General features: G+C 45.1%; 10 protein-coding genes, 1 long non-coding RNA gene and 1 pseudogene across 12 annotated transcripts; 8 read left to right on the top strand and 4 right to left on the bottom strand.

Moving 5' to 3' along the window:
- Positions 1-1506: 1506 nt before the first annotated feature.
- Positions 1507-2704, top strand: LOC146694765 (olfactory receptor 4S1-like). Its single transcript, XM_085478892.1, has one exon. It carries the CDS (start codon positions 1610-1612, stop codon positions 2543-2545), a length of 936 nt encoding a protein of 311 aa, XP_085335018.1. The 5' UTR covers positions 1507-1609; the 3' UTR covers positions 2546-2704.
- Positions 2705-8475: 5771 nt separating this feature from the next.
- LOC146694764 (olfactory receptor 4S1-like) lies at positions 8476-9673 on the top strand. The gene has a single exon (XM_085478891.1). The coding sequence runs from the start codon at positions 8579-8581 to the stop codon at positions 9512-9514; it is 936 nt and encodes a 311-aa protein (XP_085335017.1). The 5' UTR covers positions 8476-8578; the 3' UTR covers positions 9515-9673.
- Positions 9674-18071: 8398 nt separating this feature from the next.
- Positions 18072-28018, bottom strand: pgm2l1 (phosphoglucomutase 2-like 1). The gene is made up of 14 exons (XM_085431039.1): positions 27603-28018; positions 24685-24852; positions 24501-24607; positions 23678-23762; positions 23354-23437; positions 23079-23275; positions 22151-22340; positions 21976-22073; positions 21716-21896; positions 21548-21641; positions 21103-21232; positions 20028-20217; positions 19819-19952; positions 18072-19042 (listed from the first exon to the last, which is right to left on the bottom strand). Exons 1-14 carry the CDS (start codon positions 27711-27713, stop codon positions 18940-18942), a joined length of 1872 nt encoding a protein of 623 aa, XP_085287165.1. The 5' UTR covers positions 27714-28018; the 3' UTR covers positions 18072-18939.
- Positions 28019-32374: 4356 nt separating this feature from the next.
- Positions 32375-38265, bottom strand: lipt2 (lipoyl(octanoyl) transferase 2). 2 transcript variants are annotated; one of them, XM_085431040.1, is made up of 4 exons: positions 38170-38265; positions 37233-37751; positions 37029-37155; positions 32375-34509 (listed from the first exon to the last, which is right to left on the bottom strand). In XM_085431040.1, the coding sequence occupies exons 2-4, from the start codon at positions 37539-37541 to the stop codon at positions 34217-34219; spliced, it is 729 nt and encodes a 242-aa protein (XP_085287166.1). In that variant the 5' UTR covers positions 37542-37751; positions 38170-38265; the 3' UTR covers positions 32375-34216. The 2 variants fall into 2 exon arrangements, with proteins under 2 accessions (XP_085287166.1, XP_085287167.1); XM_085431041.1 differs by having other exon boundaries at positions 37233-37547.
- Positions 38266-38803: 538 nt separating this feature from the next.
- On the top strand, positions 38804-50645 carry rnf169 (ring finger protein 169). Its single transcript, XM_085431036.1, has 6 exons — positions 38804-39231; positions 41915-41985; positions 42308-42394; positions 42464-42558; positions 42654-42747; positions 46265-50645. The coding sequence occupies exons 1-6, from the start codon at positions 38937-38939 to the stop codon at positions 47378-47380; spliced, it is 1758 nt and encodes a 585-aa protein (XP_085287162.1). The 5' UTR covers positions 38804-38936; the 3' UTR covers positions 47381-50645.
- A 4169-nt stretch (positions 50646-54814) lies between these two features.
- spcs2 (signal peptidase complex subunit 2) lies at positions 54815-59004 on the top strand. Its single transcript, XM_085431038.1, has 5 exons — positions 54815-54915; positions 55869-55952; positions 57301-57461; positions 57749-57883; positions 57985-59004. Exons 1-5 carry the CDS (start codon positions 54868-54870, stop codon positions 58169-58171), a joined length of 615 nt encoding a protein of 204 aa, XP_085287164.1. The 5' UTR covers positions 54815-54867; the 3' UTR covers positions 58172-59004.
- LOC146694759 (uncharacterized) lies at positions 58539-62851 on the bottom strand. Its single transcript, XR_014914943.1, has 3 exons — positions 62786-62851; positions 59770-59850; positions 58539-59486 (listed from the first exon to the last, which is right to left on the bottom strand). It is a non-coding gene; the product is annotated as an uncharacterized LOC146694759 (long non-coding RNA).
- abcg1 (ATP-binding cassette, sub-family G (WHITE), member 1) lies at positions 60420-79921 on the top strand. The gene is made up of 15 exons (XM_085431035.1): positions 60420-60508; positions 69698-69944; positions 72753-72870; positions 73120-73252; positions 73329-73379; positions 73454-73599; positions 74119-74242; positions 74740-74854; positions 74928-75073; positions 75204-75305; positions 76524-76692; positions 77368-77468; positions 78283-78441; positions 78530-78648; positions 78738-79921. The coding sequence occupies exons 1-15, from the start codon at positions 60446-60448 to the stop codon at positions 78964-78966; spliced, it is 2022 nt and encodes a 673-aa protein (XP_085287161.1). The 5' UTR covers positions 60420-60445; the 3' UTR covers positions 78967-79921.
- A 7268-nt stretch (positions 79922-87189) lies between these two features.
- LOC146694757 (olfactory receptor 2G6-like) lies at positions 87190-88140 on the top strand. The gene is made up of 2 exons (XM_085478759.1): positions 87190-87835; positions 87938-88140. The coding sequence occupies exons 1-2, from the start codon at positions 87190-87192 to the stop codon at positions 88138-88140; spliced, it is 849 nt and encodes a 282-aa protein (XP_085334885.1).
- A 14734-nt stretch (positions 88141-102874) lies between these two features.
- LOC146694756 (olfactory receptor 11A1-like) lies at positions 102875-103875 on the top strand. Its single transcript, XM_085478890.1, has one exon. The coding sequence runs from the start codon at positions 102889-102891 to the stop codon at positions 103828-103830; it is 942 nt and encodes a 313-aa protein (XP_085335016.1). The 5' UTR covers positions 102875-102888; the 3' UTR covers positions 103831-103875.
- Positions 103876-113330: 9455 nt separating this feature from the next.
- Positions 113331-118142, top strand: LOC146694755 (olfactory receptor 4B13-like). The gene is made up of 2 exons (XM_085431044.1): positions 113331-113347; positions 117212-118142. The coding sequence occupies exon 2, from the start codon at positions 117213-117215 to the stop codon at positions 118140-118142; it is 930 nt and encodes a 309-aa protein (XP_085287170.1). The 5' UTR covers positions 113331-113347; position 117212.
- Positions 118143-126988: 8846 nt separating this feature from the next.
- On the bottom strand, positions 126989-127859 carry LOC146694754 (olfactory receptor 11A1-like; annotated as a pseudogene).
- Between the last annotated feature and the right edge of the window lie 5942 nt (positions 127860-133801).

Raw genomic sequence — 133801 nt, 5'->3', positions numbered from 1 at the left:
CCATTTGCCTGTGGGAGCCCCAGCTACTTGTAGCTGTCCTCTATGTCTGCAATGTTGCCTTCTAAGTGTTTCTAGTAGTTTGATTCCCTCAGTTCTGACTACCTTCCCTCACTTTTTTATCATTTCCGATGTCATTGCTGTGTATCCTGGTGGTGTGGATCAGTGAATTGATGTCTTGTTCACTCGTGGCATACAACAGGGTTCAGGTGATGCAACTTGTGGGCTGTCCTCTTCCTTAGAGACAGGGTAAGGTGTTCCTTCATTTGAGAGGGAATCAGAGTACTTGTCCACATTTAATGAAGCCAGTTGTGGTGGTTGCTAGTAATCTTATACTGATTCCTTCCTGGAATCTGCAAGAATAAACTCTAAATACTTCATTTTTACTATAAAAGTTTTTGGGCCCCAGTTGAACAGTTGGCTGCCCAGAATTTAACAATACTGTTTTTCTATTATTGGGCATGTTCATGAGGGGAGGGCGTGGCGTCAGCAGATTTCTCTCTCCACCTGTCCGTCCTTTTGTCAGGTGTAGAAGAGCAGCTTCCCGTGTGGATCACAGACACCTTCACACTGCTCTGTGAAGCTGATGTTTGTTGTCCCTCTTACAGGATGACTGCTGCTGTCATTTGACTTGCTCTTGTTGATGAGGAATCTGTGCTGATGACCTGGAGTTGTTTTTCTCACTCACTCTCACTCTCTGTTTGACTGTTTCACAGTTAAGGGTGTAACAGAGTCTGCCTCAGTGAGAGCAGACTGACAGAGCCTCAGACGGTTTCTGCTGTTTATTAAATGAGTTGCTGAGTCCAGCTTCATTGCACAGATGTAAAGTGCTTCTTTTCCTCATGCTGCAAGCTTATGATGTTTAAAGAAACTCATCTGTATACTGTTGATTGTCTTAATTAATGACTTTTTATGTTGAGAGGTAAAGACAGAAATGCTGTGTGCAGTTTTAATTGCTGATTCCCTGTTTTGCAACCCGACAGTTGAAATAGAAAGAACTTTGTATATAAATTACTCATAGGATTAAAAGTAGTTTTTTTCCCTTTGAAATCACAGCAATTAAATAAGTTTTTTCTGCAGATGTTAAAATTATAATTGTGTATTCCACCTCAGCTGGATCTTTTTGTTTGTTTGTTTGATTAGAAAAAGAAAACATTAAAAACTGAGATTAGGTCCTCATGTGCTTTAAGTTTCTATGCCTGATGGTAAGGTGGCACCTGAGATCATGTCTTCTCTTTGTCGAGCCTTTTTTCTTTATGTAAGAGCTTCTTTAAGCGTCTAAAGCAGATCTGAATGAAAATGTCAGAAAACATGAAGAACGGAGGTTAAATGTTGATCTCTTTTATGTCACTGTGGTTCACTTTTGTACAGGATGAGCTCCTCAATGTGAACTCTGTTTAGTCTTTCTGAAGTGAAACAAGTACAAGTTCCCATCCTTCACTGTGCGATTCATTGAGTTTTGTTTTCCTTGCCTCCCTTAAGATTGAATTTATGTTTTTCTATGGTTACTCTGTTTAAAGAATAGTTTTGAACTGAATACAGACTCGGTGCAGCTTGTGTTTAAACTCTGACATGATGAAGAGTTGATGATCCTTTAGCAGCTCGTTACAGGATGGAGAATAACTTTGAAATTGTGTTTGTGCTTCAGGGTCTGAACGACTCGCTGACAAACCGTCAGATCTACTTTGCCTTCGCTCTGATGTCGTACCTCTTCACCGTGTCTGTAAACCTGACCCTCATCATCACCATCAGCCTGGATAAAACGCTCCACGAGCCGATCTACATCTTCTTGTGCAGCCTTTGTTTTAATGAGATCTGTGGAGCTTCGAGTTTCTACCCAAAGCTGCTTCATGACCTTCTGACCAACTCTTATGTCATCACGTACACGGCCTGTTTGGGGCAGATGTTTGTCACTTATAGTTATATTTTCTCTGAGTGTACCAGTCTCACTGTCATGGCGTATGACCGCTACATCGCCATCTGCAAACCACTGCAGTACCGGATGCTGATGACAGCTCAGAAGGTAGCCCAGCTTCTGATGCTCACCTGGTGCTTCTCAGTTTTTGAAACGGCCGTGGGCACCGTCCTGACCGCCAGGCTGCCGCTCTGCGGACGCCACATCCCCAAGATATTCTGCACTAACTGGGAGGTGGTCAAACTGTCATGCTCTGACTCGACCCTCAACAATATCTATGCGTTCATGTTGATATTTTCACACCTGTCACAGACTGCACTAATCATGGTGTCGTACGTCCACCTGATACGAGCTGCCATCAGATCTCAAGCCGACCGCAGGAAATTCATGCAGACGTGTCTGCCACACCTCATTACACTGCTGGTCTTCACCACCTCACTGATGTTTGATACCATGTACTCTCGTTACAGCGGCGGCAGTACAATGAAGGCCCTGCAGAATGCATTAGCTGCTCAGTTCCTGGTGGTCCCACCCCTCGTCAATCCCATCATCTATGGCTTGAACCTGCAGCAGATCAGGTCCAGGATGGTCCACAGGTTCACCCACCGGACTGGGACATTCAGGAAAAACTAAGCCATGTTAATGAAATCAAACATGAAGAAAACATAGGAAGATGAAGTTATTTTCTAATCTTCTGTTCAAGTCAACCAAAATATGTGGATAGAATTCAGTTAAAACTAATAAAGTCCAATCCTAAAATGTCACTTTTGGTTCTTAGTACTTTAAGTTAAAGTTTATGTTTCATTGTTTTAGTGTCCTGTGCTCGAAGGGTCAAAGAATGATCACTCTGTTCCTTTCATTTGTTTAAAGGAATCTGTGTAAAGATTGGTTAGATTCTAGTAAATGCTAAAACTCCTTGTTACTTCCCACCTTTAAACCGTTGTACTCACACCGGCTGCAATGAAACTGGATGAAAAAATGTTATGAAATCCACATGAAAAGCACCATCCCAGCCACGTTGGGCACCCTGCAGCACACACACTTTTAGTGTCACTGCTGCCCTTCATACTGCCGTCACTAGAGGGCAGCGACACTTATGTATGAACGCTGCTCATCAACTTCTCTTCAGTATCCAGTACTGTGATACCACACAGACTAACTCTGGATACTGTAGCTCCTATGAAAACCTCAAATCAGAAGTACCTGACTCCGTGGTATAATTCTCAGACACGTAGCCTAAAGCAGATGACTCGTAAGCTGGAGAGTCACAAATTTAGAGGATCATCATTTAGCCTGGAGAAATAGTTTGCTGCTTTATAAGAAAGCCCTCCGCAAAGCCAGAACATCTTACTATTCATCACTGATTGAAGAAAATAAGACCAACCCCAGGTTTCTCTTCAGCTCTGTAGCCAGGCTGACAAACAGTCAGAGCTCTGTTGAGCCAACCATCCCTTTAACATTAACTAGTAATGACTTCATGAACTTCTTCACAAATAACATTTTTATCATTAGAGGAAAAATTACCAGTAATCATCCCACAGATGTAATATTATCTACAGCTACTCTTAGTACCATTGATGTTAAGTTAGACTCTTTTTCTCCAATTGATCTTTCTGAGTTAACTTCAATAATTACTTCCTCCAAACCATCAACGTGTCTTTTAGACCCCATTCCTACAAAACTGCTCAAAGAAGTCCTGCCATTAATTAATGCTTCGATCTTAAATATGATCAACCTATCTCTAATGATTGGCTATATATATAAAGTGGAACCCTGACTTACGAACACCCCATTTAACAAAAAATTCATGTCCAAAAGTCTCCTTCTATTTCAGTCACATAGTTATAAGTGCACTCACTGGAAATATCTGCCGATAAGTTCCACTTTGTTCTTACTGTTTGCTGCGGTGATGACCTCACATGCTTTTATGACGGTCCTGCCGTATCACGAGTCCTGGGAGCACTAGGCATGTTTTTCTCCATGGTCGTGTCCAAATTCCTGGGCTGCTTCCTCCTGAGGCCGCATTTGTAGACCGATTACGTCACAGCGACGCGCCGAAGGCTGTCCAAATTCGTAGACTCCTCCGAATGCAGCCGACAAATGCGTCCTCATTTTCCCCGAATTTGAAGGATGGATCGGGTGTGTCCTTCGTGGCCCACCATATCCCAGAATTCATAGCGCGGCCCAGCCAAACTCCAGTTTCCAACGATGGCGGCCGCTACTAAGTTTTAAAATTACTCATATTAATCTTTCTGGGTCACAAAATAAACTTTTAACATATTTTCAGGCGAGAAAGTAGCTGTGTAAACATCAAATATCTGCTCGGTTTATCAAGATATCGCATATTTGCAAAAGTGCTTCGACGTTTTCGGAGACGTCTGTTACCCACCAGCTTGATAGCGAGCCGGGAGCTCGAGGGTCACTGGAGCCGCCGAGAACGGCACAACTCCCGGCACATCATGTTCAGATCATCGCGGACTTTCACTACTCAGGTTAAACGTGATATATAAGTCACTTAGACAACCTAAAAATGTTATTGTTGGGCTTTTTTCAGTGTTTTATTTGTTCGTGAGTAAATCGGTTTGGCTGAGATTAAAGTTATTAGATTCGATAAAATAAAACTTTATTAATCCCCCGGGTGGGTTAGGGTTAGGGTCAATTAAAATTAAAATTAAAATTTAAATATTTCTCTGCATATTTCTGTCCATCAAGATACATTTTAACAAACTCCTGCTTGAGTTGTAACAGATCAGTTTTCAGAAGACTATGAAGAGTCTGATGTGCCGACCTCTTCATGCTGTGATGGAGGTGTGTCATGGGAACTGTGGCAAATTTTGATATTTAGATATGAAATTTTAAGTTGCTGTGTATAATAAATTGTTCAGTTGACCCCATTGCATGCGAGTCCCAGCCTGAGCACAGCTACCCGCCAGTATTCAGTTACAGTCACAGTGCCACCTAGTGGCAACAGGGTCATTGCCATATCATCCAGTGTATGTAGCAGCCAATGAGCCCCAACCCTGCCTACAGGAAGTGCCTGAAACACATGCAGCATGCTGACGGTCACTGCAGCTGTAACGTTTCGCTGTTCTTTTCATCTCTATTCAAACAAAACAGTTTCAAGAGCTTCATTCTTGTGGTCCACATTAGAAAATAAATCATTAGCAGGTGGGGTGATTCTAGTTCACGCTGAAATAAAAATCAAATATTAGAGATGTTGTGGGTTTTGGTTTGTGATTGTCCTCTGTATGAATACTTGTGTGTTGTTAAATTTAAAAATCCTCTATTAAAATAAGAAAGAAAGGAATCTGTCATTTCATGTCTGAATGAAAACTAACTGCACATTCAACAAGAACAATGTCAGATGTCAGAGCTGGACTCCAGACGAGTCCACCCGAGCTGTCTGTTGTGTCTCTACAAAGTAAACCTCGACTAAAATTAATTCACATTCACGAAGAAACAGTGTCTGAAGGCTGAGCACATGTTAAGCATGTGTGATGCTTCAGCTGGCTGCCTGCCTCAGTAAGAAAGTTGCTTGTATTTTTCCACCAAGACGTTGGTTCAGGCTTCATTCATTTCTGTTCAACATCGACTGCCAGGGTTGGCATTGTTGGCTGCACAGCAGTGTTTAATTTTCAACAGATTATGTTCGTCTGTGATGATGCGACTCTGACACAGTGACAATCAGTGATGGGAATAACAGCGTTACTAACGGCGTTGCTTTTTTCAGTAACGAGTAATCTAACTAATTTCTATTTCTATCATTACAACCCCGTTACCGTTACTAACAAGAAAATGCGGTCGCGTTACTATTTTTCAACAAACAGGCGGTTGAAGCTGTCTTCAGCTTACCGCAGGTTATATTAGTTGCACGGAAGTAGCTGTAAGTAATCTGGGCGCTACAGCGGCAATCACTTTCTGGCTGACAATCACTTTTTGGCACAACACCTGGAGCTCAGGGGGCAAAACAATCGCACCAGTGCTGCTGTTTGACTGAGGAAGAATAAAGTAGCCGTGGTAAGGCAAGGCAAGGCAAGGCAAATTTATTTGTATAGCACAATTCAACAACAAGGTGATTCAAAGTGCTTTACAGAGACATTAGAAACAAAAACAATTAAAAAGCAGGATTTAAAATTGATTAAAACAAGAAAACAAACAAACAAACAAATTAACAAATAAACAAACAAACAAACAAACAAACAAAACAGTATATAAAATCAAAACAGATAAAATCAGAACAGTAGATAAAATCAGTAGTTAATGTAAGTTTTGAAATTTAAGCTTAAAAGTGTGGATTTGGGGGGGCGCTAGCGAGCCGGCAATGGAGTAGGACGTGTTTCTGAAGGCTCCCGCTGACCGAATTTCAGAAATAGTTTTTTTTTTTCAACCTACGAAGCCTCATTTTATAACACAGGGGAAGCTAACAGTTTTATACACTGTATTAAAGCTTCATTCGAGACAAAATGGCATCTAACCTAAGGAAATACAAGTACACCGGAGGAACAGCGGCTAGGCCCGGCACATCCTCGGGCGAGGATACCAATGGTAGCCCAAGGGCGGCGCCCGGCTCAGCGACCATTGAGGAACGGGCTCAGCGGAGCGATAGGCGCCTTGTGGACACTGATGCCCTGAAATTGGAGCTTCTTCAATCCATCAAAGACGATATCAGCGTGGCATTAAAAGAAGAACTCAGGAATGCACTGAAAGAAGATTTTGATAACATTAGGGCTGACGTGCAAGAAGTGAGAAATGAGATTGCTAACAATATGGCGGCAGCGCGCGCTGAAATGGATGGAGTTAAGGCCACGGTGAAAGAAGTGGAGGACGGGCTGTCAATGTGGAGCGATGAGGTGGTCACCTTGCAATCTACAGTGAAGACTTTGAGGAAGGAGCTATCTGACCTGAAGGATAAATGCGATGACATGGAAGGCAGGATGCGGAGATCTAATATCCGTATCATAGGGGTCCCGGAGGGCCCGGATTCGAGCTCCACCACGGCCGTATCCGCGCTACTCCGTGAAGCACTGGGTATGGAAAAAGATGTTATTGTCGACCGCTCACACAGGAGTCTGGCCCCGAGAAGGCCGGGTGGTAACCCGCGGGCCATCATAGCCAAGCTTCATTACTACCAGGATTGTGTGGAGATCCTACGCCGTGCCAGGAAGAATTTCTTTGTTTCCGATGTCATTGCTGTGTATCCTGGTGGTGTGGATCAGTGAATTGATGTCTTGTTCACTCGTGGCATACAACAGGGTTCAGGTGATGCAACTTGTGGGCTGTCCTCTTCCTTAGAGACAGGGTAAGGTGTTCCTTCATTTGAGAGGGAATCAGAGTACTTGTCCACATTTAATGAAGCCAGTTGTGGTGGTTGCTAGTAATCTTATACTGATTCCTTCCTGGAATCTGCAAGAATAAACTCTAAATACTTCATTTTTACTATAAAAGTTTTTGGGCCCCGGTTAAACAGTTGGCTGCCCAGAATTTAACAATACTGTTTTTCTATTATTGGGCATGTTCATGAGGGGAGGGCGTGGCGTCAGCAGATTTCTCTCTCCACCTGTCCGTCCTTTTGTCAGGTGTAGAAGAGCAGCTTCCCGTGTGGATCACAGACACCTTCACACTGCTCTGTGAAGCTGATGTTTGTTGTCCCTCTTACAGGATGACTGCTGCTGTCATTTGACTTGCTCTTGTTGATGAGGAATCTGTGCTGATGACCTGGAGTTGTTTTTCTCACTCACTCTCACTCTCTGTTTGACTGTTTCACAGTTAAGGGTGTAACAGAGTCTGCCTCAGTGAGAGCAGACTGACAGAGCCTCAGACGGTTTCTGCTGTTTATTAAATGAGTTGCTGAGTCCAGCTTCATTGCACAGATGTAAAGTGCTTCTTTTCCTCATGCTGCAAGCTTATGATGTTTAAAGAAACTCATCTGTATACTGTTGATTGTCTTAATTAATGACTTTTTATGTTGAGAGGTAAAGACAGAAATGCTGTGTGCAGTTTTAATTGCTGATTCCCTGTTTTGCAACCCGACAGTTGAAATAGAAAGAACTTTGTATATAAATTACTCATAGGATTAAAAGTAGTTTTTTCCCCTTTGAAATCACAGCAATTAAATAAGTTTTTTCTGCAGATGTTAAAATTATAATTGTGTATTCCACCTCAGCTGGATCTTTTTGTTTGTTTGTTTGTTTGATTAGAAAAAGAAAACATTAAAAACTGAGATTAGGTCCTCATGTGCTTTAAGTTTCTATGCCTGATGGTAAGGTGGCACCTGAGATCATGTCTTCTCTTTGTCGAGCCTTTTTTCTTTATGTAAGAGCTTCTTTAAGCGTCTAAAGCAGATCTGAATGAAAATGTCAGAAAACATGAAGAACGGAGGTTAAATGTTGATCTCTTTTATGTCACTGTGGTTCACTTTTGTACAGGATGAGCTCCTCAATGTGAACTCTGTTTAGTCTTTCTGAAGTGAAACAAGTACAAGTTCCCATCCTTCACTGTGCGATTCATTGAGTTTTGTTTTCCTTGCCTCCCTTAAGATTGAATTTATGTTTTTCTATGGTTACTCTGTTTAAAGAATAGTTTTGAACTGAATACAGACTCGGTGCAGCTTGTGTTTAAACTCTGACATGATGAAGAGTTGATGATCCTTTAGCAGCTCGTTACAGGATGGAGAATAACTTTGAAATTGTGTTTGTGCTTCAGGGTCTGAACGACTCGCTGACAAACCGTCAGATCTACTTTGCCTTCGCTCTGATGTCGTACCTCTTCACCGTGTCTGTAAACCTGACCCTCATCATCACCATCAGCCTGGATAAAACGCTCCACGAGCCGATCTACATCTTCTTGTGCAGCCTTTGTTTTAATGAGATCTGTGGAGCTTCGAGTTTCTACCCAAAGCTGCTTCATGACCTTCTGACCAACTCTTATGTCATCACGTACACGGCCTGTTTGGGGCAGATGTTTGTCACTTATAGTTATATTTTCTCTGAGTGTACCAGTCTCACTGTCATGGCGTATGACCGCTACATCGCCATCTGCAAACCACTGCAGTACCGGATGCTGATGACAGCTCAGAAGGTAGCCCAGCTTCTGATGCTCACCTGGTGCTTCTCAGTTTTTGAAACGGCCGTGGGCACCGTCCTGACCGCCAGGCTGCCGCTCTGCGGACGCCACATCCCCAAGATATTCTGCACTAACTGGGAGGTGGTCAAACTGTCATGCTCTGACTCGACCCTCAACAATATCTATGCGTTCATGTTGATATTTTCACACCTGTCACAGACTGCACTAATCATGGTGTCGTACGTCCACCTGATACGAGCTGCCATCAGATCTCAAGCCGACCGCAGGAAATTCATGCAGACGTGTCTGCCACACCTCATTACACTGCTGGTCTTCACCACCTCACTGATGTTTGATACCATGTACTCTCGTTACAGCGGCGGCAGTACAATGAAGGCCCTGCAGAATGCATTAGCTGCTCAGTTCCTGGTGGTCCCACCCCTCGTCAATCCCATCATCTATGGCTTGAACCTGCAGCAGATCAGGTCCAGGATGGTCCACAGGTTCACCCACCGGACTGGGACATTCAGGAAAAACTAAGCCATGTTAATGAAATCAAACATGAAGAAAACATAGGAAGATGAAGTTATTTTCTAATCTTCTGTTCAAGTCAACCAAAATATGTGGATAGAATTCAGTTAAAACTAATAAAGTCCAATCCTAAAATGTCACTTTTGGTTCTTAGTACTTTAAGTTAAAGTTTATGTTTCATTGTTTTAGTGTCCTGTGCTCGAAGGGTCAAAGAATGATCACTCTGTTCCTTTCATTTGTTTAAAGGAATCTGTGTAAAGATTGGTTAGATTCTAGTAAATGCTAAAACTCCTTGTTACTTCCCACCTTTAAACCGTTGTACTCACACCGGCTGCAATGAAACTGGATGAAAAAATGTTATGAAATCCACATGAAAAGCACCATCCCAGCCACGTTGGGCACCCTGCAGCACACACACTTTTAGTGTGACTGCTGCCCTTCATACTGCCGTCACTAGAGGGCAGCGACACTTATGTATGAACGCTGCTCATCAACTTCTCTTCAGTATCCAGTACTGTGATACCACACAGACTAACTCTGGATACTGTAGCTCCTATGAAAATCTCAAATCAGAAGTACCTGACTCCGTGGTATAATTCTCAGACACGTAGCCTAAAGCAGATGACTCGTAAGCTGGAGAGTCACAAATTTAGAGGATCATCATTTAGCCTGGAGAAATAGTTTGCTGCTTTATAAGATAGCCCTCCGCAAAGCCAGAACATCTTACTATTCATCACTGATTGAAGAAAATAAGAACAACCCCAGGTTTCTCTTCAGCTCTGTAGCCAGGCTGACAAACAGTCAGAGCTCTGTTGAGCCAACCATCCCTTTAACATTAACTAGTAATGACTTCATGAACTTCTTCACTAATAACATTTTTATCATTAGAGAAAAAATTACCAGTAATCATCCCACAGATGTAATATTATCTACAGCTACTCTTAGTACCATTGATGTTAAGTTAGACTCTTTTTCTCCAATTGATCTTTCTGAGTTAGCTTCAATAATTACTTCCTCCAAACCATCAACGTGTCTTTTAGACCCCATTCCTACAAAACTGCTCAAAGAAGTCCTGCCATTAATTAATGCTTCGATCTTAAATATGATCAACCTATCTCTAATGATTGGCTATATATATAAAGTGGAACCCTGACTTACGAACACCCCATTTAACAAAAAATTCATGTCCAAAAGTCTCCTTCTATTTCAGTCACATAGTTATAAGTGCACTCACTGGAAATATCTGCCGATAAGTTCCACTTTGTTCTTACTGTTTGCTGCGGTGATGACCTCACATGCTTTTATGACGGTCCTGCCGTATCACGAGTCCTGGGAGCACTAGGCATGTTTTTCTCCATGGTCGTGTCCAAATTCCTGGGCTGCTTCCTCCTGAGGCCGCATTTGTAGACCGATTACGTCACAGCGACGCGCCGAAGGCTGTCCAAATTCGTAGACTCCTCCGAATGCAGCCGACAAATGCGTCCTCATTTTCCCCGAATTTGAAGGATGGGTCGGGTGTGTCCTTCGTGGCCCACCATATCCCAGAATTCATAGCGCGGCCCAGCCAAACTCCAGTTTCCAACGATGGCGGCCGCTACTAAGTTTTAAAATTACTCTTACTAATCTTTCTGGGTCACAAAATAAACTTTTAACATATTTTCAGGCGAGAAAGTAGTTGTGTAAACATCAAATATCTGCTCGGTTTATCAAGATATCGCATATTTGCAAAAGTGCTTCGACGTTTTCGGAGACGTCTGTTACCCACCAGCTTGATAGCGAGCCGGGAGCTCGAGGGTCACTGGAGCCGCCGAGAACGGCACAACTCCCGGCACATCATGTTCAGATCATCGCGGACTTTCACTACTCAGGTTAAACGTGATATATAAGTCACTTAGACAACCTAAAAATGTTATTGTTGGGCTTTTTTCAGTGTTTTATTTGTTCGTGAGTAAATCGGTTTGGCTGAGATTAAAGTTATTAGATTCGATAAAATAAAACTTTATTAATCCCCCGGGTGGGTTCTTCCTTGGTGTTTACACAGCTGAATAAAAGTCAAACAGAAAACTGATTGAACAGAAGTATGAGACGGTCGAGAATTTACTCCAGTGTCCTGTTATATTTTAGATAGCAAGGAGCAGACGGCTGAGTTTATTAAACTCCACCCAGACAGCGGTGACGCAAATCAGAAGGTTGGACCGTCCAATTTCCCCAGCCGTTTACTTCCGGCCTACCCGACCTTCTGAGGACCCGGCCCACGTTGACCGCGAAGGCCGGGTCCTCAAGAGGATGCAGCCCATGAATTTGGACACGACCCATGAGTGCGGGGGAATAGCGATCTCCAGCCGTGTGCGTTCCTGCACAAATGTGAGACAAAATCCCTCCAGTTCTACGAATCCATTTCTACTTATAGCACGGGTTGTACTTTGACAATAATTACAGGGGGTTTATGCTAGGAGATTTGTCGAGATTGGTAGAGGCATGTGACTTACCACGGTAGCCTTTGTTGCGGGTTGGATCTGTGCACCGCAGTTGGGTTATTTAGCCACTAGAGGGCACTGAAGACCATGTAATTGTCAACTTTTCCTAACTTTGGGGCATTAGGTCCTTTCTGTTGCCTCACATATGCAGGTATTCTTGTTTCCTGCCTGTTCAAATGGGATTGTGGGACTTTCTTGTGTCAGAGCCTTCACCTCTGAGCATTATTTGTGTTACAGTTCATTATATTGGTGTGATGTTGGGAAGTGATGATTGTTATATTTACATGTGATAATTGTGTAGAGGTGTAGATACTGTAGGTTCAGTGAATGCTTAAATTGTACTGATTAGAATATACTGGACATTCAAGAGATTCAGTGCATTGTGTTTGTCAGGTCTGGACGCTGATCAGCGGTTTCTATCTTTCTCTCTCACTTCCATTCTCTTTCTGTTGGTGGGACAGATTCATGCCCTCGGCCCACGCCCTCAGAGAAAGGAGACACCTGAGCCTAATCAAGGTTATGAGCATTTAAGCCAGGAGGTGACTGCTGTTCTTCGCTGGATCGTTGTCTGCCACGCGTTAGTGAAAGTCAAGCCACAGCAAGTTCAGTTAAGTGTTTCTTTGTACTTTGTATTTAACCACATCTCGCTGTCTACAGACTTCCTGGATTCTTCCCCGTGTGATTCTCGAGTGGCGAGTGTTGGAGTGAGATCCTGCTGTGTGTGGATTGTTTGGAGAACGCGTGCCTTCCCCTTGGATTTCCCTGGAGCCCCGTCCCTCACTCTGTTGTACAAAGCACTCCCCTGCACCTTTTTGTATATACACTTGGTGGACTTGTAAATACAACTCTCTCGTGTGAATCTGATCCTGGAGTCCTGCAAGTGAGTCCTCTACATACAACCGTAACAATAACGATCCAGCCAGCATGGACTCAGCGGACTCAACCCCAGAAGCAATCTTGGAACGCCACGAATAAATGCTGCGGCACATTAACCAGCAACTGGCTACGCTCACCAAATACCTTTGGTGAGCCCATCCACTCCTCCTCTGTCTGCTTCTCCACATTTACCGGCTTCCGAACCTCCGGCGCCTGCACCAGCTATCTCCTCCGCGGACCGATCATTACCCGCGGCAGAGTCTTTCTCGGGTGAGTTTCACAGGTGTGCGGGATTTTTGACCCAGGTGACAATGGAATCCAGACAGTTACGGAGGACCTATGAAACTGATGGAGCCAAAATTGCCTGTTCAGCTGCTACGTGGGCAGGCATTAAACTGGGTGCAAGCCGTTTTAAGAACTTACCCTGAGATCACGTACCAAGACTTCCTTGTTAAATTTAAAAGTGTTTTTGAAAAAGGCACCAGGGCGGAGACAGCCGCTCACCGATTGTTGAACATAAAGCAGGGGAAGTCGAGTATGGCGGAGTACTCGGTCGAGTTTTGGACGTTGGCTGAAGAAACCGGGTGGGGGCAGTCGGCACTGATGATTACCCTGTTGAATAATGTTTGCGATGAACTGAAAAATGAACTAATGATGAGGGATGTACTTAAGACTCTCTCTGATGTGATTACACTGTGTGAAGGTAGACGAGCGCCTATGAGCACATCAGGGAACTGGAAACTACATTACCCAGAGGCCTCTGGGACGCACGGAGATGGCTCCTGTTCACGGTCTCCTCCACGGCTCATGATTGCAGCAAAATTAACTGTGCAACTCAAGACTCATTCTCTTAGGGCTCTGATTGACTCTGGGGCAGAACAGAACTTTATTGACGCCTTGCTGGTGCTTAAGTTAAATTTTAGCATGGAGCCTCTGCCACATTCACTTCAAGTTACAGAGCTTAGTGGTTAGCGTCTCCCAGACATCACTCATATCACAGAACCTGTTTCCCTGACTCTCTCTGGTAAGAACTCTGAAGCCATACAGTTGTATGTGTTCAAAGCTCCTCTCACGCCGCTAGTCTTTGGTTATCCCTGGCTACATCAACATAACCCTGTGATTGACTGGAAGAAGGAGAGTATCCTGAGGTGGGGAGAAGAATGTCACATGTCCTGCTTAAAGGCCGCCACACCTTCCGTGGACCCGCTAACCAATTTCCCGTTCTCCGAGCCGCCAGACCTCTCCTCCGTACCGCCTATTTACCATGACCTTAAGCAAGTGTGTAAGGATAGGGCACGTTCGCTTCCCCCTCACCGGCCATATGATTGCAGGATTGACCTTCTACCGGCCGCACCACTCACGACCAGTCACTTATCCAGCCTGTCTCAGCCTGAGCGTGAGAGCATGGACAAGTACATCAACGAGTCACATACAGCAGCTCCGCGTTAGAGCTTCTCCAGGGGGTCACCATCTTCATTAAGTTGGACCTGTGCAACGCCCACCATCTGGTAAGAATAAGAGAAGGGGACGAGTGGAAAACAGCCTTTAACACTCACCTCAGCCATTTTGAATATCTTGTTATGCCGTTTGGTCTCACCAATGCTCCAGCTGTTTTTCAGGCCCTTGTGAACGACGTGCTCCGAGACTTCATCAACCTCTTTGTCTACCTGGATGACATCCTCATCTTCTCCCGCTCTGTCACCGAACACCACCGCCATGTCAGGCAAGTTCTTCAACCCCTCTTGAGAACCATCTCTTCGTAAAAGGGGAGAAGTGTGAGTTCCATGTCACTACTGTTTCCTTCCTGGGCTACGTCATCGAACAAGGTAATCTCAAAGCTGACCCTGTTCAAGCAGTTGTTAACTGGCTGACCCCGTCTAACCGTAAGCAACTTCAAAGTTTTCTGGGATTTGCAAACTTCTACCAACGTTTCATCTGCGACTACAGTAAACTTGCCTTGCCACTGAATCGTCTCATTTTACCCAAGGTTCCTTTCTGCTGGGATGAACCGACTCAACAGGCCTTCACTCACCTGAAAGAACGCTTTGCCTCGGCACCCATCCTCGTCCAACACAACCTCAGCCAACAGTTCATCGTGTAGGTGGACGCCTCAGATGCGGGAGTGGGGCGGTGCTCTCCCAGCAACAAGGCGGTAAGCTTCATCCATGTACTTACTTGTCTCACTGCCTCTCCCCCGCAGAGAGAAACTATGACGTGGGAGATCGAGAACTACTGGCCATCAAGCTCGCCCTGGAAGAGTGGCATCACTGGCTGGAGGGCGCTGCCCAGCTATTTGTGACGTGGACTGACCACAAGAACTTGGAGTACATTCGGTCGGCTAAACAACTCAACGCCAGGCAAGCCAGGTGGGCCCTGTTCTTTACCAGATTTACCAGGTTCCAGTAATGTCAAGCCCAACGCTCTCTCATGCCAATTCACCGCCTCCGAAGACACAGCTCAGGACTCCCCCATTCTTCCTCCCACGTGTGTTATTGGGGCCCTGACCTGGGAGATCGAGTTGGCGATTAGAGAGGCTCAACAGACTGAACCAGATCTCGGAACGGGCCCTCCAGGGCTACTCTTCATCCCCTCGTCAGTAAGGTCACGAGTGCTACATTGGGCTCACACTGCCAAGTTCACCTGTCACCCTGGGGTCCACCCTCCCGGATGGCCGAACTTCTCACCCTATCTCTAAGGGAGAGGCCAGCCACCCTTCGGAGGAAGCTCATTTCTGCCGCTTGTATCCGCGATCTCGTTCTTTCGGTCACTACCCACAGCTCGTGGCCATAGGTGAGGGTAGGGACGTAGATCGACCGGTAAATTGAGAGCTTCGCTTTTACACTCAGCTCCCTCTTCACCACGACGGACCGGTGCAGCGTCCGCATTACTGCAGCTGCAGCCCCAATCCGTCTGTCGATCTCCGGCTCCCTCCTCCCATCACTCGGGAACAAGACCCCGAGATACTTGAACTCCTCCACTTGGGGCAGGAACTCATCCCCGACCCGGAGTGGGCACTCCACCCTTTTCCGGCTGAGAACCATGGCCTCAGATTTGGAGGTGCTGATCCTCATTCCCGCTGCTTCACACTCGGCTGCGAACCGTTCCAGTGCGAGCTGGAGGCCCTCACCCGATGAAGCCAACAGAACCACATCATCTGCAAAAATCAGAGATGAGATTCTGAGGCCACCAAAGCGAAAGCCCTCCGCCACTTGGCTACGCCTAGAAATCCTGTCCATAAAAATTATGAACAGAACCGGAGACAAAGGGCAGCCCTGGCGAAGCCCATCACCCACCGGGAACGAGTCCGACTTATTGCCGGCAATGCGAACCAAGCTCTTGCAACGGTTGTATAGGGATCGAATGGCCCGTAGCAATGGGCCAGACACCCCATATTCCCGCAACACCTCCCACAGGACACCCCGAGGGACACGGTCGAATGCCTTCTCCAAGTCCACAAAACACATGTAGACTGGTTGGGCAAACTCCCATGCACCCTCAAGTATCCTGGAGAGGATAAAGAGCTGGTCCAGTGTTCCGCGACCAGGACGAAAACCGCATTGTTCCTCCTGTATCCGAGGTTCGACTAACGGACGAACTCTCCTTTCCAGCACCCTGGCATAGACTTTCCCAGGGAGGCTGAGGAGTGTGATCCCCCTGTAGCTGGAACACACCCTCCGGTCCCCTTTCTTAAAGATGGGGACCACCACCCCGGTCTGCCAGTCCACAGGTACTGCCCCTGATCTCCACGCAACATTGCAGAGGCGTGTCAACCAGGACAGCCCTACAACGTCCAGAGCCTTCAGGAACTCGGGGCGGACCTCATCAACACCAGGGGCTCTGCCACCAAGGAGTTGTTTAACTGCCTCAGTGACCTCGCCCCCGGAAATTGGCGGGTCATTCCCCTCATCCCCAGACTCTGCTTCCTCCTCGGAAGACGTGTCAGTGGGATTAAGGAGGTCCTCGAAGTATTCCTTCCACCGCCTGACAATTTTCTCAGTCGACGTCAGCAGCGCTCCGCCAGCACTATACACAGTGCAGGTAGAGCACCGCTTTCCCCTTCTGAGACGTCTGACGGTTTGCCAGAATCTCTTCGAGGCAGTCCGAAAGTCTTTTTCCATGGCCTCTCCGAACTCCTCCCACACCCGAGTTTTTGCTTCAGCCACTGCCCGAGCCGCATTCCGCTTGGCCTGTCGATACCTGTCGGCTGCCTCCGGAGTCCCACAGGCTAACCAAGCCCGATAGGACTCCTTCTTCAGCCTGGTGGCTCCCTTCACCTCTGGTGTCCACCATTTGGTTCGGGGATTACCACCACGGCAGGCACCCACCACCTTGCGGCCGCAGCTCAATGCAGCAGCTTCGGCAATGGAGACGCTGAACATGGTCAATTCGGACTCAATGTCCCCAGTCTCCCTCGGAATGCTGTTGAAGCTCTGCCAGAGGTGTGCGTTGAAGATCTCGCGGACTGGGGCCTCTGCTAGACGTTCCCAGCACACCCTCACTACGCGTTTAGGTGCACCAGGTCTGTCCAGCGTCCTCCCCCGCCACCTGATCCAACTCACCACCAGGTGGTGATCAGTTGACAGCTCAGCCCCTCTCTTTACCCGAGTGTCCAGAACATATGGTCGCAGGTCTACTGATACGATTACAAAATCGATCATCGACCTACGGCCTAGAGCGTCCTGGTGCCACGTGCACTTATGGACACTCTTATGTTCGAACAGGGTGTTCGTTATGGCCAAACTGTGGTTAGCACAGAAGTCCAATAACAGAGCACCGCTCGGGTCCAGATCAGGGAGGCCGTTCCTCCCAATCACGCCCCTCCAGGTCTCGCTGTCGTTACCCACGTGAGCATTGAAGTCTCCCAGCAGGACAACAGAGTCTCCAGGTGGAGCACCCTCCAGCACCCCACCCAGGGACTCTAAGAAGGCTGGGTACTCTGAACTGCCACTCGGCGCATAAGCGCAGATGACAGTCAGGACCCGTTCCCCGACCCTAAGGCGCAGGGAACAAACCCTCTCGTCCACCGGGAAAAACCCCAACGTACCGCAAACTAGTTCATGCATTTATTACTTCTAAGCTGGACTACTGTAATTCAGTATTATCAGGATGTCCATGTGCTCTTCACTTCTCCTTACCAACCAAATCTCACAAACATGGATCCTGTTTAATCCTTCACGGCTCAAATTCAACAAAGAGCTGGAGAGAGAAGGTAATCAGAGAACTAGGAATATTTTTATTTCATTTTCAGTTCGAGTGAAGCTGCGACAGTAATACACAGATGAGGCATCACGCTGTCGTCAACCATTTCTTTAACAAAATAAAAGCATCTGCATGGAGCCGAATGCACAACAGCAGAAACAGCAGCTCCTCCTCGCACATAAACATCTTTAATCTCCTTGAGTAAAAAAATAAATTACCTCAGGCCAACGAACAGTCAATGTGACATCAGAACAAACTCAGCTGTTTTATTTCTCACCAATATTTACAATAAATATCAGCAACAGCTGCTTCTACAATCTGTTTAACATAAAACATCAAGAACTGGATAAAAATAAAAAACAGCAGATTTTACTGTAACAAATAATTAAAGATACAACAAATATTTGGCATTTTTACACAAAAATAAATAAAATAATTTAATTGTCCTGCCTGCCGATTTTATTCATTTAAATTTGGTTGAAAAGAACAGATGGCTGAACAACAACAACAACAACAACAACAACAACAAAATATGCACACAAAAAGAATATTCAGAGCCAACTCCCAGAATGCACTGCTGCTGAATTAAGCGAAATAAAGAGCTCTGCTCACGCGTGTCCTGTTTCGATGTTAAGTTTTGATCTTCTGTTTCATTTTGTCTTTTGGTCAGACGTTTTGTTTTAAAGAAAATTAAAACACCACGTCAGGTTTGTCATGAGGAGCTCCTATCACAGCCAATCACACGAAAGAATCTGAAGACTCGCTCTCTGAATCTCTTCAGGGTTCATAGTTCACCAACACCAGAGTGAGGCAGCTGCTGCTCTGATTCACACATGACAGGATGTGATGTCATCAACAGTAAGCAGGTACGAGCAGGCGGTGCTACACCAGGCGGCGAATCAGGTTGTTCTTCTCGGGCTCCAGGAACTCATCCACCAGGGCAGCGGTGACCTTCCTGAGCTCCTCCTCCAGGGTGGACACCTCGCTGCAACACAGAGAGGGTGATGATGTCACAGAGGCCCCGCCCACACATGAGGTCACACATGAAGTTTGTTAGAGTGACATTAGGACCTGACGTAATTATTCTTGGACTTTATCCTGTATGCTCTAAATAAATTTGGTGCTTTTTTTTAACAAACGTCGCAGTTCCATCAAACTTTCTTGTGGTACACGTTTCTCTGAAACGTCGGTCTTTTCCTGTTAGCAGCACAGTTATTGAGCTCACAGATCAGAGCCAGTTCAGCACTGCAGGGAAAGAAAGCTCCATCAGTCAGCTGGCAGACCACAATTCAGATCAGTGTTATTTATTCACACCTCTGATGAAGTCTCACATGTATCAGTGCTGATAAATGATCAGAATTATAATATTTCTGACTGTTTGAGGCAAAATTGAATCGAGTCGAATGGATTATAGAAATCAGTGATGATACTCAGCCCTCGTGAGCAGCCCAGGCCCGACAGAAGTGCCAAAGAGTGTCAAAGCACTTTAGGCACAAACACTTTTTCAGTCACGAGTGTTTCTTGTAGAACTGAGCTCCAAATAAAGAACTTTGTGTTGACAAGATTGTTAGTTGATCATTTACAAATCAACAGCAAAAAAAGTACACATGTAAAACTGTGGTGTTCAGCGATGCGGGTGAAAAATTTGGGTGCGCCAACCTTTTTTGCACTGCGCACCAGTGCAACCGCGGCAAAAAGTTAGTCTAGAGCCTGCGCTAACATTTCATCTCCATCACAGACAAACAGAAACGAGGAGCCGACCTCTGCCCGGGCACCGCGCATAACTCTGTGTAGTACTTGATCTTCGGTTCGGTGCCGCTTGTCCTCAGCGTGGCCACGATGCCGTTCTGCAGCGTGAAGGTGATCATGTGACTGCTCCTGGACACAGGAAGAACCTGTACGGGAGAACACACCTGAACACACCTGAACTGAACAGGAGGAACTCGAGGAAGAACAAAACGGCATCTCACAGATCTGAGGTCTGGCTGACTGCTGTCGTATCCCGTGGTAACGTCTCTGACATGAACGATCTGGACGCCGCCGCACGTCTTCGGGTACGAGCCGCTGCCGTCAAAGTTTCTGATGCGGCTGAAGATCCTCTGGATGGTGGGAGGGTCGTTACAGACGACGTAGGAGGTTTTAGACACGTGATACCCGTACCTACAGACAGGAAGTCACACTGAGGATGACTGTCAAAATAAGAGCAGAGCACATTTTTCTGTCCAATGTAGTTTTAGTAGAAGTTTTGTCGAGATGTTTTTCAAAGGATTACAGTGGTCCCTCGCTATAACGCGGTTCACCTATCATGGGCTCGCTGTTGCAGATTTTTTTTTTCTTTTTGCAATTTTGCTTTCTTTGTTTTGTTTTTTACAGCACATTGTGTTCTGCATCCTGATTGGCTGTACACTTCCTGTTAAATCCAGAATTCAAAATCCTGCTCCTCACATACAAGGTCTTAAATAATCAGGCCCTATCTTATCTGAATGACCCTGTAGTACCATATCACCCGATGCATTGAGTTTTTCCTTTCCAGTCACCTTTCTCACTCACTATGTGTTAACAGACCTCTCTGCATTGAATCATATCTGTTATTAATCTCTGTCTCTCTTCCACAGCATGTCTTTATCCTGTCTTCCTTCTCTCACCCCAACCAATCACAGCAGATGGCCCCGCCCCTCCCTGAGCCTGGTTCTGCTGGAGGTTTCTTCCTGTTAAAAGGGAGTTTTTCCTTCCCACTGTTGCCAAAGTGCTGCTCATAGGGGTCATATGATTGTTGGGTTTTTCTCTGTATGTGTTATTGTAGGGTCGACCGTACAGTATAAAGCGCCTTGAGGCGACTGTTGTTGTGATTTGGCGCTGTGTAAATAAAATAGAATTGAATTGATTTGGTGTGTGAGGACCAAACTGTGCATGGGCATTAAGGGACACACAATAAAGTCCAGCATAGAATCTTTTTCACTTGAAGCGGGTCAGTAAACGTCACACAGCTCGACATTAAATGACAAGTTGTGATCGTGATGTTAGAGCGGTGCCCTGAAGTCTTACGTCTGGTAGATGTTGTGCAGCTGTTGGCTCAGACTTAGGTGCTTGTTGTGAAGGTAAGCGGCCATTTCAGCCACGACCGCCGCCGAGCTCACGCCGTCCTTATCCAGGACTGTGTCCCCACAGAGGAACCCTGAAGAGATGAAGGGACACCTGACAGTTTCCCTTCCAATAATCCTTTAAACACAGAATGAATTCAGTTCTCCAATAACCATCAAAGGGCCTTTATACTGTAGAGGACGGTGCAACAACACAGGTAGCTGCTCTGTGCTGGTGCAGGGCACTGAAGATGATCACAGTGGGTGTATTATCCTTGAACTGTGATGAAGTCTACTCCCCACTGCTGTGTAATCAGATACTTTAAATTTAAATCAGACAGGAGAGGGTTTCCAGGAAACACCGCTAACTGTTCAGTTTCTACGCCAAACGTCACAGCGAACTTAGTTACCGATGGACTCCTCGAAGGAGAAGATGACTCTGCTTCCTGTTTGGGACAGCTCGTGGATTCTATTCCCGACCCATTTAAAGCCTGGCAGAGTTTCCTGTTGAACACAGAGTAACCATCATCGTCTGACTTCCACACACTGGTGTGCTCACTAATGCCTGAGCGTCTGACCTCAAAGTGGAACCCCTCGATGCGAGCGAAGGCCTGCAGGATCTTCGAGGACACCGTGGTCGCCAACATGTAAATGCTCCGAGCGTCTGCTGGTTCAGAGTGGTTCTCCTTCCACGTGAAGAACATCCACCAGCCCAGCAGGGCTGCCAGCTCGTTACCTGTGAACACCTTCCAGCCACACCTGAAACACAGGGCGATACAGGTGAACCTGCAGCGCTGCCAAATACTTTCAGCTCTGAAGTGCCTTTGAGCAAACATACCCGTCAGACTTCTCTGCTACAGCCAGCCGGTCAGCATCAGGATCTGTCGCCAGGACGACGCGGGCGTTTTCCCGCTCTGCCAGAAGGAGAGAAAGTTCCTGGAAAACAAGACATCGGATAAGCGAACGACAGGATTCGGTCATTTGTGAGCAAACGAGACGGGAACCCGACCCACCAGCACGGACTCTCCCTCCTCGGGGTTGGGACAGCGCACCGAGGAGAAGTTGGGGTCGGGGTCTTTCTGCTCCGGGACGGCGATCGGTGGAGGGAAGCCGAACACCCGGAAGGCCTGCTGCACGAAGGCGTGGCCGACGCCGTGGAAGGAGGAGTGGACGAACTTCAGCGGGGAGCTGCTGTTCAGGTCCCTGAGACGCATCAGGAAACATGCTCTAACGTTGGTGCTCGGGGTCATTTTAAAGGTCAAAGTTCAACATTTTCTGACGTCCTTATACATTCACATCCTGGCAGAACATCAGGGGAACGTGTCACTCTTACCGCAGGTTCACTAACGTTTCTTTTAACGACACAAACAATCACGCCGTGAAACAAAAAAAGATCAGGTCAGACCACCTCACTGTGACATCACCACATCCAAGCCAACAACGCCAACGATAGCGTCACTGATTTGTCACTTAAACCTGAGAAAGAAATGATTATTTCCGCTGTAAACGCTCAGCAGTTAGAAATAATGATCATCTGTGTTCAGCAGTGCAAACAGCAGGTGGTCTCATGAAACACGCTGCAGTCCTCCACGAAACACCTGAACTCATCACGCTGAGACCTCAGCCCGCGGTCACAAACATCGTCCTCAATCACTGCTGGCAAACAGCTTCTGACATCAGCAGAACAACACAGGCTGTGGAAATGAGGAAACTATAAATGACTGTTCACACCAGCAGGCATCTACTAATCAGAAGGTTGGAGGTACAATCCCTGCTGCCCAAACGCCCTTAGGCAACACACTAACCCCAGGTTTCTCTGTGATGCTATAAATCAGAGTATGAATGAGTTGGACAGAAATCACTGAGGCATCGAAAACGTGCTGTAGAAGAACCATCAGCGTCCCTGTGGAGGACACCGAGAGGAGGAACAGGTGGGCTTACCTGTGGAAGCAGAGGGAGGCGAGCTCATCCATGTAGCAGCTGTTGATCTGGGTCAGGGGGTCGGTCCTCAGGGAGCAGCGATCCACCAGCCCTACGTCCCAGCAGGAGGCGCTCCAGGGCTCCAGCTGCTCCTCTATACATCGCAGGATCTCTTTGTCGTGAGGCGAGGTGATCTGGGCGCCGTTACACCAGTACACCTGCAGGGGGACACACGCACCCAGCTCCTAACTTTTACTTCCCATTTGAGGCACGGCTGCGAACGTGCCCTTACTGACCTTGTATCCGTTGTCTTCTTTGGGATTGTGTGACGCTGTGATCATCACTCCAGCTGCAGCCCCCAGCTTCTTCACAGCGTAAGGCTGCCAAAGGAGAACAGAGCGCGCTCAGTGTGAAACTCCTTCATCCTTCGGCGAACGTTCGGTTTTAATAAGTGTTTAAATATCTGTGTCTGTGACACCGTCAGCTATCAGGCTGCCGCTGGCGCCGATGTGAGGTCGGCTCATTCATTACAGCCCGGAAAATGTGACGGCACGAACATTAGTGAGGTCACAGCGAGCAGCCGGCTGCATGCAGGAAGTGATGCGTTAGTGTTTCCTCACCACGTACGGCGTGGGGATGAAGGAGGAGAAGAGATGCACGGGGACGTCTCTGCTCAGCAGCACAGCAGCCGTCAGCTTCGCCAGCCTGAGACACACACACACACACACAGACACACACACACACACACACACACACACACACAGACACACACACACACACACAGACACACACACACACAGACACACACACAGACACACACACAGACACACACACACACACACACAGACACACACACACACAGACACACACACACACAGACACACACATAGACACACACACACACACACACAGACACACACACACACAGACACACACACACACACACAGGTTCAAAGTGAACTCTGCTTCATAAACTCAGATGTTTGTCCAAAAAAAAAACCACTAAATCCTGATTCTTTAACATTTTTACAGTTTTTAAAATCAGGAAATTATGTCAGAAAATTTCCAAAGAAAACAAAACATTAAAAACATTTATAAATATGTGATGTCCACATATGTGGACGCAGGTCCTAGGAGGTTAATCAGGTCCCAATCAGAGAAATTAAAAATGCTGCTGTGGCAGAGTTCGGGTCTTAGCAGGTTAAGTAAATAATGACGAATTTGAAAGAAAAATGCCTGAAAGATGGCACAGTGGTGATGGTCATCTGTGTGTCGAGGGACATCCTTGGACTGGTGGGACTGGGTCATCAGCGCATGTGTGTCTGTGTGTGAGACAGTGTGTGTGCGACAGTGTGTGTGCGACTGTGTGTGTGTGTGACAGTGTGTGTGCGACAGTGTGTGTGCGACAGTGTGTGTGCGACAGTGTGTGTGTGTGTGTGCCACCTGTGGCTGCTGCAGCCGCTCTCCTCCTGTCCTCTGGTGTCGAAGCCCACCACGACGCCTCTGCTGCTGAAGTCTGCAAAATACCTGCACAGGTAGGAGTAGAGGCCCTGCAAAGGAAACAGGAAGTGGCTCGGGTCAGACATCGGCCCACCTGAGCCGGCCATGTTTCCTCCCTCTCTCTCACCTGCGTGGACTGGATGACGGTGAGGTCATTGATCCGGCTGAATCCCGCTCCCATCGGCGCTCTAAGCCCGGCAGTGCCGAAACTCATCCTGCTGCAGAGTCTCCGCCTCAGGTCATCGACACGTCCCGCCCCCACCAGAGACTCCACCTGAGCCCGGGTCCACTGGTTCTGCAGCACAGCATGGAAAACCATCACACCTCTGACCACACCTGCATAGGTAAAACCACACCCTCAACTCACAGCAGCTCTCACACACACACACTTATCACTGAAGCTGATTCAGGGGCAGACGTCTCGTCCCCGTGGGGAGGACATGGATATCTGGGGATGACCTTCAAACTAAACTGCACGGCCGTCATAAACACCTGTGGAAGTCCGGGTGAATACGGTCACATCACCTGGCTCAGGTGAGCCGCCCAAGCGTCTTCAGCGTTCCAGCCCTTCTTCATAAACACACTTGTCCAAAGCCTCCGCCTGCTCGGCCTCACCTCACAGACTGAGCACGTGCGGTGCACTTACAGACACACAGGAGTGAGGACGTCTCGTGGGCTTCGTTAAGCCCACCGCTGACACCAGGACGGAAACGTTCTCGCGCTGCACTGTCTGCTGTTTTTCACCTTGCTCTTTAATCAGAGCTCTTAGAACAGTCTGACCTCGGCAGCCTGAAAACTCTGGACTCAACTTTTTAAACTACCCGCCCCCCCAACAGGGACGTGAGAAGTATTCACACACAGCCAAGGTCTCAGTGGAGGGACGGCTGCATGGAAGCCACTGATAAAGAAGGGAAACAGGGAGGTTCAGGCTGTGCTCACACCAAATATTCACTCTGAAGCGTGTTAGAAACGCATCTTTATTTGTAAAGAGCAGGAACTCCATGAGACGGTTAAACGCTCTAACAAGCTGATGAAGGCCGTACGCCAAATCATTCCTGACCCTCCACTGTGACACGTGGATCACAGATTATGATTATTGTATCTGTGGCCTGCTGGAAATGTGCCGAGAGGACGACGACTGTAGGCCTAATCTCCCGACAGGAGCAAACACAGGAAGCCGAACCTTCACAGAGGTTTCATTAAAAACATTAAATGAGATTATCACCTGAGGTCGCACTCTGTGGGTGATAAAATATCACACACATTTAGAAAAGGTGCCCGGTGCATGTTTGCTGTACTCCGTGGTGGGGTGCTCACTTCCTGTCTTCATTAGGACGCACTCTGAGTGAAGGAGTCCCTGCAGGCTCACGGGCCTCGGAGCATCGGCTGATGTGCAGCCGATGCTCCGAGAGGCCGAAGGATGGACCTCATTCATGTTTCTCTGCACACAGGATAAAGATAGAGTCCAAACAGCGAGTGGGAATCTTTTCCCAGCTGCTGACATTTAAAGCGCAGTTCAAGGCAGCCGTGACCTTTACAGACCACACAGCTCTGAACACTGGGAGGGCGACACTGGGGAGCGAGGGGGGGGGGGGTTCAAACCCAGTCCAGTCTGAAACACTGTCACAGTGGACTTCCTCTGGTCTCCTGCCAAGCAGCGTAGCTCCGGGTTTCTTCTTGAACATGGCCACAGCTTCAAACAGCAAGTATAAAACGGTGTGGCTGGGATTAACCTTTGACCTTTCTGACGCGAGACATTAGCAATAACGAGCGCAGGCAGGTCTCGCTCACAGTCAAACAGTTGTAGTTCTTGCACAAAGTTGCACCACGTCTTTGTTCTGCAACAGGATGAACCAGCGAGGTGCGGTGTTTTAGAGACGTCCTCGCTCTGCCTTCTTCTGCAGACGGGACTCTGCGACACCGGCCTGAACCAGTGACCCATGGTGACCTATTCCCAGATCCAAATCCTCTGCCAGCATCCAAAACCTAAACTTGTCTGACTGTTCACCACAGGAGATGGAGTTCCTCAGGGATCGATCCCAGGTCCTCTGATTGTATATTTTGCTGCTGACGCGTACACAAGATTGACCCACAACAACGAGTCTAAGATGAAAGAAAGCTGAAACAAACAGCTTCATGTAAAGAACCTACACGGATGGTCGTGGTGTCAGAGCTGAAGCTACAGCGCAGCCTTCACAGACGTCATCACACACCCGGGTTTTTCTCACTGTGCACATTACAACAATAATTTCCTGCTAGATGTCATAAATGGCTGGCTTTTCCAAAACTGTACAAAAAGGATGGACTTGGCCACCTGGGGTCACCTTCTGGTCCCACCATGCTGGTTTGGGGGCCACGTATGGATGAGGAGGTGGCACGAAGCTTATTTTTCATTTGCATTTAAAGTTAAAATGGTTGTAAAACATGTTGGCTTTAAAATGTGTTTGGATCTGAGCATCATCCAGCAGCTCACGGTGACCTGGTTCCTGAATAAAGACGAGTAAAGGATCAATATTCACCCATGGATGAATGTTTATTGACCGGAAAGGCCTTTCTGACTCAATCTGCTGAGTCACGCTGCCGGTTAATCTTCCGGTAACCCACAAAGGTAATCTCCATCACGCCCCGAGCAGCCGCGGTGCTCCTGCCACCACAACTCCCCTTTAAAAACTGATCATTTTACTTTATTGTTTCGGAAAACAATTCAAGTAGGAAATACGTCTTACTAGATTTTGGGGGCTAGCTCATTCGGCTCACAGTTTCAACCTGTTATAGTTCAGACCTGCTGCAACACCGGCTTCCCGGCTTCAGGCTGTATGAAGTTTATGTTTAATGGCAAACAGCGCTGCTTCATGGATCAGTTTGTATGCCGATTTCTCCACACAACTACAATGATCTATCAAACATAACTCATAAACATGTTTCTGTGACATGTCCCTGCCCAAAAGTGGTGATATTTTAATCGACGGATTTGTCAGCGAAGTCTGGTGCAGCGCTCCCTGCTTACACCCGGCTTGGCTTTCTGACTAACGGGCACAGACTCACCCTGTCCCAGGCTAACCAGAGCTGCACCGCCTTGTCAAGCTTCGGGTCGCCAGTCCTCTGACACCTGACGTTGGCGTTGAGGTCTCCGTCGAGTCCGTTGTCGTCCTCCATGCTGACAGCTAACGCTCAAAGAGCCACACGGCCATCTGTCTGCCCGCTGTTGGAGGCTATTGGCTCCCCGGCGGCTAGCGCCTCCGACTCGGACTTCTCACACACACCGCCTGCCTGTTATGGCTGGTGCGGCTGAGCTCTCTCCGGAGTCGTGTATAATTTCCCACACCGAGGCCAAACGTTAGCGACAATGACGCCAGATCACCGCTGGAGGCCGACAGAAGCATTTTCTTTCTTACTTAAGTTACACGGAAGTTCACAGAGACCGGCAGAGGCAGGGCTCCTCATTTCCGGCTAGTTAATAAAATGAAAGCTTCACATGAAGCGGCACAAAAGAACAAAACCTTTGTTTTCATTTGTTGTTCTTTAAATATTTCACAGCATTCTCTGATATGATTAATATGCTCTGGGGTGTAGAAAAACTGTTTAAAATTCAAGGTAAAAAATTAATTTCCAATTAATTTCCGGTACATTTTTGCCCACCTGACGCCAGCTTTATGAGCAATAATTGTAGAACAAGTTCAAGTTTCATTGTCATGTTCAGATAAACAGTGTAGCCACATTTATCCATAATGAAATTCTTTGGCTTGTGCTCCTCAGCTTTACATGAGCATACAGAGAGTGTGCAGTTATATTAAGAAGAAAATAACAGGAATTAACAGGATTAATAATGATAACAATGCAAAGGAGAAAAGGAGAGAAAAAAGTATTAAATATTAGAGAATTTAAGACAAGTTGGTATTTACAGGTTGTGCAAAAGTTGTGCAATGAGCATTTAAGTGGCATTTGTTGAAGTGACAGTGTGCAGAGTCCTGTGATGGTAGTGAGTGTGGAATGTCAGCAGTCTGATGGCTTTTGGGTGAAAACTGTCTCTGTCTGCTAGTGCGGGTCTGAATGCTCCTGAACTGCCTGCTGGACGGCAGCAGTGTGAAAAGTCTATGACTGGGGTGGCTGGGATCAGAGAGGACCCGCTGCGTCTTCCTCATGCAGCGCTGCCTATAAAGATCCTGCATGGCTGGCAGTTCAGTCCTGGTGATGTGCTGTGCAACAGAGTTCCTTTCCAATTTTACCAAATGAGGCACCATACTTTAGAAACCTGAACAGTACAAAAGTCAATTTGTTAAATGAAATGAAAACTGTATGTGAACGCAAAGTGTTTTGCAAAATGGACGTTTGCTTTTTTTTAATTTCCCATTACACATGTCATTTTCCTGAGGTGGATGTTCATATTAAACATGACAAAAGTTTCTAATAATTTCATTCAACTTAAGTCATATAGCACCAAACAGTCACCTCAGAGTCCTTTATAACATACAGTAAAGACCCTACAATAATACAGGCAAACAATCATATGACCCCCTATGAGCAGCACTTTGGTGACAGTGGGAAGGAAAAACTCCCTTTTAACAGGAAGAAACCTCCGGCAGAACCAGGCTCAGGGAGGGGCGGGGCCATCTGCTGTGACTGTTGGGGTGAGAGAAGGAAGACAGGATAAAGACATGCTGTGGAAGAGAGACAGAGGTTAATAACATATATGATTCAATGCAGAGAGGTCTGTTAACACATAGTGAGTGAGAAAGGTGACTGGAAAGGAAAAACTCAATGCATAGGGTGATATGGTACTACAGGGTCATTAAGATAAGATGGGGCCTGATTATTTAAGACCTTGTATGTGAGGAGCAGGATTTTGAATTCAATTCTGGATTTAATGATGAGCAGTGAAGCTCTGGCTGCTCTAAACTTTTGTCAGATTTTGTACTTTCACAGACGTAGAAGAGCAGCCAGAGGTTAAACCTCGGTGAGGAACAGCCAATCAGAAGAAACGTTTCTTAAAGGGGGATGAGCTAAAACAGCTTGTTTCAGACAGAAGCTGGACCGACGTCCACTGTCAGATTAAGGATTATTCTGAGCTGTGAAGCAACAACAACAACAACAATCTTTATTTATTTTATAGAGCACATTAAAAAAGCCAGGGGCGTGCAAAGCTGACCTGTCCCGTTATAAATACTCACCTCGGCCATCAGTGAGACTCCGTGAGCAGTAACGGCTGCCTGACACCTTACTGGAGACCAGAGGCGGAGCCAGACATTTGAAACACCCGGAGCTTAGCCCTAAAGGGTAGTATGCATGTGGGATTTTTTTTTTTTTTTGGGGGGGGTTTTAGAAATGACTGAAAGATTAATTGGCTCTGTTTTGAGTTTTGTTCAAAAAAAATGACTTCATATAGGGAAAAATATATATCACATGTGCAGGACACCTTAAACTAGTTTTTTAATTAAGCAGCGAGGCAGAACAAAGTCAGGGCTGTATCAAGACACAAGGCCTAAACCCCAATTCAACCAGACCCAGAACTGATCCGGAATTAAAACAGGACTACAACAGTCCAAAATCAGGACTACTGAGGACTTAACCAAGACAGAACCAGAATCAGAACTAGATGATAGCAGCACTAAAAATCATCATAGACCTGCACTACACTTATTTTTTTAATTCTACCAAAGTTTATATAATTATTTAGCCTTGTTGTGCAAACAAGCTGCAGAACTTAATAAATATAGAATTTGAAAAATAGCAAACCTAAAAAGAAACACGAGGTACGAGATACATGAGGACCTATGATACGCTGATACTTCTGGTAAACAACCATGTGACTAACATGTGAGTCTCACCTGCTCTTGTTCCCTCTCTTCCTCTTTGTGCTGACAATCATCAAATATACAGTTATACAGATATTTACAAACTCTTCAGATAAAAAGACTTTTTTAATTGTAACATCAAATCAGACTAAATGTTTATTTTTTAGATAAATATAAAAACACATTTGTTAACTTTAAGAGTAAAGAGAGAAACTGTCTGTATTTAATTGTAAATGGCACCAAATTGTATTCAAACTGAGCCACACTTATGCAGCTCCACAGTTCTGTTCCTGGTGTTTTGTTGACATCTCTTGATGTTCCCATGTCACAGAAACAGGCTCTGTGTTTTGCCTTATATGCATCCACAGCTGTGCCACCAGTTTACTCACATGGACTCTACGAACCAATCAGAAGCTTCTTCAGCTCAGAATGGAATCGTCTGGAGTTTCTTATTAATTTAAAATAAACTTAGTGTACATGTGCTCCTAAATTTAATGAAAGTGATAAAATAGAAGCTCTGTCTCTCTTTATTCTGACATTTAACTAATTCAAAAGATGTTTCAATATTTATCTAAAACAAAAGTTTACTCTAAATTGATGTTGTACAGTAAAAATGTTTTGTTTTCTCCATAAAGTGTAAATATCTGGTTTAAACTGTGAATATCCTGCTGTGTATTGAAACCCCTCTTGTTTTGCATAGAAATATACTGAACAACATACAAAGCATAATATATAAAATAACATTTACCTGAGTTTTTTCTTTGAAAGAAGCTTCTAATGTCCATTCTTATATTTCAGTGCATAACTGAATCATTTGAATCATTTCATTTCTTCACTACCAGACACACTGGACCCACTACAGTTCGCTTACCGTCCAAATCGTTCCACAGACGATGCCATCTCTCATCTCCTCCACACATCACTCACTCACTTGGACACTAGAAGGGGGAATTATGTTAAAATGCTCTTCATAGACTACAGCTCTGCATTTAACACCATAATTCCCTCCACACTCACCACCAAGCTGGAGCATCTGGGACTCAGCTCATCTATGTGTCAGTGGATCTCCAACTTCCTAACTGGCAGACCACAGGCAGTAAGGATGGGCGGACATGTCTCAGCCTCCACCACTCTCAGCACTGGAGCCCCCCAGGGGTGTGTTCTGAGCCCCCTGCTGTACTCTTTGTACACATATGACTGTGTGGCCACTACCAGCTCCACCACCATCATCAAGTTTGCTGACGACACCGTCGTGGTGGGCCTGATCTCTGATAACAACGAGACGGCCTACCTGAAGGAGATTAGGAATCTGGAGAACTGGTGCCAGAGGAACAACCTCCTTCTAAACGTCAGTAAGACAAAGGAGCTGATAGTGGACTTCAGCACTAAGCAGGAGAGGAACTACCAGACCCCCGTCATCAACGAGTGCCCAGTGGAGAGAGTGGACAGCTTCAAATACCTCGGAGTTCACATCACGCAGGACCTGTCATGGTCCTGTCACATCAACACCGTGGTGAAAAAGGCCCGACAGCGTCTCTACCACCTCAGACGCTTGAGAGACTTCCAACTGCCCTCCAAGGTGCTCAGGAACTTTTACTCGTGCACCATAGAGAGCATCCTGGCGGGAAACATCTTAACCTGGTTCGGGAACAGCACCATGCAGGACAGACGAGCTCTACAGAGGGTTGTGCGGTCAGCTGAGCGCACCATCCGCTCCGAGCTCACTGACCTGCACTCAATCTACAGCAGGCGGTGCTGGACCAAGGCCAGGAAGATCGTGAAGGACCTCAGCCATCCCAACAACAGACTGTTCTCTCTGTTGAGGTCAGGAAAGCGATTCCGCTCCCTGAAGACCAACACAGAGAGACTGAGGAGGAGCTTCTTCCCGCAGGCGATACGGTCTCTCAATCACACCACCACACAGTACTGACCCACACATATGGTTCTTACACACACACTGGACTTTCTGGACATTGTTTTTGCACAACACTGGTCACTATATTCTTCATTTCCAGTTAATACTTGTACAGCTGCTGTTATTGTGTATATATTTATTTATATTTATATTTCTTCATACATTCTTATATAGTTCTATATTGTGTATTTTGTTGTACAGTTATTTTATTTTCAACTTTAATTTATATATTTTATCTTATTCTTCCCAGTTAAATTTACCCTTCATTCTAATTTGTGTTGTACAGGTATTTCATTTTTAACCTTAATTTATATTTTATTCCTTCCTAGTTAAATTTACCCTTTTTAATTTTTCATATTTATTTCCTATCTTATTCATAGCCTTTCCTTTTTTGTTTTCTTTAGGTCACGAGCAGTTGTCCAAGCATTTCACTACATATCGTACTGTGTATGACTGTGTACGTGACAAATAAAATTTGAATTTGAATTTGAAACCGATTTAGTCGGTGAGGGTAAGACCTGAAAATATGAAATAAACACATGTAAGCTAAGACTCTCTAAAGAAACAGCATTGTTGTTGTTCGGCTTTTCATTTCACCATTTGTTGATTCACTTGAAGAGCGAGTAACGTAATATTAGTCTAGTGATCAGTTTCATATCAATCTTTCGTGATTCACCGTCATATTTACATTATTTGTACAGTACCAATGATTTGCTTTGGTACCTGCTCAAACTTAAGCTGGCTCCGTCTCTCCAACAGCGCACTCACAGGCAGCAGCTGCCCCGCCCCCTCGCTCAGTCGCTTAGTGCCTGAGCTCGGATCATACCAATATCAGGGGGGATTCACGCACAGTCGTAAATTCCCACAGTGTGCACTATGTGCTTCGAATATTGTGTGTACTTTTTGTTTTATACAGTTGTCAGACAGGCATCTAACTATGAAAAAATTACACTCCAAAAGACCCCGGGCTTCTGACAAAAAGACCCGGGCTTAAGCCCAGTAAGCCACCCCCACGCTCCGCCCCTGCTGGAGACACTCTGACACCTTTTTGTGTATTCATGTGTGAATATGCAAATGAGCTGTGAAGTCATTAAATAAACACAGATGAATGTGAACAGACCTCCTTCATCCAGCATTATAAAAACAGCTGTTAGATCAAAGAAGTCAAAGCGAGCTTTGATCCAGACCAGAGCAGCACACCTGGTCCAGCTCAAACCTTTGTTTCAGTGGGGAGGGGCTCTGCCAGTCACTGGAAGGAAAATTTAATAAATGAAAACTCAGTTTTTTATTGCAGTGTAAACTGAGGGCACTGCAGTGAGTGTTCAGGGTGTTCGCCTGTCACCCTGTGAGCCTAATATTGAAAATATTGAAAATAATTCTCTTATTTGCTTTTAAATCTCTTAATGGCCTGGCCCCCCCCCTACCTCTCGGAGCTACTACAACCATATACACCTGCCCGTTCCCTTAGGTCCGCCAATCAGCAGCTCCTTAAGGTACCGAAAACTAAGTATAAATTTAAAGGTGATCGTGCTTTTGCTGTAGCTGCTCCAAAGTTGTGGAATGATCTGCCCTTGCATGTTAGGCAGGCCTCTTCTCTTTCTGAATTTAAAAGTCTTCTTAAAACATATTTATTCGCTGAAGCCTTTGGCATTGATTAGAGGGGTTGACTCAATTTGTTTTAACATGTTTCAATTTATTGTATCTATTTATTTTATCGTATCTCATTTTAATTTTCTTTACGTATGCTATTAACATGTACAGCACTTTGTGAAACTCTGGTTTTATGTTAAAGTGCTTTAGAAATAAAGTTGGTATGGTATGGTAATATCAACACCAAGACCAGAAAAGAGCTCTGAGAAGCTCCGCCCACACGCTCTCCGTCAGTTACAGGTCAGGCACTGATGATGATGATACCAAAACTGCTCAGCACGTGCATATCAGAAAGTGTGTGCTCAGTTATCCTTCAGGTTAGTGAGTGCTGAGGTTCCTGCTGATGTCACAGGCGTCGGTGACTCGCCGCCGTCCTGCGCTGCCTCAGTCAACTGACAGTTGAACTGCTGCGTGAAGGCGTGCAGCAGGTGAGGGACGACCTCCTCCACGCTAGCGTGTCTCCGCAGCTCGGCGCTCAGCGACGTCACGCCTTTCCCTTCGATCCCACACGGAACGATGTGGTCGAACCACGACAGGTCGGTGCAGCAGTTCAGCGCCAGACCGTGAGACGTGATGTAGCGGCCACAGTGTATTCCTGAAAACACGACAGCCGTCATTCAGGCAATTCTTACACAGGACGTGCTGAAGAGCAAGGAAGAGCAAGCAGCTGCGTTGGAGCCCTGCTGAATATGGTAGCGATCAAATGAAACACGCACACACTGACATAAACATGTTACCAACCTCACACCTGACCAACAGATATGAAGAGCATGTTTCACCTCTTTACCTCCGTGGGCCGGCGCACTGTTATACCACACCTGAGTCCAGCCAGTAAAACTGTTCCGTCTATGCGAGCGGCCTTTAGGTCACATGACCTCACCCTCACGCTCGCTGACAGCCTTTAACAGGTGAACAGCACCTGCAGAGATGGGTGGTCGGCCACCTGCTGCGACCCCTAACGGCCAGCAGATGGCGCTTTGTAAATAAAATTGAATTGAACTGAAAATTTTTAAACTGAGGATTTTTCACGGTGGTGGTTTCATTCTTGTCTCGATCTTTTTCCCGTCACGTGTAAGGTCCGCTCTCCTAATGACACAATAACTTAACCATAAACCACACTTGTGGCTAAGAGAAAGGACTCAGTGCGTCTGGACATTTGTGTGCCAATGAAAAGAAGGCAGTGTGACTTTGTCCATCGTCACTTAAAGACGAGGAAGTAAGAAAACAGGACAGAATCAGTGCTTTTGAATAGTGGTGCCGGAAATGGATTTCATCAGACTGAAGGACCTGCGACTCGCTTATTTCAGACACGTCACGTCTCTTCTGTTCTTCACATCAGCGTGCGAAGAACAGAAGGAAGACCGGCAGCGTTGGTTTGACACCATTATGACAACAACAGGAAGAGGCCAAGGATCAATCTTCCTACAGAATGTTTATCCACCCTTCTGTAACTGGGGCTTAAAATGAGTTTTTACTGGACTTTATGGTTTCAGCTCTATGACAGTCCTGGTTCTGGCCCAGCTGAGATCAAACTGGACCCTGATCCAAAGCGTCAGTGCTGTGTGACTGTAGGTCTATACCTCGCAGTATAAATAAAGCATCCTGAGGTGACTGTAGAGCTGGGCGATATGAGATTTTTTTCATATCACGATATGTTTTTTTCATTTCAGGCGATAACGATATCTATCACGATATCAGCCAAATAACTATATTTGTAAGATTTAAATGTGCCGTTGCTCACAAGTAAAATGTGAAATAATCAGCAGCTTGTTTTTAAATATTTATTTCCCATAATAAGTTCAACAGGGTAGATGTACTTAAGGAACATGAGACTTTTTCAGATAAATAAAGGCAAATATTGCAAACTACACAAAAGGCAGCCGCTAAAGCGTTTAAGTTTCAAAATAGAACAAACGAAACAGACTAAATTGTCAATTCCACTTAGAAACAAAATATTAATTCTACAAATAAATCTTAGTTTGTTTTACAGAATAACAGACAAAACTGACTAACTTTTGTCAATATCAAATAAACTGAGAACTAAAAGGAAATTCTCGATCTTTCCTTGTTGTATAGCTGAGCTTTTCAAACAGTTTTGACAGTTACTTTAGTCTGACAAAAGCCGAATGACGAATTAGCGCTTCCAGTCAGAGACTGAGGCTACGTCCACACGTACACGGGTATTTTTGAAAACGGAGATTTTCCGTTTTCGTTTTAAAAAATAATCCCGTCCACACATAAAGGCAGAAATGAAGGAAAACGCTGCTATGAACATGCCAAAGCAGCAGGTGGCGCTAGATTCCTAACCGTGCAGAAATGTTGGCCAATCAGAAGTCTAGAAGCCTCGGTGGGAAAAAGTAAACAAAGTATGTGTGGAGGGACAGTAACTGTGTGTATATGTAAGCATTTAAACACTGCAGAGAGTAGAATTAACAGTATTGTAGAAATTCATTTCACCGAAACAATAACGTGGCGCACAGTGTGACGCATGCACCAGTTTATTGTATTTCCAGACTTGCTTTCGGCACAATTTACAGTGCACGCTACTCTGTTTTTGTCAGACTTGAAATAGCCGAAATACCTTCACACTACGGAACTTCTATGGCTCTTCCGTTTGACAATCTCTCCGGCATTGGAACCGTCATCTGTTTTCTCTTCGGTCACGCTCGGTTGATTTTTCTAGTCGGCACACTCATTTCCTCCATTATGCGCTGGCTGCTTCCCAAACAAACACACGTGCGGCTTGGCACTTGTGCTGTACGTAACAAGTCACGCGGACGTGACGCTGCGGCTGTGATTGGTTCGGCTCTGCGCTACTTAATTTGGATTGGCTGACCTTTTTTTTTTTTTTTTGAGGACAAGAGCGGCGAAGTCTATCGCGATAGCTTAATTTCTCTATCGAGTAAAAGTTATATCGCGATACATATCGTTATCGTTCTATCGCCCAGCTCTAGGTGACTGCTGCTGATGCCAATAAACCTGGTGAACTCCACCTGTAGCCTGGATTAATCAGCTGCTCGTGTCTGATTATTGGTAATTATTGGTTTTAAAAAGCAGCCACACAGTCAGTGAACACATGGTTGGTGATTCAGGCTCAGAGCGACGCAGTCGTACCGATGGCGCAGATCTTATTGTCTCCGACCCAAACTCCCGTGTGAGGGGACGTCGTAGCTCGGATGGCGAACCTGCTGCAGAGTGCGATGACGGTCTGCTCCAGCTGATCGACGTACCACCGCACGCTCTGAGAGAACAGAAAACATTAAAATAAGTTCGGCTCTGATAAAAACACACCAATCTCATTCCCACGTCAGCTCAGACCTTCTTGAAGCTGCACAGGTTCAAGACTGGGTAGCAGACCAGTTGTCCCGGCCCGTGGAAGGTGATGAGTCCTCCCCGGTTCGCCCGGGCCACATCGGCCCCCTGCAGGCGCAGTTGGTCCAGCAGGGGCTCGGGGTAGGGTTTGTGGCGGATCCCGGTGGTGTAGACCGGCGGGTGCTCACACAGCAGCAGAGCGTGAGCAGGGCCAGACCGGTGCCGGTTCACGTAGACCTGCTGCAGTCGCAGAGCCTCCTGATAGGAGACCAGGCCCAGGCGGACCACCTCCACCAGCGGCTGGCCGCCCCGCATCTGGGACTGACACCAGACCAATCCAGACTGTTAGTTGCACAAATGTTTAGTTTTGTTACTTGTAACCTGTTTAAAATGTATCCAGCCTTAAAGGCTGCATGACTAGGGGCGTGGCCACTTTGATTGACAGGTGGATGGTGACACAGGTGTCTGCTGTGACTTATACAGTGGATGGGTTCCGTCAGGAGCAAAGATCCTCCATCTGGTTATCTGAAACCAGCAGCACATTAGCTTTAGTGTCACAGCACATGTACATGCATGCTCATGTTCCCAGGACCTGAACCGAGAGTTCACAAGCTGCCCTAGAATATCGCAGTTTTTAGATTCCCTTAGTTCAGCAGAGATCCTGGGACATTTCTCCGAACATAATCCAAACGACACAAACCTGAGCTACTCACAGACAAATCGGCTGCTTCAATTCACACATTATAAACTCACAAAGCAGAAAACTAAAAATAAAATCGAGGTGGAGCTTCTGCTCGCGGGCACTGAGCGCTCTGACCTCAGTGACACGGTCAAAGCAAACCGCAGTACATCTCTGAATGGGAAGCAAATCCCTCCGCCGTGTCTCTACGTGATTATTTCGTTAGTTTATTAATTTATCAAAATACTTTATCAAAACCATCACCTGTCTAACTTCTGTACGCTCCTCTACCACGACCCGCTCTTCTTCTACAGCTGTGAGACTGATGACGTCTTCCGGTTGTACAGCGCCGTCTTGCCATTAACCGGAACCTAAAGTCTTTCATAATAAAACTGAATTATTATCGACTTATTTTTTAATCTCGCAGTTTTGTCAAATTAATAAATATCATTTCTTGAGTTGAAGAATTAGATTCATATTAAGGCAACAAAATCTAAATTGCCAAAGATCTGCTCTCTTTCATGAGAAAATAAATTCACAACAGGTAAATTACAATATGTTGGCCGTCTTGTTTTTAATTTTATTACTTCTCATCCCTCCGTCTTTATTTTGCCAATGTTTACTTTCTAAGTAGCGATTTCTTTGTCTTGCAATTTATGTTTATTGAAAAATAATGCTGTTAAACCACACACTAAAAATCACAAACTCAGCCCCAACAGAAAGAGACATATTTAGCAGCTTTGATTTTCAAAGCACATTTTGCTACATATTTTACATGTTTGTTTTTTTTACAGACTACCATCAAGTTATTTTTTATTTTCTAAATTTGGAAATGCACAATAAAATGCAACGACTTAGTTTTATTTTGAAGTCGACACCTGACGTCAGAGGAGGCTCGCGCCGCTGTGATTCAGCGGCTCCGGTTGGCGGGCTGCACGCGCGTCCACTCCTCTGCGCTCGCGCTGTTTCGGCGGCGGCAGGGCGGGGTTTGTTTTGAGAGCGGACCGGAGAGAGAAGACTCACCAGGGAAGATGGCGACCGCAGGGTCTGCCGAACGGCCTGGGAGACCGGCCAGCGCCACGGCCGCCGGCACGTCCCGGGCCGGGCTCGCAGCTCGGTGCCGGTCCGGGTCCAGCCCACCCGAGTACGAATCCAAGAAGTGCATGGCGTGCGCGGAGACCGGAGGCAGCCCGGCCGGCAGACACCTGGCCTGTCCGCTCTGCCTAGCCCCCAGACACTCCGGCAGCGAGGAGCGGCTCCGCGGGAGGAGCGACCACGAGAGTAGCAGCAGTAGGCCGGGCGGGAGGGACTGCGATAGCCGGAGAGGTCGGTGAGCTTCTCGGGGAATCGCCCGTGCAGATATCGCTGTATCACACCGCTGCAGGGTGTTTGTTTAACGGCAGAAAACAGCGGGAATTTAAATGAAATCAACTTTAATAAAGTTTAACGTGAGCAGCGCGCGGTTTTAAGAATGTTAAAGGTTAGTTTTATGTGAAAAACATTTATGAAGTGTGGTAGCTGCAGGCGTAAAAATCCCCGCTTTTCTTTATGGAGTTTTGTATGGAGCTACAGGCTCAATCACAGGTCAACGTGTGGACACAAATCAATGAGAAAACCATGGAAACAGCCCTCAGAGGACACGTGACTGCTCACAGTGACCTCACCTGATCACAGGTATAGGCAGCAGGGTCACATGTCATGTGGCACTGCTCAGGTCTGCAGATGGGGAATGTGTCCAGACATGTACAGCTGGAGGAGGAGTTGAGTTACTGCAGTACTAGTAGTACTGGAGGTATTACTGCGTGGACTCTGTTAGCAGTGACTGGCTGGAAAAGCCCAAGGGGGTTATTACTAGCAGAGGTGGGACCAAGTCATTGTTTTGCAAGTCTCAAGTCAAGTCTCAAGTAATGTCAGGCAAGTCAGAGTCGAGTCTCAAGTCACTGGTGTAAAAGTCCGAGTCAAGTCACAAGTCTGAAACTTTGAATTTCAAGTCCTTTCGAGTCTTTAAAAAAAACAAACGAAAAAATAATGTTGCAGTTATGCTAAATGTAAATATTAGACCATGTAATTTTAAAATCTGTGTTTTTCTCAACACATGACAAAATAGTGAACTTAGAAAATATACACAAATTGTGAAATTGCACCTCTTTAAAATGCAGCTCAATTAAACCTAGCTCCAAGAATAATTTTCACCGACAGTTCTGAGATAAGCTGCATGTTATTCTTGGATGCGGTTGTAGGACCAGCTTTAAAATCGCATGACAAAAATATCATACACATTAAAAAAAACTGTATCACCAACGTAGCCTGGACAACATTTGCTAGTTAGATGAAGTCAGCTATCTCATCGTAGCATATTTATATGCATATTTATAATCATACGGTTCTTGGAGTGAGTGCATACGATCATGAAGTTTAGTAACTTCAGGTCACTGCAACAAGCCCAGGTACAGTTTACCGACGGATGGGTACAGGACCTTGAAATGCACCGTGTAGAACGAAAGACCATCGTACGTATCATAAGTTTACCAGTCTCACAAATTGTCGTCATAAATACACATTCCTTAACCGTTTATTAATAGGAACTTTGAGCTCAACGGTAATTAATTAGTAGTGGAAATAATTTCTGGTTCATTACAGAAATGTAGCAGTGACAATAATACTGTATGCTGTAATCGTACTGGGCAATTAGTGATACAAAAAACCTGTTTTATCCTGTGAATAAAAGTATATGTTTTTGTCAATGTACCATAATAACAGAAGCGAAACGCAATATTGTGTCAGGACAATTTACTATTTATGCACAATAAACAAAGGAGCATAGCGCGACAATTTCTGTTCAGCGCCAGACTTGCTTGTAACCTATATCACCAATTATGTTAAGAAAAATGACGCATTAACTACTAAAAAACACTGACCTTCGTGTAAATGCTTGGAGCAGACTAACCTGTGAGCTGGAGGGTTCTGGGACGTTATATTTGATCTTTGAATGGCTGCAATCCAGGCCATCCGTCGCGTCTTTGTTACTTCGGAAACATGGCTCGAACAATTTCTCTTCAACGACGTAATCCGATAACAACCGATCTCTTTACCCGTCGGCTTCCCGTGGCTGTCATGCGACCGGCTATTGCAGTTAATAATACAACAGCTTCTTGACATTTTTGTGTTTCTTTTTATCGCTGTGTGACTGATTTCAATTGAAAGCCTGCGTGCGCTAGTACCGCTTGCCACGAGTTCCCAGAATCCTTTGCGGTTCTACCCGTGAATGACGTCACATTTTCAATCTCTATATAATATGCGTGTTAAATTTTATATTTGGGGTAAAATATCAAGTCTTTTCAAGTAAACCGGTTCAAGTCCAATTCAAGTCCCAAGTCATTGGTGTAAAAGTCCAAGTCAAGTCACAAGTCTTAGAACATTTTTTCAAGTCAAGTCTAAAGTCATAAAATTAATGACTCGAGTCTGACTCGAGTCCAAGTCATGTGACTCGAGTCCACACCTCTGATTACTAGTACTTAGAGCAGGACACAGCAGGAGAACCATAAATACTGTAAGTACTCTTTGACTTGCACTGACAGCAGTTCTTACATAAGAAAGCTCGGGTGAGACTCAGTGGCTTTATGTGTGTTGGATGAAGTCAGAAGGTGCTGATGGTGATCATGTTTTATTCATTGACCCAATACTGACACCTTTAGCATTTTTCCTTTTAGGCTGTATCTGAGCAGCTTTGTGTGATTCACAGTTCACAATAATCCCTGTTTGTCTGATGCTGGGCTTCTGTCGTGTCTCTCTGACATCACAGATAGCCAAGAGTGGAGCAAACCGTGCCCGAGCTGTGAGCTCACAGGTTTACTGCACGTGCACCGAGCTCGTTATTACAAAGTTTTAAGACAGGAAGTGAACAGTAGAATTTTAGTAGTCAAAGTCACCTGTTTAAATTGTATTAAGCCTTTAAATTATTAGGGGCGTGGCTTCTTTGACTGTTTTCTCTTTGGCTGTGTTCCTTTAGAGTTCTTCGTCTCTCCGGTGCTCATCCCGAAGTCTGCCGACGCTCCTTCAGGCCCGAGCGGGAAACACAAGGTGAGTCAGAGAGCTGCAGGTAAACCTGTGATCACCTGTGAGTGGTTAAGCTCGTCACAGCCGACCGAGCCTGCTGAGTGTTTTATTGCTGAGGAAGAAAAGCAGAGCTCTGCAGGCTGCCGATATCAAACTTGAGAACTTTGGCTTTAATTTGAGTTTACATTAAGTTTACATTAAGTTTTCTCTCTAAGCAGTCACCTCTCTCTCAAAGTTTCCACTGTGAGTCTCGATATACCCTCGTAGATGCTGCGTCGTCTCGTGGAGACAGGAGAATCTTTGTGTTTTAGCCCTTGAAATAAACTTTAACCCCTCCGTGTTTCAGCTGCTGCTGTGTGACGACAGAGAGGAGGTGAAGAGGAGGAGCTCTCTGAACTGTAAAGACGAGTCAGTCCGTCGTGATGAAGATCCGGTGAGTGATGACAGGCTGAATGTTTTCATCCTGCAGCAGCTGTCTTAACTAGCTGTTGTCCCTCCTCAGGGCGTCCTGTCTGACTCCGAGAACGAGGAGCCGATCAGCAGGAGGATCCGAAACATCTCAGCCTTTATCAGGAAAACCAAAAACTCATCCGCTGGGTGAGCACAACCACCCTGTCCTATTCCTTTTGCAGACAGTGAACGTACCACAGACTACAGGGGTGTGACCTCTGACCTCTGTGTTTATTCTTTAGGAGTTGTCAGAGGAGCAGGAGCTGCACTGATCCTGTGGAGGATGGAGGAGGAAAGATGAAACTTGTCACCCAGCCGGCAGCCGTGATGGACCGGGTACGTGAGACAGTCATGTCATGTGATCAAGACTCCCGTCTGTGGGAACTTCAGAAGAAATAGTGTTTTATCAGGCTGTGTTAGAGAGTGTAATCAGATTACTGTATGCTTCAGGAGCCATCCAGGTTCAGTCTGCGGGGAGAAGGATCGTTAAGCCCCTCTGCCATTAGAACCTGCTCGGCACGATTAGCCCCAGTTTTCAGGGTTACCTTTAGGTCATAGTACCTGGTCGGGTTCCAAGCGGTCCGAGCAGGTAATAAAATGTGACTTCATCAGACTACATGATTGGCTGGTCAGTAGCGTCACTGGATGAGTCGTGAGAGCTTCTCGTTCAGTAAAATCAAAACCGCCATTTTTGAAACGCTACATCAAAGGAGATGGCTACAAAAACAACGCTGCGTTCCCCGAGTGTGATGAAAAGCCACAGAGTGAGCTGCAGGCATATATTTGCTTCGACGTGCACCTTTGTCTTAGTGTTCGTGTCACATGTCAATAGACTCTGTGCACCGTGTGCTACTTCCGGTGGGGAAACTCCTGTAGGGCGCCTCGTTTCCGGTGTGATATTCACGTCTTGTTTACGGTCGGGTTTTCCAAAACAAGTCAACCAAATGGATGAATCAAGCGGCGATTTACATTTCTCAAGATGTCGTGGGAATTTACTGAATATATCTGTAGATGTCGATGTCGACGTGTCGATATTTCCCCCACGCCTCAAAGCAAAAGAGAGAAAGGATTCAAATGTTTTATTTTGAGTGTTTGTATACAGCGGCCCCTCGTTTATCGCCGGTGTTCTAAAAATAACCAGCAACAGGTGAAATCCGTGAAGTGCCCAGCTTTATTTTTTACAATTATTTGAGATGTTTTAAGCCCCTCACTACACTTTATACACTTTTCTCAGACAGGCAGGAACATTTTCACACTTTTCTCTCTTGCTTAAACTCTCAAAGTTCAAACCTTCGTAGAAAAATAATTCCAGTATTATAGGATGAAACCAAAGATCAAACCGTGTTTTCGGGTCCAGAACATGAGAATAGAGCAGCTGAGAGAGAATCCAACATCAATCAATCATTAATGAATCAATGAATCAGCGATCGATGTAGCGATTCTGTACTGTACAGGAGAGACGGCACGGAGGAGATCAACAATGGTCTGCAGCCGAACGCAATGTGCTGTAAAAATAAAAAAGCATGCAAAATTGCACACAAAAAATCTGCGAAAGGTGAACCGCGTTATAGCGAGTTAGAGCGAGGGACCGCTGTAATTTTGAAGGCAAGTCACAACATACCCTTCGTGAATACTAACGTATAGAAACCCTTACCAGCAATCATTCATTTATTTTTTTTGTGGCTTTTTTTCATAGTTTGTTGACATGCTGTGTGGGTGTGTACTGGTATGGACATAACGGGGAAACATCTGGCTTTGACTGTTGTTCACCTGCAGTTTGAGTGCTGAACATTTGCCTGTTTAAATCATAAGAACTGTCTGTATACAGAGATGTGCTTCTGCTGCAGTGATGCAGTTCTGCTTGTGTTGAGTGACGTAAACAACCAATCGATCTGCACGCTTCAAACGTCAAAACTGATCATCTGATTTTTTTTTTTTATGACACAGCAGTGGTGAGTGTTCCCACCTCTGCTCTTTGTAACTTAACGCCATCTTTCCGTTTTCGTGTTTTGGACATGATTTTTGAGTCCACCTTCGCAGTAGCGATTGACCGCAAAATAAAGCTACCGGAAACGTACAACCCCACTAGGGCTGCCACGATTAGTCGACTAGTCACGATTACGTCGACCATCAAAATCGTCGACGACTGGTTTAATAGTCGACGCGTCGTTTGAAACTTTGTAAGATCACAAAAGACGCAGGAATAAGCAGCAGGATTTAAGAGTGTAATAACGGACTGAAACAGAAGATGGCAGCACTGCATGTACAAGGATGCCAGCTGCCGTTAAACCCCGAAGAAGAAGTAGCTCTGTCCCAGAATTCATAGCGCAGCTTTCAACAATGGCGGCAGCTAGTTAGTTTTAATATTACTCTTATTATTCTTTCTGGGTCACAAAATAAACGTTTAACATATTTTCAGGCGAGAATGTAGCTGTGTAAACCTCAAATATCTGCTCAGTTTATCAAGACACCGCATATTTTCAAAAGCGCTCCGACGTTTTCGGAGACGTCTGTTACCCACTAGCTCGATAGTTAGCCGGGGGCGAGGCTCAGTAGAGCCGTGAGAACACCGGACTCCCGACTAATCGTTTTCAAACCCACCGCCGTCTTTCGCTACTCAGGTTAAACATGATATATGAGTCACTTAGATAACTTAAAATGTTATTGTTTGGCTTTTTTAGTATTTTATTTGTTCCTGAGTAAATCGGTTTGGCTGAGATCAAAGTTTTTACACAGCTGAATAAACATCAAGCAGACAGCTGATCATCAGAAGTGTGAGATGCTGGAGAATATACTCCGGTGTCCTGTTATATTTTAGATAGCAAGGAGTTTATTAAACTTCACCGAAACAATCTGCAGATTTCATTAAAATTTAATAAACTATCATCTTGTCTTTATTTTTAGTTAGCACAGACCTTAAACACTTAAAGCTGTAAGCTAATGATAGTTATATAAGAGCAGATGCTGCTGGTGCAATAAGCTGTACGCTGTACGTCCAATGGATGATGATCTGATTAGTCGACTAATCGCAAAAATAATCGGTGACTAGTCGACTATCAAAATAATCGTTTGTGGCAGCTCTAAACCCCACATCCGGTCTTAAAACAGGAAGTTAGCATTTTCTCATGCACAGGGTCTATTACGTTGTGAGACGCGCAGACAAATTGCCCTGATGACAATGCACTGGTCTGTAATGGAAAACCAGTCGATTCAAACAGGTATTAATGGAAAAGGCTCTATAGCAGGGGTGTCAAACTCCAGGCCTCGAGGGCCGGTGTCCTGCAGGTTTTAGATGTGTCCTTGGTTCATCACAGCTGACTCAAATGGTTAAAGGACCTCCTCAACATGTCTTGAAGTTCTCCAGAGGCCTGGTAATGAACTAATCATGTGATTCAGGTGTGCTGACCCAGGGTGAGATCTAAACCCTGCAGGACACCGGCCCTCGAGGCCTGTAGTTCCCCACCCCTGGTCTATAGAGTGCTTTGGGGTCCACATCCTGAACTTTCACTGTGAGCTTGCACCATCAGGCAGGCATTAGAGTGACAAACCTCTGCCTCCTTGTCTGCCTGACACATCGTGTGGATACCACCCCACTACAGCTCAAATACCTGGTGAAACATCACAACTCTTAAAGGAGTCGCCTTCTACTCAAACATGCTCACAGGTCCAGCTGTGTAGAGTCCAGTCTCTGCATGGAAACAGCACAGCATCCATCAGAAGGAAGTGTCGGGTTTTACAGAAAAAATCCATACAAGTGTATAAAACGGGGCCTGGTGATGGCGTTTATTCTTATATTTCACCTGTGTTAAACAGCTGTGTGGTTGCTGACTTGTGTTCTTGTGTCCTCCGCCAGGTTGGCATCAGCCACAGCTATGCGGCAGGAATCCTCCTCTCCTCTGAGAACAGCCGCTCTATCTCCGCCCCCATCACCGCTCCCGATCGGAGGCTCACCTGGCGAGCTGTGCTGACATCATCTTCCTCGGCTCTCCTGTGCATGCCTCCTCCCCGCCCGGAGCGCTCCATCAGCCCCGAGAGCAACGACAGCATCTCCGAGGAGCTCAACCACTTCAAGCCCATCGTCTGCTCGCCATGCACGCCACCCAAGCGCCTCCCGGACGGCCGCCTGATGGAGCCCACCATCGTGAAGTCCACGCCCCGGAACCTGACCCGCGGTCTGCAGAAGGCCACCAGCTACGAGGCCAGCCCTGCCGTCCTGCAGAAGTGGAGGCAGATCGAGCTGGACCGCCAGAGCCTCAAGGTGAACTCCAAGGCCACGCTGACGAGCCCCGTCTCCGAGGTAAACCATAACAAGCTCGGCATGGGTGGCGAGGGTGCAAAGACGCGCCAGTCCCCGGCAGGAGACGCAGTGACGTCAGCAAACAAGAGGAGGCTGCTGTTCGACTCTCCAGCCGGCGACACGGACAGCTTCCAGAAGCAGTCGGTGAAGATCCGCGTCCCCGCGGTCCGCTACAGCAGCGAGTCGACCTTCAAGGGAGGCTTTGAGCCGCCGGCCGGCACTCCTGAGTCCTGCAGCACGGGGGCGCTGTTCAGTCGGAAACAGTCGTTCTCGCCCTACACCAAGAACTCTGGGGTGCAGTCCTGTAAGTTAGTGCCAAAGGACTCTCAGAGTCCCAGGAAGGAGTCCGACAGTAGCATCCACAACCAGACTACCTCACGGAGGGGCAAGAAGAGGAAGCAGAAGACCAAACATCTGGACTCGAGCCGCGACTTGGATCTGAAGAGGGGCCGGCCCGTCAACCAGGAAGCGCTGGACGAACGGTACATCTGCCAGATTCAGCAGGAGCGGCAGGATCGAGCGCTCGCCCTGAAGCTGCAGAGACAGTTCGACCGCGAGAACCAGAACCGTAGAAGGAGCCCCGACAAGTATTTCCTGCGGTCCTGGATGTCCACTCAGAGCCGCAGGAGGCGTGGTCTGAGGAGGTCCAGACGAATCAACAAGAAGCACTAGACAGACGGGAAGGATCTCATATATGCAAAGACACGAAAGGCGAAGGTTTAATGAACGTATGAATGTTTTCACTCGTCTGACAAACGGGTTTGTAACCTGGAGACGTTTCTTCCAAACACCAGCAGATCACCAAAAACTGAACCTTCAGCTGCAGGACGGCGCGACAGTCGTCACCACAGGAAACGTCCTGGAAGTGTTTGAACTCAGAGGCTTAATCTGAGCTTTTTTACAGATCGCATGGCCGAGTCGTTTCTCTGCAGCTGGAACAAAGAAAGCTTTCACAGGTTCAACCATAGTCACGTGGCCCGGGGCAAAGGATGTTTATGTTGAGCTTCCAGTTACAGATCCAGGGTGGATGTGAGGCCCTGAAGGTCACAATGTCTGAGCTGAACATCGCCTCGCATCCCGACACCGCTGAAGGCGACGGCGGTGTTTAATCCGTATTTGTGCGCTGCGTTCCAAACACAGCAGCCTGCGCATCATCTGAACTGTTGCAAAGGTTCAGATGAAGGCAGGCTGCACGCTGCCGGGCCGAACACGACTCTGTCGGTTCAGTCCGGTGCGCTCCACGCGATGATGATGATGTTTATTAATATAGTTCATTTAAATCTCACCGGCCTCACAGTGATCTCCCAGAGGCCGAGGAAAATCTAAAAGGAGCTTTATGGAAAGAAATGAGATGAGGGACTTTTCCTTTGCTGCTAGCGTGAGTGTCGGCCTGAGCTGCTGTTTGACAGAAATCTGTCTTTGTATTTGTGACCGTTTATGAAGCCCAGTTTGAATAAAATAGTTAAAAGTGATTTTTTATTGGCTCCAAAACTCCAGACTGTCAGAACTTTCCAAAAGTCCAAAATCATGATTCGTATGTATTTCGGTAGCTCAGAGCGTGACACGCGTCTCTTCATTCATATCTGAAGTGAACACATATCTGAACACATCACTTCCTACCTGACGGTCCCTCTGGGTGTGCAGGTAACCCTCCACCCCTGAAAGCGTGACATGTACCTGGTATTACCCTCTGAGGTGATACTGAGGAGCACCGACGGTCGCTGTGACGCAGGTTTCTGTCGGCCAGAGGGGGTCAGCAGCACGTCTTTGCCCCGGGCAGGTGGAAGTTACCCCTGGTTTATCCTCGTGAGAACTTTCCACAGGTTAATCAAAGTCCAGCCGACCTGCATGTGTTGGGAATGCAGGAGAAACCAGAACCCGCTCAAATATAAGGAGGTGTTGAGTCAGACTTCTCCCAGCAGCTGAGGATCATGGGACATAAACTTCCTCTAGTATAGCTGCTGGTGTCATCCTGGTCTTCCAGTCTGAAAGTCGGAGCTGCCGAGGCTCGTGGGGACTGCAGTCTTTAGAACCCGATTGGTCAGGAAGGATTTCTACCTGAATTCGGATCAGGAGACTCACCTGGTCACTCTCAAGGAGCGAGGAGCCGTGTGATTGGACGAGCTTTATGGCCTGTGATGTCAGATGCTGGTGCATTCAGACCAAATGTGAATTTACTGTGGTCACAGAGCTCTGACTGTGGTACTTTTAATAATTATTGATTTATAAAAATCACGTCCACAGGAAGCAGGTGAGGCAGGTGGCTGTAGAGCTGACAGCCATTTAGCAGCGAGGTTAGAGCCCCATCTCTATGTAGAGAAACTTCCACGATTGGGCCAAGCTGAACCAATCAGTGAGCGAGTTCAAGCTTTTGGGGACAAAATCCACCCTGACCCTTCACCCCTCACAGTCAGCTGTTTTCTGTCTGCAACGTAAACATATTTAATGCAGAAACTGCCTTCATGCTGCGAATACTGTCAGAGTTACAGGAAATGCGTGAGGTGGTTTCCAAATCTGGATCTTTTTAATGTTTTGATCGCTCCGTCAGTGCAGCAGAGGTCCACACGAAGCCTTCAGGCTGAAACCATCAGAAACTGCAGCTCGCTGCCACGCCCCTGCAGGAGCCTGAGCCTGAAGCTGAGACTGAAGGTGGGCGTGCACGTGCTTGGTCTGAGCTCACCTTCACACTCTGCTTCAGCGTTCCAAAGGAGCTGCACGGCTTCTGTTTGCAGGTCATCTGTGTTGGATCGGTGATGCTGTAGCTCCTGCAGGCCGTCCAGATGTCTGGTTCCTCAACACACGTGTTTTTTCTCCATGCTAAGCTCTGTCAGTGGTTAGCCTGAGTGCAGCGGCACGCTGTGTTCACACTGTGCTCAGATCAGAGGCAGTCTGAACGACGCTGAGCGCTGGTGGGTCGCTGTTAGAAAAGCCGTACTCGCACTGAGCCTCAGTAATGTCATGATTCACTCTGGGGGTCGTATGTATGATAGACGCTGAAGAAGATGTGAGGGCGGGGACAAACTGAGGACACGCCCACAAACATCCAACGTGTTGGTGTAGTTACTCTGCAGTTCCTCTACCTGAACACCTGCAAAGAAACAATGAGGTTGGGTGGCGTTAGAACCAGACTGCAGCTCACAGGCTGGATGTAAAATAAAGGTGTAGCTCCTTAAACCTGCATTCTGTCTAATGTCCAGCAGGGGGTGGCAACTCAAAAATCTGAGACACTCACCTGGTCTCTGTGCTCACTAACACTTTCCTGATTGGCTGATCATCATTTTGGAGATGATGGTGCCGTCAGAGTCACAGGAAGCAGGTTAGGGGTTAGGGCGGGGCTACCTGTGATTGACAGATTGCAGTGCTCTCTCCCTGTCATGTCTGCCAGCAGCACAAACCCAGGTCCAGTTCAATGACTGGAGTTACCGGAGGTAAGAGGCCACGCCCCTAATAACTGTATTACTACCTTTAGCTTACAATATAAAGCGACTTGAGACGGCTGTTGTTGTGATTTGGTGCTAAATAAATAAAAGTGAATCGAATTCAAACCATGTGAGCGTAAAATGCAGGTGTCATGAAGGGAAATGATCCACAGAGACCAACAGTGTATCAGGCTGCAGACGTGTTCATTTTATCACGGGAGTCTGCTGCCTCTGCTGGACGGTGGAGGAACTGCAGCCTTTGGAGGTTTAGGTGATTGGTTTAGATCATAGGTGTCAAACTCTGGCCCGTGGGCCAAATTTGGCCTGCAAAGCCATACCAAATTACTATCAGAGCTGGCCTACTGGTATTATACAGCTAATATATATATTGTTTAGTATTAAGCTCGGCTTGTTCCATATTCAGTTTTTCAGCAAAACGTGTCCATAAGAAAAGATTCATTCTCATATCTGGAGGAATAAATATGTTTCAATAAATATTAACGTTAGCCCGCGACTTTTTTGCCCACTGTGTGTTTGAGTTTGACACCCCTGGTTTAGATAATAATAACATTCCTGCTGTTTCCTCTTTTTTTTTTTTTTTTTTTTTTTTTTTTTTTTACATTTCTGCGTCCTCAGTGATTCCTGGCCTTCATCATCATCATCATCATCATCATCAGCTGTTAAAGTTTAATTTGAAGTCTTGATGGAGCTGAAGGGCTTCTCTCTTTTTTTTTTTTTTTAAACCATTAAAGATGAGCACGTTTCTGTTTTGTATTCTTTGGTGGGTGCAGAGAGTTCAGGTGGGGGTGGGTGAACGGGGTCAGGGGTCACGCTGAGTGCCAAATGAGCAGATGACATTGATCCTTTGTAACCGACTAGTTTTGTATGAGCGGCTGCTGGAAGAAAAAGTAAAAGAGTTGAAACGCTGGCTTGTGTCCTGTCTTCTCTTCACTCAGTGATCTGAAGCCCAGGGCTCACCTGAGACGCTCACCTGAGCGTCCCGCAGATTGCCGATGATTGGTAAGAAGAAGCAGGAAGTGCAGCAGGACGTCCTCCATCAACTGCAAACAATATCGCCATCAAAAACTCAGCAGGTTGAAGGTGATGCTACAAACTCTGTTACTCCATGTTTCATTCCCCAAATCAAAATGAAGGATGCTGTAAAGCAGCTGCTGTGAAGTCTGATATTCACAGAGAGTTAAGGCAAGGCAAGTTTATTTGTACAGCACAATTCAACAACAAGGTGATTCAAAGTGCTTTACAGAGACATTAGAAACAAGAACAAATAAAAAGCATGATTTAAAATTGATTACAACAAGCAAATAAACTAACTAATTAACAAACAAACAAACAACAGTATATAAAATCAAAACAGATAAAATCAGTAGTTAAAATGTAAGTTTTGAAATTTAAGCTTAAAGTGTGGATTTGGTGCTTTATTCAAATGCAGCTGAGAACAGGTGAGTCTTCAACCTGGATTTAAATAAACTGAGTGTTTCAGCTGATCTGAGGCTTTCTGGGAGTTTGTTCCAGATATAAGGAGCATAAAAGCTGAATGCAGCTTCTCCGTGTCTGGTTCTGACTCTGGGAACTGATAAAAGACCGGATCCAGATGACCTGAGGGATCTGGAAGGTTCATACTGGGTCAGGAGGTCATTGATGTATTTTGGTCCTAAACCATTCAGAGCTTTATAGGCCAGCATCAGGACTTTAAAGTCTTAGTGAAATAGAAACCAGCAAAGCCTGTAACATTAGAACATCATTGAAAACAGTGTTTCATTCTGGCTGAGCTCCACAGCGCTGTGGGACAGGAAGTATCAGAGTGAGATGTGGTTTGCAAAAGTTCTTCTTTTGTTTTCAAAATAAAGCCCTCCAGTTACTTTTTGGATGTTGCCAACATGTGTTAATGAGCATTTTCAAAGATAAAAGCCCCAAGTTAATTTAAAAAACATCCACCACGGTGCTCAGAAATGTTTCAGATCTTAACAATGACAGTCACGACAGCACAGTTCAACTCGACCAGCAAACGTGCTCATGCATGTGTAAAAGTTTTCCAGCCGACAATAGGTGATATTTTTGATGGGCGGAGCAATGTAATCATGCACGCACTGATTTGCGCCTTTAGAATTTATACGTTTTGTTTAGAGGGAATGTTTTACCTCCACTTCTCGTTTGTTTTGGTATTAATTAGGGCTGCCACGATTAGTCGACTAGTCACGATTACGTCGACCATCAAAATCGTCGACGACTGATTTAATAGTCGACGCGTCGTTTGAAGCTTTGTAAGCTCCCAAAAGACGCAGGAATAAGTAGCAGGATTTAAGAGTGTAATAACGGACTGAAACAGAAGATGGCAGCACTGCATGTACAAGGATGCCAGCTGCCGTTAAACCCCGAAGAAGAAGTAGCTCTGTCCCAGAATTCATAGCGCAGCTTCCAACAATGGCGGCAGCTAGTTAGTTTTAATATTACTTTTATTATTCTTTCTGGGTCACAAAATAAACGTTTAACATATTTTCAAAAGCGCTCCGACGTTTTCTGAGACGTCTGTTACCCACTAGCTCGATAGTTAGCCGGGGGCGAGGCTCAGTAGAGCCGTGAGAACAGCGGACTCCCGGCAAATCGTTTTCAAACCCACCGCCGTCTTTCACTACTCAGGTTAAACATGATATATGAGTCACTTAGATAACTTAAAATGTTATTGTTTGGCTTTTTTCAGTGTTTTATTTGTTCCTGAGTAAATCGGTTTGGCTGAGATTAAAGTTTTTACACAGCTGAATAAACATCAAGCAGACAGCTGATCATCAGAAGTGTGAGATGCTCGAGAGTTTACTCCGGTGTCCTGTTATATTTTAGATAGAAGGAGTTTATTAAACTTCACCGAAACAATCTGCAAATTTAATAAACTATCATTTTGTCTTTATTCTTAGTTAGCACCTTAAAGACTTAAAGCTGTAAGCTAATGATAGTTATATAAGAGCAGATGCTGCTGGTGCAGTAAGCTGTAGTTTTACCTCCAATGGATGATGATCTGATTAGTGACTAATGCAAAAATAATCGGTGACTAGTCGACTATAATCGTTTGTGGCGGCCCTAGTATTAATGTATCTACTTTATTATTCATTTATTTATTTGAGATGCGCCAAATCACACAAAAGACTTAATTTTACATCTGAGTTTTTTTTTTAAATCTTCGCTGGAAGAGACATTTTGATTTTTAACTTACTTTGTGCTGAATTTTGTTGAGTGTGTAATATACAAATATATATATAACAAATTTCCCACGTGTGGGACTAATAAAGGTTATCTTATCTTATAGATAAAAACCGTTACAGTGGAAAAAAGAAGCCAGTTTCTTTGTTTCTTTCCATTGTGGTCTTTATCTAAATAAAAGCTTGTGTTTTTTCTGAACATCGGCTGCTGCCGTTCTTTCTTTCTGTTATGAGTTTGAGTAAATGAATTGCTGCATTTGGACGCAGTTGGAAGACAGTGCCGTTAAAACAGTGCTATTATTTTTCTGTTGACTGCTTCTCTTAGCTTCACTCCACGACAGGGGTGAAGCTAACCATCTGGCTGAGTGGTGCAGCAACAACAACCGGTCCCTGAATGTGGAGAAGACTAAGGAGATCAGCATAGACTTCAGGAGAACTCACACCCTGCACCCCACTAACCATTAATGGTGCTGCTGTGGAGAGGGTAAGCAGCACCAAGTTCCTGGGTGTGCACATCTCAGAAGATCTCTCCTGGTGAGAAAACACAGCATCACTGGTCAGCAAAGCCCAACAGTGACTCTACTTCCTCCACAAACTGAGGGCAGCGAGAGCCTCAACCCCATTATGAGCACCTTCTACAGAGGCACTGTGGAGAGCATCCTCAGCAGCTGCATGTGTGGTATCCTGCACTGGTTCCTGCTGGAAACAGCTACAACAGGTAGTGAGAGCAGTGGAGAGGATCGTGGGTACTTCTCTTCCCTCCCTCCAGGACATCTGCTGCATCCGCCTCATCCAGAAAGCTCTCTGCATCACAGAGACTCCACCCATCTGTCCAACAGCTTCTTCAGTTTGAAGAGCCTCGGGCCCAGAACCAGCAGACTGAGAGACAGCTTCATCCATCAGGCTGTCAGGATGCTGAACTCTCACACACACAACTCCAGACCTGCATCCACCTCTGACCCCCCACACACTGCACACAAACTCTTGGATTGTGTTGGACTCTGTTGTGTGTGTATAACACTGTAATCTGTTTTAGTGTAACACTGAGGGCTGTGGGAGCACTGCAATTTAAAATTCCCAAGTATGTTCTGCACATGTGGTTTTTGACAAAAAAATGGAGGCCTTCAGTAAGTTATAAGAGATACGATAAGACTTCATTGATTCCACGGCGGGTTTTTGTTTTGCGTTGCCTCAGCTCAGGTACAGATACCAGAAGGATAAAGATACAGATAAAACACAAACAAATATAACCTCAGTAAGATAATACACTATATACAGCGGTAGCATACGCGCTTTAAGGTGTCAGATAAATAAAGGCCTCCTGCTGTTCGCTAAAAACTGAACCTCGTACGTTTTTATTCATTTCATTTTTGAGTCGTTTGTATTTTCCACATGAGCGCGCACGCCGCAGCTGCCTCGGCCACGCTTGCAGACGTGGTGACGACATGCGCGTCGAGCGCTATAATTTCGGTGGACAGCCAATCGGCTGCATCCAGGTCACAGAGCCGTGTTTGTAGCGGAAGAGAAGATGGCGGCTGCAGCTGCGGGGAACAGAAAGAGCGGGCTGCTGGAGAAAGTGAGTAAAAGCGTGAACGGATTCTCCTGAGCAGGATGAACCCCTGCGGGGAGGGTCTGTGTCCCGGAGCTGGGAGGTCTATGTCCCCGCTGCAGCTGCTGTGCGGCTCGGTGTGTGTCTGTGTGAGCCGCCGCTAAGGGGCTAAGCTAATGCTAACGAGCTAAAGTGGATACATTCAGAATGAAAACAAAATAAAAACAAAGTTGAGCATGAAGCTGAGAGCCGAGTTTAACCTCTGCGTGGGAAATAAACCGTTATTAGAGGTCAAAGTTCAGCGGTTTGTTCTATTTCCTGCTTCCAGCTGTTAAACAGCTGCACCAAACCGGAAACAGACAGTTTAACTAAACTCACCCGTCTGTTAAACAGGTGATGTAGGAGTGCAGGAGGCGTGCTTCAGAATGAAGCTTTAAGTTTCCACACATGAAACAGGTAAAACATCTGCAGCAGGTGGCGCTGCACGTGGGCACAGGGGGGGCGGTTAATTCCTGGAGCACGTTTCTGGGTCACTTCCTGCATTAAAGCAAACATGGCTTTTAAACTGCTGGTGTCAGACACGGTGGGGGGCGTAGAGCAGGAAGTCACCAGCTGACCTGCGATCAGGCGCCCTTCACTGTAAGAGCATGTATCTTGTTTCCGGTCTGATGGTCTGTGTTTGATGGCGCCCTGGTCTTTGTCTTCTTTCAGTTTTTGGACTGCGACGAGCCTCCAAAACCTCTCCGTTGTTCTCGTCCCCTCCAGATTTTTAACATGCAAATATTCTTTAAGCCCATTTTTTAGAAACTCATTTTAAGGCTCAGATTTCTTTAGCTTCCATCATACGATGACAGGAAGATGATGTCTCCGCCCTCAACATGAACTCTCCCTGAGAAGAGTTGCAGTCGCCGCCTCCGTGCTTATGTTAGCCTGATCTTCAGATGGAAACTGTCGATTAAACTGCTGTGTTTGTGTTTCAGTGGAGGATCGACGAGAAGCCGGTGAAGATTGATAAATGGGATGGAGCAGCGGTGAAGAACTCCTTGGATGACGCTGCGAAGAAGGTTTAATTGATTATTTTTATCCACATGTTAACAGCAAATATTCAAACATGAGCCGCATGTGTTACTTGTTCTTATTGAAACGTTCCAGCAGTTTACGTCCATGTTTCGGAGACATGAATGACTCTGGTTTAGAGCAAGATGTTTTAAGTAAAAGTAAAACAGGAAAGGTTCACTCAGATGAGAGGAGGGTGGAGAACTGCAGCTGTGGGAGGAGGGAACGCCTACGTTTGAAGCGACCTGAGCAGTGTTTCTTCAAGGAGCTAATTTCATTGGTCGGATTTTAGCTGATGACGTCAGAGTCACACAGGGGGCGTGTCCAAATTCATGGGCTGCTTCCTCCTGAGGACGTATTTGTAGACCGATTACGTCACAGCGACGCGCCGAAGGCTGTTCAAATTCGTGGACTCCTCCGAATGCAGCCGACAAATGCGTCCTCCTTTTCCCCGAATTTGAAGGATGGGTCGGGTGTGTCCTTCGTGGCCCACCATATCCCAGAATTCATAGCGCGGCCCAGCCAAACTCCAGTTTCCAACAATGGCGGCCGCTACTAAGTTTGAATATTACTCTTATTAATCTTTCTGGGTCACAAAATAAACTTTTAACATATTTTCAGAGAAAGCAGCTGTGAAAACTTCAAATATCTGCTCGGTTTATGAAGACGCCACATATTTGTAAAAGTGCTTCGACGTTTTCAGAGACGTCTGCTACCCACCAGCTCGACAGCGAGCCGGGAGCTCGCGGGTCACTGGAGCCGCCGAGAACGGCACAACTCCCGGAGGATCACTTTCAGATCACCGCGGACTTTTGCTACTCAGGTTAAACGTGATATATGAGTCACTTAGACAACCTAAAGATGTTATTGTTTGGCTTCTTTCAGCGTTTTATTTGTTCCTGAGTGAATCTGTGTGGCTGAGATTAAAGTTAGTTTTCACACAGCTGAATAAACGTCAAACAGAAAACTGATTAAACAGAAGTGTGAGACGGTCGAGAGTTTACTCCAGTGTCCTGTTATATTTTAGACAGCAAGGAGCAGACGGCGAGTTCATTAAACTCCACCCAGACCGCGGTGACACAAAACTGAAGGCTCGACCGTCACATTTCACAGCCTCGCTCTTTGGTCTTCTCGGTCTTCGGAGGACGCAGTCTATGGACACAGCTACAGTCGAAACTTCGTCACTTGTTTAAGCTTTGAATGATGTTTGCAGCATAAAGCCAGCATGCGTGTGAGAGCTTCACTGTCGGCTGGGATTTTTCACTCATCACGATGAGTCATGAACGCATGTGAAGGAAAGCTGCTGTTCACCTTGTTTGGCTAAACTTCATATCGATATGACCTATCTATGACCAGGTGCTGCTGGAGAAGTACGGTTACCTGGAGAACTTCCAGTTGGTCGACGGGCGCCTGCTGATCTGCACTGTGTCCTGTCTGTTTGCCATGCTGGCTCTGGTCTGGGACTATCTGCACCCCTTCCCCGAGTCCAGACCCGTCCTCGCCTGCTGCGTCATCTCATATCCTTCAGACGGACACATCTCACCTCTGCTTTTAAAAAATAAGATGATGAACTCACAGTGTGTCATATGTGAAACATGTGAGGGGAAAAATGTTGAAATAAGATTCAAAATTCAGAAACGACAGATGAAAGAGAAAAATGTAAAAATGTTTTTACATATTAAAAACACCGAAAGTCTCATGAATGTCACTGAAACACAAAAACAAATGTTTGTAGAAATGATTCCGTCTAATATGATGATGATGATGATGAGCGTGTTGGCTTTCCCTAACTCCTCTTCCTCACGTACTTCATCATGATGGGCATCCTCACGCTGTACACCTCCTACAAAGAGAAGAACATCTTCCTGGTGGCCATGCAGAAGGATCCAGCTGGGATGGATCCAGACCACATCTGGCAGCTCTCCTCCTCCCTCAAACGGTCAGTGAGTATGGGAATCAAACCAGCAACCCCCAGCAGTCTGCACATTTCCTCATCTGCGAAGGACTCAGAGTGGATCAGTTTGCGTCTGTGTTTTCCAGGTTTGACGACCAGTACACGCTCCGGGTGTCCTTCTCCGACGGGAAGTCCAAGAAGTCGAGAGAGGCGGACTTCACCAAGTCGGTGTCGGCGTTCTTCGACGAACACGGGACGCTGGTGATGGACCAGTTTGAGAAGAGCGTTTCTAAACTGCACGACACGCTCGCCGCCGACAAGAAGACCAAATAAAAGACGGGAAGCAAACGTGGTGTGAGTCTGCCTCCTCTGTTCCTCCTCAGAGTTCACTGGTTTCAGCGCCGGCTCCATCAGGAGCTGCCAGAGGAAACTTATTCATGCATTCATATTAAAAATCTGAAATCTGCAGTCTGTCTGTTTTTACCACCACACTCTGAACAACCCCGGAGGTCAGCACGCTCAGCCGCAAACCGGCGGCCGCTCCTTTATTAGACAGACTCGGCAGCAGGCGGAGTCACAGGTCCGTGTTGCCCACTCATGCTCCGAGAGTGGGAATGATCAGAAACCAGTGAACTTCAGGAGGGACAGAGACCAGAGTCAGAGGCTCAGCTCCACTCTGAAGGGTTTATTTTCCTGTCACAGCTAACTGTCACTCAGAGGTCAAAGGTCAGGTGTTCTGTCAGCAGGTTAGGAACATTTCAGCTATTTAAAAACAACCTGAGACTCAATGCGTCTTCACCGGGTCTCCAAGTATTAAAGGTTTAAGGACCGCTGTGTGACATGGCTGTGGTGGGCGGAGCCTTACGTAAGGGTCACGGAGGTGGGGAATAAGCAGCTAATGATGGCCAACGGTTTAAAAATAAAATGTGATTTTTTTCAGTGTTTAAAAAAGTAAAGTTTTCGTCATTTTTTTCTCTGTGATGTGAGAATCAGTTTGAACTGCAGCAGCAGGTGAACTAACCGGCGCGTCGGCTCACTGGCCGACGTGTTGGTGCCGTACAACAGGAAGTGGACATTGATCAGACCTTTATTTTGAAAGTTTTTTATTCTCAGATGCTTTCTCTGTGTTAAAAAAAACATTAAACTTGGATCTTGTTAGAGAAACATCTGGATGTGTGTCTCACTTTGAGTTCAGCTCTCAGCCCCCACAGGGTCACCTGCACAGGTGAACCTGGTCAGCAACCTCTGGGTGTGGCTTTGGTTTGTGTGGAGGTGTTTGTGGTGCAGCACCGCTGTCTGACCAGCAGGTGGAGAACTCAGGCTGACGTTCGCGTCCACAGGCAGCAGCCGGCGTGCAGCTCCAACACTGTTCACACGGTTTCTTTTAAAGAGTCAGTGATTGGACACGTGGAGGGTCTGAGCACCGTCAGGCGCTGATGAGGTTCAGTTTTCCAGCAGCGACGTCTGAACTGACAGCAAAACGATGCTGATTTCAATTTAAAGAAGGTCCTGAGTTTGATTCGCCCGCCTGGCCGGTCCATTCACAAGTATGAATGGTTGTCTGTCTCTCTGTGTTAGCGACCTGTCCAGGGTGTGCCCCGCCTCCTGCACTGTGGTAGCTGGGATAGGCTCCACCCCCACCATGACCCTGTCAAGGATAAGAGGATGGATGGATGCAGTTACATTTAAACCTGACTCAGTCTGCAGCACAGAGATTGAAACTAAAGTCGCTCTTTGAACTGTAAAACATTTCAGAGCTCACGACGTGAAACAATGAAATCAAAGCTTTTAAAGATTTCCTGATAAAAACATGTCAAACTCCAATCCTCATATTTGGCTTCAGTCTGCAGAAACCAAACTGAACAAAGTTACGTCAAATAAAATCCTATGCAACATTCGTGCTGATGATGTAGAGACCGTCTGATACTCACACGTCTTCCAATGGCCTCTGAGACTCCACCCCAAAACCAAGATGGTGGCAGCTAAAATGCTCAGGGTCCAAGAGGCTGAAGCTGCTCAAACACAAAATTTATGTGAAACACAGGAGTTTTTAACCATAATGAGGTCAAACTGGTTCAAATGTAAACTGTTGGAGTCAGCCCGGCACACAGCTGCTGGGTTAGCATTAAGCTAAATAACACAGAAACAACAACAATCAGACAACCACGTGTAAGCACTTTGGCGACAGGAAGAAGCCCCCAGCAGACTCAGAGGGAGCTCTGCGGTGAGTGTTTGGGATCATCGGTCTAAAGACCTTCATCATAAATGAGCGTGTTTAAATTTGGTCTGTTTTCCCGTTAATCTGACATTATCCAGGTGGCAGTGTCCATCTGTTATTTACAGGCTGTGGGTAGAGCACCTGTGGAAATTTGTTTGTTTGTTTGTTTTTAGGTGACAAACACAAATAATAAAAAAAAACGCTGGCAGATTATTGTTCTCTTTAAGGCAGCACCACTGATGTTATTCACTGCTCACAGAGAGGGGTGTGGCCACCAGACAGGGGTGGGGTTAGTGGTGAGGGGGCAGGGCCATGAGTGCAGGCTGCTGCCTGTCAGTGAGGCACTGATCAGATGTGTGTGTGTGTCAGAGTGCTGCTGTCTCTCGGCCATGGCCTGTCTGATGGCTGCCTGGTCCGTCCACAACCCCACTGTCACCAACTCCATCATCATGGTGAGTATGAGGACTCCAGAGGTATGATGAGGGGTGACCCTCTGTGTCTCCTGCTGGTTTAAGGAAAGGAAACAGCTTTCTAAGCAACGAGATCTGTGTGGGAATCAGCCTGAATGTGACGGTCAGCTGTGTGAGGCTCAGCAAATCTCACATGTTTGGGTTTTAAAGAAGTTAACAGTCCTGCAGCTCCACTGCACCAAGGTCAGCTCCTCAGGGAGGAAGAGGAGAGTCCTGATGATATGAGCAGAGCTCTTCTCATGATGATAATATGATTTTAACTTGAATGATACTGCGGGGTTATCCTCATCGTTTCTGTGTTCACGCACTGAAGGGGCAGTTCTGTAGTGCCGGGGTGTTAGTGCCTCTGTTGGGATTGTTTCTCTAAGACAGTGACTGCCAAGACTGGAAACCTACTGCATGAAATGTTGGGCTATAGTGAAAATGGAGTCAGGGTGGACACACGGGGTGATTACAGGATTTTTTAAATGAGGGGAAAATATATGTACTAAGCTTTGAACATTGCTAAATAATGCTCAGACCTCCGGCTTAAATCGTAAATCTGCAGGGACAAAGACTGTATATAATAGATGGCAGTAAGCACACTGAAATCACTCATTCGTTTCAGGATTCACATTTTAGCGTTTAACCACCACAGCGTTGTTTTTTACCCAGACGTAAACGAGAGGGTGGCGTGCTAATGCTAGCCAGCTTGGTGAGACTGTATGGAGCATCACGCAGATACAGATGATGCTAATTCAGTAACATCAGCCTTCGTCGACTGTCTGTGAGTACAGTACCCTCACAGCAGCGATATTATTGGTCAGATAGTATCATTAAAAATGCTCCAAAAGGTTCAAGTGAAACTCGCAGCTACAGCCGCCTGTGTCACCATCCACCTGTCAGTCAAAAGGCCACGCCTCTGACAATGCAAACTTTAAGACTTCCTACAATTTAAACACCCTCGTACCGTTGTTATGATGGCTGAGATTATCCACAGAGACCAAACATCATGACTCACTGCTGCCTCTGCTGGAGGAGGTGCAGTTATAATCGAGACCTCCTTGTGGCCCCTCCTAATGTCTGCCCGGGCTGTGGTGATGTCACAGCACTGTTTCGGGGTGTGACAATCAAATTCCATGCAGGGGCGGGGCTCCAGTAGCCACGCCCACGACTGGAAGTTTTGAAAGTTTAGTAGCTCTCACAGAGCGGACTCGTGCTGGGAGGATAGAAGCCTTTCTCCTTTCTTAACACGTGTAAGTACATTTACTTAATACTTGAGTATAAATGTGTGGTACTTGTTCCTCCATTGAGTCTTTTACTAAGACTTTTACACAAACCATGGAGAACTTGTAAAAATCGGATGATGTTAAAATCGTACAGTTTATGGGCTGAAACGATGAGTCACAACAAAGGTTTCTCACTACTTTAAGAACTTTTACAAACCAAATGGAGGAACACATTCATCTGTTGCTGCAGGTGTCTCGATGCTCCAGCAGTACAATTGTCCGGAGGAATAAAATACAGTAATTTAAGTACAGTTTTCAGATTATACTTATGTTGCAGTCAATTTATGAGGTGATCCACAGGTACAGTACTTGTACTTCCTTTACTGCTGCACACACAAAGTTTCCTCGTAAACATCCTGAAATCTTCTGATTTCCTGAAAAGCTCTTTGTTTAGTCACATGTTTATATGTTTCTGAGCTCAGGATTATCTCTGCTCCTGTCTGTGTGGTCACAAATTATTAGTTATGTGTATGTATTCCTATTCTGCTCGAGTTTTACAAAAAGCATCACTTCCACATAGAAAAATATTCTCAACATGAGTCAGTGATGTAAAGCTGTTCATGCTGCAGTGATGAGTAATGACAGGAAAGTTATTTGGTCGTTTTTTTAAGCAGACAAATGGAGACGTCTGAAAAATGTTAGATGAGCCAAAAAAACAAAGATGGAAAAACTCCCAGGCAAGAAATCATTTTTGTTTTTAAATTGTTTTCTCAAATTTTGGCTGACAGGTGACATCAAACACCTGTGACCAATAATATGTCTGCTGTGAGGTTGCCGTAGTAACAAACTGAGCTCCAGGGTTAATGAGGGAAACTGTTGTTATTGATTAGCAGGTATCTGTGTCTGTAGACTGATAACTAGCTCTTAACTTAGTGCTCCTTCCTCTCATCCAAATATGGTCACTTCCTGAAAACAAGAACCAACATGGCGCAAGAGACATCTCAGGCACTGATGCTTCATCACGCGGAGTGGAGAAACCTCTGATACTGACCTTTATATTCAGTTTGTGAAGACCCGCAGATAATCCTCAATTGTAATTTAGATGTCAGTACTGAGAGTGAAGAAATCAATGATAAGGGTTACCATGGTGACCATGGCAATAGTTTTGCTGAATCACAGCAGCCGGGTGCTCAGTTTAAATCCTGCACTCAGCCTGTTCTTTAGCTCGGTGACTAAGCTCTGCCCGACAGTTACCTCCTGCTCGAAGGCAGATTAGTGCCTCGTTTGGGTCAGGTCAGTCACACATGGCCGTCCTACAGGAACAACACCGGACTAGCTGACGGCTAATAGTATTTAGTATTTATTTATTTATTGTCATTGTCAAGAACAATGAAATTGCGTTTGGGGCTTCCATACAACCCCAAAAAAAGAAGAAAATAATAAATACCCCTTAAAACCCAAGTGTACATATTTAACCCAGTGTGACTCCAATGCAATAAGACAATCCTTAGCAATAATGTTCGTAGAAATTCAGACAAAGACCTGAGAAACATGACAAAATACAACAATGCAACCCATTCAATATTATTGTACTGTGAGATATGATATCAGATATGATAGTTATCTATTTAAGAAAGAGGGGGGGGGGGGGGCAGGAGGGGGAAGAGAATAAAGATATGATGCACCAATGCAGACCAGTTCATTGCTATTAAGAAGTTGGATATGGTTATTGTCTGTGAGAGGGGGGCAGAGAGTTCAGGAGCCTCACAGCCTGTGGATACAGGCTGTTGGCCAGTCTGGATGTTCTGGCCTGTATAGACCTGTACCTAATCTGACTACATCCACGTCTGCGTCCAGGCCTGCTGTAGAGAATCAACAAACCCAGACAACAAACATTCGGCTCTGCAGGATGAGAGCTGACAATCACAACCAGCAGGCTCCTCAGTCAGCTTTTTAAGGAGGGATAGAGGTTCGAAACTCTATTATCGGCGCGCTCTCACTGTACTGCACAAGGAGTTAGAAAAACAGGTTTTCATTTATTTAACCCAAAAAGTTATATTTACAAAACAAAAATGTTGAGCTCATAAAAAAAACTAAACTCAGCCAAAGAAATGTGAAACGACTGCCCAAACAAACATAACTGACCCAAACAGGAAATGACACACAAAGGTATATATAATGGGCAGCACGGTGGTTAGCACTGTTGCCGCACAGCAAGAAGGTCCTGAGTTCAATTCCACCATCAGGCCGGGGTCTTTCTGTGTGGAGTTTGCATGTTCTCCCCGTGTTTGCGTGGGTTCCCTCCGGGTACTCCGGCTTCCTCCCACCGTCCAAAGACATGCAGCTTGTGGGGATAGGTTAATTGGATAATCCAAATTGCTACTAGGTGTGAATGTGAGTGTGAATGGTTGTTTGGCCCTGCGACAGACTGGCGACCTGTCCAGGGTGTACCCCGCCTCTCGCCCCATAACAGCTGGGATAGGCTCCAGCGCCCCCCGCGACCCTGAAAAGGATAAGTGGAAGCGGATGGATGGTATATATACAGTGGGGCAAAAAAGTATTTAGTCAGCCACCGATTGTGCAAGTTCCCCCACTTAAAATGATGACAGAGGTCAGTAATTTGCACCAGAGGTACACTTCAACTGTGAGAGACAGAATGTGGAAAAAAATCCATGAATTCACATGGTAGGATTTGTAAAGAATTTATTCGTAAATTAGGGTGGAAAATAAGTATTTGGTCACCTCAAACAAGGAAAATCTCTGGCTCTCACAGACCTGTAACGTCTTCTGTAAGAAGCTTTTCTGTCCCCCACTCGTTACCTGTATGAATGGCACCTGTTTGAACTCATCATCTGTATAAAAGACACCTGTCCACAGCCTCAAACAGTCAGACTCCAAACTCCGCCATGGCCAAGACCAAAGAGCTTTCGAAGGACACCAGGAAAAGTATTGTAGACCTGCACCAGACTGGGAAGAGTGAATCTACAATAGGCAAGCAGCTTGGTGTGAAAAAATCAACTGTGGGAGCAATCATCAGAAAATGGAAGACATACAAGACCACTGATAATCTCCCTCGATCTGGGGCTCCACGCAAGATCTCATCCCGTGGGGTCAAAATGATCATGAGAACGGTGAGCAAAGATCCCAGAACCACACGGGGGGACCTGGTGAATGACCTGCAGAGAGCTGGGACCAAAGTAACAAAGGTCACCATCAGTAACACACTACAACGGCAGGGAATCAAATCCCGCAGTGCCAGACGTGTTCCGCTGCTGAAGCCAGTGCATGTCCAGGCCCGTCTGAAGTTTGCCAGAGAGCACATGGATGATACAGCAGAGGATTGGGAGAATGTCATGTGGTCAGATGAAACCAAAGTAGAACTTTTTGGTATAAACTCAACTCGTCGTGTTTGGAGGAAGAAGAATACTGAGTTGCATCCCAAGAACACCATACCTACTGTGAAGCATGGGGGTGGAAACATCATGCTATGGGGCTGTTTTTCTGCCAAGGGGACAGGACGACTGATCCGTGTTAAGGACAGAATGAATGGGGCCATGTATCGTGAGATTTTGAGCCAAAACCTCCTTCCATCAGTGAGAACTTTGAAGATGAAACGAGGCTGGGTCTTCCAACATGACAATGATCCAAAACACACCGCCCGGGCAACAAAGGAGTGGCTCCGTAAGAAGCATTTGAAAGTCCTGGAGTGGCCTAGCCAGTCTCCAGACCTCAACCCCATAGAAAATCTGTGGCGGGAGTTGAAAGTCCGTGTTGCTCGGCGACAGCCCCAAAACATCACTGCTCTCGGGAAGATCTGCATGGAGGAATGGGCCAAAATACCAGCTACTGTGTGTGCAAACCTGGTAAAGACCTATAGTAAACGTTTGACCTCTGTTATTGCCAACAAAGGTTATGTTACAAAGTATTGAGTTGTATTTTTGTTATTGACCAAATACTTATTTTCCACCCTGATTTACCAATAAATTCTTTACAAATCCTACCATGTGGATTCATGGATTTTTTTTTCACATTCTGTCTCTCACAGTTGAAGTGTACCTCTGGTGCAAATTACTGACCTCTGTCATCATTTTAGGTGGGGGAACTTGCACAATCGGTGGCTGACTAAATACTTTTTTGCCCCACTGTAATGGCTGATCAGACCACTATGACAAAACAGCGACAACTAAACACAATCACATACCACAAAAACGATGCAGTTCAGTTTGTTAATAAACTAAACAGCAAAGAAGGAAATCAAAAACATTAAACTCAGATATCTAGTTAACTACAAAAACATGTTTAACCTCCTAAGACCCGAACTCTTCCACGGCAGCATTTTTAATTTCTCTTTGATATCTGGGCTGATTGGGACCTAATGAATGTAAAAATTACCAGATTTTTTTTACCTGATTTTTATCCATCCATTAGCTTCCGCTTATCCTTTTCAGGGTCGCCGGGGGCGCTGGAGCCTATCCCAGCTGTCTTATTTTTCTAAGAAAAATGAGAGCCACATATGAGGATATTCATTTAAAATTTTGATAGAACAGTATCAGTATAATGCCCTCATAAGTGGATATCAGGCCCTTGTAGAGCAAAATTGAGTATTTTAGTCTAACCCAAAATGCGATGTCCACATATGTGGACGCCAGGTCCTAGGAGGTTAACTAAAGAAAATACACATTCTGCCCCCTTCAACAGGAAGTGGTGGTGTGGTCCAGTCAGCCCATCTATGTATTTAAGTTTTTTAAACACTGGCCAATATCTTTTGTCTGGCAACAAAAGATGCCAGGGATGATGGCAGGTAAGAAACCAGTAAAAGAGACAAAGATTAGTCACAATCAAACCAAAAATCAGAAATGAATTGGTATTAATATATAAGTAAACTAAATGTACGCGCTTGCGAATAGAACAAATGTGTTCAAACCAGTCAATAAACTTATTGCAAACCAAAGTGTGTGTGAATGTGTTTAGATGAAGGAATGAATTAAAATATGTAAGAGTTGCCCACTTTTAGTGCGGCCGTGGTTTTGGCCATCACAAGAGGCTAAGCCTACGCTTGAAGCTACCGAGGTGTTCGTTGGCAGAGGTGACGCAATGCCACTATTATGAATGAAACTTGGTTCAATAACTCCAGCCATACTTATCTTGCCTGTTTAACACATTTATTGCTTTCCATCAGTTGCATTTGTTGTTCAGCAGACTCTTATCAGCGGCCACAAACCGTTTGCTCCTTCTGACCAACAACACCTGACTCTAATTACATGTGTCTACCATAAAAACATGCCATACTGTTAAAACACAAAAAGTGACCACATACAAACAATGGCTCCTAGAGCACTTTTTTGACCACCGACCCCTCAAAGGCTCATTGATCTCACCGCTGCACCTACAATCAGGTTACAGTCGCGAGCTAACCATTCATGCAGGAAACCCGCCTGCCCTGATGAGTGAATTCATTCAGCTTCTCTTCACACCAACACACGCTTCAATGGTTTAAACTGTAAACGCTATACACAGTCATATTTTTTTCATTCACCTTTGTGGCTCTCCAGCTGTCAGTGGTCTTCTCTGTCCTGTGCTGTTATCAGTTGCTTTACCATGAGTCTGAAAAAACAAAGATTCAGCGGAGTGAACATTGTTTAGTTCTAGTGTGACTGAGGCTGAGATTAGAGCAAGGACTACAGAAATATGTGAGTGCATCATCCAGGCGAGAGTCTGTGATACTGTGTGTACAGGACCAGCTTTACCAAAATCTGTAAGCTTTTACCAAGTCTCTGTGGTACAGCTTAGGTTCAGCTTTTATTTTAGCAAAACACTGAAAAAAACATGTACACGGATAATGGATGGATGATGGATGACATGGATGGATGATGATGGATGGATTGATGGATGGATGATGGATGACATGGATGGATGATGATGTGGGTGGATGGATGGATGATGGATGACATGGATGGATGATGATGTGGGTGGATGGATGGATGATGGATGACGTGGATGGATGATGGATGATGGATGGATGATGATGGATGATGGATTGATGGATGGATGATGGATGACGTGGATGGATGATGATGGATGGATTGATGGATGGATGATGGATGACATGGATGGATGATGATGTGGGTGGATGGATGGATGATGGATGACATGGATGGATGATGATGTGGGTGGATGGATGGATGATGGATGACGTGGATGGATGATGATGGATGGATTGATGGATGGATGATGGATGACGTGGATAGATGATGATGTGGGTGGATGGATGGATGATGGATGACGTGGATGGATGATGGATGGATGATGATGTCTTAAAAAAAGAGCAATTCGAATCATCCACAATGCAGGTTATAGGGAACATACAAACTCACTATTTTTGCAGTCTGAAATATTGAAAATTGACGATATAGTGAAATTCCAAACAGCACAAATTCTATTCAAAGCAAAAAATAAAGAACTGCCAGGTAATATTCAGAGTATGTTTTTTTTGAAAGAAGGAAGTTATAATTTAAGGGGTTTTTGTAACTTCAAAACAATGAAGGTACGTACTACAAGAAAAGGCTTTTGTGTTTCTGTTCATGGAGTGAAACTATGGAACAAACTGAATATGGAATTAAAGCAACGTCCAAACATAAAACTGTTCAAAAAGAGTTATAAAAATATGATCTTCTCGATCTATAAAGAAAAGGAAAATATTTAAATTAAGTGAATGTCTCTATTTAAAAACAAACAAACAAAAAATTCATGATGTGATATTATAGTATATCAGAAATCTGTTCACTATTTTTATTACAAATTATATCAGTAAGGAAGCTGACTAAATATTCACTGATAATTTATGGGACAGGGGTGGGATTAAATAAGTGTATACTTCTTCCCACTCCCTTTCAACATGTAAATTAATCAGAATGGTTTTTTGTATGTAATTTGTATAGTATTTTTTTTCTCTCTTATTTCTTTTCTAAATGTACTTGTATATTGTTCACATGTTGAAATAAATTACCAATCAATCAATCAATGATGTGGGTGGATGATAATGTTTGGATGGATGATGAAGGATGGATGGATGATGATTTTGGGTGGATGATGATGGTTGGATGGATGATGAAGGATGGATGGATGGATGGATGATGATGTGGGTGGATGATGATGGTTGGATGGATGATGAAGGATGGATGATGGATGGATGATGATGTGGGTGGATGATGGATGGATGGATGGATGATGATGTGGATGGATGGATGATGATGATGATGATCTGGACAGATGATGGATGGATGATGATATCGGTGGATGGATGATGGATGATGTGGATGGATGATGATGTGGACGGATGACGGTGGATGATGATGGTTGGATGGATGATGGTGGATGGATGGATGGTGGATGGATGGTGGATGGATGGATGATGATGTGGATGATGATGATTATGATGATGATGGATGGATGATGATGGCTGGATGGATGGATGATGGATGGATGATGATGTGGGTGGATGAAAGATGATGTGGACGGATGATGATGGATGGATGGATGGATGGATGATAATGTGGACGGATGACGGTGGATGATGATGGTTGGATGGATGGATGGATGGATGGATGGATGGATGGATGGATTGATGGATGGATGGTGGATGGATGATGGATGGATGGATGGATGGATGGATGGATGGATTGATGGATGGATGGTGGATGGATGGTGGATGGATGATGGATGGATGGTGGATGGATGGATTGGTGGATGGATGATGGATGGATGGTGGATGGATGATGGATGGATGGATGGTGGATGGATGGTGGATGGATGATGGATGGATGGTGGATGGATGGATTGGTGGATGGATGATGGATGGATGGTGGATGGATGGTGGATGGATGGATTGATGGACCTTTTTGCTTACATTCTCAGATGGTCAGCTATGGTTGTCTTAAGCCGGATTCCTTTTATTCACCTTCAGAATACCAACGGGCCCCCTGACCTTATGTTGGATCCCCGGACAGTTTGTCTTTGTATGGATGAGGTGGTCAACAAGCGGCTGGCTGGCAGCCAGCAGACGCCACTGCTGCAGGGACACCTGAAGAAGGTGGACAACAACCTGATGGAGGCCCAGAGGTTCTCCTCATTACCTCGCAGACCCGCGGTCAACATTGAGTTCAAAGACGTCTCCTTCGTGGTCAGAGAGGGACCCTGGTGGAGGAAGAAAGGTAGAGTCATACACAAAACAAAGATGGCAGAGGTTCAGAAAATAAACACACTGTCACTGTAAATTCAATGCCAGCTAATGCCTGAAGGGTGGAAAATAATCCAGAGCACGATTCAGCCTTGTGTTGTAGCTGGTTTATTCATTACAGATCCTGAGTCACGCTCCTATAACAGCAAAAAGTATCAGGACAGCAGGAGGAGCTGGTCTGAATGCTTCTATTTTAAAAGGCTTCCACAGAGATGTGGATCAGGCCAACCTAAGACTGACTAAAGACAGTCACAGTGACCATTGACCTTTGAACACCAACATCAGAGCCACCCTGAACCTCACAGAGATGCTGAGTCTGCAGAACGCAAGAGAAGATCTGACATAAACGCTTCTGACCGACTCATAAACCCACAAATTTAATCTCAGACGGCTTCACATTTTATAGCCCTGAACAGAAAAAGTATATTCACATATATATGTGTGTGTGTGCATAGATCTATCCATCTAGGGGCTTTATTTGTCCAGTTGGAGAGGTCAAAGGTGATGGCCGACCTCACAGGGTTCATGTCATTCTTTTGACTTTTTATTGTTAATGATGGGCTGTGCGTCAGCAGGCAGCCGTTGGGTGCTCTCGGTTTGGCTGCTGTGTGTTTGTGCGCTCGCTGGATTAGCGGCTGTAATCTGTTAATCTCAGCTGGGTCTTCTGCTGTAAATAGCTGCAGGTCAGATTGGAGGACGTGCCGTCGCTCGCTGCCTGAAAATAAAGACGCAAGAACAAGAAAACAAGCGATGATGTCACCGCTCGTGAACCCGCCCACATCTGAGCTCTGCTCAGGCTTGAGAATGGGTCGGATTGTTATTTTAGGGAATCCCTTCCCATGATGCACAGGGTGTTTCTTCTTCACTCACTATGTGTTAATATTCAATTTTCAATTCAATTCTATTCTATTTACACAGCTCCAAATCACAACAACCGTTGCCTAAATCCACTTTAACTTTAAATCCTACTGTAAGGTCGACCCTACAATAACACATACAGAGAAAAACCCAACAATCATATGACCAATGTGAGCAAGCACTTTGGCGACAGTGGGAAGGAAAAACTCCCTTTTAACAGGAAGAAACCTCCGACAGAACCAGGCTCAGGGAGGGGCGGGGCCATATGCTGTGATTGGTTGGGGCGAGAGAAGGAAGACAGGATGCCAGAGGTTTCTTCCTGTTAAAAGGGAGTTTTTCCTTCCCACTGTCACATAGTACTTGCTCATAGAGGGTCATTTGATTGTTGGGGTTTTCTGTTTTCCTTCTATCATTGTACGGTCTTTACCTCATCTTACCTCTGATTGGTCCTGAGCAAGAAAATGAACATAGTGCTTGTGTAAAGCTGTGCCGGGAACCTCTAGCTGAAACTAGATCTGTTAGAGACTCTGATAGCCTCAGGTTACAGACCATTATTATGGAGCTCAGCCAAACTCTTTGTTCATATTAGAAAAGATGAGTTTCACTGAGAACATTTCACACCTGCTCAGGTGCACAAAAACAGCGTGCAGGTGTGAGTTTGAAAACATTTACAGGTTTTCTATTGTAATTTTCACACAAAACCTTTGATTGGTTCTTTGATGCTTTTCAGGCCAACAGAATCTGTTAACATGCGATCACATGTTATTAAAAGGCCAGAAAGATAGATCCATGAAGCAGAGTAGCAGATGAAGACGTGAGGGTTGATGTAATGGGGCATGTACGAGGCGCTAACAGGCTAGAATAGTTGTAATAGCTGTCTTTCTGCTCTCGGTCGTGGCCCCCGAGTACCACCCGTTCTCCATCATGGACTTCAGGGAGAAGTCCATGTGTTCTCTGGTTTGAAGGATGTTCAGCTTCAGGTTATTTTCTGAGCACCAGCAGGACAAGTTCTCTACCTCCACCCTGTACGCCGTCTCATCTCCATCAGAGATGAGCCCAACCACAGCAGTGTCATCAGCATACATGACGATGATGTTGGCTGGTGGGTTGGTGTACAGTCATGGGTGTACTGAGTTGAGGACGTTCATCTGGGTGTACAGTGTGCGGAGGGTACTGTTGGTCAGATTAAATCTAATAATCTCATTAAAGCGCGTTTAGCCTCTGTGTGTAACGTGTAACACACTCCTCAGTTATAACGACAACCTCAGAAACCTGGTCTCTGAGACAGGATTTCAGGTGTCAGCACATTCTTCATGGTTTCTCAGCCCGGCACACACGTTCTTACATGTGTGCTTCACTGTGTTTCAGTCATGAGTGACTGTTTGCTTTGAGACTGTGAAACTTGTGGATAAGTCTGATGCTGAGCTCACTGTGAGGACAAAACACTAACAGCAGATTACTGAAGATGTTTTCATGATTGCTGCAGGGTTTTTGGACTCACGCTGATGTAAATGTTCTGGTTGGTCACACTATGATCAGGGTAGCTGCTCGGAGTAAGTGAGGGACAGCTGAAGGGTTGGGAGGGTCTCTGATGGACCTGTAGATGTCTGAAGCACATCTGCAGGTCCAGGAGAAACGTGGTCTGTTTCGGGACGATGCACGAGCCTCACCGAGTTCTGTAACTGACCTGAGTCCAGACCGTCAGCACTGAAACATCAGCAGTGAGCCTTTAGGATGAGCGGGAGTGTTTGTTTTTCGCACAGAAGCCGAGCGGAGCGGCTAAAGTGTGAGAGCAGCTGCTGGTCTGCATGAATGAGAGAAAAACTCCAAACTGATGGGAAACCTGAGCCGAGAGTTCGAGCACAAAGAGCGGCTCTGTGAGCGGCTGGGAAACCTGCACATTGATTGTTTCTGTTCGCCTCAGGTTACAAAACTCTGCTCAAAGCCATCTCTGGGAAATTCACCAGTGGGGACCTGGTGGCTATCATGGGGCCCTCAGGAGCCGGAAAGTCCACGCTCATGAATATCCTGGCCGGGTACAGGTGGGTGCATCCATCAGGGCGGAGATGATGACTGAGTGTGAGGTTGAGGTCATAGCGCTCTCAGCTGCAGATGTTTTAAAAATGTTTTCAGATTATGTTACATCTCAGTCTGAGAGCTTTACCGCATCCTCACATCGGCCTGCGTACCTCTGTGTGTGTCAGTAAATGCTAGTGAAGAATCTGATTACTGATTGCAGGTCAGTGGATCTGTCCAGAGCGCGCTCAGTGCACGTCTGTCTTTGCGTACAGGGAGACGGGGATGAAGGGCGAGATCTTGATCAACGGGCAGCCCAGAGACCTGCGCTCTTTCCGGAAGGTTTCCTGTTACATCATGCAGGACGACATGCTGCTGCCTCACCTCAGTGTCCAGGAGGCCATGATGGTAGGTGCTGCTGAGCCTCAGCGTTCAGCCTACTGCAGACCGCAGTAATCGCAGACCCTGCTCTCTGTTTCTGCAGGTGTCGGCCAGCCTGAAGCTGCAGGAGAAGGAGGAGGCGCGCAGAGACATGGTGAGCCGATCGCTCCTGGCCTCCCTGATCTCAGACTCTACCCTCAGGCTGAACTCGGATCTCTGCTCCTTCAGGTCCGGGACATCCTGATGGCTCTGGGTCTGCTGGAATGTGCTCAAACCAGGACGTCTCACCTGTCGGGGGGGCAGAGGAAGCGGCTGGCCATCGCTCTGGAGCTTGTCAACAATCCGCCGGTCATGTTCTTCGATGAACCCACGAGGTAAGAAATCAGGTTGACCTCCAGGTCCTCTCCGTGGTTCATCCCAAGCTGGCAGAAGGTCACAGAAGGTCGGATATCAGTCCTGACCACGGTGCTCTGTCCTCAGCCAATGAAAAGCAGCTGAACCATTCCACTCAGTCAGCTCAGTCTTCCTAACCAACTTTAAATCTTTGCACTAAAGCAATTTTTGAATCGCGCAGGCTGAACGCTTTTAGAGCCTTTCAGACTGTGCAGACTCATTTTAAACGTTATGCCTGACACATAGGATCATGCAGGGAGATCTGTGGTTCGACTCCTGGTCCCGCCACTCACCTGTGTGAAATGGTTTCGCTGCCTCAGAGATCAGTCGTGCCAAAGCACAGCTGTTTTATTTTTACTTGACTTATTTCAGACGTTTGATCAGAACAAGCTGTACTTCAAATTCTACATGTGAGTGATGTTTGGTCATGTTTCTGCTTCATGCTGAGCTTCTATGAAGGTGTGTGTGTGTGTGTGTGTGTGTGTGTGTGTGTGTGTCAGTGGCCTGGACAGCTCGTCATGTTTCCAAGTGGTGTCTCTGCTCAAAGCTCTGGCTCGAGGAGGACGGACGGTTATCTGCACCATCCACCAGCCGAGCGCAAAACTGTTCGAGCTCTTCGACAAGGTGACCCTCCTCCACGTTACACTGACTCACTGCACCATCTAGTGGTGTAAACCGGTATCACATGAACGTGTGGCTGGACAATGCACAGAAGTGTTAGCAGCGGTTCTTTTTCTGAAGATCTGAAACAGTTTGAAACATTTATAGAAGCAGCTCTAATGTCAGAAGCAATAAATAAATGATTACATTTCCTTCAGTGGGTTAGAGGGTCATCTGCTAATCAGAGTGTGAGGGGGGCAAAGAGCTTTTAAAGGGGATAAAATCAAGTTTGTGTAGAGGAGTAAATGTGGTGTAAAGAAGCTTCGAGTGAGCACTTGTAACAGTTTGTATGATGGGGTGAAATCCGTTTCCTCCTGCTCAGGTTTTAAGGATGAGAGAAGAACAGGAAGTGCTCTACAAAGGTGTTTGGAGCTGAAAACCTTGGTGTGGGTCCACAGAATGATAAGAAACATGATTCAGTGCGGGTTTCACTTGTGTCTGTCTCTCTGTGCGTGTTTCAGCTGTACGTGCTGAGTCAGGGTCAGTGTATCTACAGGGGACAGGTGTCCACTCTGGTCCCGTACCTGAGAGACCTCGGGCTGAACTGCCCCACGTACCACAACCCCGCTGACTTCGGTAAGGCTCGCCCGGCGAGCTGTTCCCACTCGGCCGTCGCGGCGTCAGACTCACTGATGGGTTCTGTGCGCAGTGATGGAGGTGGCGTCCGGAGAGTACGGGGACCAGATGATCAGGCTGGTGATGGCAGCTCAGGAGAGGAAGTGTGAGAAAGACCACCAGCCCGAGCTCAACGGAGACAGCACCCTCCACCCCTTCCTGTGGCAGCGCACCGAGGAGGTAAAAAAACAGCACGCCCTCTGCTGTGATTGGTTGATGAGAGGGAGGTTTTCGCTTTACCTCCTTTGAATGTTTCATGACGAATGAGTCCTTTGAAAATCAACATGTACCTGTGATGATCTCCCGTCAGGAGAGCTCATCGTCTGAAGGCTGTCACAGCTTCTCTGCTAGCTGCATGATGCAGTTCTCCATCCTGTTCAGGAGGACCTTTCTCAGCATCCTCAGAGACTCGGTGACAAACACCTCCGTACACGTCACCTCAGATTCACACAGATGACACCATTTTCCATCACTCTGACATAACAATTATCATTACCATTTATACTGGTGTGATAAAGTGTTTGCCTCCTTCCCAGTTTTCTATTTTTTGTATTTTTGTTATGTTTTAGATCAAACAAATTTAAATGTTAGACAAAGATAACACAAGTAAACACAAAATGCAGTTACTAAATGAAGGTGTTTATTTTTAGGGGAAAAATATCCAAACCAAGTGATGGCCCCCTAAACTTAAAAACTGGTTTGGGCCACCCTCAGCAGCAACAACTTCAGTTCAATTCAGTTTTATTTATACAGCTCCAAATCACAACAACAGTTGCCTAAATCCGCTTTATACTGTAAGGTCGACCCTACAATAATACATGCAGAGAAAAACCCAACAATCATATGACCCCCTATGAGCAGCACTTTGGCGACAGTGGGAAGGAAAAACTCCCTTTTTCCAGACTGAGAGATCTCAACTACTTTGTTTCCTCATTTGTTCCTGAACATCATTGGATTACTCTCAAAGAGTGACCTTTGACCTTTAGATGCATGTGAACAACTGAGTGTTGTCCTGTCAAGGTGGCTGTTTGGTGTCTCCAGTGGGGCGATCGTGGCTCAAGAGTGGGTGTTCGTCTTGTAATCGGAAGGTTGCAAACGACCGGTTCGAGCCGGGGCTCGAACCGGTCGTTGTGTCCTTGGGCAAGACACTTCACCTACCACCTACTGGTGTTGGCCAGAAGGGCCGATGGCGCGAAATGGCAGCCTCGCTTCTGTCAGTCTGGCCCAGCTGTGGCTACAACCGTAGCTGCCTCCATCCTGATACAGGGCGCTGGGCGTAAAAATCTGTGACTCTTCACCAGCTGCTCATAGAATTTAAGAAGCTTCTCAGATGAAATGTCTTCAAGAAACTTAAAGAAGTCCAGATGCTTTTCTTTCTAAGCTCCTTAGACGGGTTTACAAATAATTTCTTGCCAATTTTCTTCCTAATTTCCTAAAACTCTGGTCTGAGTCTGGTCATATATAATGACATCATTTTACTGATTACTTTTCAATCACAAAAACATTGTTTTCACTGTAACTTAAACACGTGGTGACGGTTTCCAGCACAGATTTGTGAAATAAAACATTGTCAGTGTGGTAATATTACTGTGCAGTATTGCAGTTTGAAGTAAGGCATTGTCATTGGCAGGTGCTGACTCACCTGAGGATCTCGTCTCACATTGGGATCGGCGTTCTTATTGGTCTGTTGTATCTGGGTATCGGGAACGAAGCCAAGAAGGTTCTGAGTAACTCGGGGTTCCTCTTCTTCTCCATGCTGTTCCTCATGTTCGCCGCTCTGATGCCCACGGTGCTCACCTGTGAGTCCGCCTCAAGCTGCTGTGTCACTTTACCTGCACACAGGTGACGTTTGAGTAAGATCAGGGTGTCATCTGCGTAACAAATACATCACAGAGTCGAGCTGGAGAGCAGCTGTTCTCTGTCCTTCATCGGCTTGTGTAACACGAGGTCTGCTGTTACAAAGGTGGACAGAACAACAGACCTCCATTTATCCTACCTGCAATACAACCTGTTTTAGCCCCTCCCCCTTAAAGACAACTTTGTTCTGACTGGCTTCCTCTTGTAAACAGAGGTTCTGAAGTGTTAGCCTCTCTGACATCACAGAGGTTCAAGCATAGAGCTGAGTGTTCAGAGGTGAGCTCAGCAACAGGTGCGTCACTTTTACCTGAACAGCACCAAAGGTGCCGGCTCTGACTCAGGAACTCTCTGTCTCATACACAATAAAAGCTTTATTGATGTTCTCAGGGCCAAACCCATCCAGGCTGCAGTGGGAAAATCCTTAAACTGACACCCACAATTGCCAGGATTAATGACGGTAAAATTGTGTCTTTAAATTTGAGCTTTTCTGGGATTTTATGAGCGAGCAGTCGCTCTGGGAGCTGCTGTCAGAGAACATCAGACTAAGTCTCTGTAATAAGGACGAGTTTTATTCGTCGCAACCTTTGAAAACCTGCTGCCATGTTTTTGTGCTTCAGTTCCTCTGGAGATGGGCGTCTTTCTGAGAGAACACCTCAACTACTGGTACAGCCTGAAAGCGTACTACCTGGCCAAAACCATGGCTGATGTCCCCTTCCAGGTAACAAAGACACAGCTTTATCGATCTCTAAGCTGCACTTAGAGTGGCAGCTCCTGGTTCCAGCTCCTGAATCTCTTTCTTTAATGACACATTTGAAGATGAAAGATGATGAAAGATCTTGTTTTATTGTCATTTTTCTGACGGCACAGTTTATCATTTTGTTAGAAACTTTGGGGGCTCACCCTTGATGGATAGTCAGTTAATACAGTAACTTCACCCCGGCCATATTTCTGGTAACTGCTAATGATATTGATAATGTCATTAGAAATGTTCTAAAAAAAACAGCAATGGTCCAGTTCAGGGATGCCTCACCTCAGGCTAGCAGACAGCGAACACCCACAGCTGTCTGTATCACTATCCACTGGTCAGTCTAAGAGGCCACACCCCTAATAATGAAAGCCTTAAACCTTATTAGATTTAAGTAGGGGTGGGTTTAAAAAATAGTTTTTGATTTTAATAATCCCATATCGACTCACGAAATCCTGAATTTGATGTATTTTGCCAGAAATGTCAGAATCTCAGCTACAGCCTCACAAAACCATTTCAACAATAACCAAACATTGAAAACAGCTTGAACAGATTCTGCAAAAGGATGTAAGCCCGACAGCACGCACACGGACATGCTGTACATATCCAAGATAATTGATCAGAATTATAATATTTCTGAGTCAAAATCCAACCTTGTGAATCAGAATTGAATCGTTGTAGAAATCAGTGGCAATACGCACACCTAGATTTAAGAGCTTCAGCTTAACGTTGCACACGGAGACCTGGCAGTATCAACCCGCTGACCTGCAGTGTCGCTGTTGTACAGGTAGTGTTCCCGGTGGTGTACTGCAGTATCGTGTACTGGATGACGGCTCAGCCTCCGGACGCTGGCCGGTTCTTCCTCTTCCTGTCTCTGGGGATTCTGACATCTCTGGTGGCTCAGAGTCTGGGTCTGCTTATCGGAGCCGCCTCCACCTCTCTGCAGGTCCGCTCGCTGTTTCCTCCATCACCTCTTGTCCGCTCACAGGTGTGCTCCTGTGCTGACATCACTCGTGTGTGTTTGCTTCCTGTAGGTGGCCACGTTTGTGGGTCCGGTCACGGCGATCCCGGTTCTGCTGTTCTCCGGGTTCTTCGTCAGCTTCGATACCATCCCCTGGTACCTGCAGTGGATGTCCTACATCTCTTACGTCAGGTGGGGGCGCTGTTAGCTGGCGGGCCTGCAGCTGTATCCACACAGCAGGGGGCGCTGCTGCACTCTCTGAACGTGTTTGTGTGTTTCAGGTACGGGTTTGAAGGCGTCATCCTGTCCATCTACAGCCTGGGTCGTGATGATCTTCACTGCGGTGAAGGTGAGGCGTGTCACTTCCAGAAGTCTGAGGCAATCCTCAAGGAGCTGGACATGCTGGACGCCAAACTCTACCTGGACTTCATTGTCCTCACCATCTTCTTTTTGTCTCTGAGACTCATTGCTTATTTTGTCCTCCGGTACAAAATCAGCTCTGAGAGGTAGAGCGAGGCCGGGAGGAAGAGGAGGAGTCGCAGAGCAGCTGTCCAGTTTGTCTCCACTTTGACTCGCTCTTAAACAACACATGAAGAAGAGATGGCATGTGAGGACACCGCAGGCCTACAGGGGGAGATCTCATGGTCTCATGGAGGTCCTGTGGGACCAGGAGCTGGTCTTCTGGATCCTGGAGGTTTCACCATGCCACATCCTGACTGATTTCTACTTTTTAGAATAAAAGCCTCTGCAGTTGCAGGATGATGACATCTCTGCCTCTTTAGTTTATTGCTGAGGTCAAAGGTGAGAGCAGCACAGAGGCCCTGATTTCCTGAGTTCTGTCCTTCATGTTTAAGCATCCTGCCTCTGCAGATCCACTGAAGGCAGTGATGCAGGAATGTTTCAGATTTTGCAAATCCTGGAAAACTGTTGGATGAAGTTTTCGGCAGTGCATTTAAAAGTGTTTTTAATCTTCCATCCACCCGACCGACATTCACACACAAAGACACATGATTTCAAACAAAAATCTTCTAGATCCTGGAAGCTTTTCTTTTGAGGCTAAAACAAAACTCAGTGGGCTGCTGGTGAAAACTAACTGGGGATAAAAATGATGAAAAATCAAACTTTTGAGCGGAAAGTGTTTGGGAGTAAATCCACATGATTCAGATATAAAAGTTTTACAATAAATATGAATAAAAATCATTGGCTGGAACCTGTTTAAGCACAAATATTACATCTGTTTACTTTGATAAAATTCACATTAAATAAATTTTAGAAAACTTTCCTGTGAAAAAACAGAAAAACTGATATTTCAATAAAACAATAAAACAATAAAACAATAATTACCCACACCGTGTTCTGAAAGGTAGGATGAACAAAACAATGAAAATATCAAAAGTATTTGTCATGTTGAGATGCTGTTTATTCCTGATCATTTCACTGGCTGTGACAGAACTAATTAAACTGAATTATGGGAACATTACACTGTCTGTTTTTAATATTCAGGTTAACTGTGTATGTACCTGCGACAGCAGGCAAACAGCTTTGTCTGAAAAACTCAGCAGATGTTTTTCCTCACATAAAGCAACTGAGCAGCTCGCTTAGCTGCACTGTGTCTCTGCAACCAGCAGGTGGAGCTGTTTACTGGGAAATGACGTTCATCCTACTGGACGTCTGCTCTAATCACTGTGTCACATCTGATTTCACAGCAGAAATTTAAAACACAAAAGTGGAAATGTTCATCTTTGAAACGTGGTTAAATAAAAATCAGATTTAAACTCAGAGAGTGAGAAAAGGAAAATAAAATCAGAGTTTAGATGTGAATCAGAGACGCAGAGCACACAGAGGGATTCAGACACGATTAAACAGGGGCCCTTCCATACGAGCGAGGCGACACCCATGTATCACAAGCCATTTTTGGAATCCGGGGATCAGAATACCAAGACCTCTGCCCCTGACTGCCACCCAATCCACCAAGCACTCAACCTCTAGTGCCTCCTGCGTCCTCCCCACCACCCACAAGAGGACAACACCACAAACGTTGTAATGAGATGTTCTTAATTTGCCAGCTGATAAGTGCTGGCAAACCTAGGCTCAGCTCGTTTGTCCACAACAGCAGCTGCATTTTGAGAGAAGACACACATGTACATCACCTTCACAGTGTCAAGTTCAGTTTTATCATCATTACCACAGCCGAGGAAGGTTTTGCCCGTCTTAATTCAAGACGGGCAAAAACATTTAAAGCAGAGTTTATAAGACCTGAGCGGTCATTCTGTACTCAGACACATCCTAACCATGACCACAGTCAGGGAGACGCATCCATCAGCCATAATCACAGTCAGGGAGACGCATCCATCAGCCATAATCACAGTCAGGGAGACGCATCCATCAACCATAATCACAGTCAGGGAGGGGCATCCATCAGCCATAATCACAGTCAGGGAGACGCATCCATCCACCATGACCAGGATGAGGGAGGGGCATCCATCCACCATGACTGTGATGAGGGAGGGGCATCCATCCACCATGACCAGGATGAGGGAGGGGCATCTGTCCACCATGACCAGGATGAGGGAGGGGCATCTGTCCACCATGACCAGGATGAGGGAGGGGCATCCATCCACCATGACTGTGATGAGGGAGGGGCATCCATCCACCATGACCAGGATGAGGGAGGGGCATCTGTCCACCATGACCAGGATGAGGGAGGGGCATCTGTCCACCATGACCAGGATGAGGGAGGGGCATTACAAGTAATGAGTAAAATAAGGGATTACTATTACAAAAATTAATCAAATTAAAGTTACTTTCCAGTAAGCACGCTGCGTTACTGCGTTATTAAACCATGATTTTATGTGTGAGAGTGTCTCATGACAATGACATGAGTGCGTGTGACTTTAGTGGTAACAGATGGGTGTACCTCAACAATGGATAATATGGAGAGAGTACAACTGTGCAGCATTTAAAGCTTGTAAGTACTCACATTACTTTGAGTTTGATTCTGTAAAAAGTGAGACAAACATAAGCGTCTGCTGTACACTCTGCATGGGAAGAAAACTTCTAATCTGAGTGAGCAGCGAGCACGCTGCCACGGGAATGCGACATTCACAGAGAAACACTGGTCAGAGTGATGCCTGGGTGGTAGCGTTGTTTACCTCATTGTATTTGTGGAGTACTGCTCTCACTGGATAGAGGGATGAGGTTCTGACCCAGCTCTCAGAACAAACACAGTAGTGGGACCAACATCTTCTCGACTTTTGTGTTGTGCTGAATTCTTCCCTGTAGGAGCCCACAGGTGGGCCACCAGCAAAACCAAGTCCGGGCCTCTGCGATCAGTCTTAGTCTAAGTTGCTCTGTTCAGGTTCCAGTCTCCCCTGGAGGTGTGGGTTTAAATCCCACTTCTGACAGGAAGTGTTTTGTAGCACAGAGGGATTGTGGGAACTTGTCTCTCAGGTCTGGGCTCAGTAAATGCTGGACGTGGCCAGGAAAAGGCCAGCTGCAGCGTTGTGTGCTCCACCAGTGATAAACAGTTTGTCCCTCCAGCTGAAAGCCGGTACAGCACCACAAACACCAGCTCCTCCCCTATAATGCCCGCCTTACATCACATAAACCTGCCTGTTGTGTATATTTATGTGTTGTGTGTCCATGTTGAAAGCTCATAACGATCACACAGTTTCATTGTGTAACTGTAAATTACGATGTAAGAGACGATAGTGACTGCAAACATCTTTGGCTTTGCTCTGAGTGCAGGATAAAGTCTCGCTCTGGATTCACAGTGTTCTGGGATCCCTGGAAAGGATGAGGCTTTTCTTTTGGTGTACTTTTTATCTTTCAGGTGTCAGGCCTCCACCTATTGGCCAGTTCAAAGTTGATTGGCATGTGTCTATTGGCTGGTCTGGGCACAGGTGGCCAATCACTCTCCGAGGATCACTACAAATGAGCAGCTCCCTGGCCAGCTGGTGGCTGCTGGCTTCTGCTTTATGACAAACACATGAACAGGCTTCTTTGTATTGTGTGTGGTGGGAGGCTGGACAGGTAAGCTGGGGTACCCTGTACACTGATTGCAGGTTTTAAACTGTTCGTCACACTAGGTTATGCGGTTGATGCCACTCTTGTTTTCACTGACCTTTTGTAGTAGCTAGGTAGGCCTTTTGTTTTGCATTTTTTGTTTCAGTTAGGCCCTGGAAGCTATCGACCTCTGTTTGTTTTATTAATTTCTTTGATTTGGATCAACCGCCCAGTCCTCCTCCCCCACCTCCTTTCTTTTGTTAAGTTTGACTATCGAGGCAAGCAACCAATAAATCCTGCCTGTTGTCTTCCTCCTTCATTGATTGTGGTTGTCCAGTGTTGCTGTCTCCTTCGGACCTTTGCCTCCACCATGGTGGGGGGGACGTAACACCCCCTCTGTTCCTCTCTCTCTCTCTCTCTCTCTCTCTCTCTCTCTCTCTCTCTCTCTCTCTCTCTCTCTCTCTCTCTCTCTCTCTCTAACCCTAACTTTAAGAGTAAAGAGAGAAACTGTCTGTATTTCTTGTAAATGGCACCAAATTGTATTCAAACTGAGCCACACTTATGGAGCTCCACAGTTCTGTTCCTGGTGTTTTGTTGACATCTCCTGATGTTCCCATGTCACAGAAACAGACTCTGTGTTTTGTCTTATATGCATCCACAGCTGTACCACCAGTTTACTCACATGGACTCTACGAACCTATCAGAAGCTTCTTCAGCTCAGAATGGAATCCTCTGGAGTTTCTTATTAATTAACAATAAACTTAGTGTACATGTGCTCCTAAATTTGATGAAAGTGATTAAAATAGAAGCTCTGTCTCTCTTTATTCTGACATTTAACTCATTCAAAAGACATTTCAATATTTATTTATCCAAAACAAAACAAGTTGACTCTAAATTGATGTTGTACAGTAAAACAATGTTCTTGAGTTTTCCATAAAGTGTAAACATCTGGTTCAACTGTGAATATCCTGCTGTGTGTTGAAGTTCCTCTTGTTTTCATAGAAATATACTGAACAACATACAAAGCTTAATATATAAAATAACATCTGAGTTTTTTCTGTGAAAGAAGCTCCTTATGTCCATTGTTGTGTTCATCAATGGACATGAGGTGTTCATCATTCCTGACGTTTCTGAACAGGCAGAAACTGAGATTCTGGTTCATCCGATTCTCAGGAGCAGCAGCAGCAGGGAGGGTTTCCTGGTTTGATGGCCGAAGCTTTGGTCCATGTTTCAGGATGTCAGTGGGCTCGAGTTCTGTGTGCAGAGTTGGGACCACATCTGAGGAGGCAGAAGGATGATTTCAGACAGTCAACCGACCCGGAGCAGTAGCCAGCTGTGAGTCTGAGGGAAACAGGAGTATTTCAATGTTTCCATCTCACTAAATATTCAGTACATGTGCATGTTAACAGACTTGTACCAAATGCAGCGTTCTGATTGGTCAGATCTTTTTATTCGCATGTAAAAATGCAGAAATATTGAGCTAGTTTTGAAAACAAATGTCACAAATTCGTCCAAGGACGCCGTCAATGTGAACGTTTTAAAGTGGACTACAGTGGTTTAAAAAGTGAGTTTTCGAACCCCCAGACAGCCTGAAAGTGGTCTTCACACTCAGATTGTTCACACGATGAAACGTGGTCCATTCATGCTCTGATCAGCTTTAATGGAACTGAAAACTCAGGGTTAGTCAAAGATGCAGGAGGCCTTCAAACTATCTTTGGTTGATCTTTTAACTTCATTTAATCAGGTGTGTGGCTTAAATCCTACAGTTGTGTATTAAAGTATTTGGGTTCCTGGAGGAGTGAAAATCCGAATCCATTTTCTATCAGAGGGACTGATCCGGAAAAGCTAGTTTAACTTCAGTCCGATTTCCCTCGAGACTAACTGGAAAACTCTGAACCTGTATAATTGTCTTTAGATGTGAGGGTGCGTGACTTCAGCAGGCGTTAGATGAATGTGAAGTCTTAGTTTAATACATTTATTACTGATGGTTAAAAAGTTCTAATTCAAACTGGTTTCACTGAAAATCAGGAACCTGAGAAATTTGTGATTAATGTAAACCCCTCAGAGACTAAACTGTTTCTCTATCACTGTGGCTCGTTAATGAAGTCCCTGAGGTCAAAGGTCATTTCAGTGTGTCATCATGTTTGTCCCTGAGGCATTTTCACATTAGCTACAGTTTCCTCTAATTCCCTCTGGAGCAAATCAGAGCTGGAAACCTGAGAGACCAGAGAGGTCCCGAGCCGACCAATCAGAGTGAGCGGACCTGAGCGCTGGCCTCAGTGGTCCGCTGAGGGCTCAGGATGATAACGACATCCCCTCAGACCGCTCTGTAATGACCCCCCCAGGATGGATTTTAGTTGCTTTGGTCAATAAACTAATATGAACTTTAACTCTGAGGTTCAATCTTTTGTAAAACTTCTGAAAATCAAAGTGGAGCGCATGAACAGTCCAGGAAAAACGTAACACAAGAATAGTTTGGTCCTTACCCTCTTCCTCTCTGTACCGTTACCATCCACTGCATTCTACAACATATAAATATATAAAACTATAAAAACTGCTTTCTACTTTTGTTCCGTTTTTAAAAAATGTAATCTATACTCATATCACTTTCTATCGTGAGCTGACATGTAGCAGGTGGTCTCTGTCACATTTTAAGATTATAATACTTTAGGAAATACAAAAAACACAATATGTGGCGCAGTCAGACACCTCAGGTAGATAAAGGTGTGCTGTACTGGTGACTCATAAATCTAAAACAATTTTTAATGATTAGTTTCAGTTTAATTTCAGCTCAGCGGAACAATAAGATCGAAAGCTTCTGAGTTTATTCTTGGTTAAAAACAGGGAGCGTTCACGTGCACCAGACTGGGGCGTTCATCAGTCTGGTAACCACCTGACATGTTTTCAGAAGCGCCGCCATGAAGACTGTGAGCATGACTGTCAGCAGGCTTGGGATGACCGACCTTTTCACAAGTGCTTCATATTGCAAGGTAGAGACCGCAATAATAAAATCAAACAACCCACTTTGATCAAAGTCAGGCCAAACTGTGGTACCAAACACACTGCTAAAAAAGTACAAGAACACTTTAATCAGACTACAGCGTTGAGTCTGAACTATTCAGGTAAGTATTGGAAGGAGATGTTAGTCAGTTTCAGGCCATACCTGGACCCTGCAGAGCTAGGTAGCCCAACTACCTGATGACAGGGATGGCATCTACGTACCGTTGCTAGAAGGTTTGATGTGTCTCCCAGCACGGTCTCAGGACCATGCAGAGAGATGGGCAGTTATGGGTGGACAGGGCCGTAGAAGGCCCTTAACCCATCAGCAGGACCGGTAAATGCTCCTCTTTGTAAGGAGGAACAGCGTCCTCAGAGCTACAGACCTCCAGCAGGACACTGGTGTGAATGTCTCTGACCAAACAATCAGAAACAGACTAACGAGGGGGGTCTGAGGCCCCGACGTCCTCTAGTGGACCCTGTGCTCACTGCCCGGCACCGTGGAGCCCGACAGGCATTAGCCATAGAATACCATAATTGGCAGGTCCACCAATGGTGCCCAAACTTTCCACAGACGAGAGCAGGTTCACTCTGAGCACATGTGACAGATGTGAAGGTGAAGTTGTGGAGAACGTTGTAACATCGTTTGTGGGGGGTCACTGATGGTCTGGGGAGGCATATCCACAGAGGGCTGCACAGACCTTTACAGGCAGCGGCACACTGACTGTCACTGGGTATCAGGATGAAATCTATTGACCAGGTCATAGGTGACCCATCTGAGGTTAGGGTTTGGGCTCAGCTAACCTACCACTCATTATTCACCTGCTTGAAACACCCAGATTTAGATCTATCAGACTAGATCAGGATGAGTCGTCCTTTGTCCACAGTAGGACACCCACAGCAGAATAAAAGTGGTTTTCTTCTTCTGAACCTCTGAACTGTGATGTTCTGCTCAAATTGCGCAGGAAGTGGTCGGTGTGAAGCCGGCTGAATTTGCCTGTGATAGCTTATTTAAAACAAGAAAACGTTCATGTGCAACTGAAAAGTGCAGAAATTTCGACTCATGCTGAGCCTGGCCTGTTGTTTTAGTGGGCCCATCTTCATCAGCACGTCAGTGACGTGTTGCCACAGCTGCATGTTTGCAAAATTAGTGGTGCAGTTTGAGCCAAGGCCAGAATCTGTAGGTCTGAGCAGGTTTAGCGTGAGACACATGACTGCTTACTGACAGCTCTTTGTTGACGTCACGTCAACTCCAAGCTGCCCAGCCGTGATGCAGCGAGGCAACAACTAACCAGGCTTCACATGAGGACTGCTGCGTCTGTGAGGTTGTCCTCTGAAGCTGGACAGATACACAAAGGGCCTCGGGTAGAGTCAAACCCGGGGCTTCTGGTCACCTGCTCACCCTGTGCTATTAAAGCAACGAGATGGCTCACTCTGAAAACTGAAACAATTCCAGACGGTAAGTGCTCAGGAGACAGAGGCTGTTACACTGAACCACACAGACGCAAAACAAAACAAATCCGAACCTTCCCGTCAATCACTGAACTCGTTAGTCCGTCACATGGAGCGACGAAGGCGGATTTGTGCTGAGAAGGTATAAAAAGGCTGCAGAGGTGACTGTGTTGTCACAGGTGAACAGGTGAGCTGCAGTGTTTGTTAGATCAGACACAACAACTGTGCACATGACATATTTGGGACATTTGTACTTTGTGAGCTATGTTAAATGTAACCATGCCTCCTCTGTCTTATTTCATTCTTGGAGGTTTTATGAATGTTGGAAGTTTAAAATTCTTCTATTTCTCATTAACTGTAATATTATACATCCTGATCATTGCTGCCAACACGTCTCTGATTGTGGTTATCTGTGTGAACAGAAGCTTACATGAACCTATGTACATGTTTCTGTGCAGCCTGTTTGTGAATGAGCTGTATGGTAGCACAGGGCTGTTTCCATTCCTCCTGCTTCAGATCCTCTCTGATGTTCACACTGTTTCTGCTCCTCTCTGCTTCCTGCAGATCTTCTGCATTCACACTTATGGAAGCATTGAAGTTTCAAACTTAGCCGTCATGTCTTATGACAGATACCTCGCTATTTGTTGTCCTCTACAATATAACACCCAAATGACATCTAACAATACAGCTGTTCTGATTATGGTGATGTGGGCGTACTCTTTAGCGAAATTTCTTATTGCTTTGTCCTTAAACCTGCGTCTCAGGCTGTGTGGAAACGTCTTAAACAGTTTGTATTGTCAGAATTACCTGGTGGTTAGGCTGGCTTGTTCTAGCACAAAGGTGAATAATGTTTATGGGATTTTTGACATTATTATGACCATCATAGTCCCCACACTTATCATCTTGTTTTCTTACATGAAAATCCTCAAAGTGTGTTTTTATGGATCCAAACAGACGAGACAAAAAAGCCTGACCACCTGCACGCCTCAGCTGGTGTCTCTCTTGAATTTTTCTTGTGGTTGTTGCTTTGAAATATTTCAGAGTAGGTTCGATACGACGGGTTTACCTGCCGCTCTGAGAATCTTCCTGTCTCTGTATTTTCTCATGATGCAGCCGCTCATGAATCCGATCTTGTATGGAACGCAGATGTCAAAGATCAGAGGCGTTTATGAACATGTGCTGTCCTCTATAATGTCATGTGGGTGTAGTAAAGTTTCACAGAGTGATTGACAGCAGCTGACCTTGAAATGTGTTTGTTAAATTATGAGAAAGTGTCTTCCTGTGGAGATGAATTAATGTTTAGCTGATTTGTATTTAACAAAACAGAAGAGAAGCACCAGAGAGAACCTGTGTGCCACAGATATATACGCTGTAATATAATATAGCTTTCAGGCAATAAACACACACACACACACACACACACACACACACACACACACACACACAGGGGCGGATCTAGAAGGGTGGCATGGGGTGGCAAGTGCCACCCCAGTTTTGCATATGACAGTGTTGTTTATTAAAATAAGATTAACAGTTTGAGCGTAGTTACAGTCAACAGTGAACATAAATGCTAAAACTGAATATATTGCATAGTGTCCCCCCCCTGCAACATTAACAAATGGTTCAGCCCATAGCAGGACCGCTTTTTTATTGTTTTCAGTAGCCAGCGATGTTTATGTTCGTGCCAGAGCACATTTTGAACACCATGGGAATTACGGATTTTACACAGGTGGGTGGATGTTACACTCTGGAAATGGAAGGAAGGTGAGTGTTACTAACCCTCTGTGGTCCACGGACACGCTGCACCTCCAGATCACATGACTGATGTGAGCTGACACAGCAACAAGCTGCAGCCGCTGAGTCTCTGTTTCAGCCACATTGAAAGTTCGGACTTTAAAGTTTTTATATTTTAATTACAGGCCAGTAAATCCAGAGTTATGATCATATACACACACACACACAGACACACACACACACACACACACACAGAGATTATATAGTATAATAGGGATAAGTTTGGTTACTCTACGTGACTTCAGACCGTCTCAGATTCCCCTGGAAATGTGGCGGGGAGAGGTCGATCGGGTGGGTTTTCCAGCTTTGTGTTCTGGCTGTTTGCTTTTGTTTTGTGCGTGTTTATTTGATCTAACAACGGGAAAAACATAAATGTCAAAAATCTGCTTTTCATAATATAAATATCATTAAATAACTTTAGAAAAACTTCCATTTGACTCTTTACACTTAATGTTATAAAAAGATACATTTTATGTTTTAAATAATCTTAAAATGTTAGTCTGCAAAATGTGCAGAAATTTAATGTATTTATTCTCTTTAGCTGATAGTTTGTGTGGTAGACTGTATAACTGCATCTCTACCAGTTTCTCTGCACTCCAGCCTCCTCTGGGCCATGTGAAGGGATTTTCCTTAATGCAGAAGAAATTATCTAAATATAAAAGGAACAGGTTCGGCCATCGCACAATACAAATGGAAAAGGGCTACCTTTTAAATGCATCATGTTTTTAATTCGCAAGTTCATAAGCATTTTCCATTTCACAATCAGTTCTACCCCCAGGTCAGAAATATGTCTGGGAAAATTTCCCTAATATAATATTATTGATAAATACACCCATCTTGCGATTAATTTCATAAGTGCATGGAGGCAGGACCTCACAGCAGAAGCATACTCCATAATGTGTTGTACATTATTACATGTATATTATATGTAACGTGGTATTTTTCAATTATCGTATTTACCAACATCAAGAAGTGAAAAGCAAAGAAAGACTACGCCATGGTGCATGTTTAAACAAGGAGAGTTTACTGGTCATAATTATTTATTAAACAAATAAACCACATTTTTTAACCCCCCAAAATAGACGTTCAAAGCAACACAGCGGCGGCCCAATATCAGACAGAACTCCACTCTGTCGAGTGAGCAATCATAATGAAGCAGTTGGTTTTATTTTGTGGATTCAAGCTGCGCTTCATATTTTTGGCCACCAGATGTCACCAGAGAGGACTGTGTTGAAAAGCTTCGTTTTTCAATCTCATCTCGGAAAACTCAGTCACATGGTACGAAGGGGCCCAAATGCACAGCTCACTGGAAACAGGAAGTAGGAGGGGGCTGCCGGCCCAGTTAGGTCCCAATTTGTAGCCGGCCTCATTCCATCTTCCACCAATGGTCAGCCTCCACCTGGAAACTTACATAACACAAACATCACAGAGTACAAACAATGCCCCCGCCTGGTGTGGCGAGTAACAGCACCACACGGCAACAGGCAGTCTGCAGAGAAGGGTAGATTGGAGGCCAATATAGAGGGAGTTACAGTAGTCTAATCTAAAGGCAATAAAGGCATGGATAAGTTTCTCAAGGTCCTTACAGGGTATGTAAGGCTTGGCCTTGGCAATTTGGTGTAATTGGTAAAAGCTAGATTTAACTACAGTGGAGACTTGTTTGTCAAGTTTAAAAAAAAAATGTCCAAGAGAACATCCAGGTCGCTTACAGTGTCAGAAAGAAAGGTGCAAACTGCCCAAGGGAACCTGTCAGTTGGTCCCTAGGAATATGGCTGTCGAAAACAAGAATTTCTGTTTTCTTTTCATTTAAAATGAGTGAGTTACTCAATAACCAATCCTTAACTTCTCTCTTACAATCAAAAAGGCAGCGTCCCACACGCCATCAGACTGTTTAACTCCTCTCTGGAGGGGAGAGGGAGGGGAAACAGGAAACAGGAGGACAAAGGAGGGGGGAACAACTAAGCTGTAGTGCCTCTTCACCTCACTGTACAATACCTTGTGCAATACTTTTTGTAAATAGTCAACAGTGCAATAGACTCAATACTTGAAATGTGCAATTCACTTGTATTTTTATTTTTTATTCCTATTTATTCTATTTATCCCCTTTGTATATTTTATTTATATTTGTCTCTGTATTTATATATGTGTGTGTGTGTGTGTGTGTGTGTGTGTGTGTGTGTATATATATATATATATATATAACAATTCTGTAACTGTAACTTCGGTCGTTGCTGTGCTTTTTTTTTGGAAGTCGAATTTCCCAGAGGAACCCACCCGAGGGATTAATAAAGTTCTATCTTATCTTATCTTATCTTATCTTATCTTATCTTATCTTATCTTATCTTATCTTAGCGACAGTAAGACATCCTCAGTCAGATGAAAGTAAATTTGAATATCATCTGCGTAACAATGGAAGGAAATTTTATATTTTTCAAAGATGCGACCTAGAGGTAACAAATAAAAGAAAACAACATAGGGCCCAACACAGCCCCTTGGGGCACACCACAGGAAAAGGGGGCAACAGAGGAAGAGTAATTTCCCATCGTAACAGCGAAGGACCTTTCAGAAAGGTACGATTTAGACCAACTAAGAGCAGTACCCTTAATGCCTACCATGTGTTCTAGCCTCGTTAAAAGGATATTGGAGTCCACTAAATCAAACGCTGAGGACAAATCCAATAAAACTAAAACCGCTGAGTGCCCTGAATCAGTGATTAAAAGGAGATCACTGAAAACTCTCAACAATGCCGTTTCTGTACTATGACATGTTTGAACCCAGACTGGAATTTATCAGTGATGCTATTTGCATCTAGATGGGCCCGTAGTTGCAAAAGGACTGTTTTCTTGTTTACCCAAGAAAGGAAGTTGGGTAGGAAGGAAATCGGCCTATAGTTTGCAGGGTCATTTTGGTCAGTGCTACTTTTTTTAAGAACAGGTTGTGAGCAAACACATGGCAACAGTTGGAAGGAAAAACAGCAAGAAACCTTTGGATGGGCGCTGATGTTCACTGCTGAATGGCACATCGGGTCCTGTTATTTGTGGCTGCTTGCATCAATGTGTCCAGAAATGAAGACGGCTTTTCAGCAGCAAAGAGACAATATATGGAAATGTGACTGGTTCCAGTGCTGTGTTGCTGAAAAACAGTAGTCTCTTCGCAACACACGATTACTGACATTATCAAGATAACAAAAAACAAACGAACCCCAAAACAAAGCACCAAATGGGAGGAGCTGTGAGCCGCTGCCATCTTGGATCATCTTGGTTTTCTTTTTTTTTCTTTCCGCCTGTCCCATTTGGTTCTTTAGCCATCAGAATTGTTGTCTGAAGACCAACAAGGATACCCAATGGATTTACTTTGCCAAATGGATCATCGTGGCATTGCCGTATTGGTCCATTTGGTCGATCTTTGTTTTTATTATTTATTATATTTTATTTTCAGATGTTACAGACGGGACAGACATGAGTGAGGGATAGGAAAGAGAGAAAGAAAGAGGAAGGAAAGGAAAAACAGAAGGGGAGAGGGACAGTGAGAAAGGGGGGGAGAAAAAAAATAAAAAATCTCCTGGATCACCTGTTGAGAGAAGAATAGAAAACAAGCAAAAAAAACAAAAAACAAAACAAAGCAACATACTAAACACAACACCATCGCATTAATCTAGCTAAGTGTAAACAGCAGTAAATACTAAATATTCAATGTTGTTGTGCAGCACGCAGGACAGATGTGCTTCGAAGTAGCAGCCAAGAAAGGTGTAATTTGGGTCTACGAGCAGTGAACACCCATGTGTATACCTGTGTGGATCAGCGCGCTTGTATTCCAAAGGTTTCTCCATGTAACGATCTGCTAGGGAGTGTGGGGGGGCCTCATCTAGGTTTTCATCAGGGTTAAACTAGAATTTGGTGAGTGGGAACCTTAAAATCAGGTGTGACAGTGAAGTGTGAAGAAAAGCATCACTTAGTTATGCGATGATGATTATGTCATCAAATCAGGGGAAATTAATCAACTTTGTCTGATGGCAGCTGTATGATTGCTTCTCGATTTAGCTGATTTTTAACAGAGCGGAGAACAAAAAAGGTTCATGAGCAAATAAGCAGTTCAGTCTTTATTTTTAAAAAGTGCCAAATATGATGGCTCCAGTTTGGCCTTATTTCATGGACGCAGAAAATTTTTTTAACATCTTTTTGTTAAATTATCAGATACAACAAGGTATCAAAGCTGCAAAAACCAAATACATGACTTATTAATCACAAAGTGTTGTTTGTTTGCACCTTTGCATATATTTCTTTTTTTTTTTTGTATACATGTCGGAAAACTTCTGTTGCAGTAAATTACTCATCATAGCATCCATAAGATAGATAAGATAAGATTAGATAACCTCTATTAGTTCCACGTGTGGGAAATTTCTTTTGTTACAGCAGTGGACAGTGCAAAGTTGCATAGAAAAATGAGAGAAAAAACACTGGAATAATATATCTATGAGATACTGTACACAATAGAATAAAATAAAATAAAAATAAAATACTATAGACAAATACAATTGAGTATAATACAACGATGCCAGAAAGAGTATTGCACTTAGTGTTATTGTACATGTGTGGATGTGTTTGATCAGCTGGAGTCTTTGTTGTGGAGTCTGACAGCAGTGGGGAGGCCTGTGAAATCTCTCCGTCCCACACCGTGGGTGCTGCAGCCACTGAAGGAGCTGCTCAGTGCTGTCACAGTCTCCTGCATGGGGTGGGACATGTTGTCCAACAGGGGTGACAGCTTAGCCACCGTTCTGCTGTCACTCACCACCTCCACTGGGTCCAGAGGGCATCCTAGCTCAGTCTCTTCCTGTGCCCAGCAGAGATGTTGCCACCCCAGCAGACCACACCATAGAAGATGACTGAGACCACTGGCTTTCGTAAAGTTCATTCCACTGAAACAGCCCTTCTTAGAGTTTCTAATGACATTTTGTTACAAAGCGATGCAGGTAAATGATCTGTTCTCTTAATGTTGGATCTTACGTCGGCCTTTGATACTGTTGACCACCATATTTCACTTAACAGGCTGAAACACTGGGTCGGTGTCTCTGGGACTGCATTGAAATGGTTCTCCTCGTATCTCTCTGAATGATATTCTTCTGTGGCAGTTTCTAAGTATAGATCAGGGGTGCCCAATCCCGGTCCTCGAGAGCTACCGTCCTGCAGCTTTTAGATGCATCCTTGTTCCCACACACCTGAATCAAATGAATGGCTTGTTATCAGGCCTTTGCCAAACATGATGGCATGCTGAAGAGGTAATCAAACCATTTGATTCAGCTGTGTTGGAGTAGGGATGCATCTAAAAGCTGCAGGATAGTAGCTCTTGTGGACTGGGATTGGGCAGCCCTGGTATAGATCATCTTCTGCGTCTCTGTCTTTTGGTGTGCCACAAGGCTCTGTGCTGGGGCCATTACTGTTTCTAGTTTATTTACTCCCTCTTCAGCACATTTTGAGCCCTTTTGAGGATATTTGTTATCATTGTTATGCAGACGATATCCAACTCTATATATCTTTTAAACCGGAAGAGGCCTCGAAGCTGCAGCTTTTAAATGTGTGCTTGGAAACCATTAAAGGCTGGATGGCTGAAAACTTCCTCCAACTAAATGAAAATAAAACCGAAGTCCTCTTATGCGCCCCAGATAGACATAGACCCAGTATAATAAATGCTCTTGGTCCTCTTTCAACGTTTGTAAAACCATCTGTCAGGAACTTAGGGATTATCCTTGATCCTGCTCTTACGTTAGATAGTCATGTTAAATCTCTTGTTCGGTCCTGCTTTTATCATTTAAGAAATATTTCTAAATTGAGCTCCATAATTTCCTATACCGAACTGGAGATTGTTATTCATGCTTTTATCTCTTCATGACTGGACTATTGCAATTCCCTGTTTACTTGTCTAAACAAAGGTTCCTTGGAGCGTCTGCAGATCGTTCAGAATGCTGCAGCAAGACTTTTGACGAAAGTTTCTAAATATTCACATATAACACCGTTGCTTATGCAGTTACATTGGCTTCCTGTCGAATTTAGAGTCCATTTTAAGATTTTGGTTTTAACTTTTAAGGCTCTTCAACAACAAGCACCACCATATATTATTGAACTTTTACAGCCCTATGCCCCTAGTAGGTCTCTGAGGTCGAGTAGTCAGGGCCTACTTGTCACTCAGTATACGAGACTGAAAACTAGGGGTGATAGAGCTTTTGCTACTGTGGCCGCCAGACTGTGGAATTCCCTTCCTCAGGACTTACGATCCGCTGATTCATTGATTACTTTTAAAAAACAGCTAAAAACACATCTTTTTAAAACTGCTTTTTGCTAACTTTGTTTGTTTTTTGTCTTTTTAATCTGTTATATCTTGTAAAGCACTTTGTGATCTCTATCTAGAAATGTGCTATATAAATAAAATTTTTACTTTACTTACTTTACTTACTTACCACAGAGTCATAGAAGGTCTTCAGGAGTGGGCCCTTCACTCCGAAAGACCTGAGTCTCCGCAGCAGGTACAGCCTGCTCTGCCCTTTCCTGTAGAGGGCGTCTGAATTATGAGTGTACAGATGAACACCAAGCTACCTGTAGCTGTCCACAGCCTCAATGTCCATACCTTGGATGTTCAGTGGTTGCAGTGGAGAATGCTTGTGCCTGCGGAAGTCTACCACCAGCTCCTTGGTTTTACAAGTGTTGATCTGGAGGTAGTTCAGCTGGCACCAGTCCACAAAGTCTTGAGTCAGTCCTCTGTACTCCTTGTCGTCCCCATCAGTGATGAGGCCGACTATTGCAGAGTCGTCAGAGAACTTCTGCAGGAAGCACTGGGTGGAGCTGTGGGAGAAGTCTGCAGTGTAGATGATGAAGAGGAACGGAGCCAGAACCGTTCCCTGTGGGGCCCCCGTACTGCAGACGACCCTGTCCGACACACAGCCCTGAGTCCTCACATACTGTGGTCGGTCAGTGAGGTAGTCCAGGATCCAGGTAGTGAGGTGATGGTCCACTCCAGAGTTCACCAGCTTGTCCTTCAAGACCGTGGGAAGAATGGTGTTGAAGGCACTGGAGAAATCAAAGAACATGATTGTCACAGTGCTCCCAGCAGTCTCCAGGTGAGCACACACACCTCACAGGTGTGCCACATCAGGATGCTGATCTGACATCATGAGTAGTGCACAGGTGTACCTCAGACTGCCCACAACAAAAGGCCACCCTGGAATGTGCAGTTTTTTGCGCTATTGGGGGTCTGGGGACCCAGAACCGGTCAGTATCTGGTGTGACCACCATTTGCCTCATGCAGTGCAACACATCGTCGCATGGAGTCTATCAGATTGTCAATTGTGGCCTGTGGAATGTTGGTCCACTCCACTTCAATGGCTGTGCGAGGTTGTTGGATATTCGTGGGAACTGGTACACGCTGTCGTATACGCCGGTCAAGCACATCCCGAACATGCTCAATGGGTGACATGTCCGGTGAGTATGCTGGCCATGCAAGAACTGGGACATTCTCAGCTGCCATCTGCCCTGAACAATGTGAACCATGATTCATCCGTGAAGCGCACACCTCTCCAACGTGCCAGACGCCATCGAATGTGAGCATTTGCCCACACAAGTCTGTTACGGCGACGAGCTGGAGTCAGGTCAAGACCCCGATGAGGACGACGGGCATGCAGTTGAGCGTCCCTGAGACGGTTTCTGACAGTTTGTGCAGAAATTGTTTGGTTGTGCAAACCAATTGTTCCAGCAGCTGTCTGGGTGGCTGGTCTCAGACGATCTTGGAGGTGAACCTGCTGGATGTGGAGGTCCTGGGCTGGTGTGGTTACACGAGGTCTGCGGTTGTGAGGCCGGTTGGATGTGCTGCCATATTCTCTGAAACGCCTGTGGAGACGGCTTATGGTTGAGAAATGAACATTCAATGCACGGGCGACAGATCTGGTTGACATTCCTGCTGTCAGCATGCCAATTGCACGCTCCCTCATTGCTTGTGGCATCTGTGGCATTTTGCTGTGAGACAAAACTGCACATTCCAGGGTGGCCTTTTGTTGTGGGCAGTCTGAGGTACACCTGTGCACTACTCATGATGTCAGATCAGCATCCTGATGTGGCACACCTGTGAGGTGGGATGGATTATCTCAATATAGCAGATGTGCCCACTACCACACATTTGGACTGATTTGTGACCACTGTTTGGGAGGGATGGTTATATTGTGTATCTGGAATGAATTTTAGGTCTCTACGTCCATCCCATGGGGAATGGGAGCAAAAACAAAAGTGTTGCGTTTATATTTTTGTTCAGTGTATAATCCCCCAACAGCTTGTGTTAGAACAAATGACCAGACATCCTCCAGCTTCTGTCTCTTGAGGGGCACCAGGCAGGGATGCCCACTCTCCCCTTCACTGTTTGCAATTTTTATTGAACCACTAGCAGCAGCAATTAGACAGAATTCAGTAATTAAGGGCATAAAATGCAAGAATGTGGAACATAAAATCAGCCTTTATGCGGATGATGTGTTACTCTTTCTCCAAAATTCACAAACCAATATCTGTGGGGTGATTGAATTGATAAACTCTTTTGCAAGAATATCAGATTACTCAATTAACTGGTCAACATCTACAGTCCTACCGATTAATTGCTCCTTCCATAATTCCTCTTCTACACCACTGCAATCGGGAAATATAAAATATTTAGGTATTAATGTTTCTCCCAAGCTTGCAGATCTAACTAAATTAAACCATATCCCACTTTTAAAGAAGGTAGAAGATGATCTGGCTAGATGGAAATGTCTACCCATATCACTCATGGGAAGGGTTGCCGCTATAAAAAATGATGGTCTTACCAAAAATAAATTATTTATTCTCAATGATCCCAACTAAACCGCCACAAGATTGGTTCAGATCTCTAGATTCATGTATGTCCAAATTCCTTTGGAAAAATAAACCCCCACGTATAAGCTTAAAAACACTACAAAAGACCAAGGATAAAGGAGGACTAGAACTGCCTAACTTTCAGCACTACTTCTTAGCCAACAGGCTTCAGTTTATCTCAGGATGGCTAAAACATACCCTCTTAGATGAACCTTGGCTAGATGTAGAACAAGCACTCTGCAATAATCTAGAGATCTCAGACCTACCATTTATCAGCTCAAACATCCAACGACATGAATGCTTTAAAAGCATCAACATCAGCGCTTCTCTGACAGCATGGTGGGAGTTTCTAAAATTGACGGCGTCTTCATTAATCCCATGCAAACGTACACCTATCTGGAACAACCCTGACATATTACAAAACAATAATATGATAAACTTTTCAGATTGGAGTGATAAAGGAATCAAATATTTAGAACATATACTAGAAGGAACAGAATTTATTTCATTTGACGGACTAGTTACACAATATGGGATCAACAAGAAAAGATTTTTAGAATATCAACAAATTAAATCCATAGTAAAAAAGAAATTTAAACCGGGTCAAGTTGAACTACAAACACCACCAAGTGTGGTTCAATTTCTTACTCTTAAACCCCCCAAATTACTATCCAAAATATACAGAATGCTTTCTAAAACAGATGAATCAATATCACTTCCTATTGCAAAATGGGAAGCAGATTTATCAGTTAACTTAGACCTAAACTTCTGGTCTCAGACTTGCTTAAAAACCTTTCATCTAATCAGAAATCCCAGTCTTCAATTAATTCAATACAAAATATTACATAGAGTGCACTATACAGGTCATCGGATGTTCAAGATGGGCTTTACGTCTACCAACAACTGCTCACACTGCCAAACCAATTAACCGGACAATTATATCCACGCTCTTTGGTTCTGTCCACCAGTGCAGAAGTTTTGGCGCGAGATATGTGAAGACTTATCGAAGTGTCTGAAATGTAACATTCCAACTTCCCCCTTAGTGTGTTTGTTGGGCAGCTTAGATAATGTCACTTCAGAAAAGAATATAGCCCATATGGTTTTCACTGCCCTATGCATAGCCAAGAAAACTGTCCTCATGAACTGGAAAAATAAAAATAATCTTAATTCTAACCAATATAGAAATTATCTATTAGATTACATTAGTCTTGATACAGCCTCTGCCACCACATCAGATCAATTGCTCTGGGCTCCTTTGATCAGCTCCATCACCTAGTGGGGGTGGGGTGGGGGGGGTCATAGTTTGGTCCCGCCTTCACTGTTGTGATTGGTGTGGGGGTAGGGACAGGCTTAGGGCGTCGGGGGGTTCCCCGGAGGCATCTTCCTTGCGGGGCTCAACCCGGGGTAGCGGTCATGTCCGGTTAGGGGCTCTGTTGGCTCTCAGGTGACTGTTTCCTCGCGGCTGCATGCAGCGGGACTAGGGGAGGGTCTGTGCTGACGGACGTGGGTTACTGACCTGGTAGCCTGGCTGCCCCTGGGTGGGTCCGGGATGGGCGTGAGGTTCTGGGGGCGCTCCGTCTCTGGGCTGGGGCCCTGGCTGGGCCTCGGGGCCTTGGGTCCTGGTTTGTGTGTTGCTGGGGTTGTGGGCGGGTGGGTGCATGGGGGCCCAGCCCTGGAGCAGGATGCCGCCGGTGCATCGAGCCACCTGGGGGGCTCTTCAACTGGTGGGGAAGATTGTCACATCTTGCAGGAGCTTTCCTCTCCTCAGGGGCTCCCTCTGCAGGAGGGGGAGATACAGGAGAGGTGGAGGAAGATCTCAGCCTGGGTGTTTATTGTCTTATGTAGTCTGGAAGATGAGTGGATGGTGGGGTGGGTGCAGTTTTCTCTGTGGTGGGGTCGGGTGGACTGTCCCGGGCTCTGTGGGGCCGGGAGGCGCTGCTGCACTGGGCCCCGGTCTGGATGGGCCTGGGCCCCCTTTCCCTGGCGGGTAACTCAGACATGGTAACTTCGGTCACTCAGACACAGCTGGCTGCTGGCGGAGCTCACGGGCGCGTCACTGCAACTCCCCCTGGCTTCTGCTCCGCGGCTGCTGAGTGAGCCCTCATCTGGGACTCTCCTCAGCTCTTTCTGGGACAGTGGCGCGGCTGCCCCTCTGTTGGTCTTCCTTGGTCTCTTGTGTTCTGGGGGCCTCTGGATGTCTGGAGTTTTGATCTCCTCCACACCTGCTTCATGCCCTGGAGGACGGGGCTGTGGCCCCCCCACACCCTCTAGCAGATTATTACATGAAGGAACCTTTTAAAAAAACAAGCGCGTCCATGCTCACAGGTGTACACACGGGTGATCACACCCACAAACTACACCCTTTTTGGCTCCTACCTCAAAGCACACTGTGTTCTGTTGATCTTATGTGCTGCACAATAATGTTTAACATTTAGTATTTACTGTCATATTCCCATATATCATTGTGATGCTGTTTATTCTATTACTCTTGTTCTCTTCTGCTTGCTTTCTTTTTTCTTTCTCAGCAGGTGATCCAGGTGATCGATAGATGCATTTCTTTTTCTGCTCATTCTGTTGGTTTTTGGTTTTTGCCCTTCTCCCCCGTCCCTCTTCTCAGCTGTTTCTCTTTCCCTCTTTCTTTCTCCCCTTCTTTCCCCCAGTCAAGTCTGTCCCGTATTCAGTAAGTGAAAATAAAATAAACAATAAAAGGTGAATCAAATGGACCATTACGGCAAGGCTGGGATGGTCAGTTTGGTAAAGTAAATCCGTTGGGCATCTTTCTTTGCCTTTAGACAACAATTCTGATGCAAAAGAGCCAAACGGGACAGGCCAAAAAAAAAAGAAAAAAAAAAAGAATGTTTTCATTAATCAAGTTCGTGATTAAAGGTGAGCCTTTGTTAAGGTTGTTTAGGTCCTAAAAATAAATCTAAAGACAGAGGCAAGCAAAGCCCACAATCCAAAAGAAACAGAGAAGACTAAGAATTCCAGGAATAATGAAGGTAGTCACAATCAAGTTAATTACAAATCGGGAACACAAGAGAGGCAGGAATAATATAATGAATATAAATCAGAATCCAGAGAACCAGAATTGGAGATAAAATATCTGAATTTCAGGAGTGAGACCATGCCTCCAAACAAGTGCCTTCCGGTTCTTATCTATATGATCCCCCTAGGAAGCTGTTCGTTCTCCCACGTACACCTTTTGAGAAGGTTTTTAACACAGCTTATCTCACAAGAGTAACATTATTTGGTAAATGGTAAATGGCCTGTATTTATATAGCGCTTTTCTAGTCCCTAAGGACCCCAAAGCGCTTTACATATCCAGTCATCCACCCTTCCATTTGCTTTGCTCAGCTCTGCTTCATCGCATCCCTTTCAGGCAGTCCAAGAATATCGAACACAATGAATGTCATTGCGGTGCTTCAGGGAGTGCTGAATGCTGCAGACCATCGAGGGAAACTTTCGAGCAGTTTTCTCGCCGCACAACAATCCAGTCTGCTTCGTTGATCCATCTAGTCATCTCCTTTCTGCTAAATCCATTTATGAAGTAACTCCAGCTGCTCACCACCTCCACGAAGTTCAGCAAGATCAACCACCAGCAAAGCTCACAGCTCCACTCACATTGCTCGGAAACAGGCCCACTGGCCGGGCCAGTTAGCCGAAAAGCCAACGGATGCCAACACAGGACCCAGAAGCCACGCTGTACCCACGCTTACGTAAGGTCTCCAGAGTAGCTCGGTTTCAACTGCTTCTTAACCTACTTAACCAAATGTAAATCCAAAGTCTTCTTCATGCAGAAGCAAATGAAAGCTCCAATTGAAAAAGCTACTGCGTACTTTTTAGCTCCACCCACTCGTCAGTGCCAGGTAGCAGGGACAAGCTCAGTTCTGTGCACCTGCCTCCTAGCTTTTCCACCACCATCCAATGCTTGAAGATGATCCTGATATCACAAATGGTAAAAATGATTCCTTTGAGATGCTCTAATGTCTTCTGAGTGTTTTGCACAACTTCATTCAAAACACTGAAGTTATAGTGAAACAGAATCAGCGGAGAGGTCAGGTGACTAGTTAAATGGCGTGTTGAGACCAAATGTAAAGGCAAGTTTTCTTTCACGGCGCCATCCATCTTCATCCGCTTTATCCGAGACCAGGTCGCGGGGGCAGCAGCCTAAGCAAAGAGTCCCAGACCTCTCTCTCCCCAGCCACCTCCTCCAGCTTATCCGGGGGAATACCAAGGCGTTCCCAGGCCAGCCGAGAGATATAATCTCTCCAGCGTGTCCTGGGTCTGCCCCGGGGCCTCCTCCCGGTGGGACATGCCTGGAACACCTCACCCAGGAGGCGCCCAGGGGGCATCCTTGTCAGATGCCCCAACCACCTCAGCTGGCTCCTTTCGATGTGGAGCAGCAGCTGCTCTACTCTGAGCCCCTCCCGGATGGCCGACCTTCTCACCCTATCTCTAAGGGAGAGGCCAGCCACCCTTCGGATGAAGCTCATTTCTGCCGCTTGTATCCGCGATCTCGTTCTTTCGGTCACTACCCACAGCTCGTGGCCATAGGTGAGGGTAGGGACGTAGATCGACCGGTAAATTGAGAGCTTCGCTTTTACACTCAGCTCCCTCTTCACCACGATGGACCGGTGCAGCGTCCGCATTACTGCAGCTGCAGCCCCAATCCGTCTGTCGATCTCCGGCTCCCTTTCATGGCGCCATTTCGAATAAAGTCTATACAATAAATATTCAAATGTCGTGATGTAAACACCTTCAGTGACTTGTGTGAATTCATTTTTGTTCCTTCATAAATGAGTACAGCTGATTGTTTGACTTTTCCTAGTCTCACATGTGTTTGATCTAATTATTTATTGAATTGTAGTTTACACATTGATTTCTTGTGATCATATGAAGTCTCTGAGGAGGTGAATTGAGCACTCATAGCTTAAAAGATTGGGCGACCTGATAATTTTTCCACCTGTGTTTTCATGAAGGATTTTTTTTCTGACCCTTGGGGCATTCTTTCAGTCATGAGGTCAGTGTGCCACAGTGGGCGTGTTTTCAGAACAGAGTTTGTGAAGAAGCAGAAGCAGAACTTTAGCTCAGTGGGGAGTGATTCAGGGGTCTGAGTACAATGTCATAACCCACGTTGCCTAAGCACTCTGTTGAATGGTAAGCGCTGGACATTTACCATGATGGATTATCATCAGTGAAATTCTTCCCCAACTGTTTCATGTCTGTTGCTTTGTTGGAGTTTCACTGTTTTGAAAACCTGTGGTTATATGATGTGATGATAAATAATATGGATCCTGCAAACAGTATTACCTTTGTTTTTTGAATGGAGAGGAGGATGACGGTAAACTCATCTCAGAGTTCATTCTTGGTGTTCAGTGCCTATTTTGACAGCGGGCATTTGAAATATTTATTTTTTGTGATCGTTATGTCTTTATATTTTTTAATCATTACTGCCAATGTCCTGCTGATTGTGGTTATCTGTGTGAACAGAAGCTTACATGAACCTATGTACATGTTTCTGTGCAGCCTGTTTGTGAATGAGCTGTATGGTAGCACAGGGCTGTTTCCATTCCTCCTGCTTCAGATCCTCTCTGATGTTCACACTGTTTCTGCTCCTCTCTGCTTCCTGCAGATCTTCTGTGTGCACACATATGGAACTGCAGAGCTTGCTAACTTAGCCGTCATGTCTTATGACAGATATCTTGCAATATGTTTTCCTCTTCAATATCACACACGTATGAGTCCATGCAAGGTATCCATGCTCATTGTTCTAACGTGGTTTTCCTCATTTCTTGTAATCACTGTTTTGATTTCTCTGAGTGCTCCTCTGCAGCTGTGTGGGAACATCATTAACAAAGTGTACTGTGGCAACTACTCCATTGTTAAACTGGCCTGTTCTGACACCACAGTCAATAACATCTATGGACTCATTTCCACTCCTCTCACGATCCTATGCCCTGTATCTCTGATTCTCTACACCTACATGAGGATCCTTAAAATCTGTTTTTCTGGATCCAAACAGACCCGACAGAAAGCCGTCAGCACCTGCACGCCTCACCTCGCTTCTTTGCTCAACTTCTCTTTCGGCTGCTTTTTTGAAATTCTGCAGAGCAGGTTTAACATGAACAGTGTACCCAGCATGCTGAGGATATTTTTATCATTATACTTTCTAACATGTCAACCTGTATTCAACCCTTTAATGTATGGACTGACCCTGTCCAAAATCTCTCTCACCTGCAAAAAACTACTCTGTGCTGACATGTAACACCCTGTTATTATATCCGTGCTAATAGTAAAACTAACTGCAGCAAATCTTGATGTATGAACAGATTTCATGAACTGAACACAGTAAAACCTTTGATGTCTTCATAGTTAAAAAATGAAACAAAACAAAAACAGGCAAAATTCTGCAGGTGCGCTACAAATAAGTAAGTAAGTAAGTAAGTAAAATTTTATTTATATAGCACATTTCTAGATAGAGATCACAAAGTGCTTTACAAGATATAACAGTCCTTAGGGACTAGAAAAGCGCTATATAAATACAGGCCATTTACCATTTACCAAATAATGTTACTCTTGTGAGATAAGCTGTGTTAAAAACCTTCTCAAAAGGTGTACGTGGGAGAACGAACAGCTTCCTAGGGGGATCATATAGATAAGAACCGGAAGGCACTTGTTTGGAGGCATGGTCTCACTCCTGAAATTCAGATATTTTATCTCCAATTCTGGTTCTCTGGATTCTGATTTATATTCATTATATTATTCCTGCCTCTCTTGTGTTCCCGATTTGTAATTAACTTGATTGTGACTACCTTCATTATTCCTGGAATTCTTAGTCTTCTCTGTTTCTTTTGGATTGTGGGCTTTGCTTGCCTCTGTCTTTAGATTTATTTTTAGGACCTAAACAACCTTAACAAAGGCTCACCTTTAATCACGAACTTGATTAATGAAAACATTCTTTTTTTTTTTCTTTTTTTTTTGCCTGTCCCATTTGGCTCTTTTGCATCAGAATTATTGTCTAAAGGCAAAGAAAGATGCCCAACGGATTTACTTTACCAAACTGACCATCCCAGCCTTGCCGTAATGGTCCATTTGATTCACCTTTTATTGTTTATTTTATTTTCACTTACTGAATACGGGACAGACTTGACTGGGGGAAAGAAGGGGAGAAAGAAAGAGGGAAAGAGAAACAGCTGAGAAGAGGGACGGGGGAGAAGGGCAAAAACCAAAAACCAACAGAATGAGCAGAAAAAGAAAAAAAAAGAAAAAAATGCATCTATCGATCACCTGGATCACCTGCTGAGAAAGAAAAAAGAAAGCAAGCAGAAGAGAACAAGAGTAATAGAATAAACAGCATCACAATGATATATGGGAATATGACAGTAAATACTAAATGTTAAACATTATTGTGCAGCACATAAGATCAACAGAACACAGTGTGCTTTGAGGTAGGAGCCAAAAAGGGTGTAGTTTGTGGGTGTGATCACCCGTGTGTACACCTGTGAGCATGGACGCGCTTGTTTTTTTAAAAGGTTCCTTCATGTAATGATATGCTAGAGGGTGTGGGGGGGCCACAGCCCCGTCCTCCAGGGCATGAAGCAGGTGTGGAGGAGATCAAAACTCCAGACATCCAGAGGCCCCCAGAACACAAGAGACCAAGGAAGACCAACAGAGGGGCAGCCGCGCCACTGTCCCAGTAAGAGCTGAGGAGAGTCCCAGATGAGGGCTCACTCAGCAGCCGCGGAGCAGAAGCCAGGGGGAGTTGCAGTGACGCGCCCGTGAGCTCCGCCGGCAGCCAGCTGTGTCTGAGTGACCGAAGTTACCGTGTCTGAGTTACCCGCCAGGGAAAGGGGGCCCAGGCCCATCCAGACCGGGGCCCAGTGCAGCAGCGCCTCCCGGCCCCACAGAGCCCGGGACAGTCCACCCGACCCCACCACAGAGAAAACTGCACCCACCCCACCATCCACTCATCTTCCAGACTACATAAGACAATAAACACCCAGGCTGAGATCTTCCTCCACCTCTCCTGTATCTCCCCCTCCTGCAGAGGGAGCCCCTGAGGAGAGGAAAGCTCCTGCAAGATGTGACAATCTTCCCCACCAGTTGAAGAGCCCCCCAGGTGGCTCGATGCACCGGCGGCATCCTGCTCCAGGGCTGGGCCCCCATGCACCCACCCGCCCACAACCCCAGCAACACACAAACCAGGACCCAAGGCCCCGAGGCCCAGCCAGGGCCCCAGCCCAGAGACGGAGCGCCCCCAGAACCTCACGCCCATCCCGGACCCACCCAGGGGCAGCCAGGCTACCAGGTCAGTAACCCACGTCCGTCAGCACAATTCAATTCAATTTCAATTCAATTTTATTTATATAGCGCCAAATCACAACAAAAGTCGCCTCAAGGCGCTTCATAGATACAGAGAAAAACCCAACAATCATATGACCCCCTATGAGCAAGCACTTTGGCGACAGTGGGAAGGAAAAACTCCCTTTTAACAGGAAGAAACCTCCGGCAGAACCAGGCTCAGGGAGGGGCGGCCATCTGCTGCGACCGGTTGGGGTGAGAGAAGGAAGACAGGATAAAGACATGCTGTGGAAGAGAGACAGAGGTTAATAACAGATATGATTCAATGCAGAGAGGTCTATTAATACATAGTGAGTGAGAAAGGTGACTGGAAAGGAAAAACTCAATGCATCATGGGAATCCCCCGGCAGCCTACATCTATTGCAGCATAACAAAGGGAGGATTCAGGGTCACCTGGTCCAGCCCTAACTATATGCTTTAGAAAAAAGGAAAGTTTGAAGCCTAATCTTGAAAGTAGAGATAGTGTCTGTCTCCCGAATCCAAACTGGAAGCTGGTTCCACAGAAGAGGGGCCTGAAAACTGAAGGCTCTCCCTCCCATTCTACTTTTAAATACTCTAGGAACAACAAGTAGGCCTGCAGAGCGAGAGCGGAGCGCTCTAATAGGGTGATATGGTACTACAAGGTCATTAAGATAAGATGGGGCCTGATTATTTAAGACCTTGTATGTGAGGAGCAGGATTTTGAATTCAATTCTGGATTTAACAGGAAGCCAATGAAGGGAAGCCAAAACAGGAGAAATATGCTCTCTCTTTCTAGTCCCTGTCAGGACTCTTGCTGCAGCATTTTGGATCAGCTGAAGGCTTTTCAGTGAGTTTTTTGGACATCCTGATAATAATGAATTACAGTAGTCCAGCCTGGAAGTAATAAATGCATGAACTAGTTTTTCAGCGTCACTCTGAGACAGGATATTTCTAATTTTAGAGATGTTGCGCAAATGGAAGAAAGCAGTCTTACATATTTGTTTAATATGTGCGTTGAAGGACATGTCCTGGTCAAAAATGACTCCAAGGTTCCTCACAGCGTTACTGGAGGCCAAGGTAATGCCATCCAGAGTAAGAATCTGATTAGATACCATATTTCTAAGATTTTCAGGGCCGAGTACAATAACCTCAGTTTTATCTGAATTAAGAAGCAGAAAGTTAGCGGCCATCCAGGTCTTTATGTCTTTAAGACATTCCTGCAGTTTAACTAATTGGTGTGTGTTATCTGGCTTCATGGACAGATAGAGCTGGGTGTCATCTGCATAGCAGTGAAAATGTATGCTATGTCTTCTAATGATGCTGCCTAAGGGAAGCATGTATAATGTAAACAGAATTGGTCCTAGCACTGAACCCTGTGGAACTCCATAATTAACCTCAGTGTGTGAAGAGGACTCTCCATTTACATGCACGAATTGGAGTCTATTAGATAGATATGATACAAACCACTGCAGTGCAGTACCTGTAATACCTACAGCATGTTCTAATCGCTCTAATAGGATATTATGATCAACAGTATCGAACGCTGCACTGAGGTCTAGCAGGACAAGCACAGAGATGAGTCCACTGTCAGAGGCCATAAGAAGATCATTTGTAACCTTCACTAAAGCTGTTTCTGTGCTGTGATGAGCTCTGAAACCTGACTGAAACTCTTCAAATAAACCTCTGCAGATGATCTGTTAGCTGTTTGACAACTACTCTTTCAAGGATTTTTGATATGAAAGGAAGGTTGGAGATTGGCCTATAATTAGCTAAGACTGCTGGGTCTAGAGATGGCTTTTTGAGTAAAGGTTTAACTACAGCCAGCGTGAAGGCCTGTGGTACATAGCCGATTATTAGAGATAGGTTGATCATATTTAAGATCGAAGAATTAATTAATGGCAGGACTTCTTTGAGCAGTTTTGTAGGAATGGGGTCTAAAAGACACGTTGATGGTTTGGAGGAAGTAATTATTGAAGTTAACTCAGAAAGATCAATTGGAGAAAAAGAGTCTAACTTAATATCAATGGTACTAAGAGTAGCTGTAGATAATATTACAGACCCTCCCCTAGTCCCGCTGCATGCAGCCGCGAGGAAACAGTCACCTGAGAGCCAACAGAGCCCCTAACCGGACATGACCGCTACCCCGGGTTGAGCCCCGCAAGGAAGATGCCTCCGGGGAACCCCCCGACGCCCTAAGCCTGTCCCTACCCCCACACCAATCACAACAGTGAAGGCGGGACCAAACTATGACCCCCCCCACCCCACCCCCACTAGGTGATGGAGCTGATCAAAGGAGCCCAGAGCAATTGATCTGATGTGGTGGCAGAGGCTGTATCAAGACTAATGTAATCTAATAGATAATTTCTATATTGGTTAGAATTAAGATTATTTTTATTTTTCCAGTTCATGAGGACAGTTTTCTTGGCTATGCATAGGGCAGTGAAAACCATATGGGCTATATTCTTTTCTGAAGTGACATTATCTAAGCTGCCCAGTAAACACACTAAGGGGGAAGTTGGAATGTTACATTTCAGACACTTCGATAAGTCTTCACATATCTCGCGCCAAAACTTCTGCACTGGTGGACAGAACCAAAGAGCGTGGATATAATTGTCCGGTTAATTGGTTTGGCAGTGTGAGCAGTTGTTGGTAGACGTAAAGCCCATCTTGAACATCCGATGACCTGTATAGTGCACTCTATGTAATATTTTGTATTGAATTAATTGAAGACTGGGATTTCTGATTAGATGAAAGGTTTTTAAGCAAGTCTGAGACCAGAAGTTTAGGTCTAAGTTAACTGATAAATCCGCTTCCCATTTTGCAATAGGAAGTGATATTGATTCATCTGTTTTAGAAAGCATTCTGTATATTTTGGATAGTAATTTGGGGGGTTTAAGAGTAAGAAATTGAACCACACTTGGTGGTGTTTGTAGTTCAACTTGACCCGGTTTAAATTTCTTTTTTACTATGGATTTAATTTGTTGATATTCTAAAAATCTTTTCTTGTTGATCCCATATTGTGTAACTAGTCCGTCAAATGAAATAAATTCTGTTCCTTCTAGTATATGTTCTAAATATTTGATTCCTTTATCACTCCAATCTGAAAAGTTTATCATATTATTGTTTTGTAATATGTCAGGGTTGTTCCAGATAGGTGTACGTTTGCATGGGATTAATGAAGACGCCGTCAATTTTAGAAACTCCCACCATGCTGTCAGAGAAGCGCTGATGTTGATGCTTTTAAAGCATTCATGTCGTTGGATGTTTGAGCTGATAAATGGTAGGTCTGAGATCTCTAGATTATTGCAGAGTGCTTGTTCTACATCTAGCCAAGGTTCATCTAAGAGGGTATGTTTTAGCCATCCTGAGATAAACTGAAGCCTGTTGGCTAAGAAGTAGTGCTGAAAGTTAGGCAGTTCTAGTCCTCCTTTATCCTTGGTCTTTTGTAGTGTTTTTAAGCTTATACGTGGGGGTTTATTTTTCCAAAGGAATTTGGACATACATGAATCTAGAGATCTGAACCAATCTTGTGGCGGTTTAGTTGGGATCATTGAGAATAAATAATTTATTTTTGGTAAGACCATCATTTTTTATAGCGGCAACCCTTCCCATGAGTGATATGGGTAGACATTTCCATCTAGCCAGATCATCTTCTACCTTCTTTAAAAGTGGGATATGGTTTAATTTAGTTAGATCTGCAAGCTTGGGAGAAACATTAATACCTAAATATTTTATATTTCCCGATTGCAGTGGTGTAGAAGAGGAATTATGGAAGGAGCAATTAATCGGTAGGACTGTAGATGTTGACCAGTTAATTGAGTAATCTGATATTCTTGCAAAAGAGTTTATCAATTCAATCACCCCACAGATATTGGTTTGTGAATTTTGGAGAAAGAGTAACACATCATCCGCATAAAGGCTGATTTTATGTTCCACATTCTTGCATTTTATGCCCTTAATTACTGAATTCTGTCTAATTGCTGCTGCTAGTGGTTCAATAAAAATTGCAAACAGTGAAGGGGAGAGTGGGCATCCCTGCCTGGTGCCCCTCAAGAGACAGAAGCTGGAGGATGTCTGGTCATTTGTTCTAACACAAGCTGTTGGGGGATTATACACTGAACAAAAATATAAACGCAACACTTTTGTTTTTGCTCCCATTCCCCATGGGATGGACGTAGAGACCTAAAATTCATTCCAGATACACAATATAACCATCCCTCCCAAACAGTGGTCACAAATCAGTCCAAATGTGTGGTAGTGGGCACATCTGCTATATTGAGATAATCCATCCCACCTCACAGGTGTGCCACATCAGGATGCTGATCTGACATCATGAGTAGTGCACAGGTGTACCTCAGACTGCCCACAACAAAAGGCCACCCTGGAATGTGCAGTTTTGTCTCACAGCAAAATGCCACAGATGCCACAAGCAATGAGGGAGCGTGCAATTGGCATGCTGACAGCAGGAATGTCAACCAGATCTGTCGCCCGTGCATTGAATGTTCATTTCTCAACCATAAGCCATCTCCACAGGCGTTTCAGAGAATATGGCAGCACATCCAACCGGCCTCACAACCGCAGACCTCGTGTAACCACACCAGCCCAGGACCTCCACATCCAGCAGGTTCACCTCCAAGATCGTCTGAGACCAGCCACCCAGACAGCTGCTGGAACAATTGGTTTGCACAACCAAACAATTTCTGCACAAACTGTCAGAAACCGTCTCAGGGACGCTCAACTGCATGCCCGTCGTCCTCATCGGGGTCTTGACCTGACTCCAGCTCGTCGCCGTAACAGACTTGTGTGGGCAAATGCTCACATTCGATGGCGTCTGGCACGTTGGAGAGGTGTGCGCTTCACGGATGAATCATGGTTCACATTGTTCAGGGCAGATGACAGGTGAGAATGTCCCAGTTCTTGCATGGCCAGCATACTCACCGGACATGTCACCCATTGAGCATGTTCGGGATGTGCTTGACCGGCGTATACGACAGCGTGTACCAGTTCCCACGAATATCCAACAACCTCGCACAGCCATTGAAGTGGAGTGGACCAACATTCCACAGGCCACAATTGACAATCTGATAGACTCCATGCAACGATGTGTTGCACTGCATGAGGCAAATGGTGGTCACACCAGATACTGACCGGTTCTGGGTCCCCAGACCCCCAATAGCGCAAAAAACTGCACATTCCAGGGTGGCCTTTTGTTGTGGGCAGTCTGAGGTACACCTGTGCACTACTCATGATGTCAGATCAGCATCCTGATGTGGCACACCTGTGAGGTGTGTGTGCTCACCTGGAGACTGCTGGGAGCACTGTGACAATCATGTTCTTTGATTTCTCCAGTGCCTTCAACACCATTCTTCCCACGGTCTTGAAGGACAAGCTGGAGAACTCTGGAGTGGACCATCACCTCACTACCTGGATCCTGGTCTACCTCACTGACCGACCACAGTATGTGAGGACTCAGGGCTGTGTGTCGGACAGGGTCGTCTGCAGTACGGGGGCCCCACAGGGAACGGTTCTGGCTCCGTTCCTCTTCATCATCTACACTGCAGACTTCTCCCACAGCTCCACCCAGTGCTTCCTGCAGAAGTTCTCTGACGACTCTGCAATAGTCGGCCTCATCACTGATGGGGACGACAAGGAGTACAGAGGACTGACTCAAGACTTTGTGGACTGGTGCCAGCTGAACTACCTCCAGATCAACACTTGTAAAACCAAGGAGCTGGTGGTAGACTTCCGCAGGCACAAGCATTCTCCACTGCAACCACTGAACATCCAAGGTATGGACATTGAGGCTGTGGACAGCTACAGGTAGCTTGGTGTTCATCTGTACACTCATAATTCAGACGCCCTCTACAGGAAAGGGCAGAGCAGGCTGTACCTGCTGCGGAGACTCAGGTCTTTCGGAGTGAAGGGCCCACTCCTGAAGACCTTCTATGACTCTGTGGTAAGTAAGTAAAGTAAGTAAAGTAAAAATTTTATTTATATAGCACATTTCTAGATAGAGATCACAAAGTGCTTTACAAGATATAACAGATTAAAAAGACAAAAAACAAACAAAGTTAGCAAAAAGCAGTTTTAAAAAGATGTGTTTTTAGCTGTTTTTTAAAAGTAATCAATGAATCAGCGGATCGTAAGTCCTGAGGAAGGGAATTCCACAGTCTGGCGGCCACAGTAGCAAAAGCTCTATCACCCCTAGTTTTCAGTCTCGTATACTGAGTGACAAGTAGGCCCTGACTACTCGACCTCAGAGACCTACTAGGGGCATAGGGCTGTAAAAGTTCAATGATATATGGTGGTGCTTGTTGTTGAAGAGCCTTGAAAGTTAAAACCAAAATCTTAAACTGGACTCTAAATTCAACAGGAAGCCAATGTAACTGCATGAGCAACGGTGTTATATGTGAAAATTTAGAAACTTTCGTCAAAAGTCTTGCTGCAGCATTCTGAACGATCTGCAGACGCTCCAAAGAACCTTTATTTAAACAAGTAAACAGGGAATTGCAATAGTCCAGTCGTGAAGAGATAAAAGCATGAATAACAATCTCCAGTTCGGTATAGGAAATTATGGAGCTCAATTTAGAAATATTTCTTAAATGATAAAAGCAGGACCGAACAAGAGATTTAACATGACTATCTAACGTAAGAGCAGGATCAAGGATAATCCCTAAGTTCCTGACAGATGGTTTTACAAACGTTGAAAGAGGACCAAGAGCATTTATTATACTGGGTATATGTCTGTCTGGGGCACATAAGAGGACTTCGGTTTTACTTTCATTTAGTTGGAGGAAGTTTTCAGCCATCCAGCCTTTAATGGTTTCCAAGCACACATTTAAAAGCCGCAGCTTAGAAGCCTCTTCCGGTTTAAAAGATATATAGAGTTGGATATCGTATAAGGGTTTTAATATGTGGTACAGTAACTCTGGTAATCTGTTTCATTTTGAACTGTTACAGTGAGTGATGTTTAGTGGTGCAAAGGATCAAAAGTCTCATAGTTTGGATTGGATCACGTTTTTTTCGTCACTGATCGGATCAATTTTCAGATCAGCAGAAAAAAAAAGAAGACAAAAATGTAATTCGCCATTTTCTTATTTAAGTATTTTTTGCCTATTAAAAAACATTCAACTCAAGACTCATTTCACGCAATTATATAAAAACAAATTAAGATGCAATATAGGGCAGTACAGGGCTTTGTATCTACCACTCCGCTGTGATATAATGAGTGGACGCGCGACGGGATGCCATAGCGTGGCTCAAGCACGTTCATCATAGTTTAAACTAGTGCTGTCAGCGTAAATCTTGTTAAAATGACATTAATGCCATAACTGCATTAACATGGCAGATCTGCGTTAACTAGTTACCGCGGATCGCCCCGTGCGTGGGGCTGCACGGCGTCAATGCATCAACTAACACGTTGACTAGTTTAAACCCCTTCTTTTGCAAAACAGAATACGGTCTCCCGTCTGCAACTAAACACCCCAATAGCTTTTGTAATAGCTGTAGCCCAGTCGGATTTGGCAACGAAGGGCTGCTTAAATACCGCAAACTCCTCTGCTCCTCCACTTGGACCGCTAGCGCTGGCCATAGCTATCGCTTGACAGACTGACCACGTGCACCATACACATATTTTATCCTTCTTTTTCGAATATTCGGATCACGTGCGTGCCGAACCGCAGAGTGAGATCGGTTTGGATTACGGATCAACCGTGATCCATTGCACCACTATTGATTTTACATTACTGGTTTGTTTCAAGTTGATCATGTTGGAAAGGCAGGAAAAGTCACTGGAACAACTACACACCTCCCTTTGCCAAAGATACAGTTAGGTCCATATATATCCGGAGAATGATAGAACTTTTGTTTATTTACCTGTTTATTGAAACATATTCCAATTCAGTAATATCCATGTCCATCATATTACTGAATATAATAAACATGGACATTATCTGTAGACTCTGAGCTTTCATTTGAGGGTATCCACATTAAAACTGGATGAAAGGTTTAAGAGTTTCAGCTCCTTAACATGTGCCACCTTATGTTATTGGACAATTGGACAATTTCATGAACAGGCAGTTCTTGTCCTTATCAATTAAGCAGATAAAAGACCTGGAGTTAATTTGTGCTGTGGTGCTTGAATTTGAAAGATTTTGCTGTGAACAGACAACATGGGGTCAAAAGGAGCTCTCCGTGCAGGTGAAACAAGAAAACATCTTTTTTTTCACTTCTACAATAGTAGAAGTGATAAAATCTACAGTTTGATACATCCTGAAAAAGAAAGAAAGCACTGGTACACTGTACCATCAGCAATGCAAAAAGACCAGGACGTCCACAGAAGACACCAGTGGTGTATGTTCGCAGAAACATTTCCATGGTGAAGAGAAACCCCATCACAGCTCCACTCACATTGCTCGGAAACAGGCCCACTGGCCGGGCCAGTTAGCCGAAAAGCCAACGGATGCCAACACAGGACCCAGAAGCCACGCTGTACCCACGCTTACGTAAGGTCTCCAGAGTAGCCCGGTTTCAACTGCTTCTTAACCTACTTAACCAAATGTTAATCCAAAGTCTTCTTCATGCAGAAGCAAATGAAAGCTCCAATTGAAAAAGCTACTGCGTACTTTTTAGCTCCACCCACTCGTCAGTGCCAGGTAGCAGGGACAAGCTCAGTTCTGTGCACCTGCCTCCTAACACCATTTAATGTGCAGCTTGGACATCAGTCACCAGTTCCATCCTCTGCTGCTCCTCCATTCCAGTTTATCTCTGCTAGCCACGGGATGCCAGTTTCGATGTTTTCTATCCCTCCTTCTCTATCCGTCATGCCAGTTTCTCTGCAAAGATTAAAAAAAAAAAAACAAGCTCATCTTCTACAAATGCAGCAGCATGCTTTTGGCACTGAGTTGCCAGTCTCTCTGCACCTATCGTTGGAAAAAGCAGATGTGAACCCTTCTGGCACTGTGATGTCCGGTTCTTTCTCTATCCCTCCTTTGCATATGCAGCAGCAAATTTCGTGCCACTGGTATGCATGTTTTTCCACATTGGTCCTTCATAGTGAACCCTTTCGGCACAGGGATGCCACATTCTTTCTCTATCCCTTATTTGAAAATGCAGCAACAAGCTTTTCTGCATCTATCATTACAAAAAGCAGCAGGGAACTCTTCTGCCTTTAGGATGTCATGTTTGCAATATGCAGACTTCCTGACACCGGAATGCCAGTTTCTCATTTGCAAAATGCAGAAGCAAGTTTTTCTACCACTGGGTTGCCAGTTTCTCCACATCTAGCCCACATATTCTAAGCAGCAGACATTCCTTTTGGCACTAGGATGTCATAAAGAATGTCAAAACGAATGTCAGGCTCTCTTTCTCTATTCCTCATTTGCAAATGCAAAACAAAACTTTTTTCACTGCGATACCAGGTTCTTTCTTCCCTGATCTTCCTTTGCAAAGTACAGCAGTTTACTCTTTTGGCACTGGATTGGCAGCTTCTGCCATCAACCATTTTCTCCAAAAATACAAAAACTTATTGTCACCGGGTTGCCACTTTATTTTTCTACTATCTCTCCTTTGCAATTTGTAGAAGCAAAATTTTCTGGCACCGGGATGCCAGTTTCTCTTCCTTCTATCCCTCTTTCACAAATGTAGCAGCAAGTTTTCCCTACTGAGATGCCAGTTTCCCTGCATCTAACCATCTTTCACAAGATATAACAGTGCACATTCCTGGCACCATGTTGCCAGTCTTCATATCCATATCAGTCATTTGCAAACATAGGAATAATGATTCCTCACACCAGTTTCTTCTTTTTGTCCCCTCCTCCACAAGATGGAGCAGCAAACCCTTCCGGCACCAGGATGACAGTTTTTCTGCCATCTTTCCTGCCTTTGCAAAGCACCAGCTTTTCCACCACCATCCAATGCTTGAAGATGATCCTGATATCACAAATGGTAAAAATGATTCCTTTGAGATGCTCTAATGTCTTCTGAGTGTTTTGCACAACTTCATTCAAAACACTGAAGTTATAGTGAAACAGAATCAGCGGAGAGGTCAGGTGACTAGTTAAATGGCGTGTTGAGACCAAATGTAAAGGCAAGTTTTCTTTCACGGCGCCATCCATCTTCATCCGCTTTATCCGAGGCCGGGTCGCGGGGACAGCAGCCTAAGCAAAGAGGCCCAGACCTCTCTCTCCCCAGCCACCTCCTCCAGCTTATCCGGGGGAATACCAAGGCGTTCCCAGGCCAGCCGAGAGATATAATCTCTCCAGCGTGTCCTGGGTCTGCCCCGGGGCCTCCTCCCGGTGGGACATGCCTGGAACACCTCACCCAGGAGGCGCCCAGGGGGCATCCTTGTCAGATGCCCGAACCACCTCAGCTGGCTCCTTTCGATGTGGAGCAGCAGCTGCTCTACTCTGAGCCCCTCCCGGATGGCCGACCTTCTCACCCTATCTCTAAGGGAGAGGCCAGCCACCCTTCAGAGGAAGCTCATTTCTGCCGCTTGTATCCGCGATCTCGTTCTTTCGGTCACTACCCACAGCTCGTGGCCATAGGTGAGGGTAGGGACGTAGATCGACCGGTAAATTGAGAGCTTCGCTTTTACACTCAGCTCCCTCTTCACCACGATGGACCGGTGCAGCATCCACATTACTGCAGCTGCAGCCCCAATCCGTCTGTCGATCTCCGGCTCCCTTTCATGGCGCCATTTCGAATAAAGTCTATACAATAAATATTCAAATGTCGTGATGTAAACACCTTCAGTGACTTGTGTGAATTCATTTTTGTTCCTTCATAAATGAGTACAGCTGATTGTTTGACTTTTCCTAGTCTCACATGTGTTTGATCTAATTATTTATTGAATTGTAGTTTACACATTGATTTCTTGTGATCATATGAAGTCTCTGAGGAGGTGAATTGAGCACTCATAGCTTAAAAGATTGGGCGACCTGATAATTTTTCCACCTGTGTTTTCATGAAGGATTTTTTTTCTGACCCTTGGGGCATTCTTTCAGTCATGAGGTCAGTGTGCCACAGTGGGCGTGTTTTCAGAACAGAGTTTGTGAAGAAGCAGAAGCAGAACTTTAGCTCAGTGGGGAGTGATTCAGGGGTCTGAGTACAATGTCATAACCCACGTTGCCTAAGCACTCTGTTGAATGGTAAGTGCTGGACATTTACCATGATGGATTATCATCAGTGAAATTCTTCCCCAACTGTTTCATGTCTGTTGCTTTGTTGGAGTTTCACTGTTTTGAAAACCTGTGGTTATATGATGTGATGATAAATAATATGGATCCTGCAAACAGTATTACCTTTGTTTTTTGAATGGAGAGGAGGATGACGGTAAACTCATCTCAGAGTTCATTCTTGGTGTTCAGTGCCTATTTTGACAGCGGGCATTTGAAATATTTATTTTTTGTGATCGTTATGTCTTTATATTTTTTAATCATTACTGCCAATGTCCTGCTGATTGTGGTTATCTGTGTGAACAGAAGCTTACATGAACCTATGTACATGTTTCTGTGCAGCCTGTTTGTGAATGAGCTGTATGGTAGCACAGGGCTGTTTCCATTCCTCCTGCTTCAGATCCTCTCTGATGTTCACACTGTTTCTGCTCCTCTCTGCTTCCTGCAGATCTTCTGTGTGCACACATATGGAACTGCAGAGCTTGCTAACTTAGCCGTCATGTCTTATGACAGATATCTTGCAATATGTTTTCCTCTTCAATATCACACACGTATGAGTTCATGCAAGGTATCCATGCTCATTGTTCTAACGTGGTTTTCCTCATTTCTTGTAATCACTGTTTTGATTTCTCTGAGTGCTCCTCTGCAGCTGTGTGGGAACATCATTAACAAAGTGTACTGTGACAACTATTCTGTTGTTAAACTGGCCTGTTCTGACACCACAGTCAATAACATCTATGGACTCATTTCCACTCCTCTCGTTATCCTATGCCCTGTATCTCTGATTCTCTACACCTACATGAGGATCCTTAAAATCTGTTTTTCTGGATCCAAACAGACCCGACAGAAAGCCGTCAGCACCTGCACGCCTCACCTCGCTTCTCTGCTCAACTTCTCTTGCAGCGGCTGCTTTGAAATAGTGCAGAGCAGGTTTAACCTGAGCAGAGCTCCCATGATTTTACGCATTTTCCTATCAATATATTTTCTCACTTGCCAACCAGCTTTCAACCCCGTCCTGTACGGACTCAAACTAACCAAAATCCGACTCATATGTAAAAGTCTTTTATTTGGTAAGATATGAATTTAAAAAGTTAATAGATACTTTACTAAGTTGATTTCTGGAACTGTTTGGAATATGTGTGACTGTAACAGGCATTACATTTACATTTTTCAAAACAAGTTCAAACAAAACTAGTTTATTTAAATCTTTGTCACATATTGTCACTTTGAATAATATGAAATGCTAATCTTTCACAATAAGGATATTTAGAAATCTTATAAATGAAACATTTATTTACACAATCAATTCTCACATAACAGAGAATAAAACATATTTAAGCACATTAGTCAGAATGGTACATAGCGTGGTGTTTATGTAAAACTTTTCTAGTCTCAATGATGAATCAAGGATTTTGTAAACTAGAGGAAACAACGGTCCATAAAAGTCTCAACGAACAGGATAAATGAATGGAAACATTTTAATTTAAAATTAAAAGAAATCCAATAAAGTATTCTTTGGAAGCGCCTTCATCTTTGTCTTTTAATTGCTGATTATAATATGCCGTGTTAATGAACAGCATTGTGCAGCTGCAGGTTTATCAGTGGTCACAGTACTCTGCTGAGGCAGCTGAATTCTTGCAACACCGTGATTACAAATGTGGAGCTGAACAGCGATCAACGCTGACCTCAATAGTTCAAGCTGGCCTGATAGACACTCACAGAAACATTGGTAGAAACATCCATCACAAGAATCCATGATGGTTCCCTTAAAAATGGTTTTCCATAAAAACTGTTAAATCTGTGATGGTTTAAAACTGGGGAGTGGGATACAGTGTAGAAGCTTCCAGCTCGGCACATGTATATGGGGTTAGGTTGTAATTAAAGTCATTTATCACAAAGGTCTGGGCCGGGAGTAAAACCTCTGACCCTGTCATTGAAATGCTTATTTTTTTCCACTTATGTAGCCACAACAACATTAATAGATACTTAGTCCAGTTACATTTTATTTATAGTGTCACATCACAATAACAGTTATGTCCAAGTGCTTTATAATGTAAGGTAAATCCTACGATAACACATAGAGGTGTTAGTAATTATACACAATAATACATCTAATACACGTTTACTCCCCCATCCAAATCACTGAATTCACTGTGAATGAATGGTTCGCTCTCAGGAGCTCAGTGAACTCCAGTGTGTTACTGTGATAGGACGACACCTGCGCAACTAAAAATTCCACAGTGAGATGTTAGTGGGATAATAACCAAGTGGAAGGGATTGGGAACAACAGCAGCTCAGCCATGATGGCCATGTAAAATCACAGAGTGGGGTCAGTGGATGCTGAGATGCACAGTGTGCAGAGGTCACCAACTTTTTGCAGAGCCAAACTTCATGTGGCCTTCAGATTAGCTCAAGAAAATAATTATTATAATATGATGTGCTAAATTTGTTTAGATCAGAGGAATAAGGAAGGATTGGTCTGTGTTTTAGTTTGGCTTAGCTGTAGCCTGAGAGTGTAATTGTTTAGAAGGAAAGGAATTTATGGACACTGGGGTCAGCCTGCCATAGAAGGAGACAGGAAGCTACAGTTGGGGGTTGCTGATGCTTGTACCTTTAATAAAACTCATAATTGTTCTAAACTTAGAAGCAGGTTTGCAGGAGACTCTCCACCTGATCTGTAAATGTAAGTCAACAAGAGGCCACTGGCCCAGTGGATGCAGAGTGGGAGTCTCAGTGTTTCTAATATGTTAACTGTGTTTTCTATGTTGTGTAGAGGAATCTGGTGTAGCTTGGGTGAGGAGATTACTTTTATGACCCCAGGAAGTCACGTATACAGACACACACACACACACACACACACACAGTGCTTTGACTGTTACGACACACCCACACCTACATGCACACTCACTCACGTGCACTCACATAGACACACAGGCACTCACGTGCACGTGCATACACACACACAGAGACACAGAGTTTGCAGCACACCGTGGGGGTCTTATGATGGGGTCGCACATTCTTGATCTTTAGTTCAAACACTTGTTGTAGTGACTAACTGCTCCTGACATGTTGGAGATGTTTGCTCTTTATACAGTAAAGTTACAGCTGGACACAAATAACATCAGGCTGATCCTGCCACGATTTGCTCCCCCGTTCAAATCACGGACAAACAGGATCCCACAGCTGTTTATGTTTTTAAACCCATTTTGCACAGAGAGACATTTTTTGAAAAATGTATTGACAGCAATGTTGAATATTATTACACAGGAAAAAACAGTAAAATAATCACAGCGTGATGCCTCTGCCTTTGTAGATGGAGGGACAGTAACTGCGTGTAAAACCTGCAGACAGTCAGATTAACAGTATTTCGTCTCTATCTGCCATTCTGTGATTCATCTCCTGTAAACAATAACGTGGCCACAGCGTTACTTGTATTTGCTTAATTGTTTACTGAATGTTTGCAAAAAGGTTTGGGAACCGCTGCTTTACACCTACATGAGGATCCTCAAAGTCTGTTTTTCTGGGTCCAAACAGACCCGACAGAAAGCCGTCAGCACCTCACCTCACTTCTCTACTCTACTCTACTTTTCTTTTTAAATTGTGCAAAACAGACTTGATATGAAACACGTCCCAAATCTGTTGCGTATTTTTTTTATCTTGATATTGGCTCACATTTCAGCCGCTCTTCAATCCTGTGCTCTACGGACTGAATCTGACCAAAGTCCGCATCGAATGTAAAATTCTGATTTTTGGTAAAATGCAAATGCTTGATGTGGAAACTGTGGTATATTTCTTTAAATTCAATAAGCTGGGGAAGTAAGTAAAGGGGAAAATAAAAATCCCCCTTTTGGCACTGCTTCATCTATCTCAGGGTTCCCCACCTGCCAATTTCAATTTTAACACCTGTACATGAGTAAAAATAAACATGTTTTAGTATCAAAATATATTAAAATAAATAAATAAATAAATTCAATAAGTTGAAATAAAAAGATCAGAATGAACATTGACAAAATTGGATATGTTTTTATTAAATGTTCCTGTCAGGAGTTGAAAAAATGGGTTGACTGTTTGGGAAAATAACTCAGATTATTTCTATGATTATTCTCATGGTGGCTTTTTTATGTTTTACGTGTTTTCTGCCTAATATAACCACAGCAATAAACATCTGTCTTAGTTACTGTCCTGAATGTACATTAACAGCTCAGGGCAAAGTTAGCCGGATCGGTTGCCCCTCAGTAAATAAGTGATTCAATATGCCAGGGAGATAATAACATAATATTGTTAAGTGTTTAATCGGTGATGCATTCAAGGTACAGGTGTCAAAGTTGCATTCACTGTACTTTTAAGCAAATTTGCCCAGGGTTAGTAAATCCAGTGCTAGAAAGTGTTACAGGACACGGATGAGCCTGAGGAGGTTTTGTAAGTTTCTCGAAAACAACAGAAACAAAATTCCAGTTACTCTCTTTCCAGACTCCACAGAGCCTAAACTCATTTTTCATGTGACAAGTAATTCCAAATACAAGTTCTGAAATAGCTCAACAATGATAACAAATCATGTCTTGGAAGCTAAATAAAGTGTGGTGATAACTGAAGGTTAGCAAAGGTACCAGCAAGCCAGCACCTACAGCTTTCATCACTGTAACGAGCTTCTAAATTTAGAGGCTGACCACAAACAGGATGCAGCATTTCCAGTCCAGTATAACTCTTTATTGTTTTATACAGCTTTTACTCAGTGCTTTTGCACTAATGCCTGGTCAGCTTCAGTGTACAGCACCAGCCTCCTCGCTGTCAGCTTCTCTCCTTCTGGCCCAGTCCCAGCGTAAAACAAGGAGAGGCTTAATTAGCTCATGGCTGCTAGCTGTTCCAGCCTCCCCTGCAGCTGAGGCACAAACCACATGTTTATAGGAAATACACTCAACTCAAAACCATAAAAAAACATATTTTTTCCATTTTCCAAACAAAAATATTAAATCCTCGGCTGACTGGGAACCAAGTAAGAATTTCATAATATATCAATAAATATATTTTATTCCCCCCAAAGTTAAAAAAGGAAACTAAATTCTTTGTACATTTTTAGTTTGTAATGCAACATCGTTGCTCTCAGAGATGTAACTGAACACACTGTGATGTGTAACCACTTCTAACATTAAAAACACTGTTAGCTTATTAGTGCTTCACATGTTTATCAAGAGCTTTTCGAGTTATATATATGACGGAAATATAACAGTTCTTAGTAGGTGAAGAGTTTTTAGGCTATGAATACACGTTTACAGATCAGGGAATGTTAAATACTGGAGGTGATCAACCAATTATCCAGTCCCAGGACAGGAAGAGACTCCACCCAACTACTCAGCAGGCACGCCCAGGTGTCCACCCCCTAAGAAAGAAAAGGGGAAAAAGACCCACAGCCATCGTCTGGTGGGAGGAACCACACATAAAACAAACACTGACAACATTGGATCATAACAATGCCAAAGATCAAACCTGAAGAAAGTTAAAAATCAGTAATTAACTTTGAACTGTAAAAATGGCCTTTCAACAAGAATACATTTATGTTCCATAAAAATTATTAATTAAAATAAAAAGATAAGAGAAAACAAAAAATTGTTGATGCTTTTCTATGTTGTGAGTTTATTAGTTGAATTTTAAAAAATTATTGCAAATTTCCCACAAGCTCTCAGAAATCAGATACTGCTGCAGCAAATCCATCTCTGCAGCACTTTTGGCCTCTTTCCTATCAGTGCCACACACTGGCACGAGTGTTTAATGATTCTTTGAGCTGTTGTTTTTCTGGGGTGGAATGATTGTCACCCAAACACCTTTAAGGCCTTTAACAGTGAGAATTGTTCCTAGAGTATTTAAAAGTAGAATGGGAGGCAGAGCCTTCAGTTTTCAAATTCAAATTTCAAATTCAAATTTTATTTGTCACACACACACAGCCATACACAGTATGACATGGGGGTGAAATGCTTGTAGCTGTACAATGCCCGACCATTAAATGACAGAAGAAAGTTTTACAATATTTACAATTTACTACAAAATTTACAAATTAACTTAGGAATTTACAGTAAAGAATGTGCAAATAGCAGAAGAGATTATAAAGATAAGGATTATAAATTATAGGAATTATAGAATTATAGGAAATGTGTGGTGGTGCGTGTGGTGACGTGTGTGAGAGTCCAGTCCTACACCTGGTTCAGGGCCCGAATAGCCTGGGGGAAGAAGCTCCTCCTCATTCTCTCTGTTTTGGCTTTAAGGGAGCGGAAGCGCTTCCCAGACCTCAACAGTGAGAAGAGTCCATTGTTGGGATGGGAGAGGTCCATCATAATCTTCCTAGCTTTGGACTTGCACCGCTTGGTGTAGATGGACAGCAGGTCAGGGAGCTCTGATTGAATGATGCGTTCTGCCGAGCGCACCACCCTTTGCAGATCTCGTCTGTCCTGCTTGGTGCTGTTCCCAAACCAGGTGCAGATGTTTGACGTCAGGACGCTCTCGATGGTGCAGGAGTAGAAGTTCTTGAGCACCTTCAGTGGCAGATGGAAGTCTCTAAGTCTTCTGAGGAAGAACAGACGCTGACGGGCTTTCTTAACCAGGGTGTTGATGTGACAGGACCATGACAGGTCCTGAGTGATGTGGACACCCAGGTATCGGAAACTGTCCACTCTCTCCACTGGCGTGCCACTGATGATGAGGGGTTTGTAATTCCTCGCCTGCTTTGTAGTGAAGTCCACGATCAGCTCCTTAGTCTTGCTGATGTTTAGGAGGAGGTTATTCTCCTGGCACCAGGTCTCCAGGTTCCTAATCTCCTCCAGGTAGGCCGTCTCGATGTTGTCGGAGATCAGGCCCACAACAGCAGTGTCGTCAGCAAACTTGACAATGGAGGTGGTGTCGGATGTGGCTACACAGTCATAAGTGTACAGTGAGTACAGCAGGGGGCTTAAAACACAGCCCTGAGGCACTCCAGTGCTGAGTGAGATGGAGGGGGAGACTTGTTTTCCTACCCTCACTGATTGGGGTCTGTCTGTGAGGAAGTTGAGGATCCACTGACACAGTGATGAGCTGAGTCCTAGATCCGTCAACTTGGTGAAAAGCTTAGAGGGAATTATTGTGTTGAATGCTGAACTGTAGTCCACGAACAGCATCCTAACATAATTCCCTCTGCCAGTGTCCAGGTGACTCAGGGATGTGTGGAGCAGGTGAGATATGGCATCGTCTGTGGAACGATTAGTCCGGTAAGCAAACTGAAGTGAGTCGATGGTGGGAGGAAGTGAAGAAGTGATGTGATCTCTCATCAGTCTTTCAAAACACTTCATCACAATTGAAGTCAGTGCTACTGGACGGTAGTCATTGTGGCAAGCGGGCTGTTGTTTCTTTGGAACAGGGACAATAATGGACCGTTTGAAGCACGTGGGAACCACAGCTTGGGCCAGGGAGAGGTTGAAGATCTCCGTGAACACCGGTGCTAGTTGATCAGCGCAGGCTCTAAGGACCCGGCCAGGGATTGCATCTGGTCCTGCTGCCTTCCTGGTGTTCACCCTCCTGAAGGTGTTCCTCACGGCATGCTCTGTGATGACGAATGCATTTTCTTCACTGGTGCACTCCGAGCGCGCGCAGCCGTTTGTTGTTTTAATTGCTGCGGCGTCGAAGCGAGCATAAAACGTGTTCAGCTCATCAGCCAGTGAAGCATCGGCATTCATCATTGAAGAAGCTGGTCGTTTATAGTCCGTTATAGTCCGCAGTCCTTTCCACAGGCTCCTAGAGTCGCACTGTCGTAGCTGTGACTCTAGTTTTTCCCCGTAGCTCCGCTTTGCCTTTCGGACCGCGCTGCGCACGTTGTAGGACGCAGCCTTGTATAGGTCCATATTACCGGAGACAAGCCCTTCATTGTAGGCAGCGGTGCGTGATCTCAGAGCGTCGCGGATGTTTTTATCCACCCACGGCTTCTGGTTGGGAAACGTTCGGATGATAGTTCTTTCTGCTGTGTCGTCCGCTAGTTTCCCGATAAATCCCACAACCGCTTCCGCAAACATGTTGATGTCATCAGAGCTGCGCCGAAACATGTCCCAGTCTGCGTCATCCAGTGCGTCCTGCAGCGCGGCCACCGATTGGTCCGTCCAGCGAGCGACCTCCCTCCTGATTGGCGGTTGCTGCTTTAGCCTTTGTTTGTAAGCAGGCATGAGGAAGATGGCGGCATGGTCTGATTTTCCAAATGCCGGCAGGGGCTGAGCCTTGTAACAGTTCTTGAACGGGGTGTAGCAGTGGTCTAATGTCCTCGTGCCCCGGGTGGGGCAGTTGATGTGCTGGTGAAGGTTGTGAAATGTCCGTTTGAGATTCACTCTGTTAAAATCTCCCATAACAATGAGTGCGGCATCTCGGTGAAGTGTTTGTTGATGTGTGAGAGCCTCATGTAGCTCACATAAGGCAGTGTCCGAGTCCGCGTGAGGCGGAATGTAAACAGTGCAGGCAATGACCGCAGTGAATTCCCGAGGGAGATAGAAAGGGCGACACTTAACGATCAAAAGCTCCAGATTGGGCGAGCAAGAGCGTGTGAGTGGGGAGATGTTTGTGCTGTCGCACCATCTGTTGTTCACCATCAAACACACTCCACCACCTCTTTTCTTCCCCGACTCCATTGTCCTGTCCATGCGGTAAACCGAAAAGAACCCCGTCGGCTGCACGCCGTGGTCTGGTATCGCTGGGTTCAGCCAAGTCTCGGTGAAGCAGAGGAGGTTGCAGTCCCGAATGTCTCTCTGGAACTTGATTCTGGCTCTGAGGTCATCAAGCTTGTTCTCGATGGATTGAACATTGGCTAGCAGGATACTGGGCATGGGTGCGCGGTGTGCGCGAGCCCGTAGCCTGTTCCTGATGCCGGCTCTTTTACCTCGAGGCCGTCGCTTAGGGTCGCGTCCTTTGTTCTCTCTCAGGATCTCCTTTGGCCAGTTTGGGTCCGGAGTTAAACATGGTGAAATGTTCGTGTACTGCAGACCAATAGAAACCAAAGTGTCTCTACTGTAGCGGATTCGTGTGTTTTGCATGATGCCCATGCAAGATTATCGCAGATATAGCAAAAAGTGACGAAAAACTGCAAAAAGTGGAGAAGTTAGGGCAGAGCATCCAGCACGGCAGCCGACCTCACCGGCGCCATTTTAAGTTTTTCAGGCCCCTCTTCTGTGGAACCAGCTTCAGTTTGGATTCAGGAGACAGACACTATCTCTACTTTCAAGATTAGGCTTCAAACTAAAGAGCAATATGTGTAATTTGTGATGACTGAATAAAACTTAAATCATTTGGCCTAGTAGCTGCCTACCAATGACACTGCTTTAAATATAATTGCATTTGAGCTACAAATCGAAAGTAAAATGTAATTCTGCTTTTGTTTTCAGGCACATAGTTACAACAAATTTTTATTCATAAAAAAATAAATTATTCAAACATTGTGTTTGATGATAGCAGCAAAATGAAATGATCACAGTGATTTCTTAAACAAGATGTGACACGCTTCAAAGTCTTAAACTCAGAAAATTCAGGAAAAGAAAAAATATTTTTTTAAAAACTGAGGTCACATATTTAATGACTAAAGTACCGATGTATATTTTAGCAAAGAATTACAGGTTAAAGTTTGCATTTGTTTCAGTTTTGTTCAGATTTAGTCTGTAAGCAGGTGTCTTTATGGTAGCTGACATGAGAGCAAATGATCAAAGGATTTAAACAATAAATTAATAGTGAGTTATGATAAATAAAGCGATAATAAGAGATGACTTTATTCTCATAAACTGTCAACAGTAAATTGAGCATGAGCCAGCAGCCCACAACCCTCTTACTCTCATTTCCTCTTTACTAATGCACTGCCTTGTCTAAGTTTCAACATCAAGCACCTGCATTTTACAAAGATTAGACCTTTATATATGATCCGGATTTTGGTCAGACTCAGTCCATAAAGTAAAGGATTACAGAGCGGTGGGCATATGAGCCAATATAATGATAAAAAAATACGCACCATATTTGGGACGTGTTTCATGTTGGATCTACTTTGTGCAGTTTCGAAGAAGGAACCACATGAAAAGTTGAGCAGAGAAGCGAGGTGAGGCGTGCAGGTGCTGACGGCTTTCTGTCGCGTCTGTTTGGATCCAGAAAAACAGACTTTGAGGATCCTCATGTAGGTGTAGAGAATCAGAGTGACAGAGGATATGGTTATGAAAATAGCACCAAGTATTCCATAGATGTTATTGACTGTGGTGTCAGAACAGGCCAGTTTAACAACAGAATAGTTGTCACAGTACACTTTGTTAATGATGTTCCCACACAGCTGCAGAGGAGCACTCAGAGAAATCAAAAGAGTGATTCCAAGAAATGAGGAAAACCACGTTAGAACAATGAGCATGGATACCTTGCATGGACTCATACGTGTGTGATATTGAAGAGGAAAACATATTGCAAGATATCTGTCATAAGACATGACGGCTAAGTTACTGAGCTGCAAATTTGCATAAGAGTACACACAGAAGATCTGCAGGAAGCAGAGAGGAGCAGAAACAGTGTGAACATCAGAGAGGATCTGAAGCAGGAGGAATGGAAACAGCCCTGTGCTACCATACAGCTCATTCACAAACAGGCTGCACAGAAACATGTACATAGGTTCATGTAAGCTTCTGTTCACACAGATAACCACAATCAGCAGGACATTGGCAGTAACAATAACAATATATAAAAATGCAACAACTGTGAAATATAAATATTTCAAAGCCCCGCTGTCGAGGTAGGCAGTGAGTGTGAAATATGAAACCTGTGAAGAGTTCATCATGATCCTCTTTTTGTTTTTACCATACATCACTTAAACTGTGCACAAACGGAGCTACATTTAAGGATGAGAATCACCCAACAGCGGCCTGATTGTAAGTCCCTCCCAACTGCACTGAATCACTTCTTGTTTTATCCTTTTCACTGCAGCAGTATGACGTCATCATCAGGGGACACACCGGAGAGATTTTAAACTAGTGGTTTCGAAAACGCAAATGGGCCTTCAGAAAAATGTATATTTGTCTTTTGTTAGAATAGAATAGAATAAAATAGAATAGAATTGAATAGTACTTCATTATCTTGGTTGCCCCATGCCAACTGTGTCATGGTCCGCGGCCCGGCGTCCGGGGTGCTGCTGGGATGTCCACGCCCACGAGCGTGGCTGCTAACCCCACACCTGCATCCCATCCCAGGCGATCACCAGGTGGACTATTTAATCCTGCCCTACCTGCTGCTCCACGCCAGTCCGTAGTCGCCTCTCAGCGATCACAACTTGGCGTGTTTTTGTTTTCGAGCCACCTGCCTGTCCACCTGTCCGCCTGAGATTTGGTTCACATTCAGCTTCGCCGTCTCGACCCCTTTTGGAGCTCCACCCCCCTCTGGTTCACTCGGCCCGGCTATCACCGTGAGACGCACACTCCACCTTCCCTCGTATGCTGCCTTTTTTCCGCACCCCAGTAATCTGTCTCTCTTTTTGTTTTACAGCCTCTCACAGCCCCGCTCTCGGCGTTCCCTGTGCGGTCCCTCGGTTTCTTCTGGTTTCATACGTTGTTTTTCTGGCTACCCTCACGGGACACCTTTAGTTGCAATAAAAATTACTTTCTTTATTCGCTCCTACCCTAGTGTGTGTGTTCTGCTACTGGGTCCTGCCTGCGCTCGGAACTTCGGTTCATGACAAACTGTGCAGGAGTGAAAAAATATAGATAAATACTACAAACATCAGCAATAAATAGCAAACATGGACCTAGTTTTCCTGAGACAGGAGGATCAGGTGATGACCTCCAGGGGTGTCAGAGGGCAGCCAATGATGTTTTTGGCAGTGTTAATGACCCTCTGTGCAGCCTTCCTGCTCTCAGTCGTGGCCCCTGAGGAGAGCACTCTCCACTGAGGAGCAGTAGAAGGCCAGCAGCAGCTTCTGGTCCAGGGTATTCGTCCTCAGGACACAGAGGAGGTACAGCTGCCGCTGGGTCTTCTTTTCCAGGGCGATGCTGTTGTGGGTCCAGGTGAGATCAGCTGAGATGTGGATGCCCAGAAAGTGGAGCTTCTGAACCTCAAGTTTTGTGGTTTTCCACAGGCGATCAGCTTTGCAGCACATTTGCCTAAAGCTGCGGATAGCTTCTGTGAACCAGGGCAGGGATTAAGCACTACTGCCTTTTCTGATTTAAGAGGAGCCACTTTATCTAGAATTTTTTGACACTGCGAGTTGAAGGAGGCCACATATATCTATATCATCGGTTTCAGATAAATTATGGCCTCCGCTGTGTGTTGGGCAAAGTCTAGTCTAAGAGAGTAAGAAAATGAGAAGCAGCGTGACATGAACTGTCAGCAACATGGAAATTAAAATCCCCCAGCAGAAGGATTCTTTCCAGCTTGATGGTTGAGGATAGAAAGTCCACAAACTCCACTAAGAAACTCCTGGCTAGTCCCGGTGGCCTATAGATTAAGATCACATAGAAGGGATAAGTCCTATTGAGCTCCATCATCTGAATTTCAAAAGAGTTAAAGGAAGGGGGTTTTCACCAGACAACAGAAAAAGGAGTTTCTAGCAATAACTTCCAGCCCACCTCCACGTACTGAAAGGTGCAGTGTGGTTAGACAATTACAGTCTGCTGGGCACAGTTCACTAAAATGAACACGTTCCATATTCTGCTGCCAAGGTTCGGTTAGGAACATAAAATACAAGTTATTCCGAATAAAAAGGTCTCAGTTTTTTGCGCTATTGGGGGTCTGGGGACCCAGAACCGGTCAGTATCTGGTGTGACCACCATTTGCCTCATGCAGTGCAACACATCGTCGCATGGAGTCTATCAGATTGTCAATTGTGGCGTGTGGAATGTTGGTCCACTCCACTTCAATGGCTGTGCGAGGTTGTTGGATATTCGTGGGAACTGGTACACGCTGTCGTATACGCCGGTCAAGCACATCCCGAACATGCTCAATGGGTGACATGTCCGGTGAGTATGCTGGCCATGCAAGAACTGGGACATTCTCAGCTGCCATCTGCCCTGAACAATGTGAACCATGATTCATCCGTGAAGCGCACACCTCTCCAACGTGCCAGACGCCATCGAATGTGAGCATTTGCCCACACAAGTCTGTTACGGCGACGAGCTGGAGTCAGGTCAAGGCACCGATGAGGACGACGGGCATGCAGTTGAGCGTCCCTCAGACGGTTTCTGACAGTTTGTGCAGAAATTGTTTGGTTGTGCAAACCAATTGTTCCAGCAGCTGTCTGGGTGGCTGGTCTCAGACGATCTTGGAGGTGAACCTGCTGGATGTGGAGGTCCTGGGCTGGTGTGGTTACACGAGGTCTGCGGTTGTGAGGCCGGTTGGATGTGCTGCCATATTCTCTGAAACGCCTGTGGAGACGGCTTATGGTTGAGAAATGAACATTCAATGCACGGGCGACAGATCTGGTTGACATTCCTGCTGTCAGCATGCCAATTGCAAGCTCCCTCATTGCTTGTGGCATCTGTGGCATTTTGCTGTGAGACAAAACTGCACATTCCAGGGTGGCCTTTTGTTGTGGGCAGTCTGAGGTACACCTGTGCACTACTCATGATGTCAGATCAGCATCCTGATGTGGCACACCTGTGAGGTGGGATGGATTATCTCAATATAGCAGATGTGCCCACTACCACACATTTGGACTGATTTGTGACCACTGTTTGGGAGGGATGGTTATATTGTGTATCTGGAATGAATTTTAGGTCTCTACGTCCATCCCATGGGGAATGGGAGCAAAAACAAAAGTGTTGCGTTTATATTTTTGTTCAGTGTATAATCCCCCAACAGCTTGTGTTAGAACAAATGACCAGACATCCTCCAGCTTCTGTCTCTTGAGGGGCACCAGGCAGGGATGCCCACTCTCCCCTTCACTGTTTGCAATTTTTATTGAACCACTAGCAGCAGCAATTAGACAGAATTCAGTAATTAAGGGCATAAAATGCAAGAATGTGGAACATAAAATCAGCCTTTATGCGGATGATGTGTTACTCTTTCTCCAAAATTCACAAACCAATATCTCTGGGGTGATTGAATTGATAAACTCTTTTGCAAGAATATCAGATTACTCAATTAACTGGTCAAAATCTACAGTCCTACCGATTAATTGCTCCCTCCATAATTCCTCTTCTACACCACTGCAATCGGGAAATATAAAATATTTAGGTATTAATGTTTCTCCCAAGCTTGCAGATCTAACTAAATTAAACCATATCCCACTTTTAAAGAAGGTAGAAGATGATCTGGCTAGATGGAAATGTCTACCCATATCACTCATGGGAAGGGTTGCCGCTATAAAAATGATGGTCTTACCAAAAATAAATTATTTATTCTCAATGATCCCAACTAAACCGCCACAAGATTGGTTCAGATCTCTAGATTCATGTATGTCCAAATTCCTTTGGAAAAATAAACCCCCACGTATAAGCTTAAAAACACTACAAAAGACCAAGGATAAAGGAGGACTAGAACTGCCTAACTTTCAGCACTACTTCTTAGCCAACAGGCTTCAGTTTATCTCAGGATGGCTAAAACACACCCTCTTAGATGAACCTTGGCTAGATGTAGAACAAGCACTCTGCAATAATCTAGAGATCTCAGACCTACCATTTATCAGCTCAAACATCCAACGACATGAATGCTTTAAAAGCATCAACATCAGCTCTTCTCTGACAGCATGGTGGGAGTTTCTAAAATTGACGGCGTCTTCATTAATCCCATGCGAACGTACACCTATCTGGAACAACCCTGACATATTACAAAACAATAATATGATAAACTTTTCAGATTGGAGTGGTAAAGGAATCAAATATTTAGAACATATACTAGAAGGAACAGAATTTATTTCATTTGACGGACTAGTTACACAATATGGGATCAACAAGAAAAGATTTTTAGAATATCAACAAATTAAATCCATAGTAAAAAAGAAATTTAAACCGGGTCAAGTTGAACTACAAACACCACCAAGTGTGGTTCAATTTCTTACTCTTAAACCCCCCAAATTACTATCCAAAATATACAGAATGCTTTCTAAAACAGATGAATCAATATCACTTCCTATTGCAAAATGGGAAGCGGATTTATCAGTTAACTTAGACCTAAACTTCTGGTCTCAGACTTGCTTAAAAACTTTTCATCTAATCAGAAATCCCAGTCTTCAATTAATTCAATACAAAATATTACATAGAGTGCACTATACAGGTCATCGGATGTTCAAGATGGGCTTTACGTCTACCAACAACTGCTCACACTGCCAAACCAATTAACCGGACAATTATATCCACGCTCTTTGGTTCTGTCCACCAGTTCAGAAGTTTTGGCGCGAGATATGTGAAGACTTATCAAAGTGTCTGAAATGTAACATTCCAACTTCCCCCTTAGTGTGTTTGTTGGGCAGCTTAGATAATGTCACTTCAGAAAAGAATATCGCCCATATGGTTTTCACTGCCCTATGCATAGCCAAGAAAACAGTCCTCATGAACTGGAAAAATAAAAATAATCTTAATTCTAACCAATATAGAAATTATCTATTAGATTACATTAGTCTTGATACAGCCTCTGCCACCACATCAGATCAATTGCTCTGGGCTCCTTTGATCAGCTCCATCACCTAGTGGGAGTGGGGTGGGGGGGTCATAGTTTGGTCCCGCCTTCACTGTTGTGATTGGTGTGGGGGTAGGGACAGGCTTAGGGCGTCGGGGGGTTCCCCGGAGGCATCTTCCTTGCGGGGCTCAACCCGGGGTAGCGGTCATGTCCGGTTAGGGGCTCTGTTGGCTCTCAGGTGACTGTTTCCTCGCGGCTGCATGCAGCGGGACTAGGGGAGGGTCTGTGCTGACGGACGTGGGTTACTGACCTGGTAGCCTGGCTGCCCCTGGGTGGGTCCGGGATGGGCGTGAGGTTCTGGGGGCGCTCCGTCTCTGGGCTGGGGCTCTGGCTGGGCATCGGGGCCTTGGGTCCTGGTTTGTGTGTTGCTGGGGTTGTGGGCGGGTGGGTGCATGGGGGCCCAGCCCTGGAGCAGGATGCCGCCGGTGCATCGAGCCACCTGGGGGGCTCTTCAACTGGTGGGGGAGATTGTCACATCTTGCAGGAGCTTTCCTCCCCTCAGGGGCTCCCTCTGCAGGAGGGGGAGATACAGGAGAGGTGGAGGAAGATCTCAGCATGGGTGTTTATTGTCTTATGTAGTCTGGAAGATGAGTGGATGGTGGGGTGGGTGCAGTTTTCTCTGTGGTGGGGTCGGGTGGACTGTCCCGGGCTCTGTGGGGCCGGGAGGCGCTGCTGTACTGGGCCCCGGTCTGGATGGGCCTGGGCCCCCTTTCCCTGGCGGGTAACTCAGACACGGTAACTTCGGTCACTCAGACACAGCTGGCTGCCGGCGGAGCTCATGGGCGCGTCACTGCAACTCCCCCTGGCTTCTGCTCCGCGGCTGCTGAGTGAGCCCTCATCTGGGACTCTCCTCAGCTCTTTCTGGGACAGTGGCGCGGCTGCCCCTCTGTTGGTCTTCCTTGGTCTCTTGTGTTCTGGGGGCCTCTGGATGTCTGGAGTTTTGATCTCCTCCATACCTGCTTCATACCCTGGAGGACGGGGCTGTGGCCCCCCCACACCCTCTAGCAGATCATTACATGAAGGAACCTTTTAAAAAAACAAAAAACAAGCGCGTCCATGCTCACAGGTGTACACACGGGTGATCACACCCACAAACTACACCCTTTTTGGCTC

Source organism: Copadichromis virginalis, linkage group LG14 (genome assembly GCF_057382275.1).
Source record: "Copadichromis virginalis isolate Kocher_CV1m ecotype Utaka linkage group LG14, C_Virginalis_male_GT1.1, whole genome shotgun sequence".
Taxonomy (NCBI): domain Eukaryota; kingdom Metazoa; phylum Chordata; class Actinopteri; order Cichliformes; family Cichlidae; genus Copadichromis; species Copadichromis virginalis.
The sequence above is the reverse complement of the archived record's forward strand: the minus strand, read 5'-3'. Positions and strand labels throughout refer to the sequence as shown.

Excerpts from the sequence above, each read along its gene's own strand:
- LOC146694765 (XM_085478892.1), top strand. The coding sequence starts at position 1,610 with ATGGAGAATAACTTTGAAATTGTGTTTGTGCTTCAGGGTCTGAACGAC.
- LOC146694764 (XM_085478891.1), top strand. The coding sequence starts at position 8,579 with ATGGAGAATAACTTTGAAATTGTGTTTGTGCTTCAGGGTCTGAACGAC.
- pgm2l1 (XM_085431039.1), bottom strand. The coding sequence starts at position 27,713 with ATGGAGGACGACAACGGACTCGACGGAGACCTCAACGCCAACGTCAGG. Across the intron at positions 24,608-24,684 it reads CCGTCATCCAGTCCACGCAG|GGCCTCTACTCCTACCTGTG; the intron begins GTGAGAGAGAGG and ends TTTCCTTTGCAG. Across the intron at positions 19,043-19,818 it reads TGCGCGGTGCCCGGGCAGAG|CGAGGTGTCCACCCTGGAGG; the intron begins GTCGGCTCCTCG and ends TCTGTGTTGCAG.
- lipt2 (XM_085431040.1), bottom strand. The coding sequence starts at position 37,541 with ATGCGGGGCGGCCAGCCGCTGGTGGAGGTGGTCCGCCTGGGCCTGGTC. Across the intron at positions 37,156-37,232 it reads ACCTGTGCAGCTTCAAGAAG|AGCGTGCGGTGGTACGTCGA; the intron begins GTCTGAGCTGAC and ends CTGTTCTCTCAG. Across the intron at positions 34,510-37,028 it reads CAATAAGATCTGCGCCATCG|GAATACACTGTGGCCGCTAC; the intron begins GTACGACTGCGT and ends TCGTGTTTTCAG.
- rnf169 (XM_085431036.1), top strand. The coding sequence starts at position 38,937 with ATGGCGACCGCAGGGTCTGCCGAACGGCCTGGGAGACCGGCCAGCGCC. Across the intron at positions 39,232-41,914 it reads GGACTGCGATAGCCGGAGAG|AGTTCTTCGTCTCTCCGGTG; the intron begins GTCGGTGAGCTT and ends GTGTTCCTTTAG. Across the intron at positions 42,748-46,264 it reads CGGCAGCCGTGATGGACCGG|GTTGGCATCAGCCACAGCTA; the intron begins GTACGTGAGACA and ends GTCCTCCGCCAG.
- spcs2 (XM_085431038.1), top strand. The coding sequence starts at position 54,868 with ATGGCGGCTGCAGCTGCGGGGAACAGAAAGAGCGGGCTGCTGGAGAAA. Across the intron at positions 57,462-57,748 it reads CTCGCCTGCTGCGTCATCTC|GTACTTCATCATGATGGGCA; the intron begins ATATCCTTCAGA and ends CCTCTTCCTCAC. Across the intron at positions 57,884-57,984 it reads CTCTCCTCCTCCCTCAAACG|GTTTGACGACCAGTACACGC; the intron begins GTCAGTGAGTAT and ends TGTGTTTTCCAG.
- abcg1 (XM_085431035.1), top strand. The coding sequence starts at position 60,446 with ATGGCCTGTCTGATGGCTGCCTGGTCCGTCCACAACCCCACTGTCACC. Across the intron at positions 73,253-73,328 it reads GTGTCCAGGAGGCCATGATG|GTGTCGGCCAGCCTGAAGCT; the intron begins GTAGGTGCTGCT and ends CTGTTTCTGCAG. Across the intron at positions 77,469-78,282 it reads TGGCTGATGTCCCCTTCCAG|GTAGTGTTCCCGGTGGTGTA; the intron begins GTAACAAAGACA and ends GCTGTTGTACAG.
- LOC146694757 (XM_085478759.1), top strand. The coding sequence starts at position 87,190 with ATGCCTCCTCTGTCTTATTTCATTCTTGGAGGTTTTATGAATGTTGGA. Across the intron at positions 87,836-87,937 it reads GTTTTCTTACATGAAAATCC|TTGAAATATTTCAGAGTAGG; the intron begins TCAAAGTGTGTT and ends GTGGTTGTTGCT.
- LOC146694756 (XM_085478890.1), top strand. The coding sequence starts at position 102,889 with ATGGAGAGGAGGATGACGGTAAACTCATCTCAGAGTTCATTCTTGGTG.
- LOC146694755 (XM_085431044.1), top strand. The coding sequence starts at position 117,213 with ATGACGGTAAACTCATCTCAGAGTTCATTCTTGGTGTTCAGTGCCTAT.